We start from the raw sequence: 144,179 nt of genomic DNA on the forward strand, positions 1-144,179 counted from the left end.
GTGGCACGTGCCTGCAATCCCAGCTACTCGGGAGGCTAAGGCAGGAGAATTGCTTGAACCTGGGAGGCGCAGGTTGCAGTGAGCTGAGATCGTGCCACTGCACTCCAGCTTTGGGTGACAGCAAGACTCCGTCTTGGGGAAAAAAAAAAAAAAACAAAGAAAAAAGAAAAGCCCACCACCACCACCATGCCCGGCTAATTTTTGTATTTTTAGTAGAGACGGGGTTTCACTATGTTGGCCACTGCACTCCAGCCTGGGTGACAGAGAGAGACTCCGTCTCAAAACAAAACAAAAGAAATACTCGGACGCAATTCTACATAAATGGAATTTTTTTCTATATCAATTTTTTAAAACGCTTATCAGTTTTAGTGGCTTCGTGGCATTCTATTGTACCATAATTTAACTACAGTGCATTTGCCACTTGATCCCTGGAGAATTGCATTACTGATAGATTTATTCTGCATCTTGTTGGGACTTGCCTTTAAGAATATGAGACATGGTGGCTGAGGTCATCAGTTTTATAAAGTCTAGTTATCGGTTCATTATCAGTTGTCACCTACGTCTCAAACTATGCTTTGGTTTTGAAATCGCAAAGCTGGACTGTGATGTTCTGCCCAGGAAACAAAATAATGATACTTTTTTCAAACTTACAGAAATATTTAAATGTAATGGATGGAATTTCCCCAATATTGAAATTTACTCTCATCTATGTTATTAAATTGTTGCCGCCTACCACCGTTTTGTATTCAAATCTAATAAAAATGAGATGACTTGCGCAGATTTTCTTAATGAATTATTATTATTATTATTATTATTTGAGACAGAGTCTCAATAATAGTCTCTAGTCTAGCCCAGTCTCAGTAATAGTCTCTAGTCTAGCCCAGGCTAGAGTGCAGTGGCGCGATCTCGGCTCACCGCAACCTCCACCTCCCGGGTTCAAGCGATTCTCCTGCCTCAGTCTCCCGAGTAACTGGGACTACAGGCGCGCACCACTATGCCCGGCCTACTTTTGTATTTTTAGTAGAGACAGAGTTTCACTATGTTGGCCAGGCTGGTCTGGAACTCCTGACCGCGTGATCCACCCGCCTCGGTCCCCCAAGGTGTTGGGATTACAGGCGTGAGCCATCGCGCCCGGCCTCATAATGAATTATTTAAGACAATATATCAGGATTTCATGATGGTCTGTGCCTTTCAGAAGCTCGGCCATTGGAGATCTGGTTCCATCAGATGGAAATAGGGAATATTCCTGAGGAAAACTGCCCTCTCCCCCAACATCATATCAAGAAAAAAAAATTCGGTTCAGCAAACCGAGTTTGTTGAAAAATTTAGGTAATGAAACGAGTAAATGGGGTGGGAGAAAGCAGGATACATTCAACATGAATGAACTGCCAAGTAAGTGTGCAGAAGCCGGGGCGGTTCAACCAAGGTGAATAGAATGCGGCACCTATCCCGCGGGAGCTCGGGACAAGTAAACCGTGGTTAACAACTCTGGTGGAGGGGCAGGGCTCGGGCCAGGTGCCCGAGCACGAAACTTCAAATTCTAAGAGCCAATACACCTTCCGTCTTGAAAGTCGCGAAGTATTTTCCCTTATCCCCAAATCATTCGCGCCCAATTCCTAAGAATGGCAACAAAAAACAAAAACACAAGAATGTGTCGCCGATCGTGCTCCTTCTCAAACACGAGGATATTTCTAAACTTTCCCCGAAGGATCATAACGAGTACCTTCCTATAGCCAGACATCGCCCCCAGAAACCGCAAATCCCACTAGGTTACACACGAAGCACACTGGGTGCAGCACTCTCCCCTTTTCAGAACGCCGCTTTATGTTCCAATCCCGATCCGAGCCTGCGAGCTGTGGCCGCACGCCCTGCTGGGACTTGTAGTCCACTCCCGAGTCCCATTCCCGATCCGCGCAGACTCACACGGCCTCTATCTGCCCTTCGGTCTTGCTGAAGCCCAGCCCAGTATTCAATGCTCCCCACCCCCATCTCGCTCCGTCCCCTCGGGGGCCAACCTCCTCCGGTCACGTGGGAAGTCTCGCATGCGGCGACTGGTCATGGGGGCTCGGGGGCGGGGCGAAAGGCCCTGCGAGATTCTGTGCCCCTTGTCGGGCCGCTTGTTTGGCTGCTGCCGTCACCTCATGGCGACGCGGGTAGAGGAGGCAGCGCGGGGAAGAGGCGGCGGCGCCGAAGAGGCGACTGAGGCCGGACGGGGCGGACGGCGACGCAGCCCGCGGCAGAAGGTCAGTCAGGGGGACGCCCTCGTTGTTGTCGGGCCCGGGGGATGCTTGGGCTCCCTTTTGCAGGGTCCACCTCTTCTCTCTCCCTGGTTACCTATAGCCACGGGACGAACATCCGGTCCTCTTCCCTCCCGGGGGTGACGACAGTGGGAGCAGGTGGGGGGTGGTGGGACCGCGATGGATGGGGTGGGAAGGGACGACGGTTGGGGTTTGGCGGCGCGCGGCGGGGAAGCCGGGAGGGAGGGCAGGGGGCGCACGCGGTTCTAAGGGAGAAGGGGTGCGAGGCGGGGGTGCGCCAGGTGTGACAGCCACGTGCGGCCAGCACCGCGGGGATCCGGGCGCCAGGCGTTCCGTCTCCCAGTCACCGCCGTCATCGTGCTCCCGGCGCTGAGCGCCGCCGTCCGGGGGCTCGCTGGGGTCGTGGGCTCGCCCTCCTGGCGTCGGGCAGGTGCGCAGGGCGCGCTGCGGGGTGCCCCCGGGCTGCACAGGCTAGGCTGTTGCGCAGTAAGATAACCGCGCGGGAGCCGGGGTGTGCTTGGCCCCCCTTCCCCCGCCCCCCTGCGCTCCCCGCCATTGCGCGGGCGGGCAGGCGAGCGGGTGAGTGTCGCAGGGCCGGTGCGAGCGGTACGCTCGGCCCCCGGGATCTAGACCCCGGGGCTCTGCGGGCTTGGCTGCACGTGGGGACGGGGATGGATGGGGAGGCGATACTGGAGGACCTCGGTCCTGCAGAGTTGTGATATCGCATGATAGCTGGTCCTCCCAGTCCTATTTACCACCCTCCTCTTTTTTCCCCTCTTTTCTTTCTTTCATTTATTATTAGTTTTTTTAATTTGATGAGTGGAAACTTGAACGCCTTCCCGACCCTGGCCTTGGGTCTTTCTTAATCTGGGAAACAGGCCGGACTGTTCCCCTTGCCTTACTTGACTCACGTCAAGGAGTTTTCAGTCCCTCCCTAGATACAGGAAAATTGAGACCTCTTTCAGAACGGGACAATTCCACTTGTTCTGGAGCTCAGTGGGTGGAGTTTGAAAAAGATTGCACAACGAACGGGGTACAGGGTTTTCGGGGCCCTGGAATGGATAATTGCGGGGACTGAGACTGGAAAGGTGGGAACCCCATCTCTTTTTTTCCTTGCAGGTGAACATACTGAAACGTTCGACTTGTTGGATGTTTTGCTTGATCACCGAGGGCTATTTAATATTACTTAATTATGTATTTGAACACTCTTAACTCCTGTATGAAATTACGAAAGAATATTTTTCTAATGCAATTCATAAACTTCAAATGGGAGAATAAAGGTCCAGTTTACGTCTGAGCAGAGTGTTAAGAATTAGCTTTTTGGGACCTGTTTATAAGGTCAGATATTTTCATGTTTCTGCATGCCAGTGTTACTACTTCTCAATTACCTCTCTTTTTTTCTCTCCCTCTCTTTGTATTCTAAAAGAAAGATCCAGTGCTTGCAGGACTGAAAAAGAAGCTGTGGACCAATGTCCTGTAAGGGATTCAACACCATCACTTTGGACACTTCACTTATTCCCTAAGGGTGGGGTGCCAATCTCAGTGTTTGATTTCGTAGGTTCCCCAGGGGAGGAGGACTCTGATAAAAAGCCACTGCAATTGAGGATATAATTTCCTTTTTATGACACTGGGATAAGGACAAAAAGTCGTTGAATTAGGAACTGAAGTTTAATCAACTAGCATTTAAAATAACCAAGATAGGAGGTAATGACCCTTTGAGGTGCAGAGCTCTGGTTAACAGCTGGACAGGAATAGTCATGTGTGTGTCTACTTATTTTTATGTACCTCATACTCCATTCTTCTTTGCTTATGCTCTTCTGAGCATCTTTTTCCTTTTGATTTCTAACTGACAGTGACGGCATTCAAATACATGTAAAATATTAATCTTTGAATTTTCATTTAACAAATTGGGTGAATATCTTGTGGTTGCAAAAATCATTTTTAAGCCAGCTATGGTGGCATGCACCTGTAGTACCACCTAGTCGGGAGACTGAAGCAGGAGGCTAGCCTGGGCTGCAGAGTGAGACCCTGTCTCTTAAAAAAACAAACTTTTTTTTTTTTTTTTTTTGAGTCAGAGTCTTGCTCTGTTACCTAGGCTGCAGTGCAGTGATGCGATCTTGGCTCACTGCATCTTCCACCTCCTGGGTTCCAGCGATTCTCGTGCCTCAGCTTCCTGAGTAGCTGGGATTACAGATGCGTGCCACCACGCCCAGCTAATTTTTGTATTTTTAGTAGAAACAGGGTTTCACCATGTTGGCCAGGGTGGTCTTGAACTCCTGGCCTCAGGTAAGCCACCCACCTTGGCCTTCCAAAGTGGCGAGATTACAGGCATGAGCCACTGCAACTGGCCAAAAATTTTTTTAAACATCATTTTTACATTACTTCCTTGTGTCCCTTAATTTTAAAATTTCTTTTGGGTCACTGACTTGAAAAAATATTCCTTAATTCCAACTTAACTTCTACCCTTTTTTTCAGGAAGCAGAAATGTTTAATGAATTGAGTTTTTTGAAAATATTGAAAGAATTAAAAAAAAAAGTGAGTGTTTTGTCATTATCTAGTTACATTATGGGACCCGAAGTGAGGAACAATTGGAGATGGGCTTTTTTGGTTCCTGCTTGCTTTAACCATCTGCCTAGTCACTCGTGACCTGCTCAGTTAATTGTGGCATTGTTTCATAACTACATCCATTTGAATGGTCTCTTGAGGTAACCTTTTGCTTCTAAAGGTAATGTTACAGTACATTACTAGGGGTCTCTTGAGGAATTGTCTAAAACTGTGCTGATAGTAGCCACTAGTGACATGTAGCTAAATTTGTTAACTAAAATTAAAATTAAAAATTTTTTTCTTCAGTCATACTAACCAAGTTTCAGGTATTCAGTAGCCAGTGTGGCTAGTGGCTACTGTATTAGAGCAGATCTAGAATATTTCCATCATTGCATAAAAATTTTATCAGCATTTGTCTAAAAAGATGAGTACACAGTATCTAGTATGTCAGGCATTTTTTAGAACATCGTTTTACTTCCTAAATCCCTATGTAGAATTTGCTTTGTAAGGTTGATTTAAAAAAAAATTTAATAGACTTTTTTTGGGAATGGTTTTTAGTTTTACAGAAAAATTGAGTAGAAAGTACAGTTTCCATATACCCCCTCACACACACCCTTTCCCCCTATTATTATTATTATTATTATTATTATTATTATTATTATTATTATTATTCTTAGTTTTGAGATGGGGTTTCGTTCTTGTTGCCCAGGCTGGAATGCAATGGCATGATCTCGGCTCACCACAACCTCCGCCTCCCGGGTTCAAGCAATTCTCCTGCCTCAGCCTCCCGAGTAGCTGGGATTACAGACATGTGCCACCACGCCTGGCTAATTTTTTTTGTATTTTTAGTAGAGACGGGGTTTCTGCATGTTGGTCAGGCTAGTCTCAAACTGCCGACCTCAAGTCATCTGCCCACCTCAGCCTCCCAAAGTGCTGAGGTTACAGGCGTGAGCCACTGTGCCCGACCCTTATCCCCTATTATTTACATCTTGCATTAGTGTGATACTTGTGTTAAAATTCATGAGCCAATATTGCTATATTATTATTGACTAAGTCCATAGTTTATGTTAGGGTTCACTCTGGTGCTATATATTCTATGCATTTTGACAAATGTTTAGTGACATGGATCCACGATTACAGTATCACACAGAAGAGTTTCACAGTCCTATAAATCCCTTGTGTTCTACCTATTCGTCCCTCTCTCCTTTCCCCTAGACTACTGGCAGCCACTGATTTTATTTTTTTTAAATTTTATTGAGATGGGGGTCCTGCTATGTTGCCCAGGCTGGTCTTGAACTCCTAGGCTCAGGCGATCGTTCTGCCTTGGCCTCCCAAAGTGCTGGGATTATAAGTATGAGCCACCACACCTGGCCTGATCTTTTTACTGTCTCCATAGTTTTGCCTTTTCCAGATGTCTAAGGTTGGTATTTTTTTCTTTACTAGATTTTTGCTTGGGAATGTTAAAAATTATTTAACTACTGTTAAACTAATTTTTAGGTCCATAAACCATGTGGAAGGATAATACAAGGTACCCAGGCTCAAATTAACAAAATCTTGCATTTACATAATGCCCTGTAGTTTTTATGGCACATTTGCACATACGTTAACTCTTTCAGCACCAGTCAGATGCTGTGGAGAAGGCTAGGCAGCTTTCACTGCCCTCATTTGCTGATGACAAGCTGCTCAACGATGTTAACTCACTTGCCTAAGGGGTGAAGCTGAGTCTGGAACCCAATACTCTTTCATCTATACTACAGTAATGAGTAGTGTAGTACTGGGTAAATCTATGGATTTTGGAGTTGGGACTCCTGGCTTTCTGCCGCCCATAGCTCTGCAACCTTGGGCAAGTTTCTCAATCTTTCTAAGCTTCAGTTGCATCATCTGTAAAGAGGGGATAATGCTCATACCTACCACAGGGGATTACTGTGAAGAAAGAGTTGATGGGACACATTTGGCACAGTGTGGTATATGTAGAATTTTACATGGTCTGGAGGGGAGGACATATGGAAGAGATTAATTTCTCTTGCATTTAGGGTGCTAATTTTGTAAATCCATCTTCCAACCTTTATATTCTCTCTCCTTCCCAGAATCTCTCCGTGATAGACATAATGAGGAGAAATCAGGTCAGGGTTGGGCAAGAGTATGGGGGCAGGAAGAAGCCATTTCATTAATCTTGTTTTTCTCCCCATTTGCCAACTTGATGAACTTCCACTCTTCTGGTACAGAGATTAAGTAATGAGAAGTAAAGTGATCTTCTGCTTACACCATTGTTTTCTAATTGTATCACCAAGCTTTGGTAGATTTATTTTTTTCTTTTACTGGGATCAAATAGGACAAGCAGTAATGAGAACAAACCAGATACAGCATATTCTGCTATTCATGCCACATTTTCATATCATATTATGCCATATTTATTATGTTATTGGAACATGTTTTATTTATTTATTTTTAATTTATTTTGTTTTTTTGAGATGGAGTCTTGTTCTCTCGCCCAGGCGGGAGTGCAATGGCGCAATCTCAGCTCACTGCAACCTCCACTTGCCGGGTTCAAGTGATTCTCCTGCATCAGCCTCCCGAGTAGCTGAGATTACAGGCATGCGCCACCAGGCCTGGCTAATTTTTGTATTTTTAGTAGAGATGGGGTTTCACCATGTTGGCCAGGCTGGTCTTGAACTCCTGACCTCAATTGATCCGCCTGCCTCGGCCTCCCAAAGTGCTGGAATTACAGTCGTGAGCCACTGCGCCCGGCCTGGAAGGTGTTTTATATGTTATTTTGTGTGTTATTTATATTGGTCTTGCATAGAGAAGTTTGGTTTAGGAAGGTATATATCAAATCCAAATGACATAAAACTGCTTTTGTGGGATTCTTCACAAGATTCACTATAATGGGCTTCTATTAAATAGATATGCTGTCACAGTTGTACACTTCTCAGAGTTATGTTTCAAAGGAAAGAAATTTTGAGACCTCAAATTTCATTTGTGTTTCATGCACTGTGTTAGTCACTTAAGATGTGAATGCATTCTAATATCTCCTTAACTCTGCAAGGTAGGTGGTATCCCCGGGTATATAGATAAGGCATCTGAGTCTCAGTCAGAAACAAACTTGCTTGAATAATAGAGCCCACAGTTGGTGAAGTTTGCTAGAGTTACTGTATAGTTGTGTAATTGATAATATGACAGATGTCTTCTAATGCACGGGAAGTTTCTGCTTACCTCGTTAAGTTTTAACTTAATACCTCAAGAAATCTGTTTGCCTGTTCCTCCTCTTCCTGCTGCCCTCCCCCTAATTCCTCTTGTTTGGTTCTAATGTGATTATGAATAACTTTTAGTTAATATAACGGATGTGTCAGTATTTATAAAGTATGGGCCAGGCATGGTGGCTCATGCTTGTAATCCCAGTGCTTTGGGAGGCCGAGACGGGAGGACTGCTTGAGGCCAGGATTTTGAGACCAGCTTGGGCAACACAGGGAGACCCCATCTCTATGAAGAATAAAAAACTTAGCTAGGCACATTGGTATGTGCCTGTAGTTCCAGCTACTTGGGAGGCTGAGGTGGAAGGATCACTTGAGTCCAGGAGGTCAAGGCTGCAGTGAGCCACGATTGGGCCACTGCTCTAGCCTGGGCAAGTGAGTGAGATCCTGTCTCTAAAAAATAATAATAATAATAATAAAAATAAAAAGTCTAGGCTGGGCGCGGTGGCTCATGCCTATAATCCCAGCACTTTGGAAGGCCGAGGCAGGTGGATCACCTGAGGTCAGGAGTTCAAGACCAGCCTGGTCAACATGGTGAAACCCCATCTCTACTAAAAATACAAAAATTAGCTGGGCATGGTGACGCATGCCTGTAATCCCAGCTACTCGGGAGGCTGAGGCAGGAGAATCACTTGAGCTTGGGAGGTGGATATTGCTGTGAGCCGAGATCGTGCCACTATACTCCAGCCTGGGTGACATAGAGGGAGACTCCGTGTCAAAAAAAAAAAAAAAGTATACAATAATATGCAAATTTAATATCATATTCATCAACATTGAGATGGGACATTTCTAGAAGAGGGTAGAAATAGGTAAGGTGACCTTTAAGATCCATTAAGACCCTGGAGTATATTTTTATGTTTGAATCTACCTCCTAGTTGAAATTGTGTTGGCACTTATAAATACTTACATTTTATTACTTGAAGGAAAAGATACGTAAAATAACTGGTGTTGTCCTCCTATGCTATCAGAATAATTGTATTAGCATTTATTGCTTAGGGTGTTGATTTGCATTCTGTGTTGCATTTCCAAAACGTCCCTAGAATGACCTCTGTTATCTCCTACTTCCCACCTTATAGTCTGTCCTGAGTAATATTTACTGGCTACTTTTTTTTCATGTTTCTTCTTTCCGTACTCTCATGGTAGAATGGTTTGGCAAGAAAGATGTGCCAGTAGCTTAGAAACTCATTTCTTTATGGGTCTTTTGGATTGCAAAATGGGCCATATTAAAAGTGAGAATGAATGCATTTTGTAAAATATCTTTTTTTTTTTTTTTTTGAGACAGGATCTCCCTGTGTTGCCCAGGCTGGAGTGCAGTTACGCTTATTGCAGCCTTGAACTCCTGGTCTCAAGTGATCTTCCTGCCTCAGCCTTCCTAGTAGCTAGGACTATAGGTGTGTGTGCCACCATGCCTGGCTGTTTTTTTTCTTTTTTTTGAGAGACAGGGTCTTCCTATGTTGCGCAGGCTGGTCTTAAACTCTTAGGCTCAAGCATGATTCTCCTGCCTTGGCCTCCCAAACTGCTGGGATTACAGGCGTGAGCCACTGCACCCAGCCTGTAAAATGTCTTCATTCAAATATTATAACAGTTCTGCTATGTGTCAGCAATTTATATCTATCAGCAATTTATACCTATTATATCTACTTATGGCGCTAAGAAGGTAAGTACTGTACATCCCAGTTTACAGATAAGGAAACTGAGAGGTTGGCCTCCCTATGGCCACACAGGAGATGCTAAGTGGTATATTCAGAGTTTCAGCTCTTTGGGCTCCAAAGCCATTGTCCATATTTCGTTATCTCTCATGTTAACATTTCCTCAGATAGTAAAGGTCACAAAAGTGCCCCTAGTTGAAAGTGAGCAAAACATGCTGGTAGGTAAAATAGTAATAGTAATAGTTTTTGCTAAACGAAGACAAATTATGAGGATGGAGTTGGATGATTAGGGGATATCGAAAATTGATTGTAATTTGGGGATCAGAGGAGTTTTGAGCCTCTTAATATCTTTCGCTTCATTCACCTAGGCCCTAGGTTAACCTTGAGATTTATGATTTAGGAGGTATGCCATGCTACAGCTTCCTGCAACAGTACCTCCAAGTGTAATTTGAATAAATTGAAAGGTAGAGAGTTTAGAGAGACTCTCTTTAACTTCTTCTAAATAAAGTTCATATAACCTGGTGTTAGCAAAGAGTTGAAGTGGTCTGGGGAAGTAAGACAAATAAAAAGAAGGCTTGATGTTTCAGAGGTGTATCAGGATTGGTCCATATGGAGCTAGGGAGGGATGACTTCATAAAATTGGGACAGGGATATTCACTTAGGTAACCCATAAAAGTAAAGAACCATTTTACATCTAAGAGTCTGTGGCTTAAAGATGCTAGTTGTGTGACCCAGCCCCTGTCCTGTAAATAGATCAGGTCCAAGTATATTTCAGTGGCTTTGGGCATTAAAATCTTTGAATGTCCTGCTCCTTTGCTGCTGAAATAGGTACTTATGCTAATACAAGTATCTTTTAGATTGCAGATATTCATTGAGTTACAGTTTTAGAACTAGAAGTGATTTTGCAAATCATGTAATCCAGCATCCTTTATTTTTATAAAAGAATAATTTAGCTGGGCACGGTGGCTCACGCCTATAATCCCAGCACTTTGGGAGGCAGAGGCGGGCGGCGGATCACGAGGTCAGGAGATCGAGACCATCCTGGCTAACACAGTGAAACCCCATCTCTACTAAAAATATAAAAAATTATCCAGGCGTGGTGGCGGGCGCCTGTAGTCCCAGCTACTCGGGAGGCTGAGGCAGGAGAATGGTGTGAACCCGGGAGGCGGAGGTTGCAGTGAGCCGAGATTGCGCCACTGCACTCCAGCCTGGGCAACAGAGCGAGACTCCGTCTCAAAAAAAAAATAAAAAAAAGAATAATTTATTTTTATAAAAGAAATAGCCACAGAAGTTAAATGCAAAATTTAATGCAGTCATTAACATTCACTTATTAAAAGGCAAATGATGTACACAGTCTAATATAGATGTTACCAGTAAATGTACAATATTAGCACTTATACTGCTAGGTTATGAGACTAAAGAAGCTGTGTCCAAAGTAGACCTTTCCCGGATCCTTCTACTCATTCTTGGCTTCTTCACCAGTGGGGGAGATCAGGTTCCCTCATCCCTTAGTTTAGCACTAGTCTGCCTCTCTTTTCTTGTCATTTACCTACTAATGGTTCTGTGTGTTCTTTGTGCTCTTACGTGCTGTGACAGTTACTCTGGATCCTTTAGCTGCCTGCCCCCAGGTAGTAGTTAGGACAACTCCTAGAACTTACCCTGCCTCCAATTTATGATCCCTCCTCAGAACTCCATCATTTCTCTGGCTTCATTTATTTATTAATTTGTTTGGGTAACATGTCATACAGTTTGCCCATTTATAGTGTATAATTCAATTTTTTTTTTTTTTGAGTCGGAGTTTCACTTTTGTTGCCCAAGCTGGAGTGCAGTGGTGCGATCTCGGCTCACTGCAACCTCTGCCTCCCAGGTTCAAGCAGTTCTCCAGCCTCAGTCTCCCGAGTAGCTGGGATTACAGGCATGCGCCACCGCGCCCGGCTAATTTGTTGTATTTTTAGTAGAAACGGGGTTTCATAATGTTAGCCAGGATGGTCTTGAACTCCTGACCTCAGGTGATCCACCCACCTCAGCCTCCCAGAGTGCTGGGATTACAGGCGTGAGCCACCGCACACAGCCCGTATTCACTTTAGAATTGAAAGCTAACAACAGGATAAACCTAACAGCCACCATTCAGTCTCTGCTTTCCTTTCCTAGGTTCCTGACCGTGGACATGGTACTTAAATTACCTTATCACTGAGGCTGCTTGTTTATCATACCTACCTATAAGATAGTTCTGAGAATTAAATGAGGAAGTAGTCTATTAAATACTGTTACAGAGGCTTCTGAATGAGCCAGAGCAATGAAGGTCAAGGGAAAGTGTTTATACCAGTTGTCCCTCACCACCCATTTGGATTCCACTGATTGGCACATCTGTCACTTAACAAAAAGGGGGAAAGATGCCTATTTGTTAGGTGTAGTTGAATAAGAAGGAAGTGGCACTCTTCTCCCTGTTCTCCTCCCTGGTCCCAGGGCATATTCCCTAGAGGTAGATCTGCCTGCTTATTGCTGCCAAGATGTGAACCCCTTTCTGGTCATGGTTTGACAGAGCTGGCCTTCTAGTCTCTCTAGTCCTGCTCCCACCACAACCAGGACAGCAGTTCTCAAACTTCGATTTGGGGATCTTTTTGTACACTTACACATTATTGACAGTCCCAAGGAGCTTTTGTTCTTGTGGGCTTCTTTACCTAATTTACCATATTGGAAATTCAATACAAATTTTAACATTATTAATTCACTTAAAAAATGAAATGAGGCTGGGTGCCGTGGCTCATGTCTGTAATCCCAGCACTTTGGGAGACTGAGGTGGGTGGATCACCTGAGGTCAGGAGTTTGAGACCAGTGTGGCCAACACAGGGAAACCGTGTCTCTACTAAAAATACAAAAATTAGCCAGACGTGGTGGAACATGCCTATAATCCCAGCTACTTGGGAGGCTGAGGCAGGAAAATCACTTGAACCCAGGAGTTGGAGGTTGCAGTGAGCCAAGATCATACCATTACACTCCAGCCTGGTCGACAGAGCAAGACCGTCTCAAAAAAAAAAAAAAAGAAGAAATGTTGTACTCTGGTTATCTATTGCTGTGTAACAGACCACCCCAAAACTTACTGACTTGGAACATTTGTGATCTCACAGTTTCGGGGTTTAGGAATCTGAGTGTGGCTTAGCCAGGTCCTTTGCTTTAGGGTTTGTCGAGGGCTGCAGTCACCTGAAGGCTTGACTGGGAAGGATCCACTTCCGAGCTCACTTTTGTGGCTGTTGGCAGGATTCAGTTCCTCGTGGGCTGTTGGACTGAGGCCTCAGTTCCTCATGAGCAGTTGGCCAGAGGCCTTCCTTGGTTCCTTGCCACATGGGTCTTTCTGTAAGCATCTCACAACATGGCAGCTGCTTCATCAGAGTGAGTAAGAGAGAGTGCCAGCATGAAAGAGAAGGAAGTTGCAGGCTTTTGTATCGTCATCATAGAAATGACATCTTCTCACTTTTGATAAATTCTCTCTTCATTAGAAGCCAGTCACTAGGTTCAGCCCACACTCAAGGGGAGGGGACCATTGGGGGCCATGGCAGAAGCTGCCATACATGTTAACATAAGTAACATTTTAAAAAAATTAAAAATAGCTGATTTTCCAAAATGTTACTGGAAAGAGTGGCATTCTTTCACATTTTTGCAGATCTCTATAATGAATGGCTTAATAGAAGACATCTGCTTCTGCATTCAATCTGTTGTAATATGCCCTTTCAGCCTAAGTATATGAAGAGAATGTGGCCTCACACATGTACGTAGTTGGAACAGGGAGGAGTATTGTAATAGTCTTTGTGGATAATTGTGGAAATCCTTTGATTCTGTTGGTCTGTCTTGCGTGTCAAATGGGTCTCTTTTCCCCATGTATCATTTTGTAATACCATCCATTAGTCATTTCGAAAATATTGGTTAACTGAATTGTGTTCATCTTCCAAACGTTGGTACGTTTTGGTATACTATATGAAAATCACATTTGTTAATTAATCACCACTGATCTCATCAGAAAAGTCTTTTTAAGAATTGGGAAGCTGTTTAGCTCATGGTGGCAGATAATTTTCAAAAATTCTATTTTTTGCTTGAAAGCTCAAATTTTATCATTGGCAACAAGTACTGTTGTTTGCTTGCCTTAAAGTGACAAGCTTTCTTCGTATATTTTGGAGAAAATGTCTGCCAAATACCCAGGTCCGAACAAACAACCATAGTTTGTCTATTTAAAAAATGTTCCATAGAAAGAGCAGCAAGTTGGGTTCATAATTCAAACAGCTGCACTCGTGCTTTTTTCGAAGACCACCAGCATACTGTGGTGTACAGCAAAAGTTGTTTTTTTTTTCCCTTAGAGACAGGGTCTTGCTCTGTCACCCAGGCGAGTGGCATGATCATAGCTCACTGCAGCCTTGAACTCCTAGGCTCAAGCAAGCCTCCTGCTTCAGCCTCCCAAGTAGCTGGGACTACAGGAATGTGCCACCATACAAGGCTAATATTTTTATTTTTTGTGGAGACAGGGTCTCACTATGGCTGGTCTCCAACTCCTGGGCTCAAGTGATCCTACTGCCTTGGCCTCCCAGAGTGCTAGGATTACAAGTATGAGCCACTGCGCCCAGCCAGCATTTCCTTTTTTTTGAGACAGAGTTTCACTCGTTTCCCAGGCTGGAGTGCAATGGCGCAATCTCAGCTCACCGCAACCGCTGCTCCTGGGTTCAAGCGATTCTCCTGCCTCAGCCTCCCGAGTAGCTGGGATTACAGGCATGCGCCACCATGCCTGGCTAATTTTGTATTTTTAGTAGAGACGGGGTTTCTCCATGTTGGTCAGGGTGGTCTCGAACTCCGGACCTCAGGTGATCCTGCGCACCTCGGCCTCCCAAAGTGCTGGGATTACAGGCATGAGCCACCACGCCCAGCCGCATTTCCTTTTTAAGGTGGAATAATATTCTACCTTATATATTAACCACATTTTGTATATCCATTCATCTGGCGATGGATACTTGGGTATTCATCATGATTTTTAGCTTTAGATGTGGTTCTTTAGGACGTCCCCTTATAGAAGCATTGACCTCCATGCCAGGCTTAATAAATGTAGGTCCGAAATAATGGCTTCCTCCCCTCACTTCCTACTCTGCTCCTTAGTTTTTTTAGCTATACAATGGGGTAATGTTCCTACTGTCTTAGAATTGTAACACTGAACTAAATAATGTATTTAAAATGTCAGGCATTAGGCCGGGCATGGTGTCTCATGCATGTAATACCAGCACTTTGGGAGGCCAAGGCGGGTGGATCACGAGGTCAGGAGTTCGAGACCAGCCTGGCCAACATGGTGAAACCCCGTCTCTACTAAAAATACAAAAATTAGCCGGGCATGGTGGCAGGCGCCTGTACTCCCAGCTACTTGGGAGGCTGAGGCAGGAGAATTGTTTCAACCCAGGAGGCGGAAGTTGCAGTGAACCAAGATCGCGCTACTGAACTCCAGCCTGGGTGACAGAGCGAGACTCTGTCTCAAAAAAATAAATAAAATGTCAGGCAGTTAGTAATGTTAGTTTTTTTATTCCTTTTTTTCACTCAGAACTTAGCCTTGCATGTATTCTGTTAGCCATCTTGTGTGTTCCATTTATCTCACATAGTAAACTTAGATATTGACCCTGTAATTCCACTTGGGAATAATTATCCATCATCAAATCTTTTTTTTGAGATGGAGTCTCACTCTGTAGCCCAGGCTAGAGTGCGGTGGTGTGATCTCGGCTCACTGCAACCTCCGCCTCCCGAGTTCAAGCGGTTCTCTTGCCTCAGCCTCCCGAGTAGCTGGGATTACAGGCATCCACCACCACGCCCAGCTAATTTTTGTATTTTTAGTAGAGACAGGGTTTTACCATGTTGGCTAGGCTGGTCTCAAACTCCTGACCTCAGGCGATCCACCCACCTTGGTGTCCCAAAGTGCTGGGATTACAGGCGTGAGCCACTATGCCCAGCCACTTTATTATTATTTTTAATTTTTTATTTTTTTGAGACAGGGTCTCACTCTGTCACCCAGGCTGGAGTGCAGTGGCACAGTCTCAGCTCGCTGCAGCCTCCACCTCCCAGGCTCAGGTGATCCTCCTGCCTCTGCCTCCCGATTAGTTGGGACTATAGGCGTTCACCACCACACCTGGCAAATTTTTGTTTAGAGGCGGAGTGTTGCTATATTGCCCAGGCTGGTTTGGAACTGCTGGACTCAAACAATCTGCCCATCTCAGCCTCCCAAAGTGTTGGAATTACAGGCGTAAGCCACCGAGCCAGGCCTGGAGAGGAGGAAACTTTTTTTTTTTTTTTTTTGAGATGGAGTCTCACTCTGTCGCCCAGGCTGGAGTGCAATTGCGTTATCTCAGCTCCCTGCAACCTCTGCCTCCCGGGTTCAAGCGATTCTCCTGTCTCAGCCTCCTGGGTAGCTGGGATTACAGGCGTGTGCCAACACATCTGGCCAAGAGGAGATACTTCTGAAAAATGCTTATTTGTTAGTGTATTTCCTGTGGAGCAGTTCTTGGCTTCAGCAGCCTCAGACCTGATGTGGTTTGGATCTTGTTCCCTCCAAATCTCATGTTATATTGTAATCCCAGTGTTGGAGGTGGGGCCTGGTGGGAGGTGATTGGATCATAGGGGCCCTCATGGCTTGGTGCCAACCATCCACCTGATAGTGAGTTCTAGTGAGATCTGGTTTTTAAAAATGCGTGGCGCCCCGGACCCCTTAGCTCTCTTGCTCCTGCTCTCGCTGTGTGGCACGCCTGCTCCTGTTTTGCCTTCCGTCATGAATAAGAGCTCCCTGGGCCTCGCCAGAAGCGATGCCAGCACCATGCTTCCTGTACAGCCAACAGAACCGTGAGCCAGTTAAGCCTCTTTTCTTATAAATTACCCAGTCTCAGGCATTCTTTTTTTGTTTGTTTTTTTGAGACGGAGTCTCACTGTGTCTCCCAGGCTGGAGTGCAGTGGTGCGATCTCAGCTCACTGCAACCTCCACCTCCCGAGTTCATGCAATTCTCCTGCCTCAGCCTCCTGAGTAGCTGAGATTACAGGAACATGCCACCACACCTTGCTAATTTTTGTATTTTTAGTAGAGATGGGGTTTTACCATGTTGGCCAGGCTGGTCTCGAACTTCTGGCCTCAGGTGATCCTCCCGCCTCGGCCTCCCAAAGTGCTGGGATTACAGGCGTGGGTCACCGAGCTCGGCCTCAGGCATTCTTCTTTTATAGCAATATGAGAATGGCCTAACACACCTCCCTTTCCATTACGCTTACCTGAAGTCTAGTCCCCAAAACATCCAGATAGTCAAGGACTTTCCCCCTTTACTCAGTGGTCAACTGATTTATTTAAAGGCAACCTACCTTTCTCCCAAAGATAGTGATTTCTTTAGCGTTATGATAGATTAATTCTCCACCTAGTGGGGTTGGAGGGAAAGAGGTTGGCTATTTTCTCTGCTTATAAACGAGTCTACAGTCGTTGGTGAGTTCTCCTGAAGCTCATGTCTTGCATGTATTTTATTCTTAATGTTAGTGTTGCCTGTGAACCCTGTGACAGTAATAAAAAGCCCGGGCTTTGAACAAAGCCAGACTCCCCGTGTTCAGATCTTGGCCTAACCATTGCATAATCTTGGGCAAATAAGGGATACTTTTTATTAGTGATTTTTCTTTTCTTTTTTTTTTTTTGAGACAGAGTCTTGCTCTGTCGCCCAGACTGGAGTGCAGTGGTGCGATCTCGGCTCACTGCAGCCTCTGCCTCCTGGGTTCACGCAATTCTCCTGCCTCAGCCTCCCGAGGAGCTGGGATTACAGGCGCACACCACCACGCCCGGCTAATTTTTTGTGTGTTTTTAGTAGAGACAGGGTTTCACTCTGTTGGTCAGACTGGTCTCGAACTCCTGACCTCGTGATCTGCCCGCCTCGGCTTCCCAAAGTGCTGGGATTACAAGGGCGAGCCACCGCACCTGGCCTTTTTTTTTTTTTTTGGACACAGTCTCACTCTGTCACCCAGGCTGGAATGCAGTGGCACAATCTTGGCTCACTGCAGCCTCTGCCGCCCAGGTTCAAGCAATTCTCCTGACTGAGCCTCCCGAGTAGCTGGGATTACAAGCGCACACCACCACACCCAGCTAATTTTTGTATTTCTAGTAGAGGCAGGGTTTCGCCATGTTGGCCAGGCTGGTCTTGAACTCCTGACCTCAGGTGATCCGTCCACCTCAGCCTCCCAAAGTGCACCCGGCCCCTTTTATTAGTGATTCTGACTGCTACTTATGTTAAGTTGGCTTGGTCGCATTTCCCACTGGCATAGAGCAAGGCAAAGGGAAAAGATGACATGAAATAAGGTATGACCTCCTGCCGTGTTCAGATTCTGAGCTTGCGTTAGTAGTGGAAAAGCGAGTAAGTATGATACTGTGATATCCAACCAAAATCTCAACTTAAAAGGTCTTTTTTAAAAAATAAAAGTAATACATTCATACAATAAAAAATAGTGCTTTCAGTTTTCTGCTCGGAGGAGGCCAAGATGCTTTCTTTTTTTTTTTTTTTGAGACAGAGTTTTGCTCTTTTGCCCAGGTTAGAGTGCAGTGGCGCGATCGTGGCTCACTGCAACTTCCGTCTCCCAGGTTCAAGCAATTCGCTGCCTCAGCCTCCCGAGTAGATGGGATTACAGGTACCTGCCACCATGCCTGGCTAATTTTTGTATTTTTAGTAGAGACGGGGTTTCACCATCTTGGCCAGGCTGGTCTTGTACTCCTGACCTTGTGATCCACCCTCCTCGGCCTCCCAAAGTGCCAGGATTACAGGTGTGAGCCATGGCGCCCGGCCTGCTACTTTCTTTGGTTGTCCCAAATCTGGGTTCGTCGGACACCCGCTGCCTCCACCATGCAGCCTAAGTTTGACCTAACAAACTTTGCCTTACAGATGTGGCACGGATCTTTAAGAACTCTCCGTAACCATTAGAGATCCTGGGGACTGCCCAGTCTGTGGATTGCAATGTTGATGGCTGTCACTCTCATGACATCATAGATGACATCAACAGTGATGCAGTGCAATACCCAGCTTTTTTTTTTTTTTTTTTTTTTTTTTTGAGATGGAGTCTCGCTCTGTCGCCCAGGCTGGAGTGCAGTGGCGCAATCTTGGCTCACTGCAAGCTCCGCCTCCTGGGTTCACGCCATTCTCCTGCCTCAGCCTCCGGAGTAGCTGGGACTACAGGCACCCGCCACCATGCCCGGCTATTTTTTTTGTATTTTTAGTAGAGATGGGGTTTCACCGTGGTCTTGATCTCCTGACCTCGTGATCTGCCCGCCTCGGCCTCCCAAAGTGCTGGGATTACAGGCGTGAGCCACTGCGCCTGGCCAATACCCAGCTATTTAAGAAGCACAAAGGGGCCAGGCGCGGTGGCTCACGCCTGTAATCCCAGCATTTTGGGAGGCCGAGGCGGGCGGATCACGAGGTCAGGAGTTCGAGATCAGCCTGGCCAACATAGTGAAACTCCGTCTCTACTAAAAATACAAAAATTAGCCGGGCATGGTGGCGCGCGCCTGTAATCCCAGCTACTCGGAGGTCTGAGGCAGGAGAATTGCTTGAACCTGGGAGGCGGAGGTTGTGATGAGCTGAGATCGTGCCACTGCACTCCAGCCTGGGCAACAGAGTGAGACTCCGTCTCAAAAAAAAAGAAGCACAAAGGAAAATATTCCAATAAAGGATCATTTGACAGCCAAAAAGTAAAATAAATTAAGGCAGAGCCAAGAATTATAAAAAGAAAAAATAATTCTTCATTTCCAACTTCTAGGTCCACAATCCAAACAAAGGTAATTATGGTGAACAATTTTGGGGATATTCTTGTAGGAAAATTGTATCCATCTATTGGCTTATACAGTATATAGATATTTTAAATTTATACTGATGTATTCATCCTGTACTGGCCATTTGCCTTTTTTCCTACCTAATTATACTATGTCGGCATATGATCTGTTTTATTCCTTTGAATGGCTGCATAGTTTTACCTTGTATAGATGACCATTATTTAACCAGTTCCCTATTGGTGGACATTTAGGTTGTTTTCTGGTTTGGTGAGTAACCATTTACACTTGAGTGAGAATATCTGGAATAAACTCAAAGCGGTAGAATTGCTGGATGAAAGTGCATGTGAGTTCAGACGTTGATAGAGCTTGCTAATACCTCTACAAACCCACTCTACCAATTTAGAGCCCCCCACCCCCTGCCAGAAGTATGCTGAGTGACCTGTTTGCCCACACCAAGGTTGTTTTTTTACTCCTTTAAAATGTGGTAAGTTAAAGATGGTACCTTGGTTTGCTTTGCATTTTTATTTGTATATTGGGCATTTTTAGTTCTTTAATTGTGATCTGCCTGTTCACAAACCCTTGAAAACTGTCTCTGGCTGATTTGTAAGGGCTTCCTGCAGTCTTTTGGCTAGTCTGAAAGTTTTTAGTTTTTAAAAATTTGTTGTAGATGTAAGGGGTACAAGTTTCGTTACATGGATACATTATGTAGCGGTGAACTCTGAAGTCTGGGATTTTGGTATAACCATCACTAGGAATAGTATAAGTTGGGCCCAATAGGTAATTTCTCATACCTCACTGTCCGTTGTCCCTCCACCCCAGGAATTTCAAAGATTTTAATTATTTAGCAAACTAATCTCCAGTCACCACCACCCCCCCACCTTTTTTTTTTTTTTTTTTTGAGACAGAGCCTGGCTGTGTTGCCCAGGCTAGAGTGCAGTGATGCAGTCATAGCTTGCTGATCTTCCAAGCTCAAGTGATCCTCCTACCTCAGCCTCCTGAGTAGCTGAGACCGCAGATGTGTGCCGTCACACACGGCTAATTTTTTTATTTTTAGTAGAGACAGGTCTTGCTGTGTTGCGCAGGCTAGTCTTGAACTCCTGAGCTCAAGCAGTCCTCCTACCTCGGCCTTGCATAGTGTTGGGATTACAGGCGTGAGCCACCGCACCCGCCGCCGCCCCCCACCCCCTTTTTAAAAATAGCTTCTGGGTTTTTTGCTTTCCTTTGAAAGGCCTTCTTGGCTACTCTGTGCTACTGAGATAGCCCTGCTCTGTTTATGGAGCAGTCATTCTGCTTTATATAATTTCATAAAAATAAAAAAACCAAAACAACAACAACAAAAGAAAGGCCTTCTTCGTGCCAAGGTTATGGAAAAAAATTTGTTGAGGACTTCTTCAAGCTCTTTGTGGTTTTCATTTTTCATGTTTCAATCTTGGTATATCTGGAGGGGGTAAGACAGGATACCCCTTTGTTCCCCCATATGGTTTTGGAGATATCATAAATCATTTATTTCCTTTACCAATTTGAAATGACACCATTTTTAATGTAGTAAATTCGCAGGTATGGGTCTGTGTGGTCTGTTTTTAAAGACAGTGCTATATATAACTTAGGAAGTCTCAGACAAGTATTTCATACCTAAAATTTAAATAAGATCTCACCGGAGCGCCTCTGCCCGGCCTCCTCGTCTGGGAAGTGAGGAGCGCCTCTGCCCGGCCGCCCCGTCTGGGAAGTGAGGAGCGCCTCTGCCCGGCCGCCCTGTCTGGGAAGTGAGGAGCACCTCTGCCCGGCCGCCCATCGTCTGGGAACTGAGGAACGCCTCTGCCCGGCCGCCCCGTCTGGGAAGTGAGGAGCGCCTCTGCCCGGCCGCCCCGTCTGGGAGGTGAGGAGCGTCTCTGCCCGGCCGCCCCATCTGGGAAGTGAGGAGCGCCTCTGCCTGGCTGCCACCCCGTCTGGGAGGAAGTGAGGAGCGCCTCTGCCCGGCCGCCCCGTCTGGGAAGTGAGGAGCGCCTCTGCCCGGCCGCCCGCTCTGGGAGGTGAGGAGCGCCTCTGCCCGGCCGCCCCGTCTGGGAGATGAGGAGCGCCTCTGCCCGGCCGCCCCGTCTGGGAGGTGAGGAGCGCCTCTGCCTGGCTGCCACCCCATCTGGGAGGAAGTGAGGAGCGCCTCTGCCCGGCCGCCCCGTCTGGGAAGTGAGGAGCGCCTCTGCCCGGCCGCCCGCTCTGGGAGGTGCGGAGCGCCTCTGCCCGGCCGCCACCCCATCTGGGAGGAAGTGAGGAGCGCCTCTGCCCGGCCGCCCCGTCTGGGAGGTGAGGAGCGCCTCTGCCTGGCTGCCACCCCATCTGGGAGGAAGTGAGGAGCGCCTCTGCCCGGCCACCCCGTCTGGGAAGTGAGGAGCGCCTCTGCCCGGCCGCCCCGTCTGGGAAGTGAGGAGCGCCTCTGCCCGGCCGCCCCGTCTGGGAAGTGAGGAGCGCCTCTGCCCGGCCGCCCCGTCTGGGAAGTGAGGAGCGCCTCTGCCCGGCCGCCCCGTCTGGGAAGTGAGGAGCGCCTCTGCCCGGCCGCCCCGTCTGGGAAGTGAGGAGCGCCTCTGCCCGGCCGCCCCGTCTGGGAAGTGAGGAGCGCCTCTGCCCGGCCGCCCAGTCTGGGAGGCGCAGAGCGCCTCTGCCCGGCCGCCCCGTCTGGGAGGTGAGGAGCGCCTCTGCCTGGCTGCCACCCCATCTGGGAGGAAGTGAGGAGCGTCTCTGCCCGGCCACCCCGTCTGGGAAGTGAGGAGCGCCTCTGCCCGGCCGCCCCGTCTGGGAAGTGAGGAGCGCCTCTGCCCGGCCGCCCCGTCTGGGAAGTGAGGAGCGCCTCTGCCCGGCCGCCCCGTCTGGGAGGTGAGGAGCGCCTCTGCCCGGCCGCCCCGTCTGGGAAGTGAGGAGCGCCTCTGCCCGGCCGCCCCGTCTGGGAGGAAGTGAGGAGCGCCTCTGCCTAGCTGCCACCCCGTCTGGGAGGAAGTGAGAAGCGCCTCTGCCCGGCCACCCCGTCTGGTAAGTGAGGAGCGCCTCTGCCCGGCCGCCCCGTCTGGGATGTGAGGAGGGCTTCTGCCTGGCCACCCCGTCTGGGAAGTGAGGAGCGCCTCTGCCCGGCCCCCCGTCTGGGAAGTGAGGAGCGCCTCTGCCCGGCCGCCCCGTCTGGGAGGTGAGGAGCGCCTCTGCCTGGCTGCCACCCCGTTTGGGAGGAAGTGAGGAGCGCCTCTGCCCGGCCACCCCGTCTGGGAAGTGAGGAGCGCCTCTGCCCGGCCGCCCCGTCTGGGAGGTGAGGAGCGCCTCTGCCTGGCTGCCACCCCGTTTGGGAGGAAGTGAGGAGCGCCTCTGCCCGGCCGCCCCGTCTGGGAAGTGAGCGCCTCTGCCCGGCCGCCCCGTCTGGGAGGTGAGGAGCGCCTCTGCCTGGCTGCCACCCCGTCTGGGAGGAAGTGAGGAGTGCCTCTGCCCAGCCACCCCGTCTGGGAAGTGAGGAGCGCCTCTGCCCGACCGCCCCGTCTGGGATGTGAGGAGGGCCTCTGCCCGGCCACCCCGTCTGGGAAGTGAGGAGCGCCTCTGCCCGGCAGCCCCTTCTGGGAGGTGAGGAGCGCCTCTGCCTGGCTGCCACCCCATTTGGGAGGAAGTGAGGAGCGCCTCTGCCCGGCCGCCCCGTCTGGTAAGTGAGGCGCGCCTCTGCCCGGCCGCCCCGTCTGGGAAGTGAGGAGCGCCTCTGCCCGGCCGCCCCGTCTGGGAGGTGAGGAGCGCCTCTGCCCGGCCGCCCCGTCTGGGAGGTGAGGAGCGCCTCTGCCTGGCTGCCACCCTGTTTGGGAGGAAGTGAGGAGCGCCTCTGCCCGGCCGCCCCGTCTGGGAAGTGAGGAGCGCCTCTGCCCGGCCGCCCCGTTTGGGAAGTGAGGAGCGCCTCTGCCCGGCCGCCCCGTCTGGGAGGTGAGGAGCGCCTCTGCCCGGCCGCCCCATCTGGGAAGTGAGGAGCGCCTCTGCCCGGCCGCCCCATCTGGGAAGTGAGGAGCGCCTCTGCCTGGCTGCCACACCGTCTGGGAAGTGAGGAGCGCCTCTGCCCGGCCACCCCGTCTGGGAAGTGAGGAGCGCCTCTGCCCGGCCGCCCCGTCTGGGAAGTGAGGAGCGCCTCTGCCCGGCCGCCCCGTCTGGGAGGTGAGGAGCGCCTCTGCCCGGCCGCCCTGTCTGGGAGGTGTACCCAACAGCTCCAAAGAGACAGCGACCATCGGGAGCGGGCCATGAGGACGATGGCGGTTTTGTTGAAGAGAAGGGGGGGAAGTGTGGGGAAAGGAAGGAGAGATCAGATCATTGCTGTGTCTGTGTAGAAAGAGGTGGGCATAGGAGACTCCATTTTGTTCTGACTAGGAGAAATTCCTCTGCCTTGGGATGCTGTTGATCTATGGCCTTTCCCCCAGCCCCCTGCTCTCTGAAACATGTGCTGTGTCAACTCAGGGTTAAATGGATTAAGGGCGGTGCAAGATGTGCTTTGTTAAACAGATGCTTGAAGGCAGCATGCTCTTTAAGAGTCATCACCACTCCCTAATCTCAAGTACCCAGGGGCACAAACACTGCAGAAGGCCGCAGGGACCTCTGCCTAGGAAAACCAGAGACCTTTGTTCATGTGTTTATCTGCTGACCTTCTCTGCACTATCATCCTATGACCCTGCCATATCCCCCTCTCCGAGAAACACCCAAGAATGATCAATAAATACTTAATAAAAAAAAAAAATAATAAAAATAAATAAATAAATAAATAAGATCTCACCTTTGGGAGTTTATATTTGGAAACATTGAGAATTTATTATCTTAAAGAATATAGGCATGTTGTAGAGACATGTATACCAGAATCTAATTATATAATAGTGCACAGTAATATTTTATGTGTTAAAAATAAATATCCTTTCATTTCATTTCTTTGTTCTAACAGTAAAACAGACTACTATTTAAGGAGGCATTGAGTTATGTAATACATATTTTAAAGGCTTTGATCCAAAATGGTTAAAACAGGAATTTGAGATAAATGATTGATAAAGCATTAGCTGTGAGGAAAACTGTGCATCCACAATAGTTCTTTGGAAGATTAAAATAGCCTTAGTGTATACACTGTTTTAAATGACTTATACGAAGCTAAAGTCATTTTTGTAATTTAGCCACATGACAATGTAATTTTTATAATAGGTTTGTTTGTAAAACTTTGTATTTGGAAATGTGAAAGCCCCTCAAAATACTGGAAGGGTTTAGGAGGAAGGTTTATGTTTTACAAAACCAAATAAGGCCAATAGCTGATGCCCCGAGAGTATGGAGTATCTTTGATATCTTTCACTATTTCCTCATCCATTTCTGCCTCCACTGCCCCTCCCAGGGCAGTGCGAGCATGGTTGCACATACACTGTTGTCTGTACACTCCTGGTTGAAGTTAACAACTCTTAGGGTAAATTATTAGAAACAAAGGGTTGGAAAGATTTTTAGAGATAATTTGTTTTATCCTAAAACACAAAATTAAGGCCAAGCATGGTGGCTCATGCCTGTAATACCAGCACTTTGGGAGGCTGAGGCCAGTGGATCACGAGGTCAGGAGATCAAGACCATCCTGGTTAACGTGGTGAAACCCCATCTCTACTAAAAATACAAAAAATTTAGCTGGGTATGGTGGTGCGCGCCTTTAGTCCCAGCTACTCGGGAGGCTGAGGCAGGAGAATTGCTTGAACTCGGGAGGCGGAGGTTGCAGTGAGCCGAGGTCGTGCCACTGCACTCCATCCTGGGGGACAGAGCGAGACTCTGTCTCAAAAAAAAAAAAAAAAAAAAAAAAAAAAATTATTCAGGCGTGGTGGCACACGCCTGTAGTCCCAGCTACTCAGGAGGCCGAGGCAGGAGAATTGCTTGAACCCGGGAGGTGGAGGTTGCGGTGAGCTGAGATAGGGCCACTGCACTCCAGCCTGGGTGATGGAGCGAGACTCTGCCTTAAACAAAACAAAAACAAACCACAAAATTAAAAAACAACAACAAACTAACTCCAGTTCCTTAAATAATCACTTCAAATTATTTGAAGCTGTCCCTACCCCCAAATTAGACATGTCTTACCTCCCTAAATCCCAGAGTTAATCCCTGCTAAAAATTCTACATATCTTTCATGATGTTTTCTGAATGCATATTGGTATTTCTAGTGTGCTGTGTATTTTTAGACATTTAATTTAGATTTATTTTGTAACTGCGTCAGAGATCTGTTTGACTTTGAACTTGCATTTTCCAAAGCTGATTTATAAAGTGAGGGAAACAGTGTAATAGAGAAAACATTGACTCTTGAGTTTGGTGGACCTGGTTTTGAATTTTCCCAGCCCCTTTTACTGATTTTAATATGATTTTGAGCGAGTTACTTAATCTCATCAAGTCTCATTTTCTGTACCTGGGAACAATAAGGCCTGTATCTCAGTGAGGCAGGGAAGGTTAAATGGGGTCACTTTGAGAACACCTCACACAGTGTCGTCCTGAGGTGCTAAAGGTTCCCTTTACTTATTTGATAAGTTCCTCCTAGTCTGTTTGGGAATCTGAGACAAGCTAAGGATGTCTGTCTAGGAAAATGCAGAAATACACACAACCTTTCCCAACTGCTCCCTCTGAAGGTCCACTCTAGCTCTTACTGGCAAGGACTGGGTAATTTGTGTCCTCTGCACATGCTTGGCCCTGGTCAAAGGTGTTTGAGCTCATGTGAGTAAGCAGTAGTTGAAATAATTAGGAAGTGAATGGGGGTGTTGGTGGAAGGGAAAGAAACCTAAAACATTTTTTTTCCTTTAGGTTTTAATTTCCATGTTCTCAGTTTTGAATGTTTTGATCCAAAAAGCTGTTACAAGTAGTTGATGAATGCAGAGTACTTCCTCATGTTCATTTGCAAAAGTTTCTATGATAGTTGTTCTTTGCTCCTGTCATTTATTATTGATAAACTGGTGACCGCCCATTTTGAAGGCATCTCTTGGTCAGTTAGTGAGTCCTCTTAGCTCCAAGTATCGAGACAGTGGAAGGAAGATTGCAAAATATATCCTTTGACCGGAGGGGAGTGGCTAGGGTAGGGGATTATTGGTGTTTAAGGCTCTTGTAAATAAACACTTGTAGCACAGTGTTGTGCTTCTCTAAAAGGTACACATGCTGCTCACAAGATGAAGATGTGATAGCTTTTATGTCATGATTTTCTGCAGGGAAGGGTTCTAATAGAAATCCATCTGGAAACTACTCAGTGTTGGTTTCATTTTCATTTGAGATTGGAATTTAAATAAACATTTCCTCCTCTTTTGTTTTTCTGAATAAGGCAGTATATTAGAGCTCTTCATTTTGCTGTTAAAAAACATGTTAAAGCTCTTGTAAAGGTAACTCATGGCACCTAACTCAAAAGGTGAAAACACGCCTGCTGTGAAAGTCTTGTCCCCACTCACTCAGTTTGTCTCCAGTAATGTTTCTTTGTGTCCGGCCAGAGATTGGATATACTTCTCTGCTCATACATTTATACGGCACCTTCTCAAGCCTCATATCATGACATATGGCATGTACTACGGGGTATTTTGCTTTTTCCCTTATCAACCTGTCCTTACCAGTAATTATATAACCGCTTTATTCTTTTTTTTAACAGATAGTGTGATACTCGGATGGATGTACAGCAGTTTATTCATCCAGTCTATTATTTATTGATATTTAGGATATTTCTGAATTTTTGCTACCATAAACAATGCTGCATAAATAACCTTATGTATTATGTCATTCACAAATGTACTGGTATATCTGTAGGAAAAACTGGTAAGAAATGAATTTGCTGGATCAAAGCATATGTGACTTGATGTTTTCTCCCTCCAACATCTTATGAAAAATTTCAAAGCTACTGCAAAGTTGATACTAAACATCAATTTTGCCACCACCTAGATTTTACCTTTGACATTTTACTCTGGTTGCTTTTTCAGTTATCTGTCCATTTATCTGTCCCTTCATCCATGAAGCCATCAGAAGTGCATTATGTGCTAAGTTTTAGCAAATGCATGCAGCTCTGTAACTCAAATCCCCATCAAGATACAGAGCATTACCAACACCCTAGAGGTTCCCTTGTGTTGGTTCCCAGTCAGTCCCTTCCCCAACTGGACTCCTTGGTGGTTAAGTCAATTTATTCTCCCACCAGGAATGCTTGAGAATGTCCCACAACCCCTCCCACAGTGTTGTCGAAGTTTTTGATGTGTAAAATGATATCTTATAGTTGTTTTTTTTTTTTTTTTTTTTTTTTTTTTTTTTTGAGATGAAGTGTTGCTCTGTTGCCCAGGTTGGAGTGCAGTGGCGTGATCTCGGCTCTCTGCAACCTCCGCCTCCCGGGTTCAAGCCATTCTCCTGCCTCAGCCTCCCGAGTAGCTGGGATTACAGGCACCCGCCACCACACCTGGCTAATTTTTGTATTTTTAGTAGAGACGGGGTTTCACCATGTTGGCCAGGCTGGCCTTGAACTCCTGACCTCAGTTTATCTGCCCGCCTCAAACTCCCAAAATGCTAGGATTACAGGTGTGAGCCACCACACCAGGCCAAGATATTTTCTTCCAATATTTTCTTCCAACACTTCTGTGTGTGTGTATATACATACACACAGATGGTTCCTGGCTTACTGTGGTTCAACTTGCATTGTTGACTTTAGGATGGATTTATCACTGTGTAACCCCAATGTATGTTGAGCAGCATCTGTATACATATATATAGTGCATATACAAAATATACAGTACATTCTGTTTTGTAATTCATTTTTGTACATTGTATTTTGGGAGCATCTCTTCCCATTATTAAATAGGCTTCTCTAAGATGGCTGGGCCAGGAGAAGGATGTTTGAACAGTAGTAGACAGAAGGTAGTTACGAAGCAGTATATTTTTGTGGTTAAGAGCGTGGACTCGGAAGCTAGACTGCTAGAGTTCAAATCTTTGCCCTGCAATTTACTAACTGTGACCTTAGGCAGGATACTTACTTAACTTTACATGCCATAGTTTGCTCATCTCTAAAATGGAGAAAATAATAGTGCCTACCTGGTGGCATTGTTGTGAGGATTAAGCTAGTTAATATAGGAAAGTTCTTACAGTAGTGCCTGGATGTACTATTTACTGTGTAAGTATTAGCTGTAAGTATTAGCTGCTACTACTATTATTTATATAAGAGATTGATCCAAGAAAAGGCATCCAGAATGGGCATCAGAGAGAGAAGACAGAGTAGGAAATTGTACTGGGCATATGATATAGAATTCTCTGGTTGAGGAGATGAGGTCTGAGAAATCATTTACAATTTAATAAAGTTATTGGCCTAAGAATTTGCTTAATATTCAATAGCCCAGGTACAGAGCCTCAAGTAGGTTGTTAATTGAATAGTCCTTGTGGTAGAAAAATTGGGGCCTGCTATTTCAAGAGTATTTGTAGATTGTGGTTTGAATCAAGTCCTGTTGGAACTGGGCTTATTAGTAAACAAAAAGATTTTATAGAGCGAAAGTATATCTTTCATTAGCAAATGTAAAAAATACCCCAATACCACATCAAAATTAGTTGTACAAGAGAGAAGGGAAATGTAATACTGTCTTGCTTCTAATGATAAAATAAAAATAGTGGTATTTTCATTTTTTGTTTTCTTGCTCTATTTCTCAGAATTTCTCATTTCTCGCTCTATTGCCCAGGCTGGAGTGCAGTGGTGTGATCTCAGCTCACTGCAACCTCCACCTCCTGGGTTCAAACAATTCTTGTGCCTCAGCCTCCCGAGTAAACCTGGATTCCAGGCACGTACCACCATGCTCAGCTCATTTTTGTATTTTTACCAGAGATGGTGATTTGCCATGTTGGCCAGGCTGGTCTTGAACTCCTGACCTCAAGTGTTCTACCCATCTCGGCCCCCCAAATTGCTGGGTTTCCGGCATGAGCTACCGTGCCTGGCCAATAGTGGTATTTTCTATAACTTGTGTATTAATGCCTAGGTTCTTTTCGTGGATTGTTTTCAACAGCCATTTTTGCCTCTGTATGCTCCCCATCAGTTGGCATTTGAGTACCATTTGTGCATAATAAGCTGTTGCTACTTAGGAGGCTGTATATATCAAATACGTGATATTGTAATATGTGATAAGAGTTCAGAGGCAGGAGTGTCTGGAAAGACAAAAAAATCGGAAGTATTAACTACAAATAGGAAGTGATGACATACAATTAAAAGGAAAATAGGTGATGTGGTGTTTGTGCACTATACAGATTAATTTAATATTCTTCTTTATGCCATATGACACCGCCTATTATTCTGCATTACACAATAGTTTTTTGGCCCTTGAGTCTTTTTTTTTTTTTTTGAGATGGAGTTTTCCCTCTTGTCGCCCAGGCTGGAGCGTAATGGTGCAATCTCGGCTTGCTGCAACCTCCGCCTCCCAGGTTCAAGCAATTCTCTGGCCTCAGCCTCCCGAGTAGCAGGCATGCACCACCACGCCCAGCTAATTTTTGTGGTTTTAATAGAGATGGGGTTTCACCATGTTGGCCAGGCTGTTCTTGAACTCATGACCTGGGGTGATCTGCTTGCCTCGGCCTCCCAAAGTGTTGGGATTACAGGTGTGAGCCACCGTGGCCGGCCTTTTTTTTTTTTTTGAGACGGAGTCTCGCTGCCAGGCTGGAGTGCAGTGACCCGATCTCGGCTCACTGCACCCTCTGCTTCCCGGGTTCAAGTGATTCTCCTGCCTCAGCATCCCGAGTAGCTGGGACTACAGGCACGCACCACCACACCCAGCTAATTTTTGTATTTTTAGTAGAGATGGGGTTTCACCATATTGGCCAGGATGGTCTTGATCATCTCTTGACCTCGTCATCTGCCTGCCTCAGCCTCCCAAACTGCTGGAATTACAGACGTGAGTCACCGCACCTGACCCTGAGTCTTTACATTGTCTTTTTGCTATATAGTGGTAATAGTAAATGACCTGTATACTTTTTTCTTTTTTTTTTTTTTGAGATGTAGTCTTGCTCTGTTGCCCAGGCTGGAGTGCAGTGGCACGATCTTGGCTCACTGTAACCTTTGTCTCCTGAGTTCAAGCAATTCTCCTACCTCAGCCTCCTGAGCAGCTGGGATTACAGGCGCCCGCCACCACGCCCAGCTAATTTTTGCTTTTTTTTTAGTAGAGACGGGATTTCATCACATTGGCCAGGCTGGTCTCGAACTCCTGACCTTAAGTGATCCGCCCGCTTCGGCCTCCCAAAGTGCTGGGATTACAGGTGTAAACCACCATGCCTGGCCAATGACCTGTATACTTTTAATCTGAAAACAAGAGTAACTTTTAATTAAATCTCCTTATGATGTTTTGAAATAAGTGAATATTTATTCCTTTTTTTTTTTTTTTTTTTTTTTTTTTGTGAGACAGAGTCTCGCTCTGTCCCAGGCTGGAATGCAGTGGCACGATCTCGGCTCACTGCAACCTCTGCCTCCCGGGTTCAAGTGATTCTCCTGCCTCAGTCTCCCGAGTAGCTGGGATTATAGGTGTGTGCCATCACGCCCGGCTAATGTTTGTATTTTTAGCAGAGACAGGGTTTCACCATGTTGGCCAGGCTGGTCTCGAACTCCTGATCTTGTGATCCACTGGCCTCGGCCTCCCAAAATTCTGGGATTACAGGCATGAGCCACCGCGGCCAGCCTTTTTTTTTTTTTTTTGAGGTGGAGTTTCGCTCTTATTGCCCAGGCTGGAGTTCTAGTGATTCTAGTGATTCTCCTGCCTCAGCCTCCCTAGTAGCTAGGATTACAGGCTTGCACCACCATGCCTGGCTAATTTTGTATTTTTAGTAGAGACGGGGTTTCTCCATGTTGGTCAGGCTAGTCTCGAACTCCTGGTCTCAGGTGATCTGCCCGCCTCAGCCTCCCAAAGTGCTGGGATTACAGGTATGAGCCACTGCGCCAGGCCTATTGTTCCTTTCTTCCAAGTTGAGGTAACCATGAAGTCATCTGAAAAATATATCTGGTAAGGGACTTGTAGCTAGTTACATAAAGAACTCTTACAGTCCAACGATAAAATAACAACCCAATTAAACATGGGCAAAAGATCTGAAAAACATTCTTCAAAGAAGGTATACAAATGGCCAATAGGCACATGAAAAGATGTTCAATATTGTTAGTCATTAGGGAAATGCAAATCCAAAACACAGTGAGGTACCATCACAGTCAGTAGGATGGCTATAAAAAAATAACAAGTGTTGCTGAGGATGTGGAGAAATTGGAACCCTCATACACTTCTAGTGGGAATTTTAAATGGTACCAATGAGCTGCACGTGGTGGCTCACACCTGTAATCCTAGTGCCCTGGGAGACTGAAGCAAGAGGATTGCTTGAGCCCAGAAGTTTGAGATCAGCCTGGGCAACATAGCAAAACTCTCCCTCTACAAAATTAAAAAAAAAAAAAATAAGCCTGGCGTAGTGGCACATACCTGTAATCTCAGCACTTTGGGAGGCTGAGGCGAGAAGATCCTTTGAGCCCAGGAGGTTGAGGCTGCAGTAAGCTTGCATTGTGCAGTCTGGGCAACAAAGCGAGACCCTTTCCCCCCCCCCCAAAAAAAAGTACAGTTGCTTGGGAAAATAGTCTTACAGTTCCTCAAAAGGTTCAACACAGAGTGGCCATATAGCAATTCCACTCCTAGGACAGTACCTTGGAGAAATGTCCACACAAAAATGAATGCATTCATGTTCATAGCAGAAATAGTCATAATTGGCCGGGTGCGGTGGCTTACGCCTGTAATCCCAGCACTTTGGGAGGCCGAGGCGGGCAGATCACAAGGTCAGGGAGATCGAGACCATCCTGGCTAACACGGTGAAACTCCGTCTCTACTAAAAACACAAAAAACTAGCCGGGCGTGGTGGTGGGCACCTGTAGTCCCAGCTACTCGGGAGGCTGAGGCAGGAGAATGGCGTGAACCCGAGAGATGGAGATTGCAGTGAGCCGAGGTCGCGCCACTGCACTCCAGCCTGGGCGACAGAGCGAGACTCCATCTCAAAAAAAAAATAAAAAGAAGTAGTCATAATAGCCAAAAATTATAAATAACCCACATGTCCATTTGGTGAATGGATAAATACAATGTAGCCAAAAATTGGAAATAACCCACATGTCCATCTGATGAATGGATAAATACAATGTAGTCTGTCTGTATAAGGGATATTATTCAGCTACATGCATTGAATACTGATACATGCTATAACATGGAGGAACCTTGAAAATTTGCCACGTGCAAATAGGCAGACTCAGCCCGGCGTGGTGATTCACACCTGTAAACCCAGCACTTTGGGAGGCCAAGGTGGGTGGATCACCTAAGGTCAGGAGTTCGTGAGCAGCCTGGCCAATATAGTGAAACCCTGTCTTTACTAAAAATACAAAAAATTAGCCGGGCATGGTTGCGGGTGCCCGTAATCCCAGCTACTTGGGAGGCTGAGGCAGGAGAATCACTTGAAACCCGGGAGGCGGAGGTTGCAGTGAGCAGAGACCGTGCCATTGCACTCCAGCCTGGGCGAGAGAGTGAGACCCCATCTCAAAAGAAAAAATAGGCAGACTCAAAAGGCCACATACTGTATAGCTCCATTTATATGAAGTGTGTCTAGAATAGCCAAATCCATAGAGGCAGCAACTAGATTAGTGGCCTGGTGCTGAAGGTTATAGAAGCATTAAGGGTTGATAGCTAAGGAGAACTGGATTTCACTTTCAGGTTATGAAAGTGTTGCAAAGTTGACTGTGGTAATGTTTGCACAACTTTGTGAATGCACTAAAAATTAGTGAACTGTACACTTTAAGTTGGGGTATTGTATGGTATGTGAATTATATCACAATAAAGGTGTCACAAAATAAATCACTAATGGAATTGAAAAACTACAAATGAACCAATCTCATTCCTCAAGTAGCCTCAGGGTTAGGACAGGCCTCAGGGTTTTCTTGGTGAAAATTATTTATGCTTCCCCTTTTTTCTACAAATTTCATGCTCACTGTATTTTTGATACGGCTTGACACCATATTTTCTGGGATCGTGTGGGTTTTATTATCATTACATGTCTGAGAAATTCTGTGTTAGAGATAAACAGTCTTCTATTCTCTCTCTTTTTGTTTGTTTGTTTTTGTTGTTGTTGTTGTTGTTTGAGATGGAGTCTCGCTCTGTCGCCCAGGCTGGAGTGCAATGGCATGATCTAGGCTCACTGCAACCTCCGCCTCCCAGGTTCAAGCGATTCTCCTGCCTCAGCCTCCCAAGTAGCTGGGATTACAGGAATGCACCACCACGCCCAGTTAAATTTGTATTTTTAGTAGAGACAGGGCTTCACCATGTTGATCAGGCTGGTCTCAAACTCCTGACCTCAGGTGATCCGCCTGCCTCAGCCTCCCAAAGTGCTGGGATTACAGGCGTGAGCCACCACGCTCAGCCCTTCTATTACCTCTTTATACACTTTTCATCAATATTTAAGGCCAACATTGTAATTTTGTAGTGCCATTTTTTTTTTTTTTTTTTTTTTTTTTTGAGACAGAGTCTTACTCTGTCTCCCAGGCTGGAGTGCAGTGGCGCAATCTCGGCTCACTGCAACCTCTGCCTCCTGGGTTCCAGCGATTCTCCCTGACTCACCCTCCCAAGTAGCTGGGATTACAGGTGCCCACCACCATGCCAAGCTAATTTTTGTATTTTTAGTAGAGATTGGGTTTCACCATGTTGGCCAGGCTGGTCTCAAACTCCTGACCTCAAGTGATCTGCCTGCCTCAGCCTCCCAAAGTGCTGGGATTACAGGCGTGAGCCACCGCGACCGGCCTGTAGTGCCATTCTTATACCTAATGGTTTTCAGGGAATAGATTTGAAACTATTATTATTTTTTTTGAGATGGAGTCTCGCTCTGTCACCCAGGCTGGAGTACAGTGGTGCGATCTCAGCTCACTACAACCTCCGCTTCCCGGGTTCAAGCCATTCTCCTGCCTCAGCCTCCCGAGTAGCTGGGATTACAGGCATGCTCCACCACGCCTGGCTAATTTTTGTATTTTTAGTAGAGGTGGGGTTTCACCATGTTGGTCAGGCTCGTCTTGAACTCCTAACCTTGTGATCTGCCCGTCTCGGTCTCCCAAAGTGCTGGGATTACAGGTGTGAGCCACTGCGCCTGTCCGAAAATTTTTTTTTTAAATTGGGGAAAATGGTATTGATAGTACTCACTTTTCCCCTTTCTATTGCTTTTGTGTAAAGGGTCTCTTTATATATCTATGCGCCCAATTAGTACATGATATTTCAATATTTGATTAAAGTAGAGGCGAAACTAGTAGTTACATGTGAAATGTAGCATTGAAATTATCACTTTGCACCTGTTCTGTTAATAATACTGCTATAGTATGTTATTTGGGTATATTAATGATTTTTTTTTATTTTCTTTTTTTGAGATGGAGTCTTGCTTTGTCACCCAGGCTGGAGTGCAGTGGCGCGATCTCGACTCACTACAACCTCTGCCCAGCTAATTTTTGTATTTTTAGTAGAGACGGGGTTTCACCATGTTGGCCAGGCTGGTCTTGAACTCCTGACCTCAAGTGATTTGCCCACCTCAGCCTCCCAAAGTGCTGGGATTACAGGCATGAGCCACCTCGCCCGGCCTATTAACAATTTTAAGAAGTTTCTACAGTAGTGAAATCTTACAAATGATTTTTCCTAAAAGTTGATTGTGAATCCTCTCCCACCCCAAGAGACGAGGTCTCACTATATTGCCCAGGCTGTCCTCAAACTTGCCTTAGCCCCCCAAATAGCTAGGACTACAAGCATCCCCCACGATGCGTGCCATTGTGAATTTTTGAAAAACTTTATGGGTTACGCTTGAGAAACATTGCTCTATAGAATATGATACATATGGAAGTGAATTTTTAAAATCTTTTCAAATAATTTAAGAGTTTCAGTATTTGTAAGTTTTTTCATCTGAATTAGGCTTAGAGTGTGGCATCAAACCATAACTCTGAAATAGATAACCCATTTCCCCTTAATGTGTTAATTTTTTTTAAGATATCAAAGTATTACATGCACATTATTTTAAAAGTGTCATGAAAAGCAGCATATCTTTAATCTCTCTTCTTAGAGGAAAATATTTGTTTTGGTTCCTCTTCTTGAATAATGTATAAATTGCAACTTTTAAAATAAACTTTACTGAAATACATAAATTGAGAAAAGTATACAAATCATAAATGTTAGGCTTGATGAATTTTTACAAAGTGATTGCGTCACCTCATCTAGACCAAGAAATAGAACACTACAAGCACCCCAGGAGGCCCCATCCCCAATGGTAACCGCTATCCTGATTTCTAGCACCATTTATTAGCTTGCCTTGTTTTTGAACTTTATACATAAATGATTTCCTACAGTACATACTCTTCTAGCACCTTTTTCACAACATAGGTCTGTGAAACTCATCTATGTGGTTGCATCCAACAGTAGTTCATTCTCACTGCTTTGATACTATAGTTTATCCATTCTGCTACTGATAGAAATTTGGGTTGATTCCATTTTGGAGCTATTAGGAATAGTGCTCCTTTATTCTTGGCCTTTGGATACACATATGTATACACTTGGGCAAAATCCCAGGAGTAGAGTTAACTGGGTTAGAAGGTATCCATATATTGCCAAAGAGTTTTTCAAAGTGTCCTTGCCAATTTGTTCTTATGAAAGCACAGTACTGGATTTATCAACATTAGACTATAAAATATAAGATTTTATTTTCCTTAACCTCTCCATCCCCTCCTACTTTGATATTTTGAGTTCTTCAGTTGCACAAAATGATTATAGCCTAAAATCTCAAATATCTGCTCTCCCATAAATTTTGAAAGTAGCTTTTTTCCATTTGTGATAAGAGAAGGATACTAAACACCTCCTCACCTCAACTGTATTATTCAGAAAAGGAAGAGGCCCTCTTTTATACAGAGAGTAAATGCACAGAATTTAAATTTGTGCCACATCATGACCAGGAAGTGTTCACAAGGGGAAAAAACTCAAATAGGGTTAACAATGTGGTAGAAGACAGAGTAAGGTAAAATTACTGACATAAGAATAACATACTGGAATAAAGGCATCTTTACCATGTGTATTAGGGCAGGGATAGCTGCTTAAAATATCAGTCTCAAAATTTCCATGGCTTAGCATGAGAGAAGTTTATTTCTTATTCACCTATAGTCCAGTGTAGGTTTTCTTTGTAAGTAGGGTGGCTTTCCTGTATGTACATAGGATATGGAGGCCCAGGCTGCATTTATCCTGTGGCTCTGCCATCCCTTAGGGTCTTGGAGATATCTGCATTTTGCCAGAGTCGGGGAGAGATGGTTGAGAAAGAACTTGTGCTTCTAAGAATAAAAGTCTTGTTACAGAAAGGACAGTTGTGTCCTATGCCCACATTCAGTTGGTGGAACTTCACGTGGAAGTCGCCCCTTGGTGTAAGGGGGCTGGGGAATAGTCCCTGGCTGGGCACTTGTCTCATAGTGCCAACTCCACAGGAACTTGGGGGAGCACGGGGTTTTGATGGATAGCTAGTTAGCCATCCCTGCTGTACTGTCTCCTTGAGGATAAGATCAGAATAATTAATATTCATTAACTGGGGACAGTTTCACTTCTGTTAAGGTGCTAATTATGTTAAGTGGTGAATTTTTATATGGAAATCAATTTAGATTTATAACTAAATGGGTTTCTTGCCTCCTTTGGTACTGCATAGTTGTGTGATTCATTTTAACTAATTTCCTTATACTTTATAGTTAGGTCACCTCTCAGTGAAATCTAGAAAGTACCATATTTACATCAATTTTGCAAACCACTAAGGAAGAAAAAACCGTCAGGCTATGATGTTCCATTGCTTGTAAACATTGATTACATTTGATTTAACCCCTTCTCCATCTTTTTTCTCCTTCTCCTTTCCTCTAGTTTGAAATTGGCACAATGGAAGAAGCTGGAATTTGTGGGCTAGGGGTGAAAGCAGATATGTTGTGTAACTCTCAATCAAATGATATTCTTCAACATCAAGGCTCAAACTGTGGTGGCACAAGTAACAAGCATTCATTGGAAGAGGATGAAGGCAGTGACTTTATAACAGAGAACAGGAATTTGGTGAGCCCAGCATACTGCACGCAAGAGTCAAGAGAGGAAATCCCTGGGGGAGAAGCTCGAACAGATCCCCCTGATGGTCAGCAAGATTCAGAGTGCAACAGGAACAAAGAAAAAACCTTAGGTAATAATCCGTTCAGTGGTTGGATGTTTCACATGCTAATCATTTTACTTGTGTTTTCTGCAGCCCAGATAATTTTGAACACAGCCACTTTAGAGGTGCTTAGCCAACACACCTAGTGTCTTCGGTGAGGTCAGTCCATGTGTCTGCTGCAGTTATGTGCAGGAGGCGAAAACAGCAGAGAGGACGCTTAGGTTTTTTTTTTCCAAATAATCAAGAATTGGCTAATTAAAAAATTTTTTTGTAGAGACAGGGTCTCACTGTGTTGCCCAGGCTGGTCTCAAACTCCTAAGCTAAAGCAGTCCTCTCCTGCCTCGGCCTCCCAAAGTGCTGAGATTTCAGGTGTGAGCCACTGTGCCTGGCCACATTGCAGTTATTTCTGATCATTTTCAGTAATCGTGTTTAATCGTCTCTTAAAGGTCTTATTGGCCTTGGGTTAAATGAGAGAAGATTTCATTAATAAAATTTTATGTGAGTAGAAAAGCATTCTTTTTTGAAGTCACCCTTTTTCCCCCATAGCAGTCTGTATGTCAGAGTTATTTTGAGGTATATATTTTGATGTAATATCTTACATATAAGAATGAACATTAAAAAAATAAAAATGGTACCTATCACCTAGCTTAAGAAATAAAAGATTACCCCTTACTTTGAAATGCCATTAGTCCCCTCCTATCTCAGCCACCTGCCTCTCTCTGCCAAAGTCCTTACAGTATTGTTAAGGTCTTTCCCCACGGGAAGAGCTATCTTGTCATCCTTTGGTTAGTTAACCTTAGTTAACACATAGAATATACTTAGTAAATCATAAGAAAAGCACACGTTTTTAAATTGTTCATAGGAAAAGATATGTTCTCCTGTGATTATGTGTGTCTTTGGCAAAGTGTAGTACCAACTGAAACTCCCTTTGAACTTGCTTCTATATTCGAACTTGGTTAGGAGGAAGCTTTAAAAAAAATTCCATGCCCTTTGTAACTTGCCCTTTGTCTTAACTTGGACATCAGTGATTAGGCAAGGAAATTTATAAGCTTTTAACAAGAGTTCTTATAAATAGCTAGCAGTGTTAGTGAGTGAGTTAAGAAATTTGGGGTGGGTATGGGGAGGGGAGCGAGGCCTGCTAATCCAGAATTTAAAAATTGCCTTTTCCATTGAGCTGGTAAATCTCTTATTTATAATCATAGGTGTAAATTAGTTTACTCTGGCTGTCAGAGCACGGGAATTGTTAGTAGAATTTACAGGTTAGATTTGATCTCATTCTTCTGGGACTTATTTCTTTTCTTGTTAATCATCAGGAAAAGAAGTTTTATTACTGATGCAAGCCCTAAACACCCTTTCAACCCCAGAGGAGAAGCTGGCAGCTCTCTGTAAGAAATACGCTGATCTTGTGAGTATTAAGTCAAGGATGTGAGAGCCATATAAAATATAGCAAAATGTGTGTGTGCTTGATAAGTTTCTTAAAGTACAAATTTGATATGACCTTAAATGTAAAATTATATTTTATTCTGAAATTGAAGAAGAGAATCTGGTTTGTTGGGGCTTTTTATTGGTTGTATAGTTTCATTTTATGAGGTAATATATAGGGAACATTGTAATACTAAGATGTGGCATAGATTTTCTAAAACTTAGTTTTAGAGTCTAAGTCAACCTTTCCATTGCTATGTTGTGATGCCTTAGGTGCCACTCAGTTGGGGTGTAGTGGTTCCTGTCTTAAACTTTTCCTAAGGGAATTCTAGAGATTGAAGACTGCTTTGATTGAGATTGTGAGTTACGTGAAATCGTCTGCTAAAACAATACTTTGTCTCAGAAATACTTATTTAGCATCTACTATGTGTCAAGCATCCTTTTTTCCATCTTCCAGAAACATTGACCTTATCAAAGAGTTTGTTCTCAGCTATATTATTTTATTTTATTTTTTTGAGACGGAGTCTCACCTGTGGTCCAGGCTAGAGTGCAGTGGCGTGATTTCAGCTCACTGTAAGCTCCACCTCCCGGGTTCACGCCATTCTCCTGCCTCAGCCTCCCGAGTAGCTGGGACTACAGGCGCTCGCCACGATGCCTGGCTAGTTTTTTTATTTTTTAGTAGAGATGGGGTTTCACCGTGTTAGCCAGGATGGTCTCGATCTCCTGACCTCGTGATCTGCCCGCCTTGGCCTCCCAAAGTGCTGGGATTACAGGCATGAGCCACCGCGCCCGTCCGTTCTCAGCTATATTACAGGTATTATAGGTAGCATTAATTCTCTTTTTGGAGTTTCTTTCTTTTTTTTTTTTTTTTTTTTTTTTTTTTTTGAGGCAGAGTCTCGCTCCGTCGCCCAGGCTGGATTTCAGTGGCGCGATCTTGGCTCACTGCAACCTCCGCCTCCCAGGTTCAAGCTATTCTCCTGCCTCAGCCTCCTGAGTAGTTGGGACTACAGGCGCATGCCACCACGCCTGGCTAATTTTTTGTATTTTTAGTAGAGATGGGTTTCACCATGTTGGCCAGGATGTTCTCCATCTCCTGAACTTGTGATCTGCCCACCTTGGCCTCCCAAAGTTCTGGGATTACAGGCGTGAGCCACCGTGCCTGGCCCATGAAGGCAGTTTCAACTTGGAAACCCTGCCATCCTATTTGAATTGAAGAATGGGAAAATCATAGAACCCTTTGAAGGAATGGTTGTGGGAAACTTTTAGAATAAGTGGTTCTAATATAAATGCTAAAATTATTGCCCTTTGTGAAATAGGTGAATTATCATATACAATTTATATGCATCTTCATCTGTTAAAACAGTTAATTCCATATCATAAGCCATTACTTTTTTTTAAATCAATGATCAGCTCTAAAAAAACGAATTCTGAGGCTGGGCGCGGTGGCTCACGCCTGTAATCCCAGCACTTTGGGAGGCCAAGGTGGGTGGATCATGAGGTCAGGAGATCGAGACTATCCTGGCTAACACGGTAAAACCCTGTCTCTACTAAAAATACAAAAAAAAAATTAGCCTGGCGTGGTGGCAGGTGCCTGTAGTCCCAGCTACTCGGGAGGCTGAGGCAGGAGAATGGCGTGAACCCAGGAGGCAGAGCTTGCAGTGAGCTGAGATCGTGCTACTGCACTCCAGCCTGGGCAACGGAGCGAGACTCCATCTCAAAAAAATAAAAAATAAACTGAATTCTGTTAGTTTATTGCTTCAAGAATGACAGTTACAGGCCAGGCATAGTGGCTCACGCCTGTAATCCCAGCACTTTGGGAAGCCGAGGCGGGTGGATCACGAGGTCAGGAGATCAAGACCATCCTGGCTAACACGGTGAAACCCCGTCTTTACTAAAAATACAAAAAAAATTAGCTGGGCGTGGTGGCGGGTGCATGTAGTCCCAGCTACTCGGGAGGCTGAGGCAGGAGAATGGCATGAACCCGGGAGGCAGAGCTTGCAGTGAACCGAGATTGCGCCACTGCACTCCAGCCTGGACGACAGAGTGAGACTGTCTCAAAAAGAAAAAAAAAAATGACAGTTACTTTCCCTTAGTTTATGAAGTGGTCCAGGTATACCTCACTTAGCTGGCATTCAGCAGCCTGGCACCTTCCACTATTTGTAGCAACAGGACGCCCTGTGCATCAGTGAAAATGTCCCAGAGCAGTCACAAATGCAAAGATGGCAGAAAACACAGCGTGGTTGGATTGATGGCTTCAGGAAAGGAATGCTTCCATTGGCTGTGGAAGCCAGTCCCCCTTGGTGCCTTTCACATGGGGAGAATCATGCAAGAAATGGTGGAAAAAGAAGAAAGACAAGAACAGAAAAGGGACAAGAAAAAATGGAGAAAAGAGTAAAAACCAGAAAAAGCAGTGTCGAAGGTTAGCTACCCAACCCAGTGATGTGACAATGACAGCCAGCCATGAATTGGTTAGAAGAGAGAACAAACAGTGATCTGCGGTAGTTGTTCTCAAACTCACACCGATCATTGAACTTGTGGTTAAAATGCACATTCTGATTCACTAGGTCTTGGTTGGGGCCTGAGGATCTGCATTTTAACAAATGCCCGGGCAACAGTGATGATGCTGCCAGACCTTGGATCACACTTGAAGTAGCAGGGGTCTAGGGTGTTTTTGTTTGTGGCTTTTGGTTTTATTGTTTTGATTATGGATAAGGTTATTACTAAGCACCAGCAGTAATGACTGTGTTCATTTCAGGATGTGACACATTGAAGACTTGCCTAGTGAGTAATCTCTTTTTTATACAGATTTGTGCCAGAAATTTGAAAGACAAAATGTGTATTGTTTCCAGAAAATGTTCTAAAGCTTGATTTCTTGAAGCGACACATATTTCACTTAAAAGGTAGATATAGGCTGGGTGTATAATCCCAGCACTTTGGGAGGCCAAGGCAGGCGGATCACCTGAGGTCGGGAGTTCGAGACCAGCCTTACCAACATGGAGAAACCGTCTCTACTAAAAATACAAAATTTTCTGGGCGTGGTGGCGCATGCTTGTAATCCCAGCTACTCAGGAGGCTGAGGCAGGGGAATCACTTGAACCTGGGAAGCAGAGGTTGTGGTGAGCCGAGATCGTGCCATTACACTCCAGACTAGGCAACAAGAGTGAAACTCTGTCTCAAAAAAAAAAAAAAAAAAAAAAGTAGAGTATATATAGGTGAGGTCACCAAGGGAGAGGCATAGCGTTTTCCCAAGGATTATTCTGAAAAGTTCCCTTTTGCCATCACTGTCCTCTGCCCCTTTATGACATATATCATCTGATGTCATTGTGCTTGTTGCACTGACATGCATAACTGTTTTGTGGAGCAGTTGGAATGGATTTCTGTGCACTGTAACTGGGATTGTCCATTGGAGAGACCCTGTGGCCAACATGTTCACCAGATCACATGGATTCATGAAATTGTAGCATTTTGCTTTTAGCTGTGGATACCATTAACATGATCCTTAAGTACTTTATAATGCTATTCTTTCCTATCCTGTAGTCAGTTTGTATAGATTATTATAGCGTAATAATCTTAATATATGCTTGGGTAGGTTCCATTCTCCTTACTCTTCTGAAGTATCTTGGCTATTCTTGGCCCTTTACTCTCTATAGATTTTAGATTCAATTTAGTAGTTCCGTGTGTTGGGGGGCACTATTTGGGATTTCAAAGAGCATTTCACAGAATCTGTAGATACATTTGGGGGAGAATTGCCATCCTCATGATATTAATGTAACTTAAAAAGTGGTTATCCTGGCCAGGTATGGTAGCTCAGCCCTGTAACATCTGCACTTCGGGAGGCTGAAGCAGGATTGCTTACAATCAGGAGTTCAAGACCAGCCTGGGCAACGTCGCAAGACCCTGTACACACACACACACATGCACGCACACACGCACGCACGCCTGTAGTCCCAGCTACTTGGGAGGCTGAAGTGGAAGGATCGCTTGAGCCCAGGAATTGGAGGCTGCAGTGAGTTCGTGCCACATGGCAACCCAGCCTGGGCGACAGTGCAAGATGCTATCTCCAAAAAAAAAAAAAAAGTTATCCTTATGAGGAAAAAGTAAGATTAGATCCTTACACACCAGAGGCAACAATCAATTCCAAATAGATTAAAGGCTTAAATGTCAACAATTAAGCTTTGAAATTTGTAGATATTATTTTGATTTATCAATAGATAAATATTTTTCCAACCTTGAGTTTAGGAAATATTTCTTATAGCACAAAAAGCACTGTCAGAGGAAAGATTGTACAAATTGGCTTTATTGAAATTAAGAACTTTGTTTTCGTCAAAAGATGCCCTGAAAAAAAGTGAGAAGATGGCCAAGCGCGGTGGCTCACACCTGTAATCCCAGCACGTTGGGAGGCTGAGGCAGGCGGATCATGAGGTCAGGAGTTCAAGACCAGCCTGGCCAATATGGTGAAAGCCCGTCTCTACTAAAAAAATTAAAAAATAATTAGCCGGGCATGATGGTTGCACGCCTGTAGTTCCAGCTACTCAGGAGGTTGAGGCAGGAGAACTGGGGAGGCAGAAGTTGCAGTAAGCCAAGATCGCACCACTGCATTCCAGCCTGGGCGACAGAGTGAGACTTCATCTCAGAAAAAAAAAAAAAAGCGAGACGACATTACAAACTGAGGAGAACATATTTCCAACAAATATAACCAGCAGGCGATTTAGTATCAAGAATATCTAAAGAACACTAATGTGAAAAGGACAAATAGCCCTATGGAAAGCTGGATGAGAGACATGAAAGGGACATTTCATAGAAGTGGATAAACAAAGATACAAAGATACCTTAACATAAAGGTCCATAAACATTCAAAGAGATGTTCCACCTGATAAGTGATTAGGGAAATGCAAATCAGGACCACAATGAGATGCCATTTTATGTCTATTATAGTGGCATAAATGAAGAAATCTGATCATTTTGGAGAGGATGTGGATCTACGTGGTCTCTTATATATTGCTGTTGGGAATATCAGTTCACCATTGTCATGTGAAATCAAACATTTAGAAATCATTGCCCAGCAACCTCATTTCTGATGTTTGCACAGAAGAGAAATTCCTGACATGTGTATACCAGGAAATACATGAGAATGTTCATACCACTGTGAGTAATAACAAAACCTAGAAACAGCCCAGATGCCCGTTTATGCAAGAAGATGGATTAATAAAGAGTTTTGTGTGTATGTGTGGTGTGTTTTTATTTTTTATCTATTTGTTTGTTTATTTTTCAGACAGGGTCTCACTCTACCACCCAGGCTGGAGTGCAGTGGCGCAATCATGGCTCACTGTTTATTTTTTAGAGACAAGATCTCACTTTGTGTGGTATGTTTGTGTACGTGCTGTATTTTTAAAAAGTGGACTATTAAACAGCCTGTGGGCCAAATGCATCCAAAGTCTGTTTTTACACTGCCCACAAGCTAAGAATGGTTTTAATTTTTAAGATGTTTAAAAATAAAGAAGAACACATGACAGAGACCATATGTGGCCTGCAGTGCCTAAAATATTTACTTGCTGGCCCTTTACAGAAAAAATCTGCTAAGTCCTGATCTGCAGCTACACGCCAACAATGGATGAGTCCTAGCAATGTAATCGAGTTGTGCTGTCCAAGACGGTAGCCATCAGCCACATGTGGCTTATTAAATTAGTGTAAATTAAATGAAAATTTCAATTCTTCATTTGCACTAGCTACAATAAAGTCAAAACAGATAAAACCAAAAGGATTTTTTTTTAGAGAAGTACACACAGATGAAATGAAATTATATAGAAAGGAAAGCGAAGGAATAATGAACACTGGATTCAGGATTGCGCTAACCCTGGGTCAGCAAAGGCAGGAGCTCTGCACCCTGGTGAAATTACAGCTAGTGTGTGCCAGACCTGCAGCCTCTTAAACTGGGCGGCCGCGTACAGTTCGCAGTAACTTTGCTTTACAAAATTATGCAAAAACAATGATTTTTTTTCCTGCAAGAATTTCAGTAAAGGTGTTTTTAATATCTGTAAATGTGGCTGTAAGGATGCGTGATATGTTTTGGTAGGCCACAAGATGTCACTCTTGCTCTTCAAATTGTGACTCAGCATCATTTTCTTTTTCAGTAAAAGCTTTATTGAAAGGTCAGTAAGGCTGCCATCTTATCTGTTCATGTTGATTTAACCTTGCAACAGACTGATTTGTTCCATACCCAAAATTGCAGCAGTTCTTCTTACAAAGAACCCTGAGTGCTGTTTACTGAGTTTTAGATTCTGATGACTGTTTCAGTATAGTAGCCTGTGGGTGTAAAACTTGATGGTATTGACTCCTAAAACATCATTAAAAAAAAAAAACCCTGCCGGGCGCAGTGGCTCATGCCTGTAATCTCAGCACTTTGGGAGGCCGAGGTGGGCGGATCACTTGAGGTCGGGAGTTCGAGACCAGCCTGACCAACATGGAGAAACCCCATCTCTACTAAAAATACAAAATTAGCTGGGCGTGGTGGCGCATGCCTGTAATCCCAGCTACTTGGGAGGCTGAGGCAGGAGAATAGCTTTAACTCTTGTTGCCTAGGCTGGAGTGCAATGGCATGATCCATTGCACTCCAGCCTGGGCAACTAGAGCGAAACTCCATCTCAAAAAAGCAAAACCTGGCCGGGCATGGTGGCTTATACTTGTAATCCCAGCACTTTGGGAGGCCAAGGCAGGTGGATCAATTGAGGTCATGAGTTTGAGACCAGTCTGGCCAACATAGCGAAACCCTGTCTCTACTAAAAATACAAAAATTAGCTGGGCATGGTGGCAGGTGCCTGTAGTCCTAGCTACTCGGGAGGCTGAGGCAGGAGAATCGCTTGAACCCGGGAGGTGGAGCCTGCAGTGAGCCGAGATTGTGCCACTGCACTCCAGCCTGGGCAACAGAATAATAGTCCGTCTAAAAAAATGATAACGAAAATAAAAAATCAAAACCCCAAAGCACAATAAATTGATTGTTAAAATATTTGGATTTCAGCAGGTTTTTTTCCAGGTAGGAAATGATCTAGACAGACATTCACCCAGCAAACAGCAATTCGGGACATGCCTGGCTTTAGTACTGAGTCACTCCTGGCCTTCAACATTGGAGTAGGTTTCAGCTGGAACTGGAGCTGGTTTATTTTCCAAAGGGTGGTTAAGGCTGGAATACTTAGGCACTGTTCCCAGTGGGCCCAGGACAATTCTGGGGCAGGAGGTATCCAGTTGAAGGGCATCATCCTTCAAAAAGCACAAGATTGTAGCTGGAAGTTGAGGAGCCCATGTTGCTTGTGAGTTGTTGGGTTGAAAGCAGGGAGAAGATCTGTGATCAGTGTCTGAAGTCAGGAACCTGGCAAAATTCAGGACCCCAGGGGATAGCAGGCCAATACGGAAGTCAAGAAAGCCAGAGATTCAGGCTGCTGGGTTCAAATCCCACCTCACCCCTTCCTGATTATCTGTACTGATTAAAGAATGTTAGGCAACTTATTAATGTCTCCAGGCTTATACATTTCTTCTATAAAACCTGGATAATAAAGGGTTGTGAAAATTAAATCTGTCTAAAGGATTTTTTTTTAAAAAAGAAAAAGATTATTTTCTGCTGCCCTAAATTTGCTTACTTTTTTGTCACAACTGGAAGAGAAGAGAAGGGTGGCAGTGTAGCATGGCATGAAACAATTTAAATAATATGTTACACCATAGTATTTGACTTTTTGAAAATGTGTTCCATAGCTCTCATTATAATTCTAGCCGTAACTGTAAGATTTTTACTGTACTTCCTAAATATAAAGTGCTTATGAATTTTAGCTGGAGGAGAGCAGGAGTGTTCAGAAGCAAATGAAGATCCTGCAGAAGAAGCAAGCCCAGATTGTGAAAGAGAAAGTTCACTTGCAGAGTGAACATAGCAAGGCTATCTTGGCAAGAAGCAAGCTAGAGTCTCTTTGCAGAGAACTTCAGCGTCACAATAAGACGTTAAAGGTTAGTTGCTTCATTTGTCTGTTTTTTTCAGGAGGGACTTAGCTGATTTCATAATCAACCTTGTGCCTATCTGAAATAAATCCTTGTCTCTACTTGGAGACAGATACTGCCTTGCTTTTTATTTTGCTTGGCCTGATGCCTTGTGTGAGGTCATTGTAAATGTAAGACCAATTCTTTCTACGTAAGTTTTGGTTTCCTGTTCAAGGAAGAGCACCTTAGTTGCCTCATACTTGGCTCCCGGGAATCTACGCTCAAGGCCCTCCTGCTTAGAGCCACGGCTTAGGAAGCTCAGAATTGCCAGTTTTCTGCTGAGCACTGATACAGCTGATCACCAAGTAGGAAAAGCTGCAGTGAAATGAGAAACTAGTAACAGACAGTCTGGGAAGGGAGAACTGCTGAGCTCCTGGGTGGAGCATTGCCCAGTTCCACTGGCCCACCCCCAGCCATTCAGTTTCTAAGTACTTTTAGGAAACCACTTATACCTTGGCTGATTGTAAAGGAAGAGGGAATAGGTATCCAAAGATTCATTGATATCAACAGGGGAAGAAGGAAAGGAGCAGAGCCGTGGGAAGGAATCTGCCTCTTAGAATGGGACAGGCCTGTTCCCATGTACAGTTGCAATATGACTTTGAGCAGGATCTCTGATCAAACTCCCTTTATGCCCCAACAAACTCCCAAGGCCCTAGACTATAAGTGCACTCTTGAAATGGATCTTCACCTGGTATGGGAGCCATTATTATCTTCTTTGCTTTTGAGCCCTTGGATTTAGATGTCAAAGTAAGTGGTATTTTTTTTTTTTTCCCATAGGAAATCAATATTTTGAGTAGGCTGATAACAGTTCAGACATGTAAAGGTCTTTTGACATATTCTAGCAAGAACTGAAAGTAAGCTTTGAATTTTTTTGTTTTCTCTTTTTAATCATCAGAAAGTAGTTACAGAAAGGAAGCTTTTTGAGATGAGGATTCCATTTGTCCTTTGCCCTTTAGGGAGTAGGTGTAACCCAGAAAGTAAGCTGCAAGGGGGCAGGATCTCTTCCGACCCATCTAAGATGATGGCCTGTGTAACCGGCGAGTATTGCAGTAGAGTGAATTGTAGACAGCCGTAACATTTATTTTGTGGCAGGACAGTTTGCATCTCTCTGGTTATCTGTCTACTTAGGAAAAACTGCTTGCTTTTCAATGATAGCCTTCTGGTCATAAATAAGGGGGAGGAATTGTAGTTCAGAAGCAACACGTCAGAGCAGCAACAAATGAACCCACATTGCAGCAGTATTATTAACAAAAATTATTTTGGGTAATAAGGAGGAAAATATGCAGCAGGCACGAGAGGAAGAAGAACGACGTAAAGAAGCAACTGCACATTTCCAGATTACCTTAAATGAAATTCAAGCCCAGCTGGAGCAGCACGACATCCACAACGCCAAACTCCGACAGGAAAACATCGAGCTGGGGGAGAAGCTAAAGAAGCTCATCGAACAGTATGCACTGAGGGAAGAGGTAATGGCGTTTGGTTTATTTAAATGGCTTCTCAAGATTGGCAAAACTGTCACCATTCACACCTAAAGTAAAACCGCTGTCACAGGTGTTTCAGAACTTTGCATATGCATAGTGGCAGTCGGTTATTTATTAGGAAACGATCAGGCACCACAAGTGAGATCATCACTTGATGTCCCAGGAGTCACTGGGTTTGGAACTTATTTGAGGTTATTTCTAGGAGACCCATTTAAGTACTGCTTGTCTTCCATGAAATACTGGAAGATTGCAATTTTTGCATGTAGATTGTTTTCCCTTATCCAGACTAATAATGAATAAATATTTGGGCCCCAAATACCCTGTATCTCAGACATCTATGATAATCTGTACAGTATCCACTACCATTGCATTATACCTGTACAGTTAATGTTTCAGATTTTTTTTTTTTTAAATGAGGGCTTTATATTATTTGGGAGGAAAAACCTACTTCTAACCCCTCACACATAAGCCCATTGATGGTAAAAAGTTTACTGGGAAGATCCATGGCTAATGAACTTGGCCATTGGCCTTCAGTGAAGACTTTTGGAATTATTTTATAAGCTAATCTGGAAGTTCAGAGGTAGTGTCCTCTGAACAAAGTGAGGAACTTGAAAAACCAGGTTAGTACCTATTTGCTAGAAGGTACTAACCTGGTTTTTAAAGTTCGTCACTTTTAGAGGTCCGATGGACGGGGTTAGAGGCTTTAGGTTTTTTTAAATGGTGCATCTCTGCCTTTAACATTAGTAAAATGTTGGGCTTTTATGTTATGTTCCTTACAGAAATGGATTCAAAAAGCTGATTCAAATTAAAAAAAAAAAAAGATCAGGCATCTGTGTGTTACTTTATCTTGTTTTCAACTCAAACTTTGTAGTTTTACATACAGCCCTTCAAAAACTGCTGTTTTTTTTTTTTAAGATTTTATTTTTCTTACTGCCTTTTGCTTTTTTAAAAAAAAATTATGGAAAATTTCAAGCTTAACAAAAAGTAGAGAGATAATATAGCACCTGGCTTCAGCAGATGAAACCATAATTCCGTGTGTGTGTGTGTATGTGTGTACGTGTGTACAGTTTCTTGCTAAATTGCCCAGGTTGTTCTTGAACTCCTGGGCTCAGGTGATCCCCCTGTCTTGGCTTCCCAAAGTGCTGGGATTGTAGATGTGAGCCACTGTACATGGCTGATAATTTCATCTCTGTTCCCCTAGATTATTTTGAAGCAAATTCAAGATGTCAAATATTCCATTGATATTTGAATGTGTAGCTCAAAAAAGTCAGGATTTAAGTATAACCACAATACCAGTTTCATACCTAAAAAATTAACAAATAGGCCAGGTGCAATGGCTCACGCCTGTAATCCCAGCACTTTGGGAGGCCAAGGCAGGAGGATTGCTTGAGCCTAGGAGTTCGAGACCAGCCTGGTAATATGGTGAAAGCCTGTCTCTACAAAAAATACAAAGACTAGCCGGGTGAGGTGGTACTCACCTGTAGTCCCAGCTGCTCAGAAGAGTGAGGCAGGAGGATCACCACCACTGTACTCATGGCTGGGTGACGGGAGTGAGACTGTCTCAAATAAATAACAATTACTGAATATTAAGTATCTAGTCACTATTCAAATTTTTTGGATCAGCTTCTTTTTAAAAGAGAAATTGTTTGAAACAAGATCCAAAGAAAGTCCATTTCACTGGTTTATATAACGCCAGTCTCTAAAATATAGTTTTCCCCCCCTTTATTCTTACAGTGTATTTATTGAAGAAACGTCTTGTCATAGAGGTTAAATTTTCTTTTTATTAGATTATAAAGCCCTTAATTGTCTTAAAATGATTCTTTTAGTTTGTTGTTTGTTTTGACAGTCTATGTACCTCATAACTGATGTAGCAGATTTGAAAATCAGATTTGTTTAAATCATATTGTATGTGTCTTATGTTCTTTGGTCAGAATATAATGATCAAATTACTTGCAGGCGAAGATCAGCTGTCTGTGGTGCTCTCAATACATAGTTAGACCACCTTACTTCACCAACCAGCATTTTCCCCTCTCATATAGGGTACTGTAACTGGAAGAGTTCCGTTTCTCCAGCTGGGAAGGGATTGTTCTGTTGACTTTATTATACATCAGTAACCACTTAACAGTTTTGTTTGGAAATACTAATGAGCTTTTACCAAATGTCTAAAGTGTGCCAGGCACCAAGCACCTTACCTAGTGCCACCATCGCATTTACTGTTACAGCTCTGCAAGGTAGGTGGAGGTATCCCCCTGTACAGAGGAGGGCACTGTGCTCCAGCGTGGAGAGGAATTAGCCCAGGGCCACACACTGGCCAGGATTTGACCTGGGCCATTCCTACTGTCATACCATGCTGCCTCCAGCTGAGGAATTTGGGAAAATATGGGGAGGGAAAAAAGGAACTGTGTGCATGATGTATGGTATAGTACTTTGCTCTTCTTATCCTTTGTCTTGGTGCACTCTGAGCCTTATTTTCAGTGTGGGGCAGAAATAGGAAGTACCACGCTAGTGAGGGGGACAGCCCATGTCTGACAGGGTGGGGGAACGGGCAACAGTCAGAGGGCCGCGCTTCTGCCCGTGTGGGATGGTTTGCAAGGTGGTGTCAAATCGCCGCTTCTCTAAGCGGAGTATACAGGGACAGAGAGAGAGCTGGTGTTCTTAGCTGCAGTGATAGCAGCAGAACAGCAGGGTGAGCAGGGTAACTGCTGTGATGTTTCCTCCCCACTGTGTGCCTTTCTTTGGTCAGTGATGGAAGAAACTCTCCTTTTCCCATAGCACATTGATAAGGTGTTCAAACATAAGGAACTGCAACAGCAGCTGGTGGATGCCAAACTGCAGCAAACGACACAACTGATAAAAGAAGCTGATGAAAAACATCAGAGAGAGAGAGAGTTTGTAAGTTCTACTTCTTAAAAACAAAGACATTATTGCCAACATTGTAACTGAGGCCATTTGAAACATCAAATTGTAACCAAGGCCGTTTGAAACATTGATCTATTCTCCCTTTAATGTAGCGCCTGGAGGCATGCCAGCTGGTGTTTTGCTGTAGATTGAGAAGAGAGTGTGTGGTGTGTGTGTGTTAGAAAGCATTTGGCTGTTTATTTCTATTTAACCTTTTATACAGAAAATATACTGGAAAGATTACACCAAATCAGTGGGAAGACCTGCACTCGTTGTTTTTCTGTGCTTAGAATATTTAGTTCCCATCTTAGATAACGGTCATCAGGTTCAAGAGTTGTGCTCACATTTAGCATGTTAAATTTAGTGATTCGGTTTAACAACAAGCTTACCAAGCCACAGGTCTCCTATATACGATTACATTTTGTTTTCAAACAAGTAACTTGAAACTGGGGAAGTCATTTATTTACTTAATCTGGTATAATTTTCTGATAAAATTTAAACAATTCTCTACCCTAATCACTCAGCATTGTTGCCAGTGTATGCTCAGATTCTATTGCCTGGCAGTAATTGTGAATACAGTGGAATCTCATTGGGTATGTATATTACCATGTGCAAATTCAGCTAAGTGTGCTTATCCACAAGGGAGAAATGATTGCAATAATGCAGACTGTTGGATCCACAGCCCTGACATGAGCACAGTGTGAAGATTCAGTTCCTGAGTGGCCCTCATCATGTGGGCATGTCACACTGAGTGCATCTAGGGTTTAGAGAGACATGTTTTTCACAGTGTGATCCTTCCATATGCACTGACAATAGTATCCAGTGTTCAGCTGAGAAATGGTTATCATTTCCAAAGTTGGAGTATAAATTTTATACACACACACACACACATTCATTACATGTGTGTACTTCCTGGTTGCTTCAGTAGGACTTCTCTAGGCTTCTTTGGACTATGTGTGATATTTTACTTCAGGGACTGAATTTCACAACTGCCTACTATGCAACTTTGTAATTTTCTTGAAAGCACAAGTACTATATATAAATGAAAATGTCCACCCCCTCCCCGCTTTCTAAAAAAGTGCTCAGAAACCAGGTCTCAGATTGATTGCGTTGCTTTCCCCATACGCTTTCACTCTGCCTCATCTTGCCTCAGGGAATAGCGGGGTTTTTCTAAGTCACCCAGATAATATCAAGATTATCAGCCATGTTCTCTGCTAATACTGTAAGTGTAATTATTTTCACCTAAAACACAACAATTTAACTCTGAGTTTTATAAACCATATTAGGTCCCCAGGGTACTTTTTCTGCTTCAGCAATAAAAGATTATTCCTGCATTCCTAAGTGTTAACCAGCGGGACAGATAGAAGATACAGGTAAATGGCAATTTGTGGAACAGACTGTTTCATCTGTAGACCTGCGGTTCTTGCTAAAATAGCAGAAGGATGAAGCCTAACTCTGATCATTTGATATTTAGTCCTGCTTGTAATTACCATTAGCATTTTGCCAGAATGTTTCTGTTTTCTAGTTATTAAAAGAAGCGACAGAATCGAGGCACAAATACGAACAAATGAAACAGCAAGAAGTACAACTAAAACAGCAGGTAACTCCACAGCAGGGGATAGTACAATTTGTAAGAAAAATCTGTGGTTCCCAACCCAAATGTCCAACAATGATAGACTGGATTAAGAAAATGTGGCACATATACACCATGGAATACTATGCAGCCATAAAAAATGATGAGTTCATGTCCTTTGTAGGGACATGGATGAAATTGGAAATCATCATTCTCAGTAAACTATCGCAAGAACAAAAAACCAAACACCACATGTTCTCACTCATAGGTGGGAATTGAACAATGAGAACACATGGACACAGGAAGGGGAACATCACACTTCGGGGACTGTTGTGGGGTGGGGGGAGGGGGGAGGGATAGCATTGGGAGATATACCTAATGCTAGATGACGAGTTGGTGGGTGCAGCACACCAGCATGGCACATGTATACATATGTAACTTACCTGCACGTTGTGCACATGTACCATAGAGCCTAAAGTATAATAATAATAAAAAAAAAAAAATCTGTGATTCCTTTGATTCTGCATATCTTCAATCTCCTCTAAGATAGTTTTGCTTTTTGCTTTTTCCCAGCCAGAGCTGACCAGGACTGAGGCAGAAATCTCATGTCCCTCTTGGTATTTTCCACTTCATTTAGGTTAACTACCTCATCCCAGTTTGCCCAGCACTTTCCTGGTTTTAGTACTGAAAGTCTCGTGTCCCAGGAAATGCCCCGTCTCAGGCAGCCTGGGATGGTTGGTCAACCTGTCTTCAGTGACCCTTTCTAAGAGCCCAGATAATTCCTCCCTTTTTCAGTTGGTTACCACTAAATTTCCCACTAAAGGAAAACTGATACATCTGCATATTTTATTTATTTTGTATCAAGTTGAACCATATGAAATTGCTAAAGAAGACAAGAATATGTCCTTGGCCTAAAAAAATGGCAATTTCATATAGTGAACTCTAATATCTTTAGAGTTTTGTGCTATAAGCACGTAAGTTGTTTTAAAAACTACATATAGCTGGGTGTGGTGGCACGCCTGTAGTCCCAGCTACTCAGGAGTCTGAGGCGGCAGGATCGCTTGTGCTCGTATTTTTCATCAGGGCCCTCCCTCTTGTTCATTCCAGACCCTGTAAGTGTGTCCTACTGTCATTTCTCTCTGTGGTTGCCTTGTGTGGAATGAGTGTAGGAGGAGTTATCTCCTTAAAAAAAAAAAAAAGGTACAGGAAAGACTTGCCGTGGCTTTACAGATGGGTAAAATTAGGCATTTGTACCTATACATTCATCCTTTTTTCAGGTAACTAGATTACATTTGGCTGAAGTGTTATTTAAAAGTTTATCATATAAGTTTTTGTGAAGACTCTAGATTAGCTGTAAAATAACACTGATACCTTGAGACTGGCGTGATCTTCATGAGCACCTCTTTGGAGTGCTGCTTTTCTTTGGGAACATCTTACAATGTGATGAATTTAAGGTCTTATAAAGCTAGCCTAACTTAGAGTGAATATTCAAGAGGTGTCAGATATGAGGAGTCTTTGGAACTGAAGATCATGCCAGAAAGCTTCTAGGAGATTTGAATCCCTTACTTATAAGCCCTATACAGTCAGTTGTCCATATAAATAGAGATGAGAATTGATGTGGAGAAGGTACGAAGTCTCCAGATGGCTTTGGAAGATGTTCCTGAACGTGGGTGTCATTGATAATGCTGCGGAAGTCACCAGAGGGCCCTTTTACCAGGCCCCCAGGCCAGCTCCAATGCTGTTGTACTGTCACCACTGTAGCTTCTGTTGTCTGTGATCTGTACCATTCAGAGTCCTCTTATCCAGTCACTATTTGTTTCCTTTGCTGTCACCTCCTGTTTTCCTCTACCTAAATGTGGCTGTCCTTCCCAAGCATGTCTCACCTTCTCTGCCCTCACCATGTCATTTCCCAGCATCTGCTGGTGAAACTCAAAGTCTTTGTGCTGTCTTGACCCGCTGTTTTGTAATCTAGCCATGGAGGTCCATGTGTGATGATAGTGGCCACTTACTGGCTACCCACTGGGCCAGCGTTGAACTCTCACATGGGAGAGTCTTTATTTGGATGTTCCATTTTCAATAAAAGTGGACCATGCCTGCCAGGTGCAGTGGCTCATGCCTGTAATCCTAGCCAAGGTGGGCGGATCGCTTGAGCTTAGGAATTTGAGACCAGCCTGAGCAACATGGTGAAACCCCATCTCTATAAAAAATATAAAAATTAGCCAGGTGTGGTGGTGTGTGCCTATAGTCCCCTCTATATAGGAGGCTGAGATGGGAGGATTGCTTGAGCCCAAGAGGGAGGTCGAGGCTGCAGTGAGCCGTGATTGCGCCACTGCACTCCAGCCTGAGCGACAGAGTGAGACCCTAAAGGACCACATCAAAACTGCTGTAATTTCTAATGTCCCTCAGGCACTAATACTGCTCCCTCCCTCTGCGTGAGCACCACTCTTGCCCCAACTCTGGGCCTGTCATGTCAGAGGCCCCGTCAGTGTCTGCTAACAAATCCTGTGTGTTCTCCAGGTCACCCTGCATTTCTCTTCCTGCTTTGTCCTCATCCCAGGCCAGGCCCTTGTGCAGACGTGGCTTGGCCATCTCATAGGGACCTCGTCTAGCCTAACAAGCACGAGGTCACTGTGAGATGACTAACTTTCAGTTGGCTTCTGCGTCCACCACACCACAGTGCGTGCTGCTAAAGTGCTTCCTGGATGGCCTGTCCCCCTGCTGGCTGTGGCTGGGCGGGCCCCATCATATTCCACCCTGCCCTGCATCCTATGCACTAGGTGGTGCTGGTGAATATTCTGCATCCAGCACTGCTTATCCTGTTTCTTGGCCTCTGAAGATCCTTTATTCTTCTCTGCTTTTCTTATATCTGTCGTGTGATCTTGCCCAAAATACTTTATTCCTCTGGGTCTCTCTCTGTTCCCCTATCCTGAAAATAATGTGATTATGTTGGATAGTCTCTGAAAGGTTCCCTCCTGGTCTAAGATGAACTCATTCAGCTCACCCATGAGGCCCAGCTCAGGCCTCTCACATGAAGCTTCCCCTAAGTATCCTGAGCCTCAGTGTGCCCTTCCCCGTGTACTTCTCTGGACTCCTTTCTAAGGGGGAGAAGATGGTGACTCCATTTTATATTTTGCTTGCCTTGTTGGTTAGCATTTTTTTCCTCATCCTTAAATAAAAATTCCTTGAGGGTAGGACTATGTTAAGAGTAGATCTCTTTACGTTTTCTTTTAATTTTACTCTCACCGAATTCTTCCCCAACCAAACCAATTCTTTGGCTTCTGTTGCATTTTCCTCCCTTCATTAAGGAAAGAGATACCATTGCTATCAAACTAAGAACTCTGCAGGTGGTATTCTAAAGGAATGATCTTTTCCCAAGGACAGTTTTCACGTGGCAGGAGAGGGGTAGTTGGGCGAGCACTCCACATGCATGATGTTTATAGTCACCACATCCTTCAGGCTATGTTATGATCAATGGGTGGAGATCTAATATTAAAGTCAACAGAATGTCCTCAGTTTTAATGCATTTCTGTGGGTTGTCAGAACTTCAGCCATCTATGTCTGGTGTCCAAGGATTGGATGTGCATTTGTTCGTATTTCTATCACTTGTAATAAGTAACCATACTACGTTCTTTTGAAAGTTGGGGAACTGGAATTGTTTGCATGGAACTCAGAATGTTTCATACTTTTTTTTCCTATAGCTTTCTCTTTATATGGATAAGTTTGAAGAATTCCAGACTACCATGGCAAAAAGCAATGAACTGTTTACAACCTTCAGACAGGAAATGGAAAAGGTATTTACATATTTTTAGTAGAATATTACATCAAATGGAATTTATATAAGCTCTTTTAAGTGTGATTACTACTTTGCTGCGTTTCCTTTGTTATGATACTGTCTTCATTTTCTCTTTAGTGATCCTCCAGTGGCATTTTTGGTCATTTTGCCTTCAGTGTCCCCCAAGTAGCTAATGTTCTCTATGCTCTTAGAATTCTACCTTTATTATAGTGAAATCCTATATTAAATGCAACTTGTTAGAAATAAAGTGGTGGTTTTTTTGGTGTGTTGCTGTTTTTTGTTTGTTTTAACCACTTTAGAGGATCATCCTCAGCCCTCTCATAAAACTCTGTGTCCTTGGAGATTAACTATTGAAAGACATCCAAGCCCAGAAGAATAATCATATATTTTGGTTGGTTGATGTATCAGTGTTTCTACCTTTTTTAGTTTCTCTGTTTTTCTTATCTTTACTCCCACTGAATTCTTTCTCCCCTGACCAAACCAATTCTTTTGCTTCTGTTGCATTTTCCTGCCTATGTTAAGGAAAGAGATATCCTTGAGATCAAGCTAAGGACCAAAATATATAATTCTATACATAGCCAGCCAGCCAGCCAGCCTTACTTTACTTGGCATCCTTCCCTTAAAAATGGGGGATTTAAAAACATAGTGTTGGGTTGGGGAGAAGTACAGTAGTGCCTGGCACTTTGTTAGCATTCAATAGATGTTAGTCATGACTATTATTAGATCTCACATAGTGGTGGAGACCGTGTGCCCTGGGTTAATGTCCCAGTTGCATCATAGAACGTGTGACTATGGACAAGTTATTTAACCTTTCTGTTCCTTCACTGTTAAAAATGGTAACAAAAAACCTGCCCTTCATGAAATAGAGTATTTCAGACAGTGCTTGGCACATTAACATGTACTCAGTTACCATGTGGCTGATTGGTGCTCAAATTACCACCTCCAGGTATTTTTAGACCTGGTAATCTGGAGAATTCCATGAGCAGCAGATTCGTTCTGCCTGCCAGTCCTTTCAGTTGAGGCTGCAATTGAGGGGGCGCTGTTAGGCACAGTGCAGGTGATAGCTGGACGCCAGCACAGACTCACTGTTGAGGTGGAACAGAGTTCCCGCCTCCTGTATCTGCCATCCTTCTGGTCCTCTGGGACTGGAACACATTCCTCTCTGTCCGTGGCTGCAGAGATCACCATGGGTCAGCAGTCAACCTAGGTCTTCCACCAGCTCTTCCCACGGCCTTTGTCCTAGTTTGCCTTGTGTTACAGTTTTGTGGGTAATTACCCAAGGCACGGGGCGCTGGCTCTGTCTTACCCTTGTTTCCCTTAACACCACCTGGCTCAGTGCCCCGACCTGGATCAGAGCTGGTGTGCAGTCAACAGTGGATGAAGGCATATTGAGAAAGTAGCTAGCTACAGGCATGGATAAATGCATCCTGAATTTCTGAAAATTGTGTTCTGGTAGCATAGGTTTAACACTTCCCTGATTTGGGGACCCACTTTATCTTTAGCAAAATCTGAAGTAAATCGGCCTCACGAACTGTGAGGATGACCAAAGCTGAGGTATTAACTACTTTTATCTTCTTGGTCACTGGAGTCTTACCTGAATCATGCTGCCTTGAGTTCTGAAACTGATGTGTTCTTGGAGGTTGTGATGGAGTGTCAGTTCTTAATGTCTTGTGGGGCTGAAGATCGCTGTCCTCCCAGGAATCTGAGGAATTCGTTTAATGGACAGAAAACTCAGTCATGGGCATTTTTTCATACAACTTAGGGAGAAGGAGGGCTTGTCTCTCGCTACCCGGAGCTGGGATGAAAGCTGCACTTCAGCCTTAACTGAGTTCAGAGTGTGGTGGCTGACAGCTTCCTCCATGTGCTGCTGCCTCTGAAATTGAGGAGATTAAATTTGTTTTTCTCATAATACAAACCCCCTTCTTTGGTTCCACCCTAGGAGCTTCTGAGATAAGCTCTGCTACCGACAGGCAGGCACAGCTACTTCTATAAAGACACACACAGCTGTCAGCCGGGTGAGGGAGGTGCAGGGATGGGGGAGGGGAGGGGCACAGAAACATTTTTGTGGACAGGGAGTAGAGATAAGGAAGGGAACTTAGAATTTAAATGTGCAATTGTGTTCACAGATGACAAAGAAAATTAAAAAACTGGAAAAAGAAACAATAATATGGCGTACCAAATGGGAAAACAATAATAAAGCACTTCTGCAAATGGCTGAAGAGGTGAGATGGTTTCCTGCGACTAAGGTGTAGCCTTAGTCATGGGGACTCCTTGAGTTCAGGTACCTATCGGGGCCGGGGACGTGTGCTGTAACACTACTGCCATAGCTGAGGACTCCAGCCCGCGCTGGGGTGGGGGTGGGGATGAGTTGCTGGGTAGAATCTGTGACTTCTTTCCTGGCAGTTAGGTTAGGGACAGGGCCCTGAGTGAGGGGCTGAGCTTCCTACCACCCAGTTAATCAGCCCAGGCTTGTGTTGGAGACAGCATAAAACATCTAGATTTTGCTTTCTTCTACAGCAGTGATTTCTCAAACTTGAGCTTGCATCAAACTCCTGCTTGTTAAGACCAGGATTGCTGGGCTCCTCCCAGAGGCTGAGTCACTAGTTCTTGGGGGCGGAGGCAGATAATCTGCCTCTCTTACAAGCATGCAGGTGGTGCTGATGCAGCATGTAGGGCCTTTCTAGCTTATTAGGCTTTCAAAAAAAGCAACAAAGTACGTTTTGCCTGTTTTATATAACACTTCAGGAAAGAAAGAAAACGCTGGGGCACATGTGTACAAGAACCTTGTTCTCGGCTGGGCGCAGTGGCTCATGCCTGTAATCCCAGCACTTTGGGAGGCTGAGGCAGGCGGATCACGAGGTCAAGAGATCGAGACCAACCTGGCCAACATCGTGAAACCCCGTCTCTACTAAAAATACAAAAATTAGCTGGGCATAGTGGCAGGTGCCTGTAATCCCAGCTACTCAGGAGGCTGAGGCAGGAGAATTGCTTGAACCTGGGAGGCAGAGGTTGCAGTGAGCCGAGATTGTACCACTGCACTCCAGCCTGGGCGACAGACCGAGACTCTGTCTCAAAAAAAAAAACAACAAACTTCTCATCTAAAAATTGGTAGAGGAGAAATCTATGTAGATGTGAGTCATTTTCTGTATGTAGGCCTTTGTGTCTGCTTACTGTTTGTGATATCTTGAATTTCCTTAATAGTTCAATAGGAAATGTCTTAAAAAGTTTATCTTTGGCTCACACCTGTAATCCCAGAGCTTTGGGAGGCCAAGGCGGGCAGATCACGAGGTCAGGAAATCAAGATCATCCTGGCTAACATGGTGAAACCCCATCTCTACTAAAAATACAAAAATTAGCTGGGTGTGGTGGTGTGCACCTGTAATCCCAGCTACTCGGGATGCTGAGGCAGGAGAATCACCTCAACCCAGGAGGCAGAGGTTGCAGTGAGCCGAGATCACACCATTGCACTCCAGCCTGGCAACAGAGCAAGACTCTGTCTCAAAAAAAAAAAAAAAAGTGACAAAAGGAATTTAATTTTGTCCCCCCGAAACAATATGCTAAATCTCATTCGGTATAGTTATGGGTGCAGTCATGCTAGCTAGCTAGAATGTTAGGAGGGCTGAAGAGATGGAACATGTTCCATAGGTGAGAAGTGTCCAATATGGCTCAGCTGGCTTAATTTTTTTGTAACCTGATTGATATTTAACAAGGTTACAGAAATCCTCTTTTTTCTTACAGAAAACAGTCCGTGATAAAGAGTACAAGGCCCTTCAAATAAAACTGGAACGGTTAGAGAAGCTGTGCAGGGCTCTTCAAACAGAAAGGAATGAGCTCAATGAGAAGGTGGAAGTCCTGAAAGAGCAGGTATCCATCAAAGCGGCCAACAGGGATTTAGCAACACCTGTGATGCAGCCCTGTACTGCCCTGGATTCTCACAAGGAGCTGAACACTTCCTCGAAAAGAGCCCTGGGAGCGCACCTGGAGGCTGAGCCCAAGAGCCAGAGAAGCGCCGTGCAAAAGCCCCCGTCCACAGGCTCTGCTCCGGCCATTGAGTCGGTTGACTAAGATGAGGTGTGATCACTGTATTGAGAGATATATTTTGTGTATAACTTTCTCTGTTAGTAGTTAACTATTGGTTTTGTGGTGAAAATTTTCTTACTTTTTCTACCATATCTGTATTTTCTTAGAACTACTGGACTTATGTGGTACAGGAGGCTGCTTAGCAGTTTTGAATAGTTTAATCTATAAATTTTCCTCAGCTGTGTTGCACATCGGCCTCATTCTCCTTCCACTGGAATGCATGTGTTCATTGCCTTGTCCTTCTCTTCCTGCTCCTTGCACATTATCATCCTAATGAAAATTTCACTGACAGGGCCGACCATTACAAGGGAACTTTGTTCTGACGATGGTTCCTTGACGTGAAAACAATATTAATTTAAACGTCTTAGCCCCCCCATTAATATTATTCAGAAAAAGAAAATACCAAGGTGATTAGTTTTGTCTAATAACCCATTTAAATGCCAAGTAAAAATAAAACTAGTGTTGGGTCAGAAGCATATTTGATTGAAATTAGCTTTTTGAAAACATATCTCGGGACAAATTGAGATGGCCACATGCCTAGAATCCTAAGTTTCAGCAGAATATGTATATAAAGATGTCACTTGTGGACAAAATAGTACATACAGGCAAATCACTAGACAAATAAGCTTAGTGTTTATGTGACTGAACAGTCATCCTGCTTTGGTTTCAGGTGTGGGATTTGGACCATGAGGGGCTCCCGTAGAGGATGGCGGTTTGTGTTTGATTCTGATTTGGGATTTCAGTACATATTCTGCACTTCCCATAGAAGCCCACTTATTCTTTGAAAACTGGTGTTCATGTTTTGCCGTTCAATGAAGTCCCTTGTCAAAGACAAGGACGGTCAATTCACGTGTCACTTTCACTAGGCAGAAGTTTCTCCAATACCTTCTGGCTACTTGAAAGTTATTACAAAAATTCCACCAGCAAAGTACTCCAGGTTTTTCAAAAGGGAATTTTCATTATGGATCAGTACCAACCGAAATTGATTTTCATTTCCAAAACAAACACTGGCACCAACATTTTTACTTTGGGAAGACTTGGCAGAGTGTTAGTCAGGATCTGTTACTTATGCGTTCAGTCTGTTTCTCACCCCCTTCTTAGTTACCATCTCTTTTTTAAGAAGAAAAAAGAAAAGCCACAGTATTATCATGGTCTGTACACTTGGACTGGGGGAAAACTTGAAATTAAGCATATAACTTTTGAATTAGTTCTTTGTTTCAATGTTGAATGTGGCTCAGTTATGCAGATGATTAATCAGGCTGCACTGATGGAAGTTTTGACTTTGTCCCTGGTATAATTTGCATTGAAATGCTTTATGAAATAAAAGGTTCTACTAGAACTGATGTTAGCACATTCCACTGAGCAAAACTATCAGACTGACACTTGTTAAATTGCTTACTGGACTGAATAAACTCTGTTTTGTCCAGTTAAAAGGGTTTTCTCTTTGTTACAAGTGTTATTTGTAAAGTCCTGTCACATTCATGGTCTAAACTGGGTTGAAAGAATTGAAAATTGTCCAACAGATAGGAAACCGCCTGGAGTGGAGGAGGGTTGTATCTAAGCCTTCACCATCAGTCATGTTAATTCAAGGGGCCAGACAGTGGAGGAAAATAAATCCACAAAGTAGATTATCTAATTACCATCAAAATGAGTCAGAAGCAAAAAACAACACCCTCCAACAGCCTCTTGTGAGTACACCCTGTTCTGCTACTAAAATACTAGACTCATTTCCCTGGTCGGGGGGGGAATGCAGGTATAGATCAGAAATATAATCTACCTTAAAATTAGTACTAATGATCACATTTCACAAGAACTCTGCTGGATGTACAGCTCTTAACATTTTATTAAGCCATCTGTGTAGCCCACCACGCTTCTTTGTGGTGCTTGTCCTGTGTGGAAGATTGTAAATCTTGGGCCTGTTGCATACTTCCAAGGGCTTTAAAGCAATGTGATTGATTAACAGTACTTGGCCTGCTGCTTTTGGCTTACTTTGTATTTTTAGCTAGATGCTATTATAGTGTTGAAAGGATATGGATTCTGTCTGGGATGCATTTGTTGTCCTTTCAGAACCCTTCCTCCCATTACCCTGTGAATAAAAACAAATGGGACCCTCTGAGAAGGACATCCTCCTACAGTGATCACCTCACCAGCCCAGTGTTGGGGCTTTGTAGCACACCCCATATCTACCATATTCTAGAACACTGTAATGCTACTAGGCTGGCCCAGAAAAGGTTTAAATGTTGAATTCACTTTGCAATTGTTGCACCATCATGGAATCGTGATGTGTATTATTTATAGTGACGGTAGACTCCAAGGTGTAGAGAAAACTTGGGTCTTGGGTAATATGGACCATTTCATCCTCAGACTTGTTAGGAGTACATTTCTTGGTCTTGAGACCAGTATTTTTCAGTTATGTATGCAACTGCCTTTATTACACCTGGTTATCACAATTCAATTCTCAGGTGTTGCAGAAAAATCTACCTCTTTCAGACTGTAGATGGAAATAACTGTGAAAAAAAAAGATGCAGATATCTTCTAGTTTGTGCTAAACACACTGCTTTATTTTTACAGCCCACGTCTTTCATGAGGATACGAATTGTTAAGAGGCAGTCTTGTTTTGCTTTTCAAAGACATTTTGTAGAGATTTTTCACTAATGTGAATCTGATTTTATCTACTTGATTCTGTATAGATTAAGTAAATATGTATGATAAACTTAACAGCTTCTGTGTATTCTTTTATTATCCATGTGGCCTTAACTGTAGGAGTCCAAAGGTACCATTTTACCCATTTCTACTCAAAAAGCAGACTCCCCCGCCCCCCCCCACACCCCTACTAAGCTTTTAAAAAAACACAAGTTTTATTTTAAAACTTTATTTCTGCAAAGCCAATCAAGAAGTGTTGGAAGGAAAAAGTGTAAAAGTTATTCTTGCATATTTGGGAACAGCAAGCACTTAGTTTGAGAAAATGAGGACTTAAAACAGTTGAATCAAAGGCAATACCCTGCTACTTGTATTTAAAATCAATGGTGATGTTCTTTCTTAAGCAACATTCTTCTCTTCCCTAATAGCTACAATATGATACAGTACGCAACAGCTCACTTGAAAGTGCTAGAATCAGAGGATAAAGAAGCCATAAGCCACCCCACTTACATTTCCTACTATACAATGCCTTTTTGGCGCTTGACAAATCAAGCATTCATGTAGCATTACATTCAACAGAAACATCTCGTACTTTGGGTTTAAGATCCTTGTCCCTCCAGTTCGGATGTCGTGACATCTGACTCTTCATCATTGTAAATATTTTCAGCCTGGAGATAACCAAATAAATTCACAGGTAAAAACTCCCTATGGTTTTCACAAGGTCATGTAAAGACAATTTAATCTATTTAGAACTTACTAGTTTGATTTTTACATTTCTCTCTTAAAAACTTCAATAAGGAAATGGTAGGCTAGCCAGTATTTTGAAAAATTCTTTGCCAGTGTGTAATTCCATATGTATACTTAGCCACCCATCCATGCACTACTTATTTCAATCACTGTTCATAAGAGATGTTTTCCAAAGGCACTTCAAGCATCGTTTAGAGGAAGTGGTAGCCCAGATATTATGGAAGCCTTGGTTAACAACACCTTAGAAATGTCAGGTACTTAGTGCTCATCCTCAGAGAACTTGGTGTCATTAGAATGCCTTGACATCTCCTTCCCGTATCTCTCATGCCTACCACACAGAACAGACACTGGAGACGGTAGCGATGCCAAGACTCCAGTGTATGAAGAGCACAACAACAATGAAAATCAGTGCAGATGCAGAGATTTCTCCTGACCTGACAGGTGCTACAAATAGCAAACAGTGGACGAAGCAACATACGGGACTAAAGATTGTATTGTTGAAATGGAAAAAGTTCTTTTAAACGGTTTCTGTAAATGTTTGGGATAATATGCACCTACATATTTGAAATAACTTTATTACATTATGTAACTAGTAAATCTCTCCTTTACAAGACAGTCATTCAAGAAAAACATTTTAACTCACCATTTGCCATATCTGCATGATGTTATCCTCAGACACTGAGCAAATGACCCAAGGCTCATTGGGGTTCCAGCTAAAATCTGAAATCTTAGCAGTGTGTCCTCCATGAATAAACTGTTACAAGAACAAAAAAAGCTTTGGTTTCATATACTCTCCTGTTAATCTTAACAAAGATTTTACTAAGTTTTTAGAGCCATCAGTATTTCAACTGGGGGTGGGTGCTGTCTCGTTTTAGAGAGAGGCTGGTACAGGCTCAGTGATCTATTTATACTTATTTTGCAAGTTTCCAAACCTCCAGAAAAGGTGACAGAATATAGTACAATGGATACCTGTATACCCTTTACCTAGATTCACCAAGTACTACTAGCATAACTGATGCTTTATCCAAGAGCCTATACAATGAAATGGCTGAAGACTTCAGTCTGCATCCCTTAAGAATGAAAACATTTTCCTACATAATCAAAATGCCATTTCCATACTGATTATGATGAACATTAATCCGGCATCATTTGCTCATATACAGTTAGGTGCAAACATCTAAGGTAATCAATCTGTTATATGCCATGTAACATACTCTGCTATTATACAAGGGGCCTGAGGAGTCTTCTGGTTCTTCCCCTCTCCACTTTACTAAGAGAGGCATACTTCTTGCCCATCTTTCCAACGTACACAGATAGCACCAGGGCAAAAGAAAATCCCTGGCTCCAAAAGCATAGCTCCAGATAGTCCCTCATAAGCTATGCCTAAGGTGAGACAGCTTCGCTCAACAATTCTGAAGACAGCAGGTGTTCCCTGCAAGAGACAACCTCGTGGGAACGCACTATGCCTTATTTATCTTAGAATTAAGATTTAAACGAAACACTTCTTCACAAGGACAGTACAAAATACATTGTTTGGAACTGGGACATCACACTTTCTGACAAAGTCTGATTTGACTCTAGTTTGACAATGAGGTCTCTGCCTGCCAACTAGGTATTATGCAATGTATCTATTTTACCGAATAATCTTATCGGGTTAAAAATATGAGGTGGGGCTGGGTAAAACTCACGCCTGTAATCCCAGCACTATGGGAGGCCAAAGCAGGCGGATGGCTCGAGCTCAGGAGTTCAAGACCAGCCTGGGCAACATGACAAAACCCCGTCTCTACAAAAAATACGAAAATTAGCGGGGCGTGGTGGGGTGTGCCTGTAGTCCCAGCTACTCAGGAGACTGAGATGGGAAGACAGCTTGAACCTGGGAGGTGGAGGTTGCAGTGAACTAAGACTGCGCCACTGCACTCCAGCCTGGGTGATAGAACCAAACCTTGACTTAAAAAAAAAAAAGAGGTAAACAGCTTTTTAAAGTACTCTTAAGGGGTACACAAGTGAATATATTGGCCAGGTGCGGTGGCTCACACCTGTAATCCCACCACTTTGGGAGGCTGAGGCGGGCGGATCACGAGGTCAAGAGATCAAGACCATCCTGGCCAACATGGTGAAACCCCGTCTCTACTAAAAATACAAAAATTAGCTGGACATGGTGTTGCGCACCTGTAGTCCCAGCTACTCAGGAGGCTGAGGCAGGAGAATCACTTGAACCCGGGAGGCGGAGGTTGCAGTGAGCTGAGATTGCACCACTGCACTCCAGCCTGGGCGACAGAGTGAGTACTCTTAAGGGGTACACAAGTGAATATATTTTAAGATCACTGGGGCTTAGAATACATACAGGGGTTATCAAAGCATACTGGTGGAATAGTTACTACTTTGTTTTTGGGACAGGGTCTCACTCCCATTGCCCAGGCTGGAGTGCAGTGGTGTGATCATGGCTCACTGCAGCCTCAACTTCCTGGGCTCAGGTGATTCTCCTACCTCAGTCTCCCAAGTGGCTGGGACTACAGGCACGCGCCACCACACCTGGCTAATTTATGTTTTTTTTTTTTTTTTTTTTTTTTTTTTTTTGTAGAGACAGGGTTTTTGCCATGTTTCCCAGCCTGGTCTTGAACTTGTGGGCTCACGTGATCCACCTGCCTTGGCCTCCCAAAGTGCTGGGATTCCAGGCAGGAGCCACCATGCCCAGGCCCAGTTTACTACTCTCAAATGTCCCTTGATTTCAAGCTCTCTTGTGAAAAGCAAAATCCTAGTGTATTTTCTCAAGGACCTTGGAATTGTTGCAGAGCCATAATATACAAAGTAATACGCTTTCCTTTCTCCCTAAAAAAAATAGCTGGAGACCTTGAAAACATTGTACTATGTGAAAGACTCAGTCCCAAAAGACAAAAGACAAAAATCATATTTATATGAAATATCTAGAATAGCCCAATCTTATTGTGCCAGAAAGTAGCATAGTAGTTGCCAAGGGCTGGAGGAAGAAGAGAATTGGGAGGTGATAGCTATAGTTTCTTTCGGAGGGGATGAATAATGTTCTAGAATTGATTTGTGGTGATGGTTTTACAAGTCTATGAATATACTAAAAACCACTGACTTCAAGAACAAAAAAAGAAAAAAAAAAAACCCCAAAATCCAAGAACACTCCCTCCCCACTGAACTGTACACTTTAAAGAAGTGAACTGTGGTATGTAAATTCTATCTCAGTAAAGCTGTCATCACAATAAAAGGGACTGGGGCATTCTTACAAGGTGGGCTTAGTGAACATCTTGTGTGTGCAGGGCTTGCTCTCAAGGGCCTTCTTTACCTTTGAAAACTTGTGGACATTCAATACACTCCATAGGTTCACAGAAAAAATGAATAAATAAAACTCATGGACAAAGTACAAGTGTGCCAAAAATGAGTACTGGCATTAGAACTAAAATCATAAATGACAGAGTGACGAGTGACTATCTGCCAAATAATGGGAGGAGACAAATGTTGGATTCAGAGCAAGGACAGGGAACCATTGCTAAATCCGGCAATGCTTCATAGAAAAATGACGAAGTGAGCACTGAAGGACTCAGACGGTAAGAATGAGGATGGGCAGATACCACCACATAAGCTTTCAAAGGGCCAAGGAGATGCGTGATGCTTCAATCAGGCATGGGAGGGAGATAGTGGGCTCTGCTAGCATCAAGATTGAGAAAGCACTCCTTTTCTGGGCAGGAAACTTAAAAAGCATTTAAAATTTTTCTATACTGTTAGGAAATGTTAAGTACTGCCAACTGAATAGCAATTATACTCACTCCCCATCCCCAAACCATCACAAATACCAGAGTTGAAATCAGTGAGAAATTACTATACACTATTTTCCAGGACCTCAAACCATTCTCAGTGAAACATTCATAAAAACCTACTGGGCTCCATTTACTATTTTTGATAAACGTCAAAGCCCAATTGCAATAACCTTCAGGGCCTCCATTTTGAAACCATCTGCAAGAGCTAGAATTCAAAGTTCTGACTCATTCTCGAAATAAAGAGATCAATGACAATCCAATCTGCATATGGCATTTCATCTTCTATAAGCCAATGCGTACCAGGAGTTCTGGAGGCCCATCTTCTGCATCTTCTGCTGATTGTTCTTCCCCAATTTTACTGTAAGAATAAAGAATATAACGCTTTCATCAGTGAAATTCTTGTAGCACGAGCATCTGCTAAACCAGTATCAGCCCAGAAAGTAATCTTAAAACACACACACACTCACAAAAACAACTTATTTCTATACTACAATCAATTAGGTTTTTTTTTTCCTTAGAGACATGGCCTCGCTATGTTTCCCAGGCTGCAGTCAGTGGCTATTCATTCACAGGCACGATCACTGTGCACTACAGCCTTGAACTCCTGGGCTCAAAAGCGATCCTCTCGCCTCGGCCTCACCACACCTGGCTACTGTTTATATTTGGTGTAAGGGTGGGATGTTTACTTTCTGGAAATAAGTTAGAGTTGTTCATAATTGAAGCTGCAGAATGAGGAATTATTGTTAATAATAAACATTAACTCAAATCCCTTCATTAACTGTTTATTGCCTTAGAATTAAAAGGTGAAATGTATAGTTAAAAAAATCTACACTTGAACTGATGTGCAATCCCTATACTTCACTCAAAGCCTTTTGCATCTCAGGAGTAAAATATAATTACACATCAGTACTATAGATCTGTCTAAAGATATGGCAATAAAACTTTACAAAATGTGTAAGCCAAGGAAAGGTTTTTATGGTTTTTCTCTCAAAAACTTCAATTTGTAGAATTTGCCAGTGCTCAACAGTGAAATCACTCTTTATGTATCAATATCAGCCCTGTCCTCATACCTAGGCCCAAAGACTTTACTAGTAACTAAAAAACAAAACCCAGCCCTCCAAGTGAGACATTTTTTTTCCTTCCCATAAAACTAACCAAACAATCTCAAACCTGTGGGATTGCTAGACAATACTTCTCTTCCACCTGTTAGTACAGTTGCTAACACTCACCATTTTAATCCCAAATTTTATCTAATGTAATTTTACACTTTTTTTGTAGAGACAGGGTCTATGTTGCACAGGTTGGTCTCGAACTCCTGGGTTCAAGCAATCCTCCTGCTTCAGCCTCACAAAGTACTGGGATTATAGACATGAGCCGCCATGCCTGGCCCCCTATCTAATGTAATTTTAATATTAAACAAGCTAAGAAATAATTCTAAGAAGAAATTACACAATGCTCACAAATTATTGGCACCTTCAGGGGCAATTCAGTTGCCAGGGCATCAGACTTCCAAACCTTGCTGTACGCTTCATACGACCTCTTTATAGTTTTGATTTAGGTTTTATTTTACTACTAAAATTGTTTTTAAATCAAATACAATGCCCCCAACTGTCTGCTTTAAAGGTTTTCTACATCTTCAAGTATTTATCGCGACAAGAGTTTGCTCCATCAGAACCCTGAACATTAGCTATTTTAAGTTTTACATACAAGCATTTTATTCTCCAGCGTCTCTTCTATATACTGAGGACTACTGCCTCTATAATTAAGGCAGTCTTGGTTTTAATATACAGGTTGAGCATCCCAAATCCAAAATGTTCCAAAATCCAAAACTTTAAGCACCACGTGACACTCAGAATTTGGACTTTCACACCGAGTGCAATGGCTCATGCCTGTAATCCCAGCACTTTGGGAGGCCAAGGTGGGAGAATCACTTGGGGTCAGGAGTTTGAGACCAGCCTGGCCAATATGGCAAAGCTTTTTTTTTTTTTTTTTTTAGTAAAAAATACAAAACCGGGTATGATGGCTGTGGCAGTGCCTGTAGACCTGTAGACCCAGCTCCTCGGGAAGCTGAGGCACGAGAACCGCTTGAACCTGGGAGGCAGAGGTTACAGTGAGCCAAGATTGCGCCACTGCACTCCAGCCTGTGTGATAGAGCAAGATTCAGTCTCCAAAAACAAGAAAAGAAGAAGAAGAAGAAGAATTTGGACTTTCAGTTCAGATTTGAGATGCTCAACCAATTAAGTATAATGCAAATATTCCAAAATCCTAAAAATTCCAAAACCCCAAACACTTCTTATTCCAAGTATTTTGGATGAGGGATACTCAACCTGTACTAAATTCAATCCACTTCAAAGCAATATATTTAATACAAGCAGGAAATAAGTTATTTTTTGGTAATTTTATGATTTAAACTTAAGATGACATCTTACGGAGGAGTATGTAACTGAGCAACTTTATTAAGTTGTAAAGGCTCAGATGAAAAAAGTAAAGGAGTCTAAAATTCTTAGAACAGCAAGTCTGAAGTAAAGGAACTTTAAAAATTGGGAGAAACTCTTTATACAATGAGGCCCCAGAGAACATAAGCTCTCTGACGGCTTGGGCTGTCGTTGTCCCCTTCACAAAGGTCTCCCCAGCAGTTACACAACCCACAGCAGGAGTGCACATCTGCAGAATGAATCACTGAAAGCAAAGTAAATGGCACAAAAACCCAGAAAAAAGCCCTGCCTACACGTACGATGAGATCCAATGAGACATAAAACAGCTAACATCTTGATTTCTCTATATCAAGTGTGTTTCAAATACAGTCATTTGAATGCAAAAACAAAAACAGACACATACACCTTCACGCCTGAATATTAAGAGACAAAACTCACACCAGAGAAATTTATTTTATGGTCCATTTGCTGCTTCACTTCTATTTTACAGAACAAAGGCTCTTTAGGAAGATGCTTAGAAGTTTCTTTAACATTAGCTTTCTTGAAGGGGGGATTACCAAATTGCTTTTCTAGTTTATGAATTACTATGTAACTTGTCAGATGAGCGTATTTATGCAGTATCTTGTCACAGGACTGTAAGTTACCTTAAATCCCACACATTCAGGCGGCGGTCAGTACCACTTGAAGCCAGAATAGTTTCATTATGTGGAGACCAGTGGACCTAGTAATAGATAATTTTGAAAATGTATTTAAAGAATCATCCGCTGCTAGGTTTGTGGCTGTTGTTCTAATCTGATATTTTCCCATCTTGCACGCTATTATCTTATCTTTGGCCTGATGGCCTCACTCTCTTGTCCCCGACTTTCAAGTGCTCCGAAAGGGCTCAGCTCCATCCTGTCCTCAGGAAGGCAGCACTCCCCAGCACTGAGGAACTCAGCCTGGGATCTCAATAAATTTATTTGACCCCATAACCATCCCAGAAGGTTTTTAATTCTTCAACAAGGTGTACCTTACCCTATGAACATCTCCATGTAACACCATGTACAAGACATTTTTTTCAATAGTGGACCCACAAGTCTGATATAGCTTAACTGATGAATCCCTGGATTTCATTTCCTGACATACAGACACCAGAAAACTGTCACATACCTGGAAAATTTCATCTTTATGAGATTCGAAGGTATGGAGTTTTAATTTTAAGTTACGCAGATCCCATAAAGCTACAGTCTAAAGAAAAATAACAAGTGAAAATGATTTCTATGCTTTACCTAAGAATTTTCAAATATCTGATTAAGGCACAAGAGAACTGGGTTTTATAAACACCAAATAATGTAAAAACTTCGAAACCTTATCCGCAGAACCGGTGGCTAGAATAAATTCGCTGTAGGGATTGAATGAGAGGCAGTTGACTTCGGCAGTGTGCGCATCCACCAAGTGGCTCGGCTTGGAGGTGGTATTGGACCTGGTGTCCCATCTAAAACACAAAGGTAAAGGCACACAGCACCCAGGGAGGACACACTCACATTCGGCCTCACATCACTGTCACTGCACTCCACAACTAGCTCCACTATGCGCTCCCCTTCATGAAGAAACCAACCACACAGCTGGTGATTCAGACATCGACCACTAAATGATACATTCGAAACCTACAGAGAACAAGCTAGGGCTGTTAGTCCTGTTTTTTTAATTAGATTCCTATTTTAATTACCAACTATTTCAAGCATACACAAAATATAGACTATGTAGAGAATAATGTAACAATCTGATACCTAAAACTAGTTTTGACAAATGCCCAGTATTTTGTCACATTTGCCTCAGGTATTTCTTTATAAGATTGTAAGTGAATGAAGCCCTGTGGCCACACCTTGATGAAATCATTTTCCTCCCTGACCTCCAACTCGCATCACTCTGGATCTCAATTTTGATATTTACCATCACACCAAGTATGTTCCTTCACATGTCCATACCTATTTTTCTTTTTTTCTAAATAATACGTGATCCTCCCACTTCAGCCTCCTGAGTAGCTAGGACAACAGGTGCACACCACCATACCCAACTAATTTTTTGTTTTTAAATTTTGTGTAGAGCAGAATCTCACACTCCTGGTCTCAAGCAATCCTCCTGCCTCAGCTTCCCAAGGTGTTGAGATTACAGGAGTAAGCTACCTAAAGCTGTTTTTTAAAGCCGTAACTTAAAAAAAAAAAAAAAAAAAAAAAAATCAAACTACAGCCTGCAGCAATCACTGATGGTCATTCAGGTCACCCATTTAACAAGATCCCACTGAACTTTCCACCTTACATCATAAGTTTCTGATCATCAGCAACAGATCCAAACAATGACTCGTGCAGCAGGTGCCAGGCCACGTCCTCTACAACAGCTGAGTGGCCAGTAAAGATCGCTTTAGCATCCACAATTTTGCCTTCTTTTGGTCCTGCGTTTATATCCCACAGACAGACAGTCTAAGAGAGAAGGAGAGAAAAAAAAAACAAGGGCTATAAAAGACTGATTTTTTTTTTTTTTTTTTTCCTCAAGACAGTGTCTCAGTCTGTCACCCAGGCTGGAGCACAGTGGTGCGATCTCGATTCACTGCAGCTTCCACCTCCAGGGCTCAAGCGATTCTCCTGCCTCAGCCTCCTGAGCTGGGATTACAGGTGCAAGCCACCATGCCTGGCTCATTTTTTTTGTATTTTTAGTAGAGACGGAGGTCTCACCATATTGGCCAGGCTGGTCTTGAACTCCTGGCCTCAAGTGATCCGCCTGCCTTGGCCTCCCAAAGTGCTGGGACTACAAGTGGGAGCCACTGTGCCCGGTCAAGAGATTGAATTTAAATGCTAACATCTTATTTAAAATAATTTCATTACAAACAAAACTATTCAACTATATAAAAGTTTGAGGTAAACACGAGAGAGAAAATATAAGCAAACAGAAGAGTATGTGGGTACAGCCTCCATGTGAGGTGCAGAGGAAAAGGACACTCCACTGTAATGAGGGGGAGGGGAGACTGAGTACAGTGGCAGGCAAGGACACTGATGCTGGAGTTTCTACCTACATACATTCAGACATTCAAGTACCCCAAATTCACTTAGACAACACAACAAATTACCAAGAGTCCGGTGCTCAGCATCTACTGAACACAAATGCACATCCTAAAAGTTTACACTGGGATGGGAAGACTGGGAACTAAAATTAAACTCTGCCTCTCACATAGCAAAAGCCTCATGGACAAGTCTTTCACTTCATGGCAGAAATCACCACACACATCAGGAGATGGGACAGGTAAACGACAGTGGGCCAGAAACCTCTACTAGTCTACTCTGAGAGGTCAAGGCCTGGGGCCCACAGACAGATCCCCAGTGATGTGCTCCTTGAAACGTCAGCAGAGCCCAAGGAGAGGCCATGGGGCCTTGCTTGGGCCTCAAAGGTCACAGCAGCCCACAAATAAGGAGGCCTCATGATGTGGGCCTTGACATCCTATCACAGAAAGAGTTAAGAGGAAAGTCTTAAGTTTTTAATGAAAAAATATTGCAAGGTATAGGGCAACGATTCTCATTCAATAGTTAATAAGAAATAATCCCATGAAGGTATATTAGCACTAATTATAGTTCCACCGACACTGGTATGGTTTTTTTTTTTTTTTTAATTCATAGCATGTGATCATGAAAGGGCTTCATCTGTTTTTATTAAATCACCTTTTTTTTTTTGAGACGGAGTCTCTCTCTCTTGCCTAGGCTGGAATGCAAGGGTACAATCTCGGTGCACTACAACCTCTGCCTCCCGGGCTCAAGCAATTCTCCTGCCTCAGCTTCCCGAGTAGATGGGATTACAGGTGTGTGCCACCAAGCCCAGCTAATTTTTTTGTATTTTTAGTAGAGACGGAGTTTCACCATGTTGGCCAGGCTGGTCTTGTACTCCTGACTTCAGGTGACCCACCCGCCTTGGCCTCCCAAAGTGCTGGGGTTCCAGGCGTGAGCCACTGTGCCCGGCCACATGAACGACTTTGTGTAACAAAGCTATTTCCCAGTAACGGCTATTTTCCCAGTAACAAAATTTTTTTTTTTACACAATACATATGCCCTCAGTCTCTGTTGTTACTTACACATGAAGACACTCAATGTGTGTGAACTGAAGAGAAAGGAACATGTGGTGCTCCTGCCATTCACACCGACTCAGAAGGACCTGGCAAGATTAGCATGATGCTTGGCAAGTGGGTAGCCCCTGGTAAATGTCAGCTATTATTATTACTACCAATTCCCAACCTGGTCTCTTCAAAAGGTACTAGTAATTGGGTTACTGAGTACAATCCACTTTCCCTACTTGGGAAACTGTCTCATACACACTTGGAGGGAAGCATCCTTTCAGAAAGCCTATTAATCCCAGCTCTTTGGGAGGCCAAGGAAGGTGGATCATTTGAGCCCGGGAGTTCAAGACCAGTTTGGGCAATATGGCAAAACTCCATCTCTACAAAGAATACAAAAATTTGCTGGGTGTGGTGGTGGGTGCCTGTAGTCCCAGCTACTTGACAGGCTGAGGTAGAGAACCACTTGAGCTGGAGAGGTGGAGGTTGCAGTGAGCTGAGACTGAGCCACTGCACTTCAGCCTGGGTGACAGAGCAAGACCCTGTCTCAAAAAAAAAAAAAAAAAAAAGTGAAAAGACAATCAACAGAATGGGAGAAAATTTCTGAAAATCATAGGGACTTATACCTAGAATACATAAGAAACTCTTATAACTCGACAGTAAAAAGACAAAATTAAAATATGGACAAAGAATTTGAATACCTATTTCTCCAAAGGAGATATGCAAATGGCCAGTAAGTACAAGAAAAGATGCTCATCATCATTAGTCATCAGGGAAATGCAAATTAAAACCACAATGAGCCGGGCGTAGTGACTCATGCCTGTAATCCCAGCACTTTGGGAGGCCAAGGCAGGAGGATTGCTTGAGCCCAGGAGTTCAAGACCAGCATGGCCAACATGGTGAAACCCTGTCTCTACTAAAAGTACGAAAATTAGCTGGGTTTCATGGCGCATGGCTGTAATCTCAGCTACTTGGGAGGCTAAGGCAGGAGAATCGCTTGAACCTGGGAGGTGGAGGTTGCAGTGAGCTGAGATCGTGCCACTGTACTCCAGCCTGGGTGACAGAGACAGACTCCGTCTCAAAAAACAAACAAAAAAACAACAACAAAAAAACCAACCCCCCCCAACCCAAAAACAAACAAAAAAAACCCCCAGGAAATAACACTTTATGCACACTAGGATAGTTATAATAAAAAAGACAAGCATTAGTGAGGATGTAGAGAAACTGGAACATTTGTACATTGCTTGTAGAAATGTAAAATGGAAAGCCACTTTGGAAAACAGTTTGGTAGTTCTTCAAAAAATTAAACAGAGATACCATATGATCCAATAATTCCACTCCTAGGTATATATCCAAGAGAAATAAAAACATATATCTACACAAAAACTTGTAAACAAATGCTTGTAACATAATTCAAAATAGCCCAAAAGTAGAAAGAACTCAAATGGTTCATCGACTGACAAATAAGCAAACTGTGGTATATCCATACAGTGGAATATTGTTCATCCATAAAAAGGAATGGAACGTAAGTAATGTTACTTGAAAACATTATGCTAAGCGAAAGAAGCCAAACAGAAAAGGCCATATACGAGATTCCATTTACATGAAATATCAAGAACAGATAACTCTAGAGACAGAAAATAAATTAGTGCTTACTAGGAGCTGGGGGAAGGCAGGGAATGAGTGGGGAGTCACTGCTTAATGGGTATGGAATTTCTCTTTCAGAGAGCGAATGAAAACATTCTAGAATTAGTGGCAATAGTTGTGCACGTTTGTGAATATACTAAAACCCACTGAATTGTACGCTTAAAAAATACTTTATATTAATCAGGTCCCACAAACACTCTAGAGTTTCCATCATAAGGGCCTGGAGGGTCCTCTTTTAAATAATGGGAGGCCTTTTGCCTATGCTCCCTCCATTCTAAGGCTACTTCAAAAGAGCTTTGTGGAATCCGAAGACTCATACAGGGCAATATGAAAACCATCTCTCTAAAGTCCTGGGGGAATGTTACCACAATAATCAGCAGTATTATCTTAGAAAACCTTTCATCCATATAGTCCTCCTTCAGTACAGCTGTGACACGTCAGCTCTCACTATATGAACAAATTACAAAGAACACGTTTCTCACATGGTCATCAGATGCACTTAGGAGATGTCCACTCAAATTCGAATTCCAGGAGAGACCATAGCCTTCCTTCTGGTGACCTCTTAATCTGAGATCAGGATTACATTCTCCACTTGGGTCTAAGAAAAGATGAAAAACATTAAGTTATTCTCTGTTTATCAGAACTGGTGAGAGTAAATTCTCACTCCTTCATTGAGTGAACCATTACAGCAATTGCACATGAACAAGATCTGGTCTTTAATACCCAATGCAAATTGAGCCTCATGACCATTAAATGACTGGTTTCTTTGGAAAACCTAATACTATCCCCAACACAAAAATATTAAAAACTATAGCTATCCTACAAATATGGGCAGTGGTAACCCTATCCCCGCAACCCCCCCGTTTTTTAGAAATATTTCTAACACAGCAGGTCTGGTTGCTCAGTCCTTGCATGCCTCTAGGGTAGCCTGCAACCATAAATGACCCTTGGCCAACCCCTGGGAATGTGACCCTCAGAAAGTTCTTCACGTCACTGACTGATAAAGTTGTGTAAGCCCAGAGCAGTGGGGTATGCCATAGGGACCTGTCAAGACTTGTAGGATTGTTTAGCAAGATTCACAATGTATTTGGCTTCACTATTGGGGTCCTCAATTTTGTTACCATGGCTGGTCATAGAACAGGATGTGCCCACGCCAACAGACCTCCACAAAAATCCCAGATTCTGAAACTCAAATGGGCTTCCCTGGGTAGAGACATTTAGCACATGTTCCTATGGTTTGCTGCTAGAGACAAAGCATGTCCCATGTGGCCCTGGATGGGAAGGACTCAGACGTCTGTAGCTAACCCCTCTGGACTTCCCCTGATGTGTATCTTTTTCTTCCTACTCTTGCTCTGGATTCTTTGCTGTAATAAACTTTAGCTGTTAGTATAAGCTGCTTTTAGGTAGTTCTGGCAAATCCCTGAACTTGAGGATGGTTATGGGACCCCCAAAGCAATTTTTAGACCTTTAAATATTATAAAGTATGCTACTTTGACCTTAAAAACATTACCAGTTTGAATCAAGAAAACTGCTCAAGTAATGACCTGACTCTATTATTAAATACCTGGTTTAGCAGGGTGTTTTGTATAGTCAAAAACCAACACATCAGAAGATGGTGTTTTTGTAGCAATGATGTGAGGATTCTGCGGCATGTAACGAGCACGGTTTACTTCTCCTTCGTGATTGATTTTAATTTCACATTCAATTTTTCCTGTTACAGAACCAAAGCCACCAAATTCTAATGTGAGGAGAAAGAAACACACACACACACACTCAGGATTAAAATTCACAAATCACTTAGTTCAATCAACCTAACAGATTTTGACCTGGCAGAATACAACACAAATTGACAAGACAAAGACAGAAACATACATAGAGAAAATTCAAAAATGTGGGTTCATTTGCCACATCAATTTATTCTTAAAGCCCATTTGCACTGGAAAATATTGGTAGCTGCCTTATGCAACTTAATTCAGTTTCACCTTGGATCTAAAACAACTGTCCTCTTTCAGTTATGATGATGATATAGTTATTCACTGAAATTCCAAGTAACCATATAATAAGCAGACAAACAGCTTTTTTTTTTTTTTTTTTTTTTTGAGACGGAGTCTGGCTCTGTCGCCCAGGCTGGAGTGCAGTGGCGTGATGACAAACAGCTTTTTAGTTCAAATACAACTCACTGGAAGTACTGCACTGAATTAGCATCTTATTTTAGGATTCATCAAAACAGGAAAGGTTTTAACCCTCCATAGTATGAACACCCTTTGAGTCTGAAGTCAGAAGCATCCTCAAATCAATCAGAAACCCACGCTAACCCCTACCTGTCCCTAAACACACATACGTTGGCCCTGCTAGCATACTTGGTTTAACTGCTAGTGCAGTGCCAAGGTTAACCTCTCCGCCTATCTGGTGTGTGAATAAGACTATAGTATTAAATAATCATGAAAAAGGCCTTGTAAAGTAACAAAGTCATATAAAAAGTACGGTAACTTCCAAGAAGTAGCAACATGGTAGCAGAAAGAATACAAGTAGAGAACATCTAAGCAAATAGAGCAAACAAGAACATTCTTTTTTGTGCTTACAGATAAAAAACTTGAATTAGTTGCTGACGCTTAAAAAGATAGGAGGGTTCACATTACAATTGTGTTATTCTTCCTGACCTATATTGCCTTTTCTTAGCACATTCCATTTTAGCTCACCCTGTGTCTCAGGTCAGGGACAACTAACACAAATGCCTACTGGAGCCAGGCAGGTAAGAAGTAAAATAGACCAGGGCCTGGAGCAACCACCAAAAGGAGCAAACCATTTCTCAGTTCCAGGCAGCTCCTTGTATGTGGAATGCTTAATGAACATTCGCTTCCATGTCTTAATATCAGTATCTAGCTGTTCCTCTCTGAAGCAAACATAGCTTACTATTTCAGTGTGGCTGAAAAAACCATATCTCAAATCCACGATTACTCCAAAGCTCCTCTACCCCACTACTCTCATGTGACCACATGCAAAAGGATCCTTTTTCCTCGTAGCACCTTCTGTTCCATGGTGTCAATGGAAGAAGTGTGCCTCGGCATGCTAAGACCCCTCCTGATCCAATCGTCTCCTCCCTCCTAAGACTGCTCCAAATCTGCTCCACTTTGACCTTCAACATCCCATTCCATGGACTCCAGTGGCTCTAACCCTTCTGCTACAAAGATACTCAAGTTTCCTGATTCCTTTAGCTAAAACAACCTGAAGAGCTCTCCTTTAAAAAAAAAAAAAGGGGAGGGGCGGGGCTTCCAAGTAGGATTTACTTTGAACACACAGCTTTGTTTTCTCAAACTTAAAATTTTGAAAAGTCACTGTCTTAATGATAATATCCATTAAAAAATGTAACTCAATATTGGCCGGGCGTGGTGGCTCATGCCTGTAATCCCAGCACTTTGGGAGGCCAAGGTGGGTGGATCATGAGGTCAGGAGAGCAAGACCATCCTGGCTAACCAGGTGAAACCCCATCTCTACTAAAAATACAAAAAATTAGCTAGGTGTGGTGGCGGGCGCCTGTAGTCCCAGCTACTCGGGAAATCGCTTGAACCCGGGAGGCAGAGGTTGCAGCGAGCTGAGATCACACCACTGCACTCCAGCCTGGGTGACAGAGCGAGACTTCGTCTCAAAAAAAAAAAAAAAATATATATATATATATTATACTGAATATTAACAAAGGTATTAACTGATTTCAGCTGCTTGTTAGAATACACTGGATGTGTAACTTTAATAATATATTAACATCATTATGCAAAGACTGTTAAACTGCAAGCCCGGTAAATACATACTTCAGGGCTAAAAGCCATTTAAAAATTTCTGATTACAATATATTCAGGCCGGGAGTCATGGCTCATGCCTGTAATTCCAGCACTTTGGGAAGTTTAGGCAGGCGAATCACTTGAGGCCAGGAGTTCGAGACCTGCCTGGCCAACATGACAAAACCCAGTCTCCACTAAAAATACAAAAATTAGCCGGGCATGGTGGTGGGCGCCTGTAATCCCAGCTACTCTTGAGGCTGAGGTAAGAGAATCACTTGAACCCAGGAGGTGGAGGTTGCAGTGAGCCGAGATCGCACCACTGCACTCCAGCCTCGGCGACAGAGCGAGACCCTGCCTCATAACAAACAAAAACAAAACACAAAAAACCCCCAATATTTAAAGAAATAATGCATACAGTTGTCAGGGAATGAACAGTAAATTGTGGGAGTAGTAAACTGGGTAAATCACTTTGGAAAATAGTTTTCTATGAAGCTGACAATGAATACACCATACAACCTAGGATTTTCACTACACTAAAGAATGTAATATTTTTGAGACAGGATCTTGCTCTGTTGCTCAGGGTGGAGTGCAGTGGTGTGATTCTAGTTCACTACAGCTTCGAACTCCTCGGCTCAAGCAATCCTCAGCCTCCCAAGTAGCTAGGACTACAGGCATGCGCCACCACACATGGCTGATTTTTAATTTTATTTTTTGATAGAGACAATGTCTCGCTGTGTGCCCTGAGTGGTCTTAAACTCCTGGGCTCAAGCGTTCCTCCTGCCTTGGCCTCCCAAAGTGTTGGGACTACAGGCATAGCCACTGTACCTGGCCAGTATTTTATTTTCAATAAGAAAAAAACCCTAAGGCATGTATTAGAAAGTGCTAATAGTGTTAAGCCATTTGGGACTGTGAAGAAAGAGTTAATACAGCAGTCTGGGTGCTTAGCCCTGGAGTCTCTGAGGAACACTGGGACCCTATTACTGACCCTTGGCTAACTCCTGGGAACATGCACCTCAGAATGTTCTGTCACTGATGAACTGATGATTTTGTGGTGTGCACCTGGAGCAATGGACCGCATTGTACCAGTCTGTCAAGGTTACTTTGCAGATATCAAGATTGATGACACATACCTTCTTTTATTACTGGGTCCTCAGTTTGTATTACTGGGGTCCTCAAGTTTCAGTTGCTGTGGCTGGTTGTCAGCAGGATGTGCCTATGCAATTAGTCCCCCATGAAAGCCTCAGACCCCAAGACCCAAACAGGCTTCCCTGAGCAGAGATATTTCACACATGTCCCTGCAGTTTGCTGCCAGAAAGCACATCCTGTGTGGCCTTGGACAAGACTTGTGCCAGACCTCCCTGAACTTGTCAATGTACATCTTTTTCCTGCTGCTTTTGTGTTCTTTACTGTAACAAACTTTAGCCACAAGTATAATTTGCTCTTGGGAGTCCTAGCGAAATCACCAAACTTGGGGTAGTCATGGGAATACCGAAACAGGAGAGTATATGCTTGACAAATTAAAAAAAGAAAAAACCAGCCAACAGATTCCTAAATTAACCCTACTGCCTCTCTCCTCAAACAAAAAATATCCACTGCACACACCAACACATATTACTTCTACCAAAGTGGAATATTGTAATTACACATAGCAGTTAGTCACTTAATTTATCTTGGATACCTTCCTATACCAGTTCCTACAGATTTTTCTCATTAAAAAAAAATTTTTTTTAATTTTAATTTAATTTTTTTAAAATTCATTTCTCAGAAATGAGGTCTGTGTTTTTCAGACTGGGCTTGAACTCCTGAGTTCAAGCAATCCTCCTACCTTGGCCTCCCAAAGTGCTGGGATTATAGGCATGAGCCATGGCACCTGGCCTTTCTTTCTTATTAATTGCTGAGTAGTATTTCAAACATACCATGTGCTTAACCAACTTTCTATGAACCAACATCTGGGTTACAAGGTTGATCCTAATTTTTCAATTCTGCAATTATGACTAAAATCCTTGTGCACATGTGGGTGGGTAGTTCTGTAGAATAAAGTCCTAGAAGTTAAATTACTGGGCCAAAAGCTAATAGTATAGTTTTAATAGCATATGCTTTGGAAGAGGCATTTTCCCTTTGACACCAATACTGGAATATATGATATACCTACCACCCTTGTCACTGTCACAATGGGAAGCATCAAACTGTGCATCATCATTGGGAATATGTACTCGAGCAACCACCAGATGATTCTGCTCATCAGACGTATGAGTCCCCAGCACTAGCCAATGAAGGGCATAATCTTTTCCTTCCGGTCTGTTTAAGAAAGAAAATAAGTCACACTAATCCTACAAGAAATCTCCAATTGCTAACAAATTCAGTATAGTTCCCTCAAAATACATTCAAATTTCTTTAGCAAATATATACTTAGCATCAACTGTGTATCTTCTCCCCCTCTGGTTACCAACTTTACAATCCCCACAGATGCAAATATAAGAAAATATTCTAGCTACAACATGCAGAGGGCTTGCTTCTTTCCCAAAGAGTCATCCTCCTGTGCCTCAATTGTCAGCGCGAACACTACCTTTTATAGAGCAGCACTCTGGGGAAGGTAGGCCCAACTCAGTAAACACAGACAAACATCTACACAGGAATCCACCAACAATCCCCACACGCATAAATCACAACTTCCCACCTAAAGAAATCTTCTTCCCACCTAAAAATATCTTATACACTAGATGTTTCTTATTTCCCAATAAGAAATTCTACAAGGTAGTATGGACAGAAAGTGTTGAATCAAAAAAACTGAGCTTAAATCCTGGATCAAACTAAAATGCAGTTGCTTAAAACACAACCTCCCTGGGGCCTCAGTTTCTTCACTGAATAAAACAGGTTATAAGTGCAAATGGCATGATATGAAACTCCCTGACGTTTATGATACCTAAGTTTATGAAACGAACATTCTCAATTTTACTGAGGTATCTGTTACCTTGTTCTGTGGAAACACCTTGAGGCTGAAGAACTTGCCCAAACCTCTTGGCACCTTGGTCCGAGCAGTGATTTTTGCATCAGTATCTATCAAAAAGGCTTTCCCATTTGTATTATCTAGAACACTATTTTCAACTGTGCTCCATGGTCCCACTTCAATGAAGAGGACTGAGAAGTAAGGGTCTAGGCCCTAACACACGACAAGTTAGGCCATTTATCTGTTTCTAAATTTCAGCTGCACAAAGGATTCAATTTTTTTTTTCTAAAAAGATTGAAGATTATTTCTAGGCAAGTAATTTAGTAATAAAAAAATACAAGATGCAATTTTACCAAAATTTGGCTTTCGGTAAAAAAGTGCGTGCACACGGAGAAGAGACACACACACACACTCCCCCAAAAACAGAATAAGGCAGCCGTGACTAAGCAATAGCAACGTGTTTGAAAAAAAGACAACTGTGCGCGGTGGCTCACGCCTGTAATCCCAGCACTTTAGGAGGCCAAGGCAGGTGGATCACCTGAGGTTGGGAGTTCGTGACCAGCCTAGCCAACGTGGAGAAACCCCATCTCTATTAAAAATACAAAATTAGCCGGGCATGGTGGCGCATGCCTGTAATCCCAGCTACTCAGGAGGCGGAGGCAGGAGAATCACTTGAACCTGGGAGGCGGAGGTTGTGGTGAGTCAAGATCTCAAGATCACACCATTGCACTCCAGCCTGGACAACGAGTGAAACTCCGTATCCCAAAAAAAAAAGACATGGGTCTTGGTTGATACATACACAGTGAACCAAGAATATGATGTGGCTATCAAAAAATTCATTAATTACATCTTAGGTGGTCTTTATATGTGTGTAGGGGGCAATGCACATGAGCACATGTGCCCCCCCCTCCCCCCCGACCTTTTCTTTTTTTTAAGAAACAAGGTCTCACTATGTTGCCCAGGCTGGCCTCCAACTCCTGGACTCAAGTTGATCCTCCTGCATCAACCTCTTCAGCAGCTGGGACTACAGATGTGTGCCAGCATATCTGGCTTGCCCACTTATTTTTAACCAGTAAAACCATTAAAATTAGGCTCTAAGCAACATACTTTATGAGGACTTGGACAAAAATCAAACCTTTACAGGGAATAGTGGCTTAAAATGAAAGGGTAAGCCAGGTACAGTGCTGTGCACCCGTAGTACCAGCTACTAGGGCTACTACGGAAGACTCCTTGAGCCTATGAGTTCATGTCTAGCCTGGGCAACATAGCAAGACCTTGTCTCCAAAAAAAAAAAAAAAAAAAGAGAAAGAAAGAATAAATATTTGGCCGGATGCGGTGGCTCACGCCTCTAATCCCAGCACTTTGGGAAGCCGAGGCAAGCGGATCACTTGAACCCCAGGAGTTCGAGACCAGCCTGGGCAACGTGGCAAAATCCCATCTCCACAAAAAAAAAACCATAAAAACAAAAATTTAAATAAATATTTAAAAAGAGAAATAATAATGCTTGAGGGAAAGAAGGCACCACAGAAAAATGCTGGTACTGTCATCAAAGGAAAAAAGTGACTTGTTTTTTGTGGAGTTAAGCAGGAAAAGTAAGACCAACAGGTAAAAAATTACAGGTAGGTCAGTAACAGGCCCTTTCTAAGGAATACTGTCCCAAGACGGACTGGAGGAGCTTAAAAATCCCTCTGGACTCAAATTTAATTATTCCAGTTTTCCCTAACTTGATCATCATATGAGGACGTTTCTTTTTTACTAGAAATCCCTTCACCTCCATCATTAAAACACATCCTGTTTTCCTAAACTAATCAATATGACACTATTTTCCTCCAATACTGGATGTACCTAAAGGCTGCAGAAGCACTAATGGTTAAGAAAGCCTATTCATTTTCAGTGCAGAATCCTTTGACCCCAGTAACTACCACTAGGAAATTTAGCCAAGCATCACATAAATATAGCCTATTACAAGATTATTCTCAGCAGTATTGTTTATAGCAGCAAAAAGACTGAAAATAACTACATATCCATCAGTAAGGAACTGGTATCATACATTACACAGTGTATCCATAAACAAAATTCTATGGCACCCTTGAAAAGAACAAGCATATCCAAGCATGCTGACAGGAAAATCTCCAATATATACTCTTACTGACAAACTCAAGTGAAGAACTTGCTACCATAAAAAATGAAGATACAGGTATGCACTTCTACACGCTGGCAAGGATGGGTTAGGAAATTGAAAACAATGACTGGGGAAAGGAAGTAGGACAGTAAGGGATGTGGAAAGGGGACTTATTCTTCACTCTATGTCCTTTTGTACTTCCTGAATTTGAAAAATTACAAAGCTTTTTAGGTAGACAGTAAGTTAGTCTCAATATATTTAAGACATTATTCAACGAGATATGAAATAACTATCTAATTAAAACAAATTTCTTAGAGATACTTAAAAAAAACCTTTTAAAAGCCAAATCAACACCTGTAATCCCAGCACTCTGGGAGGCCGAGGCGGGCGGATCACAAGGTCAGGAGTTTGAGACCAGCCTGACCAACATAGTGAAACCCTGTCTTTACTAAAAATACAAAAATTAGCTGGGTGTGGTGGCACACACCTGTAATCCCAGCTACTCAGGAGGCTGAGGCAGCAGAATCGCTTGAACCCGGGAGGTGGAGGTTGCAGTGAGCCAAGATGGCGCCACTGCACTCCAGCCTGGGAGACAGAGTGAGACTCTGTCTCAAAAAAAAAAAAAAAAAAAAAAAAGCAAGCAAGCAAGCCAAATCAATTATTTGGACAATCACCTAACTCAATTGAAGGACAATAGCTAAGAAAGTCCAAGTAATCATTATGAAGCATGTTGTAAGTCAGCAGAAGAAAGGCCTATGAGGTGGAGTAGGATCTTGTTCCTCAGAATCAGGCATTGAGAACAGTCAACATTTTTACTGTTCTGTATGGTGATAAAACACAGTCCCTTTATACCCTAAACTGAACCCTGCAAAGTACCACACAGCAATCCTCAACATCCAAGAATGCAGGCTGCTTGGCATTTTCCTACATTCTCTAAGCCACTGCACATCCCACAACCCAATCCCACAACAGCTTTGTATACAAAGAACACCATGATACACATTAAATAATTTAATTAAAGCATTTTGTTACATTCATAAGTATTACATATTATAGGTAACATTAAAAAAAAAAAAAAAAAACTTCAGCAAGTAGCTTTCATTGAAATCCAAATGAAGAAACACAGAGCTATTTCAATCCTGACAAATTATTTCTGAACAGGAAGGGGTGGGAGAATCAGCATCAGTCACCACTTACCGTGTACTTATGCTGCACCAGGCACTTTAACATGATCTTATTTCATTCCCTCAAATGTAGGTAGTCAGTACGACCAACATCTCCATTTACAGCCCAGACAACACGGCCCCAGTTCATGAAGCTAAGAAGAAGCAGGGGCATGATTCTAACCCAGGTCTCTAAGTTTAAAGCCCCTGCTGTTTTCTATTGTGTTACAGTGGGTCAAAAAGATCCCCCAAAAGGTAAATTTAGTTAATACATTTTAAATCTGCTTAACAGACCAAAGAGGCAAATGCACACGATGCTCCAAACCAGAACTTGAATACCCGAGTATATGATGCTTAATCTATTTTTCAATCTGTTCAAAGGTGGCTGTAAACGTCAATGCTTCCAAGTCGCCATCATTTAGTTCTTCTCTACTCTTCCCACATCTGTACATTTACATTTAGATTTTTGGGAAGCCTAGTGGAAATTCCTATCTGTATGGAAATCAATGTTTGCATATGGAGAACCTGGCCACTGTAAGTGCAGTTTTATATACATTAGACTATTATTATAATTATTATTTTTATTTTTAAGAGATGGAGTCTCGCTCTCGCCCAGGCTGGAGTGCAGTGGTGCGATCTTGGCTCACTGCAACCTCCGCCTCCCAGGTTCAAGCAATTCTCTTGCCTCAGCCTCCCTGTAGCCTGTAGCTAGGACTACAGGTACACGCTGCCACGCCCGGCTTTTTTTTTTTTTTCTTTCTTTCTTTTTTTTTTTTTGGTATTTTAGTAGAGATGGGATTTCACCTTGTTGCCTGGGCTGGTTTTGAACTCCTGAGCTCAGGCAATCCGCCTGCCTCGGCCTCCCAAAGTGCTAGGATTACAGGCGTGAGCCACCGCGCCCGGCCAAAATTAGCTTATTATTTTTATAACTTGTTGCAAATCCTCTTTCTAGGTTAGAGTTTCATTTAATCCTCTTTAAATTATATGCCCGCAACACCCAAATTTAAGATGCTTTTTTGTTTTTTGTTTCTTTGGGAGACAGGGTCTCACTCTGTTGGCTAAGCTAGAACGCAGTGGCACAATCATGGCTCACTGCAGCCTTGAACTCCTGAGCTCAAGCTAACCTTCCAAAGCACTAGGATTACAGGAGTATAAGCCACTGTGCCTGGCCCCATATTTAATACACTTTAAAAGTACATGGTCAAGTGCCTACTAGAAAAGGTGCAAGTGAATGAGAAAGGCAGTCTAATGCAGGGACCAGCTGTGTGATCTCGGGATGGCACTTAAACTCTCACTCCCAGTTCCCTTATCAGTAAAACAAGGATGATGAAAAGTACCTACAGCATAGTACTATTATGAGGATTACAACAAACAACAGGACGCAGATTCTTCAGATGTGCCAGGCCCTGTTCTGAGTGCTCAATAAATGCCAGCAATTATTACCAGAGAAACTGCACATCTAACAGAAAAGAATACTCTTATGAAGACTAACAGCAATCTCTAAGTGTATTCCATAAGCCGATAACATCTTTTCTTTGGTCAATTGTTGACAAGATCTTTTTCCTTTTACCAATTAAAATGTATTTATCTTGGGTAACTGTTACGTGTGTTCACTTTGTAAAAATTTATCAAGCCATACAACACTTACGATGTGTTAGCTTTTCCGTAAATATTCTATTTTTCAATAAAGTTTTAAAGAAACGCATTAGTTTGGGCCCAGAGAGATGCTGCTCTACATTCAAGACCAGGAAACGTCAAATATATTCAGTCTTTCCTCCAAACACCATTAATCTCACAACAGCTTCTTTCTCCCCTTTTACCACCACACTATACACCAGAAATCATCCCACAAATCACGTAAGTTTTGAAAATAAAAACCACCTGCCACCTCATGCAAGGGCTGATTACATACTTATATTCTATGCATAAAACGCCAAAACTAGGAAATTCAGACCGACAGTTAAATTTAAACAAAATAAAAGTTGCCAGAAACCCTTACTTAGTCACTTCAGGAAGCCACTGAACGGTAAGACTGGGCCACTGAAGAGCATGGGTCATAACCAGGTCATATAGAAACGGTGTATTCTTCTTCCAGATTTTATATTCTTCATTGATGACACGCTCCTCCACAGTATCTTCAAACACTGAAATTTGGAGAAAGCCCACACGATTAAGTGGCTGAGATGGATCAAAGTCAGAAATTGGAGGTCACCTCAAGATGGCCACACCTCATGTACTCTTTCCTTTTACCTCTAATTTGGACACGGACAACTAACTGCTCTTCCAGAAGGTGGAGAAAATACTAACAATCAGGAAGCCTATTTTTTCCTTTGAGATCAATACCCCCTGCGTACACCATGTTGGGTAGTCAATTACACGGACATGGAAATTGTTTATCCTGTTACAGCTGTTCGCACCTGTTCTAAGATGACGATCTGTACGTACAGGGGCTGCGCGACTCAGTCGGGAAGACAAATGCACGTGTAGCAGAAGCCCACAGGCCTGGTCTCTCCAATCCCCATCAGGGGAGGCCCCAGTTCCCACGACGCCCGCCTCGGCAGCCATAGGCCTGAGGGCTCCAGCAACCCCCGGACAAGGGCCGCGACCCCGAGGCGGTCAACGCGCGCGCGCGTAGAAGGAGCCGCGGCGCTCGCTTCCCGGCGGCGGGGGCCGCCTCCGCCCCGGGGCCGAGGACGCCGGAGGGAGCGCAGCCGCTGGAGGAGGGAAGGGAAGAGGGGGGCCCAGCCCTCGGCCCCGCGCCCGGCTCCGGAAGTGCTCGGAGCCCTCGGCGCTGCGGTCCCGTCCCGCGCAGGCCCCTCGAGGCGCGCGCCCAGCCTCGCGCCCGGCCCCGCCCCCTGCTCCGCACGCCAATTCGCGCCTTTCGCCGGCGCGTGCCGCGGCCTCGCGCGCCCGCCGCCCCCCGCGGCCCCGGCGCGCGCCGCCCCGCAGGGCCTCTTACTCTCTTTACTCGCCATCTTGCGTCGGGTCGTTCGCCCCTCGCCGCCGCCTCGGACTCCCCTCGTTAGCCAAGAGCAGCCCGACCGCTGGCGCTCCTGCCTTTCCCAAGCGCGTCACACTCCCCGCTGTCGAAAGCCCGGGCCCCGTCTTGCTGCCTGGGTGCTCCCCAGACGCCGCGTCCTTCTTTCCTGCCTCCTCCCCGCTCGCGGGTACCGAGGTCTGAGGCGCTCTTCTCTCTCTCTCCAAACTTGGAACGAGACTTTTCAACCCGCGCCTCCCAGCCCGCCCAGGCAGCTGAGCGCAGGCGCATCCGCCCTGGGAAAAGTGAGAGGAGGCGGAGAGGCGGGTCTGGGAGCCAACGGCTCCGGCACCGAGACCAATGACGCGCGGCGGGCGGGTTTCACGCGGCGTTCGGAGGCGGGCTTCTGGGGGAGGGCGGAGCGTGCCGCGGCAGGAAGTTGGCGATGCGCAGGCGCGAGGGCTCGCCCGGCGCTCCCAGGGCCGGCCGCGGGGGCGGATGGGGCGCGCGGGGGCGGGGCGGATGAGGGCCCGAGGGGGCGGGGCGGATGGGGGCGCGCGAGGGCGGGGCGGATGGAGGCGCGGCTGGCTGCTGAGCGGGGGCCGCGAGCCCCGGGGCGACGAGCCTTGGGGCCCGCGGGGCGTGGTTGCTTGTAGCGGCAGCGGTGGTGGGGGTGAGAGGGGGGCAGGGAGGCTGCCGCCGCTTAGCCAAGCAAAATCTCAGAGCAAGAGGGGAAAATGGTTCCTGTTCTCGAGAGATTACTGTGCCTTCAAAGTCTCCCTGATAATCACGGACATGCAATTCTCTGCACCCCTGAAATGTTCTCCTCCAGCCGACTGGCTTTTCCTGGGGCCCGGTCGGGCCGAGGTGGGGCTGGTCTCAGACGGAGGAGATCTTTTGGAGAGGCCGCGGGCGTTTTCTGCCTGCAAAAGCCGCCGGGCCGCCCTGTTAGGCTATATGTGCAGCCTGTGGCGGCACAGGCCGCCGGCGGGCCGAAGCCGATTTACACTGTTACATTTTAATTTGTTAGATGTTTGGGTCCTTACGACGATGGTTTGCGGCCTCTTCGTGCTTCAGGGGATTTTGTTCCTGCACTGGCGTTCCTTTCTCATCCCAGCCTCGGCCCCTGCTGAGTCATTTTTGTCACCTGCAGGGGTCCCAGCGCGACCCCACCCCAAGCTGGCGGAGCTGGAGAGAGCAGGGCTGAACTACCCTGGGCCTGCTTACCTGAGCCCTGCTCTGCTCGGGAACTTCGTAGCCCCTGAGGAGTGTGTCGGGGGAGGAGAAAGCTGGCTGCAAGGCCAAAAGGGGAATAGAGAGAAGAAAATGAGGGCCAGGAGCAGAGGGGACGGAGTTGGGGGAGGCAACCAAGGTGCCTGCGTGCAAAGGGAACCGAAGTGTACGTCCAGCTCCGAGAGAGGCTCCTCTTGCAAAAGCACCCCCGGAACATTTGCTGCCTTGATACCTTTCCAAGTGCCTTCATGCTCAGATGCTATCTTGCAGATGCCGCTGTCATGCCCACTTTTCTGACTGGGACGCAAACCCAGACGTTAGTCAGTGGCAGAACCAGTCACATTCCCTTCTGTAGATATTTACTGTCTTGTTTCCGATACAATACAGTTCATTATTATAGCGCCCTCCCCCCATTCTGGGTCAAGGAATCTTGTTAGTGCCTAAGGCTGAGGGGGTGGCTAGAGAGGGAAGAGAGTTGGAAGGGTGTTTAAGCAATACAGCCCTCATATTCTAGGACATTAGTTGGCAAGACTTTTTCTACAAGGACCGAGATAGTAAATATTTTAGGCTTTGGGGGCAACTGCTCGACTCTGTCGCGTTGCAGCGCAAAGCAGCCATGGAAAATATGGATGCATTTGGCTGTGTTCCAATAAAACTACAGACACTAAAATCGTTTTCACGGGTCACAAAATCTTTTGATTTTTTTTTTCTACCACTTGAAAACGGAAAAACCATTCTCAGCTCGCGGGTCATACAAAAACGTGGTAGGTTAGATTTAGTCGGAGGACTGTAGTTTGCCCACCTTGTTCTAGAATAATTGTACCTTATGGCTCTGCTTCAAAGAGAACCTCGTGTGCAAAGCAAGAGGCGGCTTGGGAGATGATTTGTATCCCTTTAATACAGTGTACTCATTTCTGACAAGTAGACATGATTTCCAAAACCTATTAAAAGAAATGTTTAAAGGACTGAAAGAAAAGAAATCTTCCCAGACGACTTGGCTTTAAAATCTTGATACTGTTTACCTCAGTGAGGGTCAGAGAAGGAAATATGGAACAAATATTTTGGGAATTTCTGAGAATATTCACACACTATCATGCATTTAATCGGAAAGTATCATGTACAGCATATTTCATTAGTTTTGCATTTCTGTTGTTGTTAGATTGAATCTGTCAATTCTATTTAATTTTTTGGCCTTTTTTCCGTACTACTTTTTTTGCGTTAAAAAAAGTGATGTGTTTTCTCTCTTGGATTGCTTAACTGTTGGGTTTGTTTTGCCTTTCTCCCCAACCTCTTAGCTCTGGTCCTAATCTTTTCTGGCACTTTTCTGGGGTTCTTTTTGTCTCTCCCGTGCTCAGCTAATAGAGTAAGGCACAAACAGGTGCACCCACACAAGGAAGGGATGAATTTTATTTCATTTTTTCGAAAATGCAAATTCTAAATGGACTTCATGATTGCGCTTAGTCACAACTTGAAGTTTGAAAAACACTACACTATGATTTTTAAATTTCTATTTCTTTTTTTTTTTTTTTTTTTTTTTTGAGAGAGGCTCTCATTCTGTCACCCAGGCTGGAGTGCAGTGGCACGATCACAGCTCACTGCAGCCTCAACCTCCTGGGCTCAGGCAAACCTCACATCTCAGCCTCCCAAGTAGCTGGGACCACAGACACAGGCCACCATTCCCAGATTTTGTTTTGTTTTGTTTTTAGTAGAGACAGGGTTTCACCGTGTTGCCCAGGCTGGTCTCGAACTCCTGAGCTCAAGGATCTGCCCACCTTGGCCTCTCAAAGTGCTGAGATTGCAGGCATGAGCCACCGTGCTGGGCCTAGTTTTTAAACCTTTAGCTGTTCCTGACTACCCTTTATAAAATAGCAACACGCCCTCATCCACCCCCACAGGTAATCACCTCCTATCCCCTTTACTCTATTTTCTGTTTTTTCACAGCGCTTATCGCTTATCGCCATCTGACAGATGTTTGTCCACAGGCTTTTTCTTGCACACTAGAATGTAGATTAGAGGGTAGGATTCTTGTTTTGTTGTGCCCTCAGCACCTGGACCAGTGCTTACCAGATGAGGAAGCTGAGCCAGAGTGGTGACGTTTCTTGCCAAGGTGACATAGCTAGTGAGTGTTGGAGTTGGAATTTGAATTTAATCAGTCTTATATTAAGACAGCGAAAGTGATCCTATGGATAGAATAAACTATTTACTAAAAGGAATCAGAGACATAATACCCAGACATACCTGCAGAGTGATTCCATGTTCATTAGCAGCTATGGTTCACTAGGTTGGGGGCAAAAAAGTTTTAGCCATTCAAAAAAATTTTTGAAGTACCTACTGTGAGCCAAGCAGTGTTCTGGAAACTGCAGCTAGCTGGATGAACAAGACATACAGAGACCCTGCTCTTTTATACTCTCCTTTATTGTTTGTTTTTCTTATTACAAAAACAAAGCTTGTTACAGAAAGATCTGAAAATTATACAAGCAAAAGAGGAGCATAAGGAATACCAATTTTGTTTCTGGCCAAATTCATCCAGTCATCATTAGGAGCAGAAGAAAATACTCTAAAATATTAATAGCCGTTGTCTCTTGATACTAGTATATTGTTATTTTATTCTTCATATATTGCCCTATTTTAAAATTTTTTCCACTGGATGCATACTGCTCATATAAATAGAAAAAACGCATGCATTTTAGAAAAAAAATGTCAGAGGAGTAATACAAATGAAGAGTTGTCTTAATGTGATAAAATTCTAAGAAATGTCTTTTAAAATATTGTTTAATGCAATTGTGTGAGAGGGAGTTGAAGGAAAATTATTTTAATAGAAAATACACTGTTCTTTGAACTCGTACTTTGTTTGCATTGACTATTGTGATATTTTATTAGGAAAAGTGAAGTAACTGTTTTATACTTACAAATGTGTTAATATGTAACCTTTGTGGGGTGTCCCTCTAGATTTCTAAAAGACCAGCATACCCTGTTGCTAGCTGTTGAGGCTAAGCCACTTGAGCTCTGCACTGGGGACAGTGAATAAAGGAAATGACCTAGACCAGAATTACTGAGGCTTAGACTTAGAATCACTGGGGCGTGGTAAATAAATATTTGTCAAACGAAAAATAATGAACAAGAAACTCCTCTTAGGCTTGTCCCAATCCATAAGCAGCAATGAGAAAGCTTCGCATGTAAACCTTCTTTTTTTAATTTTATTTTTAATGGACATCACAGTAGTATAAATTTATGGGGTACAATGTGATGTTTTGATATATGTTTACATTGTGAGATGATTAAATCAAGCTAATTAACAAATTCATCACCTCTCATAGTTAACATTTTTTGTGGTGAAAACTCTTAAAATATACGCTCAGCAATTTTGAAATATATAACACATTAATATTTATTATAGTCACCATTCTGTAGAATAGATCACTAAAGCTTAGTTCTCCTAACTGTAGAATCTTCTTGTAGACACATAGCCCTGAGTGTTTCACTCCAAGCACAATGTTCTTTTATTCAAAGTTTTCATATACAATGCATTCTTATTTACCACTGAAGACCTCTTCTGAAATTCATTATAGTGTACGTTTGTTGTAATTTCTGGCCACCATCCATTTTTCCTTTTCCAGGAAACAGCATGCTTGATTCCTTTTGAGTGAACTACTCTTCCTTAATCAGTTACAGTTTGGGAGGACTGTCCATCAGGATGTCCCACTCTCTACCAGCTAAAAGGTAGGGCACCCGACCCCAGTGGGCAACACCCTTCTTGGAATGTGAGTTCTATAGATTCATGCTGGTGAAACACCTGGAGGTGCAAGTGCATTGATTCCTGCTTCCTGGATCTCTGGAATGGCTCTGGTTCCTCCCCTTTCCAAGTTGGCTCCTTTGATTCTGTGAGCTCTTACGTAGTTTTTCAATGAGCAATAATCGCGCCTCAGATAAACCTCATTGGCTACGATACTGCCACTGTGCAAAGCTCCTACGTAGCTTTTATAGATTTCCTTTTTCCTTAAGTTAGCCTGTGTCCATTTGTTGCCTACCATCAAAGAAATCTGATATTTGCGTAAACCTACCTCCTTCTCTCTCCAAGTCCTGAATTTAACCACAGATTATCCTGAATAAGGAACGTGACATTTGTAGCTGGAGAGGACACAGACACAATACTAAAAAATTGTGCTTGCAATTGTATAAGAAAGATACAACACTCTGGAAAGCAAAAGCTATGCTAAGTATTTCACATAGAGCTGATTCAATACAGATAATTGGGTACATACCAGCTACCTCACCTGCTGGCTGGCACTCCCCACAGTCATTACTCCGACAACTGAGAAGAGTAGTACTCGGCTGAGACTCAGATCACCAACGAAGGTGTGGCTGGTTGGTGCTGGCAGCTGTGTGGTATGGTGGTTCTGGGAAGGCTGAAAGAAAGTGGAGGCCAGAGCCATGTGTGTTGGGAGGCTGTTGATAGGAGTTGGCAGCAAGAAGACCCTTCTCACCCCTTCCAATCTCCCATCAGAACCTTCCATTGACAGAACCTAACAGGAAGGCAACCAGCAAGGGAGTTTGGGAAAAGCAGATTGCAGTGCCAGCCCTAGCATCACAAACAAAGTGAAAGGGGGTTAGCTTAGGACTAAGAGAAGGCAGGCAAATAACCACAACAAAACCGTGCTTCACTTTTAAGAGGATCAGTAATGGTTTTTGAAAATAGAATTCCCTAGTAAATTGGAAATTTGCAATATAACTGTGGCTGAATGTAAATTACTTCATTATTGTACTATACTGAAAGACCTAAGGGCACAAATTTCAAATCTGTAACATGTTCTCTGGCCCTCAGTGACGGCATATGGATATATCAGTCGGAAAATTTGCCTTCTGATACATATTTATGAGGTACAGCAGGTACGGCAAGATTGTTTAGTTTGATTATTACAAAGAGAAAACTGGCACTGATGTAAAGCTATTATAGCCATCAAAAGGTCTATAATTGTAAGGTCACTTACAAATGCCTATTGAGAATTGCTTTTCAAAATAGGTTAGAAGAAAAATCAGAGACATTAATTATATTGTTGAAAAAATACTTTACAATCTCTAAAGGGAAATTATACATGCTTCAAATGTACAGATCTATTAAGCCAACAGATTTTATTCAGAAAGTTTGCAAACTTACTACTCATCTGAAATTAATCGATAGAGGGGAAAATTATTATACTAGTAGAAAACAAAATGTTAGGTGAAAATGCATCTGTGAATGTTCACAGCAGCTTTATTTGTAATAGCTAAAAACTGAAATCAGCCCAGATGTCCTTCAACTAGTGAATGGTTAAACAAACCGTGGTACATACATATCATCAATGTACCAATAAAAAGGAAGAAACTATTGATACAAACAATCACTTGGATGAAGCTCCAGGGAATTAGGCTGAGTGAAAAAAGCCAATATCAAAAGGTTACATACTATATAATTCCACTCATATTACATTTTTGAAATAAAAATCAGGACAGATTAGTTGTGCCAGGGGATAGGGATGGGGGGTGGTGTATAGGAAGGTAAGTATGGTTATAAAAGGGCAAAATGAAGAATCCTTGTGCTTGTGTAGTATTGGAACTGTTCAGTATCTTGACTTTGGTGGTAGATACACGAACCTACAATTTTGGGTGATAAAATTATATAGTACTTTACACACACACACACACACACACACACACACACACGGACAAGTAAAACTGGGAGAATCTAAATCAGATGAGGGGTTGGCTATCCTGGTTGAGATCTTATACTATTCTTTTGCAAGATGTTACCTTTGTGGGAAACTGGGCAAAGTGTACAGGGGATCTCTCTATATTATTTCTTACAACTGTATGTGAATCTACAATTATCTCAAAAATTGTAATTAAAAAGTATAAATGGTGTGCAGACCGCATGTTCTCACTCATAGGTGGGAATTGAACAATGAGAACACATGGACACAGGGAGGGGAACATCATATACCAGGGCCTGTTGGGGGGTGGTGGGCTGGGGGAGGGATAGTGTTATGAGAAATACCTAATGTAAATGACGAGTTGATGGGTGCAGCAAACCAACATGACACATGTATACATATGTAACAAACCTGCATGTTGTGCACATGTACCCTAGAACTTAAAGTATAATAAAAAAATAAAATAAATAAAAAATAAATGGTGTGTAGAAAAAAATAAAAAAACCTTAATGATGCTTTCAGTACTGTTCCATTTATCAACTGAAAGAAAGGCAACAGTTCCTGTATGTGTGGAGTGGTTCTTTAAAAAGCTTTAAAATTATAGACAATTTTAAACACACAAAAGAAAACAGAATAGTGGAATGAACTATCTATGTACATACCATCCAGCTGCAATAGTTATCAGCTCATAGTCGAATGTGTTTCATCTCTCTCCCCAATCACCCTTCCCATCTCTTATTATTTTGATGCAAATATTACATATCACACTATTTCATATGCAAGTATTTCTCTATGCATCTCTAAAAGATAAAGACTTTTCAAAAAATTCAAAATAACTACAATACCCACTCATATGTAAAAAACTAACAATAATTCCTTGATGTCAATATTCAGATAGTATTTACATTTCCTGCTTGTGTGTGTCTTAGCTATATGGAGGTATAATGTATGTACAATACACTGCACCCATATAAAGTATACAATTCAACGGGTTTTGACAGATGTAAACACCCATGAAACCACAACTACAATTAAAAACAAACAAACAAAAAAACAGAACATTTCAATCACACCCAGAAGTTTCCTTGTGCCCCTTCCTCCATCAATGACCACTGAGCAACTACGGATCTGGCTGCTGCCACCACAGATGAGTTTGCAGAGAAAGTGATTTTGGAAAAAAACCTACTTAAATGGTACATAATTTTATAAAAATTAGAAGGGTGTTTAGAGAATGAAGAAAGATGTGTATGTATTTTTGTCTGGTATATTTCAATAGTGAGCCCCAAGGCAGAAAGCAAGTTAAATTTGGAATACTCCAATAGTAGCAGCCCTTACTCAACACTTTTTGGGGGCATACTGTGTGCGAGATATTTTACCTGTATTATCTAATCTGTCTCCTGATAACCTTACAATTATTGTTAATCATGTTATTTACAATTATTATTAATCATGTTATTATCATCAAACCCATTGTACAGTTGAGTATACTGAGGCCGAGAGAGGTTAAGTAACTTGCCCACGATCTCACAGATTGCAATTGAAAATGTTTAGATAAAAAAACAGATCGTCTGACTCCAGAGACAATTCCCTTAAACACTGAGCGGTAGTCAGTTTATCAGCAAAAAGAACTGATACGAAAATAACACCTCGAGGTGTTGCTAAAAAGTCTTACCTCTCTTTGACAAAGGAGCAAAGGCAATTAATGGACAAAGGATAATCCTTTTAACAAATGGTGCTGGAATAACTGGACATCCACATGCAAAAAAAAAAAAAAAATTGAAGCCAGATATAGGCCTTACACCTTTCACAAAAATTAACTCAAAATGGATCAGAGACCTAAATGTAAAATGCAAAACTACAAAACTCCTAAAAGATAGTATAAGAGAAAATCTAGATGACTTTGGGATTGGTGATCACTGCTTAGACACAACACCCAAAGTATGATCTACCAAAAAGAAAAATTGATAAATTGAACTCTATGAAAACTTAAAACTGCTCTGCAAAAGACATTGTTAAGAGAACAAAAAGATAAGCCATAGAGAAAATTTTTGCAAAACATTTATCTGATAACGACTGGTATCCAAAACATAAGCAATTCTTAAACACAACCTTAAGAAAACAAACAGCTCAATTTAAAAACACAAAAGATCTGAACAGACACCTCACCAAAGAAGATCTACAGATGGCAAATAAGCATATGAAAAGATGCTCCACATCATACGCCATTACAGAATTGCAAATTAAAACAAGAAGATACCATTACACATATATTAAAATGGCTAAAATCTATGGAACAGTAAAAAGATCAGTGCTTGCCAGAGATTCAGGAGCGGGGAGGGAGGGATGAATAGATGGGATTTTTAGGACAGTGAAACTATTCTGTATGGTACTGTAATGGTGGATACATGTCATTGTATCTTTGTCAAAAGCCATATAATGTACAACACAAAGACTGAACCCTAATGTAAACTATGGACTTTGGTTAATAATAATGCATCTATATTGGCAGATCAATTATAACAAATGTGCCATATTAATGCAAGATTAACAAGTGTGAAATTAAAGTAATAGAGATTAACATGGGAAACTATTAATGGGAACTGTACTTTCAGCTCAATTATTCTATAAACCTAAAACTGCTCACAAAAATAGTCTATTAATTTAAAAAGCCTTATCTTCTCTAAGACTCATTTTCCTCATCTCTGAAGTGAGGAGTTGGACTAGATCTCAGAATGAAATCCTGTATTTATAAGTAGAGATAAATTGTTTTTTTATTCCCTTACATTTCCAAAAGGGTTCACTTTATTATTTTTCCCTCTCTCTGCCATGTGGCTTTCAATGATTGCATTGATAGATCAGCCAAGCTGGCATCACTTGGCTGTGGGTGTTCCGGCAAAGAATAGGCTCACACAGAGGATTCAAAAGTTTTCTTTATCAAGTCTTTTTGGTGATCTTTTAAATAAAACTTTGGGGGAAAACGTGTTTCTCAGGTCTAGCAAATGTTTTCTGTTGCTTAGTTTGAAGGTCATTTTGTGTATTCATCTATAATTTAGCTTCAGCGACCTTGAAAATATGATCATTTCAAGTTAGAGTAAATATTCAAATTTTGGGGGGAAATCCTTTCTTTTTTTTTTTTTCTTTTCTCTCTCTTTTTTTTTTTTTTTGATATAAAGTCTCTCTCTGTCACCCAGGCTGGAATGCAATGATGTGACCACAGCTCATTGTAGACTTGACCTCTGGGACACAAGCAATCCTCTCTGGACTATAGGTAAATGCCACCACGTCTGGCTAATTTTTTGCATGTTTTGTAAAGACATGGTCTCTCTATATTCCAGGCTGGTCTCAAACTCCTGGGTTTAAGCTATCCTCCCATCTGGGATCCTCCCATGTGGGGATCACAGGAGTGAGCCACTGCACCCGGCCGGGAAATCTTAATTATTCTATGATTTTAGTGAAATCCTTTGTTAACCATGCCGTGTAGCCAAATATCACAGTAATTTAGTCTTAAATGAACATAAAGATTTATATAGTAGTGTAAATTGGTCACATGGACTTTATTGTTTCATCCTGGCATTAAATTAAAAGACATTCAAGAGCATCATGGCCATATGAACTCTGCCATTCTAACTTCTCCTTGCTGAAGGGAAGTACAACATTTATATAAGCTACCGTGTCCCATTCTCCCTACTGGCAGTCATAAGTGTTTGGTCATGTTTAATGAGTCAAACTGAGTGAAGGATGAGGTATTAGAGAACTAGATTTAAAAAAATCAGCAACCATCATAATGTATATCATAATGTTATTTAAGTTGTAAATGTATAAATGCGCTGTGGATGATTCCTATTGAATCATTTATTTTATTTTATTTTATTTTTTTGTGAGACGGAGTCTCATTCTGTTGCCCAGGCTTCCCGGGTTCAAGTGATTCTCCTGCCTCAGCCTCCCAAGTAGCTGGAACTATAGGCGCCTGCCACTATGCCTGGTGTTTTTTTTTTTGTTTTGCTTTTTTGAGACTGAGTCTCACTCTGTAGCCCAGGCTGGAGTGCAGTGGCACGATCTCAGCTCACTGCAACCTCCGCCTCCCAGGTTCAAGCGATTCTCCTGCCTCAGCCTCCCGAGTAGCTGAGACTACAGGTGCGTGCCACCACACCCTGCTAATTTTTTTGTATTGTTAGTAGAGACAGAGTTTCACTGTGTTAGCCAGGATGGTCTCGATGTCCTGACCTCATGATCCGCCCGCCTCAGCCTCCCAAAGTGCTGGGGTTACAGGCGTAAGCCATTGCACCAGCCCATATGTTATCATTTAATTCCTAAGGAGTCAGGGTAATTTGAGTTGATGGACCTTAAATTTACATTAAATAGTATTTTGTTGTTCTAGGGGTAACTTAAATTTACATTAAATAGGTGTTGTTTTTCTGGGGGTAACTGTTAACACTAAATATTTTTGCTTATGTTATATTAATTATTCTTCTCTAGTCAAGAAAGAAGAGACTTGCCCCATCCACCACTTTACTACCATTATAGAAAGGAATGTTAAATATGTATATTTAGATTGCTTACAGCAGTGGCTTTTACATTTTTCTTGGCTGCAACCTATAGTTACGCATACATTTTTCATCTATATGTCTATCTCATCTATCTATCTGATACTGAAACATTTTTTTCAAAAAATAGTACTTATTTTTGTTATGTATAATATACTCTGATATGATCTGTTTTGTTCTATTTCATTTTAAAAAGTGCTGCTCATGACCTTCTAATTTGATTCCACGAATGGGCCAAGACCAGCAGCTCGAAAAATGTGGCTTGGAGAGCTCCAGATAAAATGTGCAGTGAATAGACAAAATTATCACATGTAATGATAAAAATGCACTAAAAGAAGGTTTTCACCACTTCACTTCTGAATAAATGTAAAAATTTAAAACTAACATACCATACACTATTTCTGGGGAGTAGGATTGAGAGATAAATCCTTTTAATTTTAGCTTCAAAATTGTTTGAAAAAATAATTTTCACGTAGAACTTTTATAGTAAAAAAAAAATCTAACATGATATAGTTATTTACCCCAACGAGCTGATGTTGTACTTTCTAAAAGTAATGTTTTATAAAAAATAGTAAAAAATTGGGCGCAACAGGAACGTGGAATTATAGGGTATTAGTTGCATAAATTGTAGATTATTCATGGGATGTACTATGGAATCATCATAAATGATTATGTAAGGTCTAGCTCAGTGGTTCTCAACCAGGGGTAATTTTGCCTCCCAGGGGACATTTGCCAATGTCTGGACACATTTTTGGTCGTCATAACTGGGAGAGGGGGATGCGTCTGGCATCTAGTGGGTAGAGGCCAGGAATGCTGCTAAACATCTTCCAATGTACAAGACAGCCCCCCACGACAAAGAGTAATCCCCAAATATCAATAATGTTGAGACCAAGAAACCTTAGTCTAGCTAAAAGGCTGTATCTATATTTACCTCATTTTGCAAAGCTGTAAGTAATCTTTTTGGTACACGTACACCCAGAAAAAAAGAAGCTTTCTACCTAGGAAACCAGACCACCTTGTGTCTTGTAATTGTTTAATAAATATTTGTTGAATTATTACATAAGAAAGAAGATGAACTCTGTAATTACTGAAATGGAAAGATGTCCACAATATATTTAACTGAAAAGCAAGCAGGTTATAAAACAGTATAAGTGATCTACAGATTTAATGCAATCCCTAACTCAGTTAAATTCTTTGCAGAAATTGATAAGCTGATCCTCAAATTCATATGAAAAGTCAAGGGATCTGGAAAAGCCAAAACAATCTTGAACAAAGCTGGAGGACTCACACTTCCCTAGATCAAGACTTACTACATGCTACAGTGATCAAGACAGTGTGGTACTGGTGTAAGGATACACATATATTAATGGGATTCCACCAACTGACAAATGGGTAAATAAAATGCATTGTGTCTATACAATGAAATATTACTTGGCAATAAAAAGAAATGAAGTCCTGATACATGTTACAACATGGATAAACCTTGAAAACATCATACTAAATGAAAGAAGCCAGACACACAAAAAAACATAATTTATGGTTCCTTTATTTATTTATTTATTTATGAGACGGAGTCTCACTCTGTCGCCCAGGCTGGAGTGCAGTGGCGCGATCTCGGCTCACTGCAACCTCCGCCTCCTGGGTTTAAGCAATACTACTGCCTCAGCCTCCCGTGTAGCTGGTTTTACAGACGTGTGCCACCACGCCCAGCTAATTTTTTTTTTTTTTTTTTTTGTATTTTTAGTAGAGTTTCACCATGCTGGTCAGGATGGTCTTGAACTCCTGACCTCAGGTGATCCGCCCACCTTGGCCTCCCAAAGTACTGGGATTACAGGCGTGAGCCACCTCGTCCGGCCGTATGGTTCCATTTATATGAAATGGCCAGAATAGATAAACCCATAAATACACAAAATAGATTAGTGATTACCTAACGTTGGTAGGTTTGGGGGAAAATGAGGAGTGATTGCTAATTTGTCCGCTTTCTTTTAGGAGGTATGAAAATGTTCTGTAATTAGACTGTGAATGTACTAAAAGCTAGTCACTTGTATGCTTTAATTGGGTGAATTGTATAGTATGTGATTACATCTCAATAAAGCTAATTTTTTAAAAAAGAAGAGCCAACACGATGTGTCTCTGTGCCCCAGAATGTAGTGGGCTCAGATAAATGTGGAACGTTAGCGGGTCAGTGTGTACCTGGTTTCCAAAAACATTCTTTGTGAAACTCTTGATTGATGAGTTGCAGCTGCACGAGAAGGGATGTGACTTGGCACTTGCTCCCAGACAGGGACAATGCACCGAACACAGTGTACACACGTAGGTGCCCATTTGAAGGGGTAGCTGTTCTGAGTTGAAGAACTGCACCAAGTTCAACCCAATTCTTGTACTGTGCATGTCCTGCGTGGGAGAGGGACCCGGAAGCTGTGCCAGACCTCAGGAGGCAGCTGCTGTTTGGCCACGTGCATTGCTCACTGACTATCTCTTAAAGCTAAGTAAACCAGTGTAGGGGGAAATGTCATTATGTGTAGTACAACCGTATATTTAGCTGTATTAGTGATTTTATCTCGGTGACAGGATTTTGAGTGATCTTTATTTTCTTTGTATTTCTCTGTGTTTACTGATTTTGTGTGTGTGTGGAAATATTAATATATTAATGTCTTCAGAAAAAAATCTGTACAAAGAGGTTTAGCTCTCCCCCCGCCCCACCCCTCCCCAGCACCAGGGGTGTTACTGGTGAGGCTGAAATCCCAGGCAGAAGAGTCAGCGGCCGCCCAGGTCCCTCATGTTTTGTGCATCCTGTGGCGAGGGTGCTCGGGGACCCGCAGAACTCAGGCAGGGACTGCTTCGCGGGAAGCCCCACCCCGCCTCCACGGTTCTTCATTTCTAATGCGCAAGCGTGAGAACAGCCTTGCATGGGTGGTAGGTCGGGCATAAACTCTTGGGCTCAGGCTCCAGGCAGGCTAAGCTCTGGTGCCAGCTGTGTGGGGGAGTGCCCGGAAGGGCCAGGTGCCCGGCACCCAGAAACAGGAGTCTCCTTCATCCAGTGGGAAGTGGAGTCTCAGTCTAGTCCTCCCAGTCCCCACAGGGGGAGCCACAGGTTCCAGCTTGTTTGTTGCCAGGTGCCACTGAGAGAGCGCCTGGGATCATTCATCGAATAATCCTGCCCGTCTCTCCGCACTTTTAAACAGCCATATAGTACCATCCTTTGTTTAAATAGAGAATGTCTTTATCCTACAAGGGTAGGTAGTCCAGGAAATACCGAGATATAGGAATAATAGGATTACGTGATCAAACCTTCTCAAACAGATTTTCCTTAGTAGTCTCTAGAGCATTCAAAATGCATATTCTATTTTATATCACTTTTCTTTCTAGTAGTCAGATTACTGAAGATTTCTAAGCTATCCCTTTTATAAATGTGCGGCTTCATTAGCTAAACGCAGACCAGTTTCCACCTCTAGCCACGGGAGGGCGCACAAATCAAGTGACGTTTGGTATAACATGTTTTAGGACATCCTTGCTTGGGTTGAGGAAAAAAACAGGGGCATCGTGGTCCTCTCATGAATGTAGAGCAGCACTATCCAATGGAACTTTCTGCAATGATGGACATGTCCAATATCTGTGTTGTCCAGCACGTCAGCCACTAGCCACAAGTGGATATGTGGCTAAAATGACTGAAAAAATGAAATTTTAATTTTAGTTCATTTAACTATACATTTATTTTTATTTTTACTTTATTTTATTTTTTGAGACAGGGTCTTGCTCTGTCACCCAGGCTGGAGTGCAGTGGCGAAAGCACGGCTCACTACAACCTCAACCTCCTGGGCTCAAGTAATTATCCCACCTCAGCCTCCCAAGTAGCTGGGACTACAGGCCTGAGCCGCCGTGCATGGCTAATTTTAAATTTTTTTATAGAGACAGGGTCTCTGTATGTTTCTCAGGCTGATCTCACACAACCATCTTGGCCTCCCAAAGCACTGGGATTACAAGCGTGAGCCACCACACCTGGGTAATTAAAAATTTAAATAGCCACACATGGCTACTGGCTACTATATTGGAGAAGAGCATTAGATTGTATAGGAATATTGATTTTTCTGAATGGCTTTACAAAGTTGGCATTTAAACGACTTTGAATCTAACAACAACACCTTAAGGGTAAAGAAAACTAACACTGATGTTTCCACCATTGGCCAGCTTCTGTGCCAGGCAGACTTACATTCCCATCTCATTTAACCTTTGCTATGCCCCTCAGTGAAGGATATTAGTATGCTCATTTGATGAAGATGCAGCAGACCCAGAGAGATGAAGTAACTGGTTCAAAGTCATCAAGAAAGTCACTGAGCTAGATAAATGCATCTAACATTCATTGAGAACCTACAATATGCCAATAAATATTTCAGCAAGGCACTATTACAGACACTGGAAATCTATAATAGAAACCAATGCTAGGCTGGGTACGGTGGCTCATGCCTGTAATCCCAGCACGCTGGGAGGCCGAGGTGGGTGGATCACCTGAGGTCAGGAGTTCAAGACCAGCCTGGCCAACAAGGTGAAACCCTGTCTCTACTTAAAAAAAAAAAAAAAAAAACCAACCCAGAAATCAGCCGGGCATGGTGGCAGGTGCCCGTAATCCCCGCTTCTGGGGAGGCTGAGGCAGGAGAATCACTTGAACCCGGGAGGCGGAGGTTGCAGTGAGCTGAGATCACGCCACCGCACTCCAGCCTGGAAGGCAGAGTGAGACTCCATCTCAAAAAAAAAAAAAAAAAAAAAAAAGAAACCAATGCTAGATATGGGGACCTTTTTAGCAGATGCTGTCATTTTGTCCTATATAGCATTTGCTGATTTATCAGAGGACAATCCGTACATTTTAGCACATTGTATTCTCAGAAGTAAAAGGTACTTCCACATTAGCCCCTTATTGCTGTCTCTGATGTATGAAATTCTCTAATCACTGTGAGCTCTGATCAAGGCAGGGAGATAATTGCATTTCATTTCCAACTCTGTCACTAACTAGGCCTATCCCCTTAAGTAGATGGTTTGCTCTTCCGGATCTATAATTTCCTCGTTTCTCAAACAATGTTTTTAGCCCAGGAGAGATCCAAAGGTTATTTCATATTTCACTGATTATGAGACTCATTCTCTTTTTCCCCCACATTTTAACATCTCTGAATTAGCGTTTCATCTGAAATACGTCATAGTATAGTTGGCAACATTTTTTTTCTTAGTTTTATATATAAAATAATGGTGTATCTTATAATCATGGCACCTTAAACTAGACAAAATATGATCTGTGTAATTTAATAACGTCATTGAAAATACGTATCTTCATATTTATTTTAATATATCTTCAAAGTCCCCCAGAAACAAAGACAATGACCTTTGATTGTGATTCTAAATCCAATTTAGAATATTAAATTACATATGTTATAATCAGAGCTTGCCCAAGTAACCATGCAACACACAAACTCAAAAATCTCCACTGCAGGCTGGGTGTGGTGGCTCACATCTGTAATTCCAGCACTTTGGGAGGCCAAGGTGGGCAGATCATTTGAGGCCAGGAGTTCCAGACCAGGTGGGCCAACATGGAGAAACCTCATCTCTACTGAAAATACAGAGATTTGCCAGGTGTGGTGGCATGCACCTGTGATCCCAGTTATTCGGGAGGCTGAGACAGGAGAATCGCCTGAACCTGGGAAGCAGAGGTTGTAGTGAGCCAAGATCGCGCCACTGCTCTCCAGCCTGGGTGACAGAGAAAGACTCTGTCTCAAAACAAAAACAAAAACAAAAACAAAAACAAAAAGCTTCACTGCAGTGCACTCCCATGTAGAATGGAAGATCAGCAGGATTCATCTCAGACAAAGTTGGGGGATGGGTACAATTTTGTTTCTCTTGAGTTTCCCATCCTTTTTCTTTATTTCTCTCCTTCAGGTACTTAAAGCTTTTAAGCAACTTCTCCTCTGCGATGCCTTCTACCCTTTCTTCCCTCCCTAACCCCCACCTCTATCAGCTACACTTGAGAGTCAATTCATTCCAGGGATATTTTCTCATGAAGATTTATGACCAAGGGAATCACCTGGTATTATACCAGTGATATGTTGGTATATGTTTAATAACCGGCTCTCTGGTGGTGGGGGAAGGCCTGATTTGCAGCACTTGCCAATTTCTGTGGTATAAATACTCCTGCAGTGACTGATTTCAAGCTACCGATCTGACGTCAGTCACCTCATAAAATTCCTGAAAACTTCACAATGAGCTCTCATGAGCCAGTATGACCCTTCTCCAACACATCACTGCTTGGTACAGATCTGATTATTCCATTCTTCTGCCAGAATCCTGTGATGGTTTCTGATTGGCTCCAGAGTGGATTCCAGTTTCTCCAGCTCGATATTTAAGAGCAGAATATGATCTCATGGGTGCTGAAGCTTATGCAGTTTGGGGGCCCGCTTTAAGAACAATAATACGAACTTCATAGTACAACATTAGATACAAAAGTGAATAATTACTTGGAATGAGAAATCACGACACATTACAAATGTCAAAAAACTGACAAATACCAGAAACATCACAAAATCTGGAAAAATCACATAATATGCTTGGCAGAACTTTCCCCAGACTTGCTTCTGGCTTTGTGCATTTTAAGCCTTTTTTTTTTTTTTTTTTGAGACAGAGTCTCGCTCTGTCGCTCAGACAGGAGTGCAGTGGCGTGATCTCAGCTCACTGCAACCTCCGCCTCCCGGGTTCAAGCAATTCTCCTGCCTCAGCCTCTTGAATAGCTGGGATTACAGGCACACGCCACCAAGCCTGGCTAAGTTTTGTAGTTTTAGTAGAGATGGGGTTTCACCATGTTGGCCAGGCTGGTTTCAAACTCCTGACCTCAGGTGATCTGCCCACCTTGGCCTCCCACAGTGCTGGGATTACAGGCGTGAGCCCCTGCACCTGACCATAAGCCTTGTTTTTTGTCCACTACCTGCATCTGGTGCCAGGTGCCCTCGGACATGATCATATTGTGATATGTCCTCTGGCAGTGGGGTGTAGGAGTATTCCTGAGAGCTATTCCTTATTTGGATGGCTAATCAATGACTTAATCATTCGTGGAAATGACTGCCAAACACGTATGTTTCTGTAAACCCTAGCCAAATATATCTCCAACTCAACTTCCCCTAGCTAGATCCCCAAAATGCCTGTAGCCACTCTAATGTCACTGAGCATAGCGGGAAGTGTATCAGCCAGGGGTCGATCTGACAAGAAGAACTGCCATGAGAGATCTAGAATAAGGGATTTATTATAGGGATTTGATCCTATGCCACTGGGGGAAGAGTATGTGTAAACCTCCGTGTTTATTGTTGAGCCTGAAGTTGCTGTAGGTCAGCCACACCAGCATTTGGAAGGAGAACTGCATGTGGATAACAATTGGAATGCTTAGGGACAAACTGGAACACGTGTCCAACCTCTTACCACCTCTTGTCATGGTGTCGTGTGTGGCCTGCACGAGAAGCTGGTACTCTTTGCCGTGGAACTACACATGCATTTGACCCAGGCTTTGGAGTCGCTGAAGGAGCTGTCCAGTGTCGCCTAAGTGAGGGATCAGATCAGTGACGTTGCCTGCAAGCTGCCACAGTGCCTACCCCCACACCCCCAGACTAACCTTCAGAACTTCAAAAATATGCCCGCTGGTGTACATCTACCCTCCACATCGCCTGCAGAATGTCTCTAGTGGCCAGTGCTAACCTGGAACCACATAGAGCTGAGAACTCCGGGAAAAAGCTCCAGCTTAGCACTATGCTCTGTGCATATATTGAAATGGAGGGGAAGTTGGAATGGAGACAGTGTTTCTAACTGATTGCAGTTTAAGCATTTTACTTTTGCAAATTTATTTTATTTTATTTTATTTTATTTTTGAGACAGGGTCTCACTCTGTCACCCAGGCTGGAATGCAGTGGTGCAATCTCGCCTCACTGCAGCCTCAATCTCCTGAGCTCAAGCGATGCTCCCGCTTCAGCCTCCCAAGTAGGTGGGACTACAGGTGCATGTCACCATGCCCAGCTAATTTTTGTATTTTTTATAGAGTTGTAGTTTCACTATGTTGCTCAGGCTGGTTTCGAACACCTAGGCTCAAGTGAGCCTCCAGCCTTGGCCTCCCATAGTGCTGGGATTACAGGCATGAGCTACCGAACCTAGCCTACTTTTGCAAATTTAAACACATGGCCATGTGCACATTGCTAGGACCTTTCCTTAATCTTCATTATCTTCATGGTAAATCCATCGTGTCAGACAACCAATAAAATTTGGTTCCAACCTACCTCTCAACCTTATCTGATCTCCCTTCCCTTCGTTTTCTCTATCTCTCTCTGTCTCAGTCTCTCTCTCTCTCTCTCTCTGACACACACACACACACACACACACACATTTACTGAGCTCTTATGCACCAGACATGTTCTAGGCTCTGGGAATCCAGAAGTGAGCAAGACACAAAACTTCCTCGCCTCATGGAGTTTGCATTCTAGTGGGATGTCGAAGACGAAGCAAAGAACCCCATTTGTCTGTTGGCTGCTTATAAGTGTCCTGGAGAAAAGTAAAGCAAAGAAGGGAGGTAGGGAGGTAGCAGGGAGGATTTTGCGGGGGTTGGTCAGAGAAGGTCTTGCTGAGAAGGTTGAGCAGAAATCTGAAGGAGGAGAGGGAGGGAGCCACATTGCTATCTGGGGACACAATGTCCCAGGCCCAGGGACATAGCGCAAAGTCCCCGAGGCAGGGGAGGCGAGGCGAGGTGGGTGGGCTTGTTCTGTTCTTGCAGGACTGGAGCAGAGCAGCTCTGCACTGCAAGGTCACTGAGCTATGGCAATCAGTGGGCGAAGAGGTCAGCAAGGTGGGTGTGGGTGGCTCGGGCAGGGCCCTGTGAGCCATTAGCCTTTCCTTCCAAGTGCAACTTCGAGTTTTAAAGGATCACTTGGCTTTCTATGCTGAGACAGACTGTAGGGGGACAAGGATGGACTTAGGGGCCCCAGTTAGGAGGCCTTCACAGTCATCCCAACAACTACTCTCTGCTCCGAGTTTGCCCAGCAGACCCTGCCCTGTCCTGCTTGCTTTGCTTTTGTTATTTGATCCCCACCTGCCTAGATTACGCTTCCTGCTTTCTCTTTTCTTCTCAATTATGCCAAATTTGATGTCTTGATTTGATTTAAATTTCCTGTTAAAATTTTGATAGCATAATTTTATTTTTGCAAGACTTCCTCCTGAACCTGATAAGAGACGGTAGGTGAACTGATTACGTGACAAGGTGTCTTTAAAAAGGGAGACTAGGATCTCCCCAACAGGGCCTGGAGTACTGCTTACATCCCTAAGCCTCACTCACCTCAGCCTAGTCTGGACTCTGCAGGTAGATCCCCACAGATGACATCACAAAGGGAAATTAGTAACATTATCATGATAACCTGACAGACACTAGACAGCATCTTAGCCAAGTGATCAAAGCAAACATCACCAGCAATCGGGCAAGTTGACGTCATGAACCTTCTGATGTGGTTCCCCGAGAAGAACACATCATCTCTTATGTGGTATCCCCATCCAAAAATGTATAACTTGGGTGCGGTGGCTCACGCCTGTAATTCCAGCACTTTGGGAGGCCGAGGCGGGCAGATCACTTGAGGTCAGGAGTTCCAGACCAGACTGACCAACATGATGAAACCGTGTCTCTTCTAAAAATACAAAAAATTAGCCAGGCGTGGGTGCGGGTGCCTGTAATCCCAGCTACTGGAGAGGCTGAGGCATGAGAATCGCTTGAGCCCAGGAGGCAGAGGTTGTACTCAGCCGTTATCGTGCCACTGCACTCCAGCCTGGGCGACAGAGGGAGGCAAGACTCTGCCTAAAAAAAAAAAAAAAAAAATGTGCCAGCCTGGCCAACATGGCGAAACCCCGTCTCTACTAAAAATACAAACATTAGCCGGGCATGGTGGCGGGTGCCTGTAATCCCAGTTACTCAGGAGGCTGAGGCAGGAGAATTGCTTGAACCTGGGAGGTGGAGGTTGCAGTGAGCTGAGATCATGCCACTGCACTCCAGCCTAAGCGACACAGCGAGACTCTGTCTCAAAAAAAAGAAAAAAAAAGTGTAGCTCAATCTACTCTTGAGAAAACATCACACAAACCCAGACTGAAGGATTTTCTGCAACATGTTAACAGAACCATTTCAGATGAAAGGAGATCGAAGAGCCATGACATGATTTATGCCATGTGTACTTGTGGATTAGATCCTGGACTGGGAGAAAGTGCTAGAAAGGACATTATTGATACAATTAAAAATTTTGAATATGAGCTGTAGATTGGATAATAGTGTTATAGCACCATTAAATTTCCAAATTCTTGTGATTGAACTGCGATTATGTAAGAGAATGTTCTTGTTTTTGGGACGTACACTCTGAAGTATTTAAGGGGTAAAGGGACATGATAAACTTACTCTCTTATAAATCGAAACTATTTACAGCTATCTACATTCATCTATCATCTGTCTACCTATCTATCTAGAGAATGGTAAAATGTTAACAATTGATAAGTTTGGGTGAAGGGGGTATATGGAAATTCTTTGTACTATTCTTGCAACTTTTCTGCAAATTTGAAATTATTTCACAATAAAAACTTTTTCCAAAAAGTGACTACAATTTTAAAATTCTAGATGAAGGGACTGGAGATTAGAATCTTTCTTTATAACAGGCATCTCCTTTCGTTCTGAAATAACCATGAGTGTTATCAAATAATCATCTCTCTGTAACAACAGAGAGGTTCAATCATTAATTTTTTGATAGCTTTGAACTTGCAGTTTTCATTTGCATCTTAAGTTCACTAGTTCTGTTGAAGTGGGCAATTAATAAGGTTCAAACAGTTATAAGTTTAAATGTCTGACCAACCTGCTTATCTTTAATTGTATAAGACCAGAATGCTCAAGGAAAAATTACTTTATGTGAAAATAGCATGTTATTAATAAGTGAAGTAACTCCGTATACAGGCATACATTTTTTTCTTTTTAAAAATATGTTACATATTTTTTTATTTTAGCTATCTCCTACCAAAAGGAATATTTACTTTTAAAACTAGAGATGGCAGTCTCACTATGTTGTCCAGGTTGGTCTCAAACTCCTGGGCTCAAGTGATCTTCGTGCCTCGGCCTCCAAAAGTGCTGGGATTACAGTGGTGAACCACCACGCCCAGCTGAGGCACACATTGCAGGCTTTATTTATTTATTTATTTATTTATTTATTTATTTATTTTAACACCACTAGAATTTAGAATAGGACTTTGAATGCAATGATAGTCTGTCAATTGTCAACCTTGGCTACACATTGGAATCACGTGAGGAATTTTAAAAAATGCTGATGCTTGGGTCTTCCCCCCAAATTTTGACATAATTAGTCTGCTGTGCAGTGTGAGATATTTAAAAGCACCCCGGATGAGCACACTGCAGTGGAGATTTCTTTCTTTTTTTTTTTTTTTTTTGAGACAGAGTCTCGATCTGTCACCCAGGCTGGAGTGCAGTGGTGAGATCTCGGCTCACTGCAACCTCTGCCTCCCAGACTCAAGTGATCCTCCTCCCTCAGCCTCCTGAGTAGCTGGGACTACAGGTGCATGTCACCACACCCAGCTAAGTTTTGTATCTTTAGTAGATATGAGGTTTCACTCTGTTGGCCAGGTTGGTCTCAAACTCCTGACTTCAATCGATCTGCCCACCTCGGGCTCCCAAAGTGCTGGGATTACAGGCGTGAGCCACTGTGCCCAGCATAGTACATGACTTTTGCACATGCTCTTTCCTTGTCTCTTTGCCTCAATAGCTATTTATGTGTCCTTCAAATATCTGTCCAAGTGTCACTTCTTCAGGGAAGCCTTCTCTGACCTTTGACCTTCCTGACCATGTCACATACCCTATTAAAAGCTCTCATGGATTAGCTGGGTGTGGTGGCATGTGCCTGTAGTCGTAGCTGCTTGGGAGGCTGAGATGGGAGGATCACTTGAGCCTGGGAGTTGGAGGCTGCAGTAGAGCCATGATCACATCACTGCACTCTAGCCTGGGTGACAGAGCAAGACGCTGTCTAAAAAAAAAAAAAAAAAAATATATATATATATAAAATTGCTGGACCTGGTGGTTCATGCCTGTAATCCCAGCACTTTGGGAGGCCAAGGCGGGCGGATCACCTGAGGTCAGGAGTTCAAGACCAGCCTGGCTAACATGGCGAAACCCCGTCTCTACTAAAAATACAAAAATTAGCCAGGTGTGGTGGCAGGTGTCTGTAATCCCAGCTCCTCAGGAGGCTGAGGCAGGAGAATCGCTTGAACCTGGGAGGCAGAGGTTGCAGTGAGCCGAGATCGTGCCACCGCACTCGAGCCTGGGTGACAAACGGAAACTCTACCTCAAAAAAAAAAAATGTATATATATATATATTAAATAAATAAATAAATAAAAAGCTCTCACAGAGCATGTGTTTGTGTGACTATTCAAGAAATATCTGGCTTCGCTGAAGCTCCGTGAAGGACAGGACTTTGATTTTGGTCATAATTGTCTCCCCTGTTCCTGATTGTGTCTTGCATAATAATATGTTAAATTTCATTAATTTAACATATTAAATTAGGCCTGCTTCACCAGGATGATCCATGTCATGAGCCTTAACTGTTTTGCTGCTGAGTTTACTAAAATTACATTTAGGATTTAGCGTCTATATTCATAAGTGACACTGGCTGGGAATTTTCATTTTTTAGGCCTGTATCTGCCATGGGTCAATCAGGAGACAGAAACCACATCAGTCACTTAAACAGAAATTAATATAAAGGATCTTGACCTAGGAAAGACTCAAAAGAGAACTCTAAGGTGAGCAAAGGAAGGCTGAGTGAACAAAGGAAGAGGTTGGAATTATTAAAACTTAGAAACGTCGAGGAAGGGACTGGGACCCAGACCTCAGGGGAGAGGGTACCATCCCCTGCTGCAAGGAACTGCTGCAGTCAAGATGTAGAAAGCAGATGGGGAGGAGCAAGACTATTTTCCCTTTTCCCGATTTACAGTCTCTATCTAGCTCTCCCTACTGGCAGAGCCTAGCAGAGAGCAGCTGGCAAAGCAGAAATGTTTGCAGAGCCCCAGCCCTGGCAAGGACCAGTTTGGAACTGGGAGACAATAACGTACTATCAGGCACAAGGTCTTCGAAAAATAATCTTTTCCTACATGTACCGTAGATTGTTACAATTTATATAATCCCAATTTCTCCCCTTATTAGATGTGTATTTTTTGGATGAGTTTTTAAAATTTCCACTCTCTGTTTACTCATCTACAATAAGAGAGCAATAATCCTGTACCTATCTCATAGTGTTATTATTTGCAAGTTTCAAATAAATTCTCTGAGAAACACAGCAGTTTTGGGTGCTTTTACTCTTGGAAGGTCTTTTACAGATTGTTCTCCACTGTTATTAGTGCTTTATTTGTTGTTGTCACATTTATTTTTATAAAGACCTATCGTGTGTTTACCTTATCCAGAGTCAAGAAGACTAAGCCCACCTCAAACTTAACACGTCTAGAGTCGAACTCTTAATCCCTGTGCACAACCTTTACCTTATTTCCCTGCCCAGTTGTCCTTATCTCAGTAAAGGGCAATGCCAACCAACTCATTATTCAACCAGAAACCTTGGAGTCATCCTCAATTAAAAAAAAAGTTTATTTATTTATTTATATTTATATTTATTTTATTATTTTTTTTGAGACAAATTCTCGCTCTTGTCACCCAAGCTGGAGTGCAATGGTGCGATCTCCACTCATGGCAACCTCCATCTCCCGAGTTCAAGAGATTCTCCTGCCTCAGCCTCCCGAGTAGCTGGGATTACAGGTGCCCACCACCACACCTGGCTAATTTTTGTATTTTTTTAGTAGAGACGGGGTGTCACCATGTTGGCCAGGCTGGTCTCGAACTCCTGACCTCAGGGCATCCACCCAGCTTAGCCTCCCAAGTGCTGGGATTACAGGTGTGAGCCACCGCGCCCAGCCAAAAAGTTTATTTTTTAATGATTATGCATGTTGTGAGTCATCAGCCATCCAATTATAAGTGACTGTTTCATCGAAGTCCTTCAGAATGATTTTTTAAAATTTAAATCACAAATGGCAGTATAACTTTTCTTTTCTTTTTCTTCTTCTTTTTTTTTTTTTTTTTTTTTTTGAGACAGAATCTTGCAGTGTCGCCCGGGCTGGAGTGCAGTGACATGATCTCGGCTCAGCTCACTGCCACCTCCATCTCCCAGGTTCAAGCGATTCTCCTTGCCTCAGCCTGCCAAGTAGCTGGGATTACAGGTGCCCGCCACCAGGCCCGGCTAATTTTTTTGTATTTTTAGTAGAGACTGGGTTTCACTATGTTGGCCACGCTGGTCTCGAACTCCTGACCTTGTGATCTGCCCGCCTCAGCTTCCCAAAGTGCTGGGATTACAGGCATGAGCCACTGCGCCCGACCAACATTTCTTTCTAGGACAGTCTTTACATTTCTTTTTTTTTTTTTTGCCATTTTGATCTAGGGGTGTTTAGTGATTTTTTAATTGTTAAAGACACAAACGAATCTATTAGTATTTGGTGAATGTGGATTTTCCTTTTTAGCAATTTCTTTTGATTCTACCTCTAAAATGTATCTTGAGAGCCCTCCAATTCTTTCCATCTTCATGGCCACCAGCCCAGTCCCAGCCACCATTAACTTTCACCTGATCAGAGCCACAGGCTCCCACCTGGTCTTCCCACCACCACTCATGAACATTACAATCCATTTCTCATAAAACATCAAAGGATAGTTGATTAATTTTCTTCCCTTCATTAACTCTTCTTATGCCTTTCCATTGTACCTTGAATGAAGTCCAAACTCCTTATCATAGTCTCTAAGGCCTTATGTGATTGGACTCCTGCTTACATCTCAGGGACGTTTCATATCAAACTTCCCTTTGCTCACTGTGCACCAAGAACATTCTGATCTTTCAGATCACTGAGCTTGCCCATTTTTATTCCACCTCAGGGTCTTTGAACTTACTGTTCTCTTTCAGCCTCTCCACAACCCCAACCCCACTCCTCCTTCTCTTCCTTTGAGTCTTAGCTTAAATGTCATTTTCCCAGGGAGACCTTTGTCAACCACCCAATATAAGTCAGTTGACTGCCCTCCCTATTACTTTTTAGGCTAATTTCATACTGTACTTTCTTCCTAATGCTTATCACACTGCGTGAATTTTCTTTGTTTATTTACTTTTGTCAGTATTCCTTGCTAGAAAATAAGTGCCAAAATTCTAGAATCACTTGTGTCTTGTTCACTGTCTTGTACCTATTATCTGACATGGTGTCTGTCCCATAGCAGGTACTCAAGACACCCCTCCATCTGGCAGGCTGGAAATTGAGCAGGGAGAATGAGGGAGACTGTTTCGGGTGGCCGAGATGATGGTCTGGCTGCTCTTCCTACCCAGGCATGGGCAAAGCCCAAGTCCTACAGGTGGGGAATGCATCAGCTTGGGCTCATGTACTTATGGTTCTTTTTTTCCACTGTGGGTGGGGAGGACCTACAAGATGTCAGAGGAAGCTGACCAGAGTCACCTACGCAAGTTCCCTTCACTGCCAAATGAATAAAAGGAAAAAGAAGATTGCAGCCAGGCACGGTGGTTTATGCCTGTAATCTCAGCACTTTGGGAGGCCAAGGTGGGTGGATCACCTGAAGTCAGGAATTCGAGACCAGCCTGGCTGGCCAACACGGTGAAACCCCGTCTCTACCAAAAATAAAAAAAAAATGAGCCAGGTGTGGTGGCATGAGCCTGTAGTCCTAGCTACTGAGAAGGCTGAGGCGGAAGAATTGCTTGGGCCCAGGAGGCAGAGGTTGCAGTGAGCCGAGATTGCGCCACTGCACTCCAGCCTAGGCTAGAGCGAGACTCCGTCTCAAAAAAAAAAAAAAAAAAAAAAAAAAAAAAAGAAGGTTGCTAACATCTTTAGGAGACATGTAGAAGGTAAACTGTAGAGGATTATGGATGGACTTGGAAACTAGTTTGCAGACTACTGTGGTAATCCAGCAGAGACAGAGAGGATGTGCTTTGGATGGGGTAGTAGCAGTAGAGATATAAGAAGTGATTGTATTTGAGATGTACCAGAAAGATCTTGTAACGATGTTATGTCATTCTTGCTACTTGATTTGATTTTTGTTCTATGAACTGAGGACCCCCATCCACTCTGCCCTGATCGTCTATTTACATTCTATGACGTTTATATATCTACAGGACTCTTGAGAAAGTTTCCTTTTTCTTTTTTTCTTCTTCCTCATTCTGTTGCCCAGGCTGGAGTGCACTGGTGTGATCATGGCTCACTGTAGCCTTGACCTCCTAGGCTCAGGGGACGGTCCTGCCTCAGCCTCCTTAGTTAGTAGCTGGGACTACGGGTTCATGCACCACATCTGGCTCATTTATGTATTTTTTGTAGAGACGGAGTTTCGTCATGTTGCCCAGGTTGGTCTTGAACTCTTGGACTCAAGTGATCCTCCTGCCTCTGCCTCCCAAAGTGCTGGGATTAGAATCTTGAGCCACCATGCCCAGCCAGGCAAGTTTCTTAAAACCTCCAAGGCTTAGGGTACTCATCTGTAAATTGCAGCAATATTGTGGTGTGGATTTCCTGGCAATACCAATGGGTAGCTTGGGAGTTTAGGTCTCCCCCGAATAATCTTCACTGGGCAGGCTTATTCTTAGTTATAGACAACTGACATCTTCTCAATATTTTGAAATTGCTGTGCAAATACAGATTCAAACAGCTATTTCTAGACACTGTATGGAAATTTGGAAGCAGCTATTGTGTGGATATGAAGAAAGTTATTTTAACACAACTTAAATCAACTAGCCTAGTGCTCTGATAGGCACTGGAAAATGTGACTTTCTAACACTTCCACCTTATTAATTATTGAAGAAATAATTAAAATGAAAACCAGAATTAATTTCTCACCCAAATTAAAAAAGATAGAAAACAAAACAAAATGAACAACTACAGAAACCCATGGGGACTTTGAGGCTTTGGTGAAATGACCACTCAGACAATGTTGATGGGTGTGTAAACTGGTATGAAATCCTTCATGTGAGTTGGTAATGTGTATTGGTCCTCAATGATATCCACACCTTTTGATCCAATTGCTCTGCTTCATGAGAATGTTATGTGGAATAATCCTAAAGTTGAAGAAACCTTTATGCTTATGAGGGATTTTTTGTTCCTTTTCTCTGGACCGTGAACCATGTATTTCCAAAGTATAAATAAATTTGCTCTCTGAGAAAAGATGCTGCCCAGGTGATGAGGGCCCCAGCCTCTCCAGATCCCCTTCCCAATTGCTCTGCTGTCCAAACCCAGTCCCCTTAGAAAGCTGCTAAGCCGCAGAAATGAGACTTGGCTGTCAGAGTCTGGGAAATAGTTGAGGAGAACCAGCCCACTCCCATCTCCTGCTGTGATTCTAGCACAGCTTGGGCCCAGCTCTGGCTGGCCCCAAGCTGGCCTGGTGCTCACCCTCTCTGTTTGACCATGCTCCAAAGTGAGGGGCAGGAGCCACAAGTCCCTGACCTGGCCACACCACATGGTCATGCCCTGGTGACTCCCGGTCCACTGCTCCCAGCTGCCATGAAGAGCCAGCCACCCAGGTCCCCTGAGCTACTGCCAAGAGTTAGTGGGGAGTGGCCTGCTTTCAAGCTGCTCCCCTTGGCTGGTCACTGCTGCCTCTGGGCCATAAAGTACTCCTCCTCCCCATTGTCATCTTCCTCCTGCTGGCCGCTTCAGGGCAGTGGCTCCAGGTGGGAACTGGAGCCCAGCCCCTTCAAGGGTTCAGAGCTGTCATCATCTCTGGAGTGCAGGACTTTGAGGATATTCCCAAGAGGCAGAGAAGGAAGCCCAGCCAGTTCAGGTGGCTGATCTGATCACCCAGCAGATGAGCTACCAACAGCAAAGTGCAGACTTCCTTCCAAATGCCAGCAATGGAGAGAGTGAGGCTGGAGGGTCTGGAGACCAGGAGGAACTCAGAGAAGTCCAAACCAAAGGTGAGACGCCCACCAAGGAAGAGGCTCCCAAGTACCCCAGGAGCAGCCCTGTATCCTGGAAATGAAATATTTCCCCAGATGTGGACAAATGGCAACTTTCACATACAGCAAAGAGAGGGAAAAGCCCCAGAAACGTGAGTGGCTGCAGGTGGAACGTACTGTCGATGGAGTCCTGGAAGCCAAGATCAGCCTTCTGCAGGAATGTCCGGGTGAGGGTTCAGCGAATTCCACCAATGAGCAAGGTCTCCAGCACCAAGGCGAAGCCCTCCACATTGGGCTGTGTGGACTTGAAGGTGAAGATGAAGAGACCCCTGGTGATGAGGAGGATCACAAGGATCAGTGCCATTGCAGCTTCTCCAGCTTGGAGATCAGAGAGAAGATTGACGATGAAGAGGACAGCTAAAGATTTGGTTATTGTGAAGCTCCAGTTGGACAACCGTATGTCAAGTACTGTTGCCAGTGCTGTGGGAGCCACTCTTCTGAGGTAGTAGGTCCAGCTCAGCACCACGAGGGTCTTGTGGCTGGATCATTCAACCAGCGCCCTTCATTGTGGAAGGCGATGCCTGCCAGTGCAGAAGCATAGTCAACATTGCCTTCCACACAAAGGTCACAAGAGGGCCCACCTCCCTATCCATGGAAGCTGCTACACCCTAGCTCCTGGATCAGTGGGGGCAGGCACCTCTCTTAAAGACAGTTTGCAGGAAGAGCCGATTGAGGTAGACTATGGCTTTCAACAAGAACGTCACCTGGCTAGAGAAGTCCTCTTCACCTCCATGATTCAGAACCATCAGCGGAGCCCCAGGCAGAGTTCTCACCAAAGGGGCTGGTAGCCTGAGCCAACCCCTTCAGCGGTTAACTGGGTGCAGGGCTCACAGGTCCCCAGGTCTGCTCTGACCAGGGTGCCTACTTTTAAAGGTTTTAAAGGTTTATTACATCATATACCTAATTTTTCAACAACAGCAAAGGAATTATAGTTCATTTGCCGGATCAGATGGGCTATTACCCAGCCATTAAACATGGTATATTTAAAGTGTAACATATACGAAAATATAATTTTTTTTTTTTTTTTTTTTTTTTTTGTAGAGACAGAGTCTTGATCTGTCATCTAGGCTAGAGTACAGTGGCACGATCTCGGCTCACTGCAACTTCCTTCTCCTGGATTCAAGCGATTCTCCTGCCTCAGCCTCCTGAGTAGCTGAGATTACAGGCACCTGCCACAACACCTGGCTAGTTTTTGTATTTTTAGTACAGATGGCGTTTCGCCATGTTGGACAGGCTGGTCTCGAACTCCTGACCTCAAGTGATCTGCCTGACTCAGCCTCTCAAAATGCTGGGATTATAGGTGTGAGCCACTGTGCCTGGCCGAAAATATACTTGTTTAATACAAATTAAAAAGCGGGCTGCAAAACTGTCCATATATATTGATTATAACCATATAGAGAAATCTGGGCAGATAAGATTGGAAATAGGCCAGGCGCGGTGGCTCACACTTGTAATCCCAGCACTTTGGGAGGCTGAGGCGGGCAGATCACTTGAGGTCAGGAGTTCGAGACCAGCCTGGCCAACATGGTGAAACCCTGTCTCTGCTAAAAATACAAAAAATTAGCCGGGTGTGGTGGTGGGCGCCTGTAATCCCAGCTACTTGGGAGGCTGAGGTAGGAGAATCGCTTGAACCCAGGAGGCAGAGGTTGCAGTGAGCTGAGATTGCGCCACCGTACTCCAGCCTGAGCAACAAGAGTGAAACTCCGTCTCAAAAAACTTAAAAAAAAAAGATTGGAAATAAAAATACTAAAAAAGCTTATAGTAGTTATATTTAGGTAGTATAATTATGAGTGACATGCCTCCTTCTTTCTAGCATTCTGAGTTTCCCTAACGATTATGCATTAATAGAAATGATTGATGTAGTATGCATTACTCACATATCTGGAGTGGGTGCTGGCTGTTGGCTAGAGTGATGAAGGTGACTGGATTACATGTCTCTGGAAGGGCATCCTGACCTTGTCCACAAGATGATGACCGCATGGGTCCCAGGAACAACCCCAAAGTGCAAGGACTTTCTTTTTTTTAATTATAGTTTTTAGCCAGGTGCAGTGGCTCACTCTTGTAATCCCAGCACTTTGGAAGGCTGAGGCGGCTGGATCACTTGAGGTCAGGAATTTGAGACCAGCCTGGACAACATGGCAAAACCCTGTCTCTACTAAAAATACAAAAATTAGCCAGGCGTGGTGGCACACGCCTGTAATCTCAGCTACTGGGGAGGCTGAAGCAGGGGAATCGCTAGAACCTGGGAGGCGGAGGTTGCAGTAAACTAGGATTGCACCACTGCACTCCAGTGTGGGCGACAGTGAGACTTTGTCTCAAATAAATAAATAAATAATAAATAAATAAATTATAGTTTTAGTGCTTAAGTCATTCTTTATATATGTGTAATAATTTTTTTTTTTGAGACAGAGTTTTGCTCTTGTTGCCCAGGCTGGAGTGCAATGGCGTGATCTCGGCTCACTGCAACCTCCGCCTTCCAGGTTCAAGCAATTCTCCTGCCTCAAGCCTCCCGAGTAGCTGGGATTACAGGCATGCACCACCATGCCTGGCTAATTTTGTATTTTTGGTAGAGACAGGGTTTCTCCATGTTGGTCAGGCTGGTCTCAAACTCCCGACCTCAGGTGATCCGCCTGCCTCAGCCTCCCAAAGTGTTGGGATTAAAGGCATGAGCCACTGTGCCTGGCCTATATGTATAATAAATTATATCTTATTCAGAAAAATGCATAAAATATTCTGTTTTACATTTAGTAAACATCATATAAAATTCTTTAGACTGGAGGCTCACAGTAATGAACAGACATTGGGCATTTCGTAGTCTCCCTGTGGTGCTCTACCCTGACTTCATTTGCCTTCTGTCATCAGAGGTGACCACTATCTATCATTCTGTGGATATTTTTTATGGCTTTACTATCCACTATTTATCACCAAGCAGTGTTTTATTTAATGTTGCCTCATTTGCACTTTCCATGAAAGGAAGTAAATGGATTGGCATCCCTTTGTTTTCTTCCCCCTAGGATATTTCACACCTGCTGGTGTCTGAGTCTTGGACAACCCAATTTGCTCATCCATTCCATTTATTATAGTATTTGGCTTTCTTTGATTTTATGTTCTTCTCTTATGAAAAATGTTACTCGAATCATACTTAAGTTTGCAAGTGCCTATACATAACAAATTTTCTACATTAGAGAAAATTTGCTGGGTTGTAGGTTCTGGGAAACTTCAAGATTACCAGTAATTTCTAATACAGTGTATGAGTTGACCCTTCCACCATTCTTGCACATGTGTCTATTTATTCCATATAATTGGCAACATTGGAACGATCTAATGTTTTAATGAATTATTTTTGTCTATCTAGTGTATGTGAAATGGGATCGTCTTGTGTTTTTATATTGGTTTTTACTAATTAACTATGAGGTTAATAAATTTTCATGTATAGTCTTTGAACTTCTGTGAAACAGTTTCCAGTCAATGTCTTACATTTAGTTCATTTGTTTGTTAGTTTCTCCCAATTTCCTTATATACTCTTATTATTTCTGTGCAGGTTTGCTGTGGACCTGCTTTCAACTCATCAAATACAAAGGAGTCCTATTGCTGGATCATAGTGTATAGTGTCTTTATTACTGCAGTGCAAGCACTTTCCAAGTGTCATGTTTGTTATTTCCCCATTGTCCAAAGCAAGTCACGTGGCCAAGCTCAAGGGTCAGAGTGAAGAGAACTACCCAAGGCAGGGATATAGGGAGGGGAATGATGGTACCATTTTGAAAACAGTCTATTGCAGTAATCATAGACCATAGTAGCTGCTCAGAATCAGGATGATTTAGGCTAGGAAATAAATAAAAATGGCCAGCCCATGGCTTCTGCGTCCCTCTAAGATAAAGTTCAAAGTCCTTAGCTGTGATACATGACTACCTGCTACATGTTATCTCACTATAATGCCTTCTCCCCACCTCAAAACTATAGAGAATGGGCACACAGAGCTTTTTTAATGGGGAATGCACCTTGCTGTTTCACACCCTGTATCGTTGCTCCTGCTGGTTCAACTCGCATATAATCCCCCACCCTGAGTCCCACAGACTAACCCACCATTGATCTTTGAACATCTTTAGAGACACAACAGGATTTACCTCCTCAAAGAAGCCTACCCTCTGCTTTGGATAGAATTGAACATTCATTTCTTTGGAAGTCATAGAGCCACATGCAGTTTTTTTCGTTTTTGTTTTTTGAGACAGGGTCTTGCTCTGTCACCCAGGCTGGAGTGCAGTGGCGTGATCACAGCTCACTGCAGTCTCAACCTCCTAGGCTCAAGTGATCCTCCCTCCACAGCCTCCTGAGCAGCTGGGACCACAGGCACGCACCACCATGCCTGGCTAAATTTTTATTTTTAACATCTTGCTATGTTGCCCAGGCTGGTCTCGAACTCCTGGACTCAAGCAATCCTCCCGCCTCGACCTCCCAAGGTTCTAGGATTACAGGTGTGAGCCACGGTGCCAGCCCAGATTTTTAATTTTGCACCTAAATAACTTTAGTGCTCATTTGTTAACGTGCCCATCTCCCTTTTGGTAGACTCTAAGATCCTCAAAGGTAGGGACTATATCTTTCTTATATTCATATTTTCCTTCCTTCCTTCCTTCCTTCCTTCCTTCCTTCCTTCCTTCCTTCCTTCCTTCCTTCCTTACTTCCTTGATGGAATCTTGCTCTGTCATACAGGCTAGAGTGCAGTAGCGTGATCTTGGGTCACTGCAACCTCCGCCTCCCAGGTTCAAGCAATTCTCCTGCCTCGGCCTCCTGAGTAGCTGGGATTATAGGCGCCCACCACCATGCCTGGTTAATTTTTGTATTTTTAGTAGAGACGGGGTTTCACCATGTTGGTCAGGCTGGTCTCGAACTCCGGACCTCAGGTGATCCGCCCACCTCGACCTCCCAAAGTGTTGGGATTACAGGCGTGAGCCACTACGCCCGGCCAGTATTTTCATGCATGGATAGTTGTTCAAATTGATGTTTTGGCAGAGGTGGTGGTGGGGCAGTCATTGGAGAGTCCTATTCCACCATCTTGCTCCAACTTCCCCCATTTTATTTGCTTTGTGAAACAACAAGCTTGAAATACTGAAAACTTCATAGCAAACTTTGTGAGAAAGAAACCTACTACTACTTAACACTGAAAACAGAAATATATAGCTTTGGGCCAGGCACAGTGGCTCATGCCTGTAATCCTAGCAGTTTGGGAGGCTGAGGTGGGTGGATCACCTGAGGTCAGGAGTTGAAAACCAGCCTGGCCAATATGGTGAAACCCTGTCTCTACTAAAAATACAAAAATTAGCTGGGCCGTGGTGATAAGTGCCTGTAATCCCAGCTACTCGGGAGGCTGAGTCAGGAGAATTGCTTGAGCCTGGGAGGCGGAGGTTGCAGTGAGCCGAGATCGCACCACTGCACTCTAGCCTGGGCAACAGAGTGAGACTCTGTCTCAGAAAAAAAAAAAAAAAAAAAGAAATATATAGCTTTGCAGCCCTGACAGAAACAAAACTCAGCTTGACATATTAAATGTAGAAATCATTACGTAGGTAGAAAATTTTAAACTTTGTCAAGTTTCTTTAGAATGGACACCCATTAAGAGTTATAACAACATTTAAATTCAGAAAATCAATCATCTCAAAAAATTTTAACAGCTTAAATATTTTTCATAATTATGTTTGTGAAAGAAATGGAAACAAAAAGCCCAGGAAGCAGGGTGATACTATTGCTAGTTATAATTTCTATTTTTAACACCCTAAATGTCTTAGTTCTCATTTCTTCTTGCATTTCAGCTTGTGGTTGGCTTTGCAAAGCTAACATTTTCTTTGGTGACAGTTTTTAAAACATAAGCCAGAAGACTTTGGTCAGGAGCTTCCCCATTCCATAGAACATCTGAGAACTTAAAAAAAATGGTATTTAAATTGGACTAAGAAGATAAAGTAATGTGATATTTTGATAGGTGCTTATTTTTGTTTTGTTTGTTTTTAACTTCTGGACCTATCCCAATGTTTTCCAGGATCCTCAGAACATATGGGTGGCCTTTTCTTTTAAAAATATATATAAACCCGGCCGAGTGTGGTGGCCCATGCCTGTAATCAGGCTGAGGTGGGAGGAACACTTGAGCTCAGGAATTTGAGACCATTCTGGGCAGCATAGTGGGACCCTGTCTCTATAAAAAATAAAAAATTAGCCCAACATGGTGGTGCATGCCTGTGGTCCCAGCTACTTGGGAGGCTGAGGCAGGAGGATCACTTGAGCCTGGGAGTTTGAGGCTGCACTGAGCTATGATCATGCTACTGCACTCCAGCCTGGGTGACAGAGCAAGATACTGTCTCTAAGAAAAAAAAAGTGGGGGGAGGGTGGTGTTTTTTAAATTACAGTCTCTTTCAGCAGGAAAATAAAAGCTTTCCCAGAAGCGTCCTAGGAGAATTCTTCCCTTCATTTTGTTGGCCAGTGTTGGGTAACGTGGCCATTATTAGATGCAGGGGGTCTGGTAAAGTGGATAAGAGGAGCATAATAGCTAATGTCAGATTGTTCCCTAAATAAAATGGGAGTTGTATCAATAAACAGAAGGTTTGTGGAGGAGGTGGGGATGAGATGGCAGTTAGGCAGGCAAAGTACATCACCTGCCATGATGCAATATTTGTGTAGCTAAAAACTTGTAATGCAGTTAGATAGAATGAATATGTTCTAGTGTTCCACAGCACAGCAGGGTGACTGTAGTTAATGATATAGTGTGGATACTTGTTCCCACACAAGTCTCATGTGGAATTGTAATCCCCAATGCTGGAAGTGGGGCCAGTGGGAGGTGATTGGATCATGGGGGCAGATCCCTCATGAATGGCTTAGGCCATCCCCTTCATGATATGTGAGCTCTTGCTCTGAGTTCACATGAGATGCTTTGTTTAAAAGCATGTGGCTGGCCGGGTGTGGTGGTTCACTCCTGTAATCCCAGCACTTTGGGAGGCCGAGGCAGGTGGATTGCCTGAGCTCAGGAGTTCGAGACCAGCCCGGGTAACATGGTGAAAGCCCGTGTCTACTAAAATACAAAAAATTAGCTGGGTGTAGTGGCATGTGCCTGTAGTCTCAGCTACTTGGGAGGCTGAGACAGGAGAATTGTTTGAACCCGGGAGATGGAGGTTGCAGTGAGCCCAAATTGCACCACTGCACTCCAGCCTCAGTGACAGAGCGAGACTCCTTCTCCAAAGAAAGAAAAAAGCATGTGGCAACTCTCTCCCAACTCTCTCTTGCTTGCTCCTGCTTTTGCCATGTGACATGCTTGTTCCCCCTTCACCGTCTGCCATGATTGAAAGCTCCCTGAGGTTTCACTGGAAGCCAAGCAGATGCCAGCACCATGCTTCCTGCAGAACCGTGAGCCAATTAAACCTCTTTTCCTAGTCTCAGGTATTTCTTTATAGCAATGCAAGAACAGCCTAATACAGTTAACAGTAATTTATTTTATACTTCAAAATAGCTAGAAGAGATTTGAAGTGTTCCCAATACAAAGAAATGATAAATATTTGAGGTGATAGATACCCTGATTTGATCATTACACGTTGTATGTATGTATCAAATACCTAAATACCCTGATTTGATCATTACACATTGTATGCGTGTATCAAAATATCACATGGACCCATCCCATAAATAAGTGCAATTATTGTGATCAATAAAAATGTTTTGGTTGGGCGTGGTGGCTCAAGCCTGTAATTTCAGCACTTTGGGAGGCTGAGGCTGGTGATTCACTTGAGCACAGGAATTTGGGACCAGCTTGAGTAATGGCGTAACAGTCCCTACAAAAATTACAAAAATTAGCTGAGTGTGATAGCATGCACCCAGCTACTCAGAAGGCTGAGGTGGGAGGATCACTTGAGCCCAGGAGGTGGAGATTGCAGTGAGCAAAAATCTCACCACCGCACTCCAGCCTAGGTGACAGAGCAAGACCCTGTCTGAAAAAAGTTTTAATGGTAAATTACATTTGAATATCAGTCAAAATGGTGACAGCAATTATTCTATAGTCCCTTACTACTAAAGTGGGCTCCCTGGTGAGCAGAATGGGTGTACCCTGAAAGCGTTAGAAATGCAGAATCAGGGTCCACCCTCGACCTACTGAATTAGAATTTGCAGTTTAACAAGAACTCCAAGTGATTCCTATGCACACTAAGGTTTGAGATGTTCCGGCTGAGGTGACTCAGTACAATATGCCTAAAATACTCTAGATCAGGCAAATTGCTATTGTGAAATAGGGACAAATTGGCATCAGTACTCAAAAGCACAGAAAATAAAAGTTCAAATATAAGAACAGTGGGCAAAAATCAGAAAACTTTGAAATGTTGTAATGTGAGCATAATGCAATGGATACAGGAGAAGAAAAGAGATTATTTTTTCGGTCAAGTGGAATGAGACTCACCTGATGGCCATTGTATCACACCCTAACGTCATATTTATGATTACATTCAGTAATACTAAGTTCCTTATAGCATATAAAAGTGCCATTTAATAAGTCTTCACCAGCAAAGACGGAATAATCAAGCATTCAAACTGATTAATCCTTAAGTACAAAGATGAAGCTAGTGTCACCAGTGATAGCCAACATGAAAGTTAGATGAACTGCTGTAAACCTACCTCATAAGACCACGACTTCCTCTCTGTAAGATTTTAATTCTTTATTGAAACACTTTGTAGTGGGTGAAAATGAAGTTTTCTCATTTATCTTTTAATGAGCTCTTACAGTATATTTTATGCCAATCATTCTAAAGTATTTTAAGACTCATTGATTATTAATTATTGATTATGCTTGTTGCCTCAGCCTCTTTTTTTCAGAATAGAAATACTAATGATTTTCAATGTTGCCCCAGGCTAGAGTTCATTTAAAAGCAAATACATTGGTTTTTTTGAAACATTATTTATAATAGACCATAGTCTATAGTGGTCATGCTTGTGGTGAAACTGCTTATAGTACATACATACCCCAAAGTTGGAAGTAAAACGCTAGAGTCAGCATTTTACTTTGGGAAGGTTATACCAATTTATGTCAGCAAGCATATTTGCTTTTTAACGGTGAAACTGGACCAGCATAGAAAGCTATTTTGGCTAAATGTATTGCTTGAATTGATCTGTTTCATCACAGAACTCTTCCAGGCAGCAGACTTGGAGAACTGCTTCTTTAAGGGAAATTAATGCAGGCTGTAAAAAAAAAAGGCAGATAGAAGGCATTAAAAACAGACACTTCATGAAAGAAGACATAGGAATGTCCAAGAAGTACATGTAACAGTGCTCATCATCGTTAGTTATCGCGGAAATGGAATTAAAACCCAGTTGAGATACCACTATGTGGCTAAAATTTTGAAAAGCTGACGATGCCAAGTAATGGCAACAATGTGGAGCAACTGGAATTTTCTTGAACTGCTGGTAGGAACTTAAAATGGTACAACATGGATCACCTGAGGTCAGGAGTTTGAGACCAGCCTGGCCAACATGGCAAAACCCTGTCTCTACTAAAAATACAAAAATTAGCCAGGCGTGGTGGTGGGCACCTGCAATCCCAGCTACTTGGGAGGCTGAGGCAGGAGAATCACTTGAACCCAGGAGGTGGAGGATGCAGTGAGCTGAGTTCTATAGTGCCACTGCACTCCAGCCTGGGCGACACAGCAAGACTCTGTCACAAAAAAAAAAAAAAAGGTACAACAATTTTTGTCAGTTTCTTATAAAGTTACACCTACATCTACCCTAGGACCCATGAATTCCACGCCTAGGTATTTTCTCATGAGTCATGAAACCATTTGTCAAAAACAAACAAACGAACAAACAAAAAACCTCGCACAAAAATGTTCATTAGCAACTTTCTTCCTAAGAGCCCCAAACTGAAAACAACTCAAATATCCATCAGCAGGAGAATTAATAATCAAATAGCAGCATATTGATACAATGGAATACTACTGAGTAATAAAAAGGAAATAAATAGGACACATGCAACAACATGAATGAGTCTCAGAAACATCATGTTGAATGAAAAAAGCCATTCTGTCAGAGTCCATGTAAGTGAAATTCTAGAACAAGCAAAACTAACCTATAGTGATAAAATCCAGAAAGTAATTGGAGGGACTTGCAGGGGTGGGGAAGGTAGGTACATGGGGATTGACTGGAAAGAGGCAAAAGGGACCTCTAAGATGGAAGAAATAGTCTACATCGGCCTGGCCCAGTGGTTCAAGCCTAAAATCCCAGCATTTTGGGAGGCCAAGGCAGGTGGAACGCTTGAGCCCAGGAGTTTGAGACCAGTCTGGGCAACATGGTGAAACTCGTCTCTACAAAAAATACAAAAAATTAGCCAGGAATGGTGGTATGCACGTAGTCCCAGCTACTCTGGAGGCTGAGGTGGGAGGATCACTTGAGCCCAGGAGGCAGAGGTTGCAGTAAGCTATGATGGTGCTGCTGCACTCCAGCTTGGGTGACAGAGCAAGACCCTGTCTCAGAAAACAAAAAATGAAATATTCTAGGTCTTGATTTTGGTATCAGTTACACAAATACATAATTGCCAAGACCCATAGAACTGTATACTTAAGATCTATGTAGGTCAGGTGCAGTGGCTCACGCCTGTAATGCTAGCACTTTAGGAGGCCGAGGTGGGCAGATCACTTGAGGTCAAGAGTTTGAGACCAGCCTGGGCAACATGGGGAAACCCCGTCTCTACAAAAAATACAAAAATTATCTGGGCATGGTGGCATGCACCTGTGGTCCCAGCTACTCGGGAGGCTGAGGTGGGAGGATCAATTGAGCCTGGGAGGTCAAGGCTGCATGAGCCGTGTTCATACCACTGCACTCAAGCCTGGGTGACAGAGCGAAACCCTGTTTCCAAACAAACAAACAAACAAACAAAATAAAACAAAACAAAAACTATATATGTTTTATGTCAATTATACTTCAATTTAAAAAGTAAGACCCTCCTTTTGTCCCCACCCTGCCAAAGAGGATGTCTGCCCAGACAACCTAACTAGTGCAAAAAATTCTGTTTCAGCTAAGTCCCTCCAGGTAAGACATAAGTTCTGTTGGACTTGAACTCCAGGTAGGAATTAACCAACATGCACTATGGCTCTGTCCTTTCTGAACCTGAGGATCCTGTGGTTTAACTAACTTACTCTGGTGTTTTAGTAAAAGCTGCCTTTCCTACCTCAATTTTTATTTTCCTTTTCTGTCTTAGCTTTTCTGGTCTTTTGACTACAAACATTTGTTGATAAGGCATGATATATATGAAAAAAAATTTGTTGTCTTTTTTGAGACTTATTCCATCTCTTTTTTAAAAAGAAAGCACAATGGTGTGTTTGACTTTTCTTTTCTTTCTTTCTTTCTTTTTTTTTTTTTTTTTTGAGATGGAGTTTCACTCTTGTTGCTCAGGCTGGAGTGCAATGGCGTGATCTCGGCTCACCGCAACCTCCACCTCCCGGGTTCAAGCGATTCTTCTGCCTCAGCCTCCCGAGTAGCTGTGATTACGGGCATGCAACACCACACCCAGCTAATTTTGTATTTTTAGTAGAGACAGTGTTTCTCCACGTTGGTCAGGCTGGTCTTGAACTCCCGACCTCAGGTGGTCCGCCTGCCTTGGCCTCCCAAAGTGCTGGGATTACAGGCGCGAGCCACCGCGCCCAGCCCTTTTCTTTCCTTTTTTTTTTTTAGAGACTGTGTCTCACTCTTTGCCCTGGCAGGAGTGCATTGGTGCCATCATAGCTCACTGCAGCCTCGACCTCCCAGAGCTCAAGTGATCCTTCCACCTCAGCCTTCTTAGTAGCTGGGACCACAGGTACGCGCCACCAAGCCCAGCTAACTTTTTTTGTTTGTGTTTTAGTAGAGACGAGGTCTCCCTGTGTTGCCCAGACTGGTCTCAAACTGCTAGGCTCAAGTGATCCTCCCTCCTTGGCCTCTCAAAGTGCTGGGATTACAGGCATGAGCCATTGTGCTTGGCCGTGTTTTACTTTTCTAACTGCCAAATTTGATCCAGTGCAGTTACTTAATTAGATTAGATTACTGTTTATATTAAACTCAAATAACGATTAAATTGAACAATTTCATGACAAGAGCTCACAAATGAAATCAGCCGAAATCAGCTAGTGCTTGTCTTAACCTATCCTTGGCTGCGTATGCTGCCTCATCATCAGAGGGCGTACAAGGCTGAGCTGACAGATGAATGACCCCTGTTAATGGAGTACAGATAGTTCACAGAAGCCAAATGTGATCAGCAGCACTTGCAAATGTCTCTCTTTCAATGCTGCTGCATGGCAAGAACACAGGTGGTGTCCTCAAGAGGTCTCCCTCTATGCTGTTTGACCTCCACATCACACTCTTCATCTGCAGCTTCAGAATCCAAGGTCTATCCAGATGACAGGATATTTTTTAAAAAAACTTTAAAAATAGAGATATAACATACATACAGTTGTGGCAGCTAGTCAGCAAAGATGGCTCCAATCTTCATGCTGTGGCAGTCCCCTCCCACATTGAGTCAGGCTGGCCCATGACTTGAGTTAAACAAGAGAATGTGGCAGAAGTGACCCTGGGCCAGTTCTGGGCCTGGCTTTTAGAAGCATTGGTAGGTTCTGGTTCCTTTCTCTTGGAACACTTGTTTTTGGGAGCCCTGTCAGTTTGGATCCTCCAAGAAACAAACACCAAGACTGAATTATATGTGCAGGAGATTTATTAGGAGAAATGTTACGGAAGGATAAAGGGCCCCTGGCCAAATGCACCAATCTTATATTAGGTTGGTGCAAAATTAATTGAGGTTTTTGCCATTACTTTCAACGGCAAGAGCCACAATTACTTTTGCATCAACCTAATACAGCTCAGTGAATGTTTACATATACAAATCCATACATAAAGATCACTTGGGGCCAAGCGTGGTGGCTCACACCTGTAATCCCAACACTTTGGGAGGCCAAGGCGGGTGAATCACCTGAGGTCAGGTGTTCGAGACCAGCCTGGCCAACATGGTGAAACCTCGTCTTTATTAAAAATACAAAAATTAGCCAGGTGCGGTGGTGCATGCCTGTAGTCCCAGCTACTCGGGAGGCTGAGGCATGAGAATCGCTTGAATCCAGGAGATGGAGGTTGCAGTGAGCTGAGGTCGTGCCACTGCACTCCAGTCGAGGGGACAGGGTGAGATTCCATCTCAAAAAAAAAAAAAATCAATCGGATCAAGATATAGAACATTTACAACAACCTAGAATGTTCCCTCCTGGTCCCTCCCCAGTCAATGCCACTCCCCGACATAGAGGTAGCCACTCTCCTGAGTTCTATTGCCATATATTAGTTTTACACATTCTTGAACTTCACTTAAATGGAACGGTACAGTACCTACTTTTTAGTGTCTGTCTTCTTTCACTTACTGTTGTGTCTGTGACTCATCCACATGGTTGGGTGCAACAGGAATTTGTTCCTTTTTTTTTTTTTTGAGACAGAGTCTCGCTCTGTCACCAGGCTAGAGTGAAGTGGTGCAATCTCGGCTCACTGCAACCTCTGCCTCCTGGGTTCAAGTGATTTTCCTGCTTCAGCCTCCTGAGTAGCTGGGACTACAGGCGTGCGCCACCATGCCCAGCTAATTTTTGTACTTTTAGTAGAGATGGAGTTTCACCATGTTGGTCAGGATGGTCTCGATCTCTTGACCTCGAGATCTGCCTGCCTCCGCCTCCAAAAGTGCTGGGATTACAGGTGTGAGCCACTGCGCCGGGCCAAATTTGTTCTTTTTTTTTTTTTTCTTTTATTATTATTATTATTATTATACTTTAGGTTTTATGGTACATGTGCGCAATGTGCAGGTAAGTTACATATGTATACATGTGCCATGCTGGTGCGCTGCACCCACCAACTCGTCATCTAGCATTAGGTATATCTCCCAATGCTATCCCTCCCCCCTCCCCCCACCCCACAACAGTCCCCGAAGTGTGATGTTCCCCTTCCTGTGTCCATGTGTTCTCATTGTTCAATTCCCACCTATGAGTGAGAATATGTGGTGTTTGGTTTTTTGTTCTTGCGATAGTTTACTGAGAATGATGATTTCCAGTTTCATCCATGTCCCTACAAAGGACATGAACTCATCATTTTTTATGGCTGCATAGTATTCCATGGTGTATATGTGCCACATTTTCTTAATCCAGTCTATCATTGTTGGACATTTGGGTTGGTTCCTTTATTGCTGTGTAGTTTTCTATTTGTATGAATATACCATACTGCGTTTACCTATTGCCCTGTTGTAGATGTTTCTGGGTTTTGGCTCTTATAAATACAGCTGCTTTAAACATTCTTATATAAGTCTCTGGACAGACATGTGCACCATTTTCCTCGGGTCTATATCTAGCAGTTGGATTTTTGGGTCGTGGGATGGCATATGTTTAGCTTCAGTAGATAATACCAAACTGATTGAATATTTTGTAAATAGATTTCTATTTAGTTTAATAAATGATAATGACAACTCAGGGGCATTTAAGTAAGAGCCCCCCTGCTTACTTGTCTTTCTCACCCACTTGACTTAAAGCTCCATGGTGGCATGAATCATATCTATCTTCTTTTAAAAAGTTTTTATTTTTATTTGTTTATTTTTAATTTTTTTTTCAGCTAGTCAAAATGAAGCAGTGGGAGTGGAGAAAGAACAAAGACATCCATAACTAATTGTGATCACGTCGTTGTAAACACCACTGCACTTGGACCAGCCTATCTTCTTCATGTAGTGCAGTGTATGTGGTGCCTATTTGTTGAAAAAAAAAAAGAGTATAGGCTGGGTATGGTGGCTCATGACTATAATCCCAGCATTTTGGGAGGCCAAGGTGGGAGGATCACTTGAGCCTAGGAGTTTGAGACCAGCCTGGGCAGCAAGTGAGATCTTGTCTCTACAAAAATATTTTAAAATAAGCAGGATGTGGTGGTGTGTGCTTATAGTCTCTACAAGGACTATAAGCTACTAGGGAGGCTGAGGTAGGAGGCTACTAGGAGGCTTGCTTAAGCCTGGGAGGTCAAGGCTACAGTGAGCTGTGATTGTGCCACTGCTCTCCGCCTAAGCAACAGAGTGAGACCATGTCTCAAAAAAAAAAAAAAAAAAAAGTATAAATAAGGTGTCATTGTTTAACACTGAGAAATATATACTTCTGACTGGATTTTAGGTACTATGGTGAGCAAATGGAGGAAAAAAGACTAATTTTTTTTTCTGGACCTTCCAAAGGTATTATTCATAATCATTTTTTCCCAGAAGTGACAGTATTTATAACCATTTGACTCTACGTGTATGAAGGGGTTTTCTAAACTTTCTACTAGATTTCAGTATTGTGGAGACACGTCCAGAGTAAAATGATTAAGTCCTTAGAGTAGGGCTGTTTAATAATTAAGTCTTTAGAGTAGAGCTGTTTAATCTGAAGTTTGTGGATGGGTTTTGTGAGGGCCTGAAATTGCATGCAAGATTTTATGTGCAAATAGATATGTCACTCAGGATCCTTGATTGCAAGTGGCAGAAGCTCAGCTAGGATTCACTTATGTAACAAAGGGGTTTCATGGCAGGGTCTTGGTTTGGCTCATATAGTTCAAGGAAGACAGGCACAGCCATGCCTAGGCCAAAATCTCGGGGTTAAGCCTAGAACTTGGACTAAAAACAAAAACCAAAAACCAAAAAACAAAGTCAAAGACAAAAACAAAACAAAATAAAATCTGGGGGTGCCTCATGCCCTGCTGGCTTGGGGACATCTGGTTGGCAGAATCCAAAGCACATCTGAAACCCAAGTTTCAGGAGAACCTAGAAAATGTAGTTTTTAGCTTTCCAATTTCTTCAGGACAGGAAGCACCCTAAAATAATGTTGTAATAGATCATGGGATTCTTTCTTTCTCTCTTTCTCTCTCCTTCCTTCCTTCCTTCTTTCCTTCCATCCTTCCTTCCTTCCTCCCTCCCTCTCTCCCTCTCTCTTTCTTTCTTTCCTTTTTGACGGAGTTTCACTCTTGTTGCCCAGGCTGGAATGCAATGGCACGATCTTGGCTCACTGCAACTTCTGCCTCCCGGGTTCAAGCGATTCTCCTGCCTCAGCCTCTCAAAGAGCTGGGATTACAGGCACGCACCACTGTGCCCTGCTAATTTTTTGTATTTTTAGTAAAGACAGGGTTTCACCAAGTTGGCCAGGCTGGTCTTGAACTCCTGACCTCAGATGATTTGCCCACCTTGGCCTCCCAAAGTGCTGGGATTACAGGTGTGAGCCACCACACCCGGCCAGGGGATTCTTTCTTTAAGATCCCAAAAAGGTCTTCAAAAATCCTTCTCAACTTAACACTGTGCCATCAATGGTGCAAAATTGGATCTATTGGTGAAATCTATTTGTCATCCCTGTGCTATTTCATGTTGCTCCCAGATCTCTTACTTTTGTTAAGAAAAATATATGCAAAACTTAGAAATAGGCAAAATGCCGGCCACATGTCCTTTCAATGTCATATTAGAGCACCGTTTATAGCATACTTTTCTATAATGGATAACATAACGTTCTGCTCTAGAAAGGCAGGCCATAAACTTACAACAAAAACTGCTTCAGCCCAAATTGTTTTAGTACCAACCCATCCAACCCATGTGTTCCAAGATTCAGCAACTTGTGTGGTTTACAAAATCTGACATATGTTCCTTCTCTACCCAGCCCAGCCTTAGAACCATCTGAGCCCAGCCATCTAACTTCCTTCTTTTGAGTCGCTACTGAGATGTTGTAAACTCAGGGCTCTTCCTTACTCAGCAAGTTTAATAAATTTAGTTTTGTGTCATCAAAGGGTGGCTCTGGTGGTGTTTGTGAGTTGCTTTGCAAAAGTCAATGGGTGCATTGCTGTATAGAAAATGAAGAGTGAGGTCAGGTGTTGGTGGCTTATGCCTGTAATCCCAATACTTTGGGCGGCCAAGGCAGGAGGACTGCTGGATTTGAGGAGCTGGAGACCAGCCTGGGCAATACAGTGAGACCTTGTCTCTACAAAAAGTTAAAAAATTAGCTGAGCATGGTGGTGTGTACCTGTAGTCCTAGCTACTTGGGAGGCTGAGGTGGGAGGATTGCTTGAGCCCAGGAGACAGAGGCTGCAGTGAGCTAAGACTGCATCATTGCATCCCAGCCTGGGCAACAGAGCAAGGTCCTGTCTAAGAAAGAAAGAAAGAAAAGTGAAGAGTGGGCAAAAAAGACAAAACAGGAACAACCATAAATACAACTTGAAGCAAAGTTTATTAGGTATAAACTTCTTGGAATTAGCAATCAACCAATAAAATTAGCCATTGTCCTTGATTTGAGGAGAGCAGGCCTCTGCATTTGCAGACAGTGACAAACCATGATCGAATGGTGAAAAACTACTGTAGAAGAACATTAGGGAAGTTTTGAATACCAAGTGGCTACAATCTCTTTTCAAACAAATGACCCCCTACCTGTCAAAAACTATGGTATGATTTTTGGTCCTTACCTCTCTACAATATTTGATGATGTTGATCACTTCTTTCTCAAAATTCTTCTGTAGACTTTCATGACACTGTGCTTTCCAGATTATCTTTCATCCTCTCTGATAATTCCTTCTCAACTCTAAATTGGCAGAGAGAGATCAAGCAGGATAAAAAATAAGAAATGACCATTGAGTTAGTGGTTATGATGCCATCCATGCTGTTAGCAAAAATCATGCAGCAGAGCAGACAGTAGATGGATTGTAAGGGATGGAAGGAAGGGTAGCAACAGCGCCTGTGAGCCTCTGTTTCTAAAATTTGGAGATTGTTGTTGCTTTTGTTTACTTTGGGTTTTTCTTTCTTTGATTTTTGCTCTTCCCTGTCTGCTTTATTAGTGCCAGTTTTCAAGCAGTTAGTGTGCATCTGCCATGCACAGGAGCTGTTCCTGGAGCTGCTGGGATGCAGAGATGGCAAGGCTCCTCCCCGTCCTCCAGGAACAGATATCTGAGGATGAAGAAAAAGAGAAGCCAAGCACAATGGGCATCACTGAAGATGATGAATGCCCTATGAGCCCTGCTATATACTGAATATATGTATCCCTCCCAAATTCCTATCTTGAAATCCTAACTCTCAAGGTGATGGTATTAGGAGGTGGGGCCTTTGGGAGGTGATGAGATCATGACAGTGGAGCCCTCATGAACAGGATTAGTGTCTTTATAAAAGGGACCCCAGAGAGCTCACTTGCCCCTCCCATTATGTGAGGACACAGCGAGAAGGCATCATCTATGAATCAGGAAGGAGGCCCTCACCAGACACAAAATCTGCCTGTGTCTTGATCTTGGACTTCCAGCCTCCAGAACTGTAAGAAATAAAAGTTGTATGTAAGCCACCCAGTCTACACTATTTTATAATAGTCACTGGAATGGACTAAGACAAGCCCCCAGGTTACCTGGAGAGATTTGTTTTTAAAAGTTGAAGAGACTTGACCATATTTAGGTAGGAAGATAAAATCTAGAGGATTGTTAATGTGAGTTCATGTTGGTACTTTCTAAAAGTGAACTTTGCCACATTAAGCCAGAGGCATTCATTGTCTTGAAGATTTTTTTAAAGACTATTACAGCAGGAATTCAAAAACAAAGTAAATATCTAACTTTTAATCACCAAAATAGGCTCTGAAACCCATTTCAGGGGCTGTGGTTGACAGTGAAAACAATTTCCACACAGCTTACTACTTGTATCAACATGCCTTTGCTATTCCAATTCATGATTAGAAAGAGCCTAAATCAATCCCTTATTGTGGTGGGAATTGTACGATTTGAAATTCGGGAGCTCTCTCTCTCTCTCAGTAGCCAAGTTCCCTGCAACGAAGAGGGCTTATTAGTTGTGATTGTGTTCAGCTGCAAGCTAAAAAAAAAAAAAAGCTAAGTTAGAACGGCCTTTCAAAGAGATGTTTATTTCTCTTATCAAGAAAAAATAATGTGAAAGATATAACAAGGCAAGAGGGTGACTGAAAGTCTTCCAAATGTCATATGGCAGCACTATCCAACAGGCCTGCCCAAGGTTTATTTCATTCTTTAGGAGAATGTATCTGTGTTTGACCCTTTTTTTTTTTTTTTTTTTTGAGACGGAGTCTCGCTCTCTGGCCCAGGCTGGAGTGCAGTGGCGCGATCTCGGCTCACTACAAACTCTGCCTCCTGGGTTCACGCCATTCTCCTGCCTCAGCCTCCCGAGTAGCTGGGACTACAGGTGCCCACCACCATGCCTGGCTAATTTTTTGTATTTTTTTAGTAGAGACGGGATTTCACCGTGTTAGCCAGTATGGTCTCGATCTCCCGACCTCATGATCCGCCCGCCTCGGCCTCCCAAAGTGCTAGGATTACAGGCGTGAGCCACCGTGCTCGGCCCTGTTTGACACTTTTAATTAGGGTTCATACTCTGTAAACTTACAAGTAAACGTGTAGATTTTTGACCAAGAGCAGTAGAAAGGATAACCCCAAAGGTTATGGCTTTATTGCCCTGTAGGGTATTAAGGGTTTTGATGCTAATGTGCTTATATCAGCACTTTTTTCTTGTTTGAATATATAAATTTCTGTTTCTCAAATGATCTTTGAAACAGCTTTCATATGCTGCAGGTTTCTTCATGAATAAGTCAAGTAAATTTTTTACACACATTCATCTATATTTAGGACTATGTCGGGGTGGGACAAAGATCTGAGGTCTAGCTGTTCCTTTAAAGAATTTTCACCAGCTCTGTTTTTGGCTCTACCCTGCAACCCACCTTCAGCAGGCTCTCTCCTTCTAATTCCTAAGCTTTTCTGGGGTTCTGTGACACGAATCACCTTGCTTCTTCTTGGCTTCCCACCTTGCAGGCACTTAGCTTTTTCTGCTTTACTGTGTTATTTGCCACTTGGCCATCTACTTTCCAGCTTTCAAAATTTTGTTGTCATATCTCATTTGCTGTCATTTTGATGGGTGTTTTGATTCCTTGTGAGTTTATGCCCTAAAAAATTTCCTTTCAGTCTTTCTAGTGGGATTTGAAGAGGGGCCTAAGATGTATACATATATGAGATCAATCTGCCTTGCTTAACTAGAACCGAATGTGATTTCAAAATGTAGCCCCAAAATACAGCAGTGGTTTCTTTCTCCACAAATGAAGAAATTCATCAAAGGTTGAAAGAGGGCCAAATTCCTTGTGATTGAGCTGTTTGGACCTTGGTCTGATTTCCTTAAAAATATTTTAAAAAATATTTATGTCCAATATTTTATGCTGAACATTATAAATCACAGTATTTTGGATCTCAAGTGATAAATTCAGACTATTCAATGTATTAAACACAATACCACTATTGGGTATTTTTCCAAAGGAAAAGAAATCAGGCTGGGTGCAGTAACTCACACCTGTAATCCCAGCACTTTGGGAGGCCGAGGCAGGAGGATCGCTTGAGGCCAGGATTTCAAGACCAACCTGAGCAACATAGTGAAGTCCTGTCTCTACAAAAATATTTAAAAATTGGCTGAGTGTGGTGGCATGTGCCTGTAGTCCCAGCTATTCAGGAGGCTGATATGGGAAGGTTGCTTGAGGCCAGGAGTTGGAGACTGCAACTGCTATGATCTTGCCTCTGAACTCCAGCCTGGGCAACAGAGTGAAACCCTTTCTCCAAAAAATAAATAAATAAGAAAATAAATAAAATAAGAAATCAATATATTAAAGGGATACCTGCACCCCCATGTTTATTGACGCACTATTCACAATAGCCAAGATATGAAATCAACCTAACTGTCCATCAACAGACATATGGATGAAAAAAATGTGATATATACAAAAATGGCATACTATTCAGTTATGAAAAAGAATGAAATCCTGTCATTTGCAGCAACATGCATGGAACTGGAGGTCCTTATGTTGAGTGAAATAGGCATAGAAAGACAAATACTGCATGTTGTCACTCATGTGGGAGCTGAAAAAGTTGATCTCATGGAGATAGAGAGTGGAATGATAGAAACTAGAGGGTAGGAAGGGTGTATGGGACGGGAGGTGATGAAGAAAGATTAGTTAATAGGTACAACCATACAGTTAGATAGAAGGAATAAATTCTAATGCTGGATAACAGAGTAGGGTGACTGTGGTTAACAAAAATGTATTGGATAGTTCAAGATAACCTGAAGAGAAGACTTGAAATGTACCCAACACACAGAAATAATAAATACTCAGGTGATGGATACCCTAAATGTCCTGACTTGATCATTATACGTTCTATGGATGTAACAAAATATCACATGTGCCTCAGAAATATGTGCATATATAGTGTATCAAATACATAAATAAATGCACCACTGAATTGCACTTTGGAAAGTAGCAAGCACTGGGACATGCAGAAATGGTCCTTGCTGGCATTATCAGTGTCACACTTGTATGCAGTGTCAGCATCTTTTGCTTGATAGTTAATGCACTCTGGTGTGAAAAAGCCATCTTATGCATGCTCCTATGACTTTTCACAATATGTTGAAGAAACATGCTCTGAGTAGTGGCAATTTAGTCAGATTACTTCCATACTGATTCAAGAAGCATATTGCTAACATCCAGCTGTCCTAAGTGAATAAAGGAGTGTGAAAAAACTGTCATTTTACTAAGGCACTAGAGTTGACATCTATTATTGGCCCATCTCCATCATTCATTCAAACTTTTCTTGGTATAATTATTTGAGTTTTCTTTGGGATACCAGCCCTCCTTGCATGTCAGACTCTGTGCTTTGGGGAGAGTTGAATTAACCCCCTTCTCCTAGGGTGGATGGTGACTTAGGTGTGACCAGTCAAAGCATTGCCTTGCCTTGGCCATAGAAACTGGTTCATGGATGGGCATGTGACCCAGTTGGACTTAGCCAATAAATTCTCATAAACTTTAGTTGGGGCTGTTGGAAGAGTGGCATGTTGGACTTCAACATGAGAGCATATGTGACTAGAATAGCTGGAAGACACTCTGCAGAGCCTGAAATTGAAGCTAACATGGCAGAAGGCAGAGAGGAAAGATGGAGACAAAACCAGTGTGATGATATTTCTTGAGTATCTGAATTCAATTGTGTGAGCGAATAAACACTCGATGGCTTAAGGCAGTTGCAATTATTTTTCTATCACTTGCCATCAATCTGACTCACCTAGCAAAGCTTGGCATTGCTGCTTGCATAGCGGGCGCTACCTCAGTACTGGCGCCCACAATAATTTTTACCTAAATAAAAAATCACTTTTATAACCTGGGTATTCAGAGATCAACAGAAGAAAACACTGAGCACATCTCACTCACGTATGCTCATTACATATGCCAAAAGCAAACATATTTTAGCTGTAATGTAAAATATCTGCTCACATAAACACCATAATAAGTACTTGTTTTTGCAGAATGCCATTGATATTAGATGATGTACAACACCATCATTTGATAAGAGAGTTTTGCCAACAGACCATTCAATTTTCCTTCTTGCACAACATTTCTATTAACTTTGTGAGTGGTTTTACAAAGTTCTTGGCAGCAGTACAACTTGAACCTTTAGAATCCTGGAAAGCACAATTTTTAGCTTATTCTGGAAAATCTCAGTGGGTTCACCAGAGAGGTCATTGTGCATTGTTTTTGAAAAGCATAAAAAGGCTGTGGTGGCTTCCTGCCACTATTTGACAGTTTCATAATAGGTGAAGCACAGGCATCTATAGATAGCATCTAATTCTCATATAATTATTGTATTTCTCATTCCTATTCATTTTTTTCTGCCACCACTATTACATATTCTTTTGCCCCAGTAATACAGAGTCATACTCTATATTCACACTGACTTCTTATGTATTATTTATATCTATGAATTATCCCGCACTGCAGTATTTAGTTAACTTTTTCTTAACCCCTTTTATGCTATAATGAACTGTTGATCCATTTTTAAAAACTGGGGATATTATTGCACTATGGTTACAATAAAAAATCCAAATTGGACAAATGTAAGTAATAATATGTAAATGACAAAAATATATTAGCTGACATCAAATGTAATCTAGCAACAAATATATTAGCTGACGTCAAACGTACTCTAGAAACTGAATATTAGCAAAAGGAACTGACTAATAGAGTCTTTGTAGTAAATGCATAAACTTTAGGATTGTGATGATAATTGAAAACATAATGAAGTTCTGTGAAAATCATAATTTAGGCCAGATGTGGTGCCTTATGCCTGTAATCCCAGTACTCTAAGAGGCTGTGGTAGGCGGATCACTTGACATCAGGAGTTCAAGACCAGCCTGGCCAACATAATGAAACCCTGTCTCTAGTAAAAATACAAAAACTAGTCAGGCATGGTGGCATGTGCCCATACACCCAGCTATTCAGGAGGTGGAGGCAGGAGAATCATTTGAACCCAGGAAGCGGAGGTTGCAGTGAACTGAGATCATGCAACTGCACTGTAGCCTGGACAACAGGGCAAGACTCTGTCTCAAAAAGACAAAAAAAAAACAAAAACAAAAACAAACAACAAACAACCAAAAAACACAGTAAGGCATCCCATGCTCATGGATTGGAAGAATTAATATTGTTAAAATGCCCATACTACTTTAAGCAATCTATAGATTCAATGTAATCTCTATCAAAATACCAATGACATTCTTCACAGAAATAGAAAAAAAATTCTAAAATTTGTATAGAACCACAAAAGACCCCAAATAGCCAAAGCGATTCTGAGCAAAAAGAACAAAACTGGAGTCATCACACTACCTGACTTCAAAATATTCTACAAAGTTATAGTAATCAAAATAACATGGTAGGGGCATAAAAACAGACACATAGACCAAAGGAACCAAATAAAAAAGTCCGGAAATAAATCCACACATTTACAGCCAACTGATTCTTGACAAGCCATCAAGAACATCCAGTGGGGAAAGGACAGTCTCTTCAATAAATGGTGCTGGGAAAATTGAATATCCATATGCAGAAGAAAAAAACTAGACCCCCCTCTCTCACCATATACAAAAATCAACTCAAAATGGATTAATCGTCAGGAAAATGCAAATCAAAACCACAGTGAGATATTGTCTTACCCAAGTTAAAATGGCTATTATCAAAAAGACAAAAAATAACAAATGCTGGCAAGAATGTGGAAAAAAGAAAACTCTCATACTGTTGGTGGGAATGTAAATTAGTATAGCCATTATGGAAAACAGTGTGGTGCTTCCTCAAAAAACTAAAAATAGAAATATCATACAATCCAGCAATCCCACTGCTGGGTATATATTTAAAAGAAAGGAGATCAGTATGTCACAGAGATATCTGCACTCCTATATTTATTGCAGCAGTATTCACAATAGCCAAGATACAAAATCAACGTTAGTGTTCATCAATGGATAAATGGATAAACAAAATATGGTACATATACTACAATGCTATTCAGCCTTAAAAAAGAATGAAATCCTGTCATTGCAGCAACATGGATGAGCCAGGAGGTCATTATGTTAAGTGAAATAATCTAGGCACAGAAAGATAAACATCGCATGTTCTCACTCATATGTGGGAGCTAAAAAAAAAGATGGTTGCATGGAGGTAGAGAGTAGAATGGTGGTTACCAGAGGCTGGGAAGGGAAGAGGGGAGTGGGGGATGAAGAGACATCAGTTAATGGGTACAAAACATACAGTTACATAGAAGGAATAAGTTCTAGTGTTTGATGGCACAGTAGGGTGACTATAGTTAACAATAATATGTTGTATATTTCAAAATAGCTAGAAGAGAAGAATTGCAATATTCCTAACAAAGAAATGATAACTGTTTGAGGTGATGGATATCCTGAATACACTGATTTGATCATTACACATTGTATACAGGTGTCAAAATATCATGTGTCCCATAAATGTGTACAACTATTATGTATCAATTTTAAAAAGTGATTGGGGACAGGAAAGCCTTGACAATAGGAGGAAGAACCATTGGCATCAACATTATGATTTGCCAGAATATCAGCAGCCCACAAGTTGGGTGGGAAGTATGTTTTTGAAAAGATTTTATTAAGTAAGAATTGGTATGTTTCGAGACATTTATTTTTTAATTAAAAATTTTTAAATTGTGGTAAAATATACATAACATAAAATTTACTATCTTAACTATTTTTAAGTGTAGTTCAGTAGTGTTAAGTATATTCACATTGTTGTGCAACCAATCTCCAGAACTTTTTCATTTTGCAAAATTAAAACTGTACCCATTAAACAGTAACTCCCCATTTCCTCTCAGCCCCTGGCAACCATCATTCTACTCTCTGTATCTATGAATTTGACTACTCTAGGTACTTCATAAGTGGAATCATACAGTATTTGTCTTCTTGTGATGGGCTTCTTTCACTAAGCAGAATGTTCTCAAGGCTCATCCATGTTGCAGCATGTGTTGGAATTTTCTTTTTTTTCTAGGCTGAATATTCTTCCACTGTATGTGTATATCACATTTGTTTATCCATCTCTGTT

The 144,179-nt window shown here is 43.0% G+C and overlaps 2 protein-coding genes, 2 long non-coding RNA genes and 2 pseudogenes across 6 annotated transcripts; 2 read left to right on the top strand and 4 right to left on the bottom strand.

The window, feature by feature from the left end:
• Nucleotides 1–2,066: 2,066 nt before the first annotated feature.
• Nucleotides 2,067–63,659, top strand: TXLNG (taxilin gamma). 2 transcript variants are annotated; one of them, XM_002831422.5, is made up of 10 exons: nucleotides 2,067–2,243; nucleotides 37,402–37,705; nucleotides 38,989–39,080; nucleotides 46,916–47,086; nucleotides 48,388–48,582; nucleotides 51,370–51,489; nucleotides 53,021–53,095; nucleotides 56,767–56,859; nucleotides 58,988–59,083; nucleotides 60,600–63,659. In XM_002831422.5, exons 1-10 carry the CDS (start codon nucleotides 2,142–2,144, stop codon nucleotides 60,924–60,926), a joined length of 1,575 nt encoding a protein of 524 aa, XP_002831468.1. In that variant the 5' UTR covers nucleotides 2,067–2,141; the 3' UTR covers nucleotides 60,927–63,659. The 2 variants fall into 2 exon arrangements, with proteins under 2 accessions (XP_002831468.1, XP_054400336.1); XM_054544361.2 differs by having other exon boundaries at nucleotides 2,073–2,243; nucleotides 58,988–59,142; nucleotides 60,600–60,674.
• LOC134760920 (uncharacterized) lies at nucleotides 3,378–5,342 on the top strand. Its single transcript, XR_010139037.1, has 2 exons — nucleotides 3,378–3,783; nucleotides 4,734–5,342. It is a non-coding gene; the product is annotated as an uncharacterized LOC134760920 (long non-coding RNA).
• On the bottom strand, nucleotides 54,500–58,999 carry LOC134760919 (uncharacterized). The gene is made up of 2 exons (XR_010139036.1): nucleotides 58,456–58,999; nucleotides 54,500–58,033 (listed from the first exon to the last, which is right to left on the bottom strand). It is a non-coding gene; the product is annotated as an uncharacterized LOC134760919 (long non-coding RNA).
• A 138-nt stretch (nucleotides 63,660–63,797) lies between the features above and the next one.
• Nucleotides 63,798–89,534, bottom strand: RBBP7 (RB binding protein 7, chromatin remodeling factor). Of its 2 annotated transcripts, none has more exon segments than NM_001205352.1 (12): nucleotides 63,798–64,249; nucleotides 64,972–65,082; nucleotides 68,411–68,468; nucleotides 71,190–71,266; nucleotides 71,695–71,772; nucleotides 71,893–72,019; nucleotides 72,844–73,004; nucleotides 76,750–76,865; nucleotides 77,832–78,005; nucleotides 82,196–82,341; nucleotides 88,275–88,419; nucleotides 89,235–89,534. In NM_001205352.1, coding segments are annotated over 12 exon segments (1,278 nt in total). In that variant the 5' UTR covers nucleotides 89,251–89,534; the 3' UTR covers nucleotides 63,798–64,180.
• A 4,844-nt stretch (nucleotides 89,535–94,378) lies between these two features.
• On the bottom strand, nucleotides 94,379–94,451 carry LOC112131073 (U4 spliceosomal RNA; annotated as a pseudogene).
• A 23,962-nt stretch (nucleotides 94,452–118,413) lies between these two features.
• LOC100443732 (solute carrier family 35 member C2-like) lies at nucleotides 118,414–127,212 on the bottom strand (annotated as a pseudogene).
• Between the last annotated feature and the right edge of the window lie 16,967 nt (nucleotides 127,213–144,179).

The sequence above is a fragment of the Pongo abelii genome, chromosome X, assembly GCF_028885655.2.
Source record: "Pongo abelii isolate AG06213 chromosome X, NHGRI_mPonAbe1-v2.0_pri, whole genome shotgun sequence".
Classification (NCBI taxonomy): Eukaryota; Metazoa; Chordata; class Mammalia; order Primates; family Hominidae; genus Pongo; species Pongo abelii.

Coding starts and splice junctions, on each gene's coding strand:
- RBBP7 (XM_024240380.3), bottom strand. CDS start 88,840: ATGGCTGCCGAGGCGGGCGTCGTGGGAACTGGGGCCTCCCCTGATGGG. Junction 71,773..71,892: donor CCACCGGTTCTGCGGATAAG/GTTTCGAAGTTT, acceptor ATTTTTCTTTAG/ACTGTAGCTTTATGGGATCT. Junction 64,250..64,971: donor TCATGCAGATATGGCAAATG/GTGAGTTAAAAT, acceptor GGTTATCTCCAG/GCTGAAAATATTTACAATGA.
- TXLNG (XM_002831422.5), top strand. CDS start 2,142: ATGGCGACGCGGGTAGAGGAGGCAGCGCGGGGAAGAGGCGGCGGCGCC. Junction 2,244..37,401: donor GACGCAGCCCGCGGCAGAAG/GTCAGTCAGGGG, acceptor CCTTTCCTCTAG/TTTGAAATTGGCACAATGGA. Junction 56,860..58,987: donor TCAGACAGGAAATGGAAAAG/GTATTTACATAT, acceptor TTGTGTTCACAG/ATGACAAAGAAAATTAAAAA.